The 144,179-nt window shown below is 46.1% G+C and overlaps 1 protein-coding gene across 2 annotated transcripts; it reads left to right on the top strand.

Moving 5' to 3' along the window:
* Positions 1–10,445: 10,445 nt before the first annotated feature.
* On the top strand, positions 10,446–94,141 carry LOC121534209 (AP-1 complex subunit sigma-2-like). 2 transcript variants are annotated; one of them, XM_041840773.1, is made up of 6 exons: positions 10,446–10,545; positions 51,129–51,307; positions 67,788–67,896; positions 71,686–71,823; positions 81,563–81,649; positions 93,253–93,339. In XM_041840773.1, exons 2-5 carry the CDS (start codon positions 51,129–51,131, stop codon positions 81,608–81,610), a joined length of 474 nt encoding a protein of 157 aa, XP_041696707.1. In that variant the 5' UTR covers positions 10,446–10,545; the 3' UTR covers positions 81,611–81,649; positions 93,253–93,339. The 2 variants fall into 2 exon arrangements, with proteins under 2 accessions (XP_041696707.1, XP_041696708.1); XM_041840774.2 differs by lacking the exon at positions 81,563–81,649 and having other exon boundaries at positions 93,253–94,141.
* Positions 94,142–144,179: the final 50,038 nt, after the last annotated feature.

The raw sequence follows: 144,179 nt of genomic DNA on the forward strand, positions 1-144,179 counted from the left end.
TCTCTAACCATCTTCTAAACCTTCAAATGAAATCCACCATATGTCTCTTTTTAGTCACTCTTAACAGGCCTGTGTTGACACTGAATATCGAACTTGCTTCTGGCATTCATCACTGTCATATTCAAAGTCAGGACATGGATGTATGCCAAGCCAATATTTCTCACTACGTCTGTTGATATTCCAGAGTGTGTGAGTGAGAAAGTGCTTAAGGGAAGGAGCTAAGGGAAGGAGTTAAGGGAAGGTGATAGGGGAAGGTGCTAATGGAAGGAGCTAAGGGTAGTATCTAAGGGTAGTAGCTAAGGGAAGAGGCTAGGTGAAGGCACTAAGGGAAGAAGCTAAGGGAAGTTGCTAAGGGAAGCAGCTAAGGGTAGGAGCTAATGGAAGAAGCTAAGGGAAGGAGCTAGGGGAAGGGGCTAGGGGCTAGGGGCTAGGGGCTAGGGGCTAGGGGCTAGGGGTTAGGGGAAGGAGATAAGGGACTGGAGCTAAGGGAAGGAGCTAAGGGAAGGGGCTAGGGGAAGGGGCTAGGGGAAGGGGCTAGGGGCTAGGGGGTAGGGGAAGGAGCTAAGGGAAGGAGCTAAGGGAAGGAGCTAAGGGAAGGGGCTAGGGGAAGGGGCTAGGGGCTAGGGGAAGGAACTAAGGGACTGGAGCTAAGGGAAGGAGCTAGGGGAAGGGGCTAGGGGCTAGGGGCTAGGGGCTAGGGGCTAGGGGCTAGGGGAAGGAGCTAAGGGACTGGAGCTAAGGGAAGGAGCTAAGGGAAGGAGCTAGGGGAAGGGGCTAGGGGCTAGGGGAAGGAGCTAAGGGAAGGAGCTAAGGGAAGGAGCTAAGGGAAGGAGCTAAGGGAAGGAGCTAAGGGAAGGAGCTAAGGGAAGGGGCTAGGGGAAGGGGCTAGGGGAAGGAGCTAAGGGAAGGGGCTAGGGGTCCAGTTGGTATTGGGCAGGAGGAGGTACTACCACATCAGTATAAGGACACCTGGGGCTCAGTGGGTATAAGGACACCTGGGGCTCAGTGGGTATAAGGACACCTGGGGCTCAGTGGGTATAAGGACACCTGGGGCTCAGTGGGTATAAGGACACCTGGGGCTCAGTGGGTATAAGGACACCTGGGGCTCAGTGGGTATAAGGACACCTGGGGCTCAGTGGGTATAAGGACACCTGGGGTTCAGTGGGTATAAGGACACCTGGGGCTCAGTGGGTATAAGGACACCTGGGGCTCAATGGGTATAAGGACAACGGGGGTTCAGTGGGTATAAGGACACCTGGGGCTCAGTGGGTATAAGGACACCTGGGGCTCAGTGGGTATAAGGACACCTGGGGCTCAGTGGGTATAAGGACACCTGGGGCTCAGTGGGTATAAGGACACCTGGGGCTCAGTGGGTATAAGGACACCTGGGGCTCAGTGGGTATAAGGACACCTGGGGCTCAGTGGGTATAAGGACACCTGGGGCTCAGTGGGTATAAGGACACCTGGGGCTCAGTGGGTATAGTATATATATACCCGGTAAGTATATATGGCTAATATATATATATACTGTAGCTAACAAGGACATGCGCTATGAGGCATTCGGTAAGTATATATGGAATATGGTGTAGCAATTAATAAAGAACAAATTATTATTTCTTATTTTTATACAGTTCATTGAGTGCGGTCTTAGTGCCAGCATCGGTTTGTGGTGGTAAATAGACAGCTACGAATAATATAGATGAGAACTCTCTTGGTAGATAGTGGGTCTACAGCTTATCATGAGGTACTCTACCTCAGGGGAGCAATACCTCGAGACTTCCTTAGATATCGTGCACCAGCTGTTGTTTACAAATATACACAGACCGCCACCCTTTGTCTTACCAGAGGCTGCTGTTTTATCCTGCCGATGCAGTGTATAACCCGCCAGCTGTATGTTATTCATGTCTTCGTTCAGCCACGACTCGGTGAAACATAAGATATTACAGTTTTTAATGTCCCGTTGTTAGGATATACAGTGGGGAGAACAAGTATTTGATACACTGACGATTTTGCAGGTTTTCCTACTTACAAAGCATGTAGAGGTCTGTAATTTGTATCATAGGGACACTTCAACTGTGAGAGACGGAATCTAAAACAAAAATCCAGATAATCACATTATATGATTTTTAAGTAATTCATTTGTATTTTATTGCATGACATAAGTATTTGATACATCAGAAAAGCAGAACTTAATATTTGGTACAGAAACCTTTGTTTGCAATTACAGAGATCATACGTTTCCTGTAGGTCTTGACCAGGTTTGCACACACTGCAGCAGGGATTTTGGCCCAGTCCTCCATACAGACCTTCTCCAGATCCTTCAGGTTTCGGGGCTGTCGCTGGGCAATACGGACTTTCAGCTCCCTCCAAAGATGTTCTATTGGGTTCAGGTCTGGAGACTGGCTAGGCCACTCCAGGACCTAGAGATGCTTCTTACAGAGCCACTCCTTAGTTGCCCTGGCTGTATGTTTCGGGTCGTTGTCATGCTGGAAGACCCAGCCACGACCCATCTTCAATGCTCTTACTGAGGGAAGGAGGTTGTTGGCCAAGATCTCGCAACTCCCCTGATTTAAAAATATACACCATTGTAAAGGACGTCATGCTGCATGCTTAGCCAGTACCACTTCCCCCCGATTCGGCCCGTACCTGGCGCGGACTCGGGACCTCTGCCTTGCTAGCAGATGTGATTGCCGCCCTGAAGAGTCTAACCAGTCGGCGCCACACGAAAAGCTATATTTGCTGGTGCAAGTGGGGACACTTCAGGCTGAGGAGTAAGCTTCACACATCCCCATGGGCTACACTATGCTGTCATTGTGGTATAATTAATGTGTTTTAGCTTAAAATTGAAGTGTAATCTGATGTAACAGCCACCCCACCCCTTTCTTCATCAAAGCTGGGAGGAAGTGATGTAACAGATATACCAGCCACCCCACCCCTCTCTTTATCTAAGCTGGGAGGAAGTGATGTAATAAATAAACAGACCTTGCCATAACGTTAACAGAACTTTGGGAAAGCAGCGTTCGGCAGGTGTGCGAAGGACACTCTCTACCAGTGTTATAGCCAGCTGTATCGCTCCCGCCTGTTTACCAGTCACTCCTAGCTAGCAAGTACAGTATCCTTCGCCCCCGCCAGCCGAGAACCTGCACCCGCGGTAACGTTAACAGAACTGTGGGAAAGCAGTGTTCGGCAGGCGGACAAAGGACACTGTCTAACGGTGTCCTAGCTAGCTACCAGTATCGCTCCCGCCTGTTTACCGGAGTCACTCCTAGCTAGTACACAATGTCCTTCGCCCCCGCCTGCTGAGCACCTGCCCTCGTCGTAACGTTAACAGAACTATGGGAAAGCAGTGCTGTCTTACGGTGTCCTAGCTTGCTAGCGGTGTCGCCCCCGCCTCTTCTTCTGTGGGGTTTATCGGCGGTTGGCATCCAACGTTATGGTGCATCACCACCACCTTCTGTAAATTGGACCAATAGAAGTATAGAGGGGTTCCTGCAGATGCAGGATCGCCCTGAATTGCGGGCCGCAATCACACCCTTCTCGTAGACCATGCCGTTCAATCCGGCCCATTTCCGTTTCTTTTTCATTTTTTTTTTTCTAGAGTTAATTTTAGTAAATACTTTCTTAACTGCGTTGTTGGTTAAGGGCTTGAAAGTAAGCATTTCACTGCAAAGTCTACACCTATTGTATTTGATACATGTGACAACTACGATTTGATTTGCATCTATTTATTAGGGATCCCCATTAGTTCCTGCCAAGGCAGCAGCTACTCTTCCTGGGGTTTATTATGGATCCCCATTAGTTCCTGCCAAGGCAGCAGCTACTCTTCCTGGGGTTTATTATGGATCCCTGTTAGTTCCTGCCAAGGCAGCAGCTACTCTTCCTGGGGTTTATTATGGATCCCCATTAGTTCCTGCCAAGGCAGCAGCTACTCTTCCTGGGGTTTATTATGGTTCCCCATTAGTTCCTGCCAAGGCAGCAGCTACTCTTCCTGGGGTTTATTAGGGATCCCTGTTAGTTCCTGCCAAGGCAGCAGCTACTCTTCCTGGGGTTTATTAGGGATCCCTGTTAGTTCCTGCCAAGGCAGCAGCTACTCTTCCTGGGGTTTATTATGGATCCCTGTTAGTTCCTGCCAAGGCAGCAGCTACTCTTCCTGGGGTTTATTATGGATCCCTGTTAGTTCCTGCCAAGGCAGCAGCTACTCTTCCTGGGATTTATTAAGGATCCCCATTAGTTCCTGCCAAGGCAGCAGCTACTCTTCCTGGGGTTTATTATGGATCCCCATTAGTTCCTGCCAAGGCAGCAGCTACTCTTCCTGGGGTTTATTATGGATCCCCGTTAGTTCCTGCCAAGGCAGCAGCTACTCTTCCTGGGGTTTATTATGGATCCCTGTTAGTTCCTGCCAAGGCAGCAGCTACTCTTCCTGGGGTTTATTAAGGATCCCCATTAGTTCCTGCCAAGGCAGCAGCTACTCTCCCTGGGGTTTATTATGGATCCCCATTAGTTCCTGCCAAGGCAGCAGCTACTCTTCCTGGGGTTTATTAGGGATCCCTGTTAGTTCCTGCCAAGGCAGCAGCCTCTCTTCCTGGGGTTTATTAGGGATCCCTGTTAGTTCCTGCCAAGGCAGCAGCTACTCTTCCTGGGTTTTATTAGGGATCCCTGTTAGTTCCTGCCAAGGCAGCAGCCTCTCTTCCTGGGGTTTATTAGGGATCCCTGTTAGTTCCTGCCAAGGCAGCAGCTACTCTTCCTGGGGTGTATTATGGATCCCCATTAGTTCCTGCCAAGGCAGCAGCTACTCTTCCTGGGGTTTATTATGGATCCCCATTAGTTCCTGCCAAGGCAGCAGCCTCTCTTCCTGGGGTTTATTAGGGATCCCTGTTAGTTCCTGCCAAGGCAGCAGCCTCTCTTCCTGGGGTTTATTAGGGATCCCTGTTAGTTCCTGCCAAGGCAGCAGCCTCTCTTCCTGGGGTTTATTAGGGATCCCTGTTAGTTCCTGCCAAGGCAGCAGCTACTCTTCCTGGGGTTTATTAGGGATCCCTGTTAGTTCCTGCCAAGGCAGCAGCCTCTCTTCCTGGGTTTTATTAGGGATCCCTGTTAGTTCCTGCCAAGGCAGCATACACTCTTCCTGGGGTTTATTAGGGATCCCTGTTAGTTCCTGCCAAGGCAGCAGCTACTCTTCCTGGGGTTTATTAGGGATCCCTGTTAGTTCCTGCCAAGGCAGCAGCCTCTCTTCCTGGGTTTTATTAGGGATCCCTGTTAGTTCCTGCCAAGGCAGCATACACTCTTCCTGGGGTTTATTAGGGATCCCTGTTAGTTCCTGCCAAGGCAGCAGCTACTCTTCCTGGGGTTTATTAGGGATCCCCGTTAGTTCCTGCCAAGGCAGCAGCCTCTCTTCCTGGGGTTTATTATGGATCCCTGTTAGTTCCTGCCAAGGCAGCAGCCTCTCTTCCTGGGGTTTATTAGGGATCCCTGTTAGTTCCTGCCAAGGCAGCAGCTACTCTTCCTGGGGTTTATTAGGGATCCCCGTTAGTTCCTGCCAAGGCAGCAGCTACTCTTCCTGGGGTTTATTATGGATCCCCATTAGTTCCTGCCAAGGCAGCAGCTACTCTTCCTGGGGTTTATTAGGGATCCCTGTTAGTTCCTGCTAAGGCAGCAGCTACTCTTCCTGGGGTTTATTTCTGGTCAGAATGCTGGTGAGTAACTGCTGCTCTGATATCCAAAAGTTATTTCTGCTGTATGTAATAACACAAAAAACATTCTGGGCTAATAATGTAAGATATAACACACAAAAACAAAATACTGCAAAGTTGCTTAGGAGCTAGAAGCAGAGCTGCCATGTCTGTTGCTTAGGAGCTAGAAGCAGAGCTGCCATGTCTGTTGCTTAGGAGCTAGAAGCAGAGCTGCCATGTCTGTTGCTTAGGAGCTAGAAGCAGAGCTGCCATGTCTGTTGCTTAGGAGCTAGAAGCAGAGCTGCCATGTCTGTTGCTTAGGAGCTAGAAGCAGAGCTGCCATGTCTGTTGCTTAGGAGCTAGAAGCAGAGCTGCCATGTCTGTTGCTTAGGAGCTAGAAGCAGAGCTGCCATGTCTGTTGCTTAGGAGCTAGAAGCAGAGCTGCCATGTCTGTTGCTTAGGAGCTAGAAGCAGAGCTGCCATGTCTGTTGCTTAGGAGCTAGAAGCAGAGCTGCCATGTCTGTTGCTTAGGAGCTAGAAGCAGAGCTGCCATGTCTGTTGCTTAGGAGCTAGAAGCAGAGCTGCCATGTCTGTTGCTTAGGAGCTAGAAGCAGAGCTGCCATGTCTGTTGCTTAGGAGCTAGAAGCAGAGCTGCCATGTCTGTTGCTTAGGAGCTAGAAGCAGAGCTGCCATGTCTGTTGCTTAGGAGCTAGAAGCAGAGCTGCCATGTCTGTTGCTTAGGAGCTAGAAGCAGAGCTGCCATGTCTGTTGCTTAGGAGCTAGAAGCAGAGCTGCCATGTCTGTCGGCGCTGTCTTACTTGCAGGATCGTCTGAGACCAGCCACCTAAACATTCGCTTGCTCGTTGTCCTCACCAGGGTAACCTACTTCAGTGGGCAAATGCTCACCTTCAATGGCCACTGGCATGCTCAAGAAATGTGCTCTTCACGGATTAATCCTGGTTTTAACTGTTTCGGGCAGATGGCAGACAGCGTGTATGGCATTGTGTGGGTGAGCAATTTGCTGATGTCAACGTTGTGAACAGAGTGCCCCATGGAGATGGTGGGGTTATGGTATGGGCAGGCATAAACTATGGACAACGAACACAATTGCATTTTATCGATGGCAATTTGAATGCACAGAGATACCGTGACGAGATCCTGAGGCCCATTGTTGTGCCCTTCCTCCCCCGCCATCACCTCATGTTTCAGCATGATAATGCACGGCCCCATGTCGCAAGGATCTGTACACAATTCCTGGAAGCTGAAAATGTCCCAGTTCTTCCATGGCCTGCATACTCACTAGACATGTCACCCTTTGAGCATGTTTGCGATGCTCTGGATCGACTTGTACGACAGTGTGTTCCAGTTCCCGTCAATATCCAGCAAGTTCGCACAGCCACAGTCCACCTGGTCGTGCTTCTGCTCAGGTTTCAACTCTTCTGCCTGCGGCTATGGAACCCTGACCTGTTCACCGGACGTGCTACCTTGTCCCAGACCTGCTGTTTTCAACTCTCTCTCTCTACCGCACCTGCTGTCTCGACCTCTGAGTGCTTGGCTATGAAAAGCCAACTGACATTTACTCCTGAGGTACGGACCTGTCTACAACCACTGTGATTATTATTTGACCCTGCTGGTCATCTATGAACGTTTGAACATCTTGAAGAATAATCTGCCCTTAATGGCCATGTACTGTTATAATCTCCACCCGGCACAGCCAGAAGAGGACTGGCCACCCCTCAGAGCCTGGTTCCTCTCTAGGTTTCTTCCTAGGTTCCTGCCTTTCTAGGGATTTTTCCAAGCCACCGTGCTTCTACAGTACATCTGCATTGCTACTGTTTGGGGTTTTAGGCTGGGTTTCTGTAGAGCACTTTGTGACATCTGCTGATTTAAAAAGGGCTTTATAAATACATTTGATCGATTGGTTGGTTGGTTGGTAGCAGGCTGATTGGATGGCTGTTTGAGGCAGTAAAGGGTGCTTTGCTATTCTTGGGTAGCGGAATTACTTTTGCGTCCCTCCAGGCCTGAGGAAACACACTTTCCTGGAGGCTTAGATTGAAGAGATGGCAATATCGTCCGCTATCATCCTCAGTAATTGTCCATCCAAGTTATCAGACCCAGGTGGCTTATCATTGTTCATAGACAACAATACATGTTTCACCTCTTCCACACTCACTTTACGGAATTCAATATTACAATGCACGTCTTTCATAATTTGGTCAGTTATGCATTTAGAATTTGTTGTTGTCATGCCTGAGTTTGCTAATCTTGCTAATGAAAAAGTCAGTAGTTGACAATATCAGTGGGTTTTGTGATGAATGAACCATCTGATTTTATGAATGACGGAGCTGAGTTTGCCTTTTTGCTCAAAATTTCATTGAAGGTGCTCCAAGGCTTTTTACTATCATTCTTTATGTCATGTATCTTTGTTTCATTCTTCTTCTTTTTATTTAGTCACATGATTTCTCAATTTACAGTATGTTTGCCGATCAGCTGTGCAGCCAGACTTATTTGCCATTCCTTTTGCCTCATCCCTCTCAACCATGCATTTGTTCAATTCCTCGTCATTTTCTTAATGGGTGCATGCTTATTAGTAACTGGAATAAGCAATTCCATAAATGTGTCAAGTACAGCATCTGGTTGCTCCTCATTGAAGGCCACAGACCATGAAATATTGCTACAAAACGTATTGTATGACCTCTTATACACTATATTAGGCCCAGCCTTTGGAACTTTGGTTTTCCTAGATATGGCTACTATATTGTGATCACTACATCCGATGGATTTGGATACTGCCTTAAAACACATTTCTGCAGCATTAGTAAAGATGTGATCAATACATGTTGATGATTTCATTCCTGTGCTGTTTGTAACCACCCTGGTAGGTTGACTGATAACCTGAACCAGGTTGCAGGCAGTGGTTACAGTTTGAAGCTTTTTCTTGAGTGGGCAGCTTGATGAAAGCCAGTCAATATTTAGGTCACCCAGAAAATATACCTCTCTATTGATATCACATTCATTATCAAGCATTTCACACATATTATCCATATACTGACTGTTAGCACTTGGTGGTCTATAGCAGCTTCCCACACGAATAGGCTACATCTGCATTGCTTGCTCTTTGAGATTTTAGGCTCGGTTTCTGTGTATGCACTTTGTGACAACTGCTGATGTAGAAAGGTCTTTATAAATCAATTGGATTGATTGAGGTGAGGCCGGTGAAACTGTAGCCATATCACTTCAACAGTATTTAACATGAGATCCTCTAAGCTTTACAGGAATATGATTCTGAATGTAAACAGCAACACCTCCTCCATTGGCATTGCTGTCTCTAACCTTGTATTGCTACCACTGTATCATCAAAGGTATTATCTAGGTGAGCTTCAGGATATGAATGTCATCTGTTACTAGCAAGTTACCGATTTCATGAACCTTGTTTCTTAGGCTACATGCGTTAACGTAGGCTATTTATAGTGCTTTTCTGGGATGATTGATTGTTTTCATTGCTTTACTGGGAAGCTTATCAGATGTAGACATGACAGTGATATTTATGTTTGAGCTGATAGCGCAGGGTGAGCTGCACACAGTGGACTTCCTGCTAGGGCACACCACCTCAGTGCTAACAGTATTACTCTGGTTGATAGGCACATGATTACTGCATCCAATAGCTGTGGGATTGAAAGAGGCATTCAGGGCAATAAGAGGGACATAAATATGGTTACTTACATTGACTGCCAACGCCCCTGGGACAATGGACATTTGCAGCAGCACTACGACAACTCAGCGACACAATGGTAGGGATTATTTTAGCAGGGCTTGGGGTCACAGATAAGTAATGGTCTCAATGCGACCTTGAAATGCGTGGACAGAGTCCAGGAGCCAGGATGATTTGGATGGACTCCGTCATTCCTGTAGAGCATCTTCTGTTTCCAGAAGGTGTCAAAGGTATCTTTATAAGTTATGCCAACAGAGCCACAGTAGTCTTTAAGCCAGATGTGTAATGCCAGTAGCCTGCTGAATCCAAGGCAAATCTGTCAAGAGTTGTATATTTTAAATGAGAGAAACTGCATCATAGTCTAGCTCTCCATTTCCAAATAAATATGGTGGTTTAAGGAGCAGCGTCTACCTGCTGCAGGGTTGTCACTAGTTACCACAGCCACAAAGTCAGAAACCCCGCCTATTTCTACAATTTATCTTCTTAAAATGTAATTTTAAACAACCTTAACCACACTGTTAACCTTATGCCTAACCTTAAATTAGGACCAAAAATAAAATGTTATTTTCATGAATTTTTACGATATAGACAATATTGACTTTGTGGCTGTGCTATCTAGTGGAAAGCCTGCTGCAGGTGTGTTATAATGGTCAGTCACAAGGCGGCGCTGGTGCACTGAAAATGTCTTGACCACTTAGAACTTTTCTAGTTTTTGTCTTTCACATTGCATCTGAAACAAACTGTTGACAGACACTTTTAGGCTACTATACTTTCATTTTATTGCCAGTGGGTCTTAGATATTGATTAGGAATTCTGTAAAGCTTTATCGATATATCTCAGATGTTATCCTTCAGACAACATTCGAGGATGACATTAGGAGCGATACTGTGATCGCCGCACACAACAACAGCCTTGGTTGAAGATATTTTCAACCTAGACAGCCAAACACCGCCATGATGTCAACCTGACCCAGAGTAGGCGGGAATAACGGAGTTTATTGACCAATGAAAAATCGTAAAAGTTCCCAGAGACCAATGGTAAATGTAGTTGTCGTTTGACAACTGCAGCAGTAGACGGGTGTTCATACATTCACTGTGAATACCAAACTAACAGACGTATTGAGCGTGTACATCATTCCCCCGTGAAGAATTTAACTAAAGGTGAAAGGTAAGTCGTCTCCGGCATTATTTAGTTTGACTTTTAATATACATATTTAGAAACTCTGCCTGTTTCTATCGTTGACATAACGTCCAAATATACTCTGTTATGTTGGCCAAGTTGCCAAGGTAGTTGGGTCGTTACTAGCTTCATAGCCACTAAGTCATAAACCCTGCCCATTTCTACAATTGATCTTCTTAAAATTGGATTTGAACCTAACAGTGACCACACTGCTAACCTTATGCCTAACCTTAAATTAAGACCAAAAAGCACATTTATGTAGCCAATTGTGACTTTGTGGCTGTGGAGTCTGACTTTATAGCTATGGAAGCTAGTGGAAAGCAGGTAGTGGTCAGTGGGGGAGAGACTATATATGACCAATGTCGCGCAGCCGGAGTGGGAACGAACATAAGCAAACCATGAAATCATTCCATTGCCTAAAATTATGAATAAGATACTAATGAGAGACCGATATAATCAATATAAATTGAGATGTACAAACTATGGCATAAGGGAAGAGTGGATAAGAGGCAAGTAATTTAGATTAAGACATTAATGAACGAGTACTCGATATAACTGTTTGTTCAGCACTTTTGAAATGCACAGCGACAGAATTCAGAACCTGGGCCGTTCTTACAGTGTTCTCCCTGTACACCAAGTCAGAACCATAGGATAAATAAAGGGGGCATATAAGCAGACAATGAAAGCTCTTACAATATTCAATGATTACATTTCTCTAAAACAGGTTATAGGCTACATGTGCACCACCAAGTCAGAACTGTAGGCTAAGTTATGAGGGGGAAAGGGACCAAATTATTAGGGTGAGGCACATGGGCTACTAACAGCTTACTACACAACATACACTTAGTATTACTTTCTTAGCTACAGTATACATATCTCCCTGGCATATTACATCATTTACAGTGCATTCGGAAAGTATTCAGACCCCTTGACAGTTTCCACATTTTGTTACGTTAAAGCCTTATTCTAAAATTGATTAAATAATTTTTTCCCTCATCAATCTACACAGAGTACCCCATAATGACAAAGCGAAAACAGGTTTTTAGAAATGTTTGCAAATGTATAAAAAACAGAAATACCTTATTTACATAAATGTTCAGACCCTTTGCTATGAGACTCGAAATTGAGCTCAGGTGCAATCTGTTTCCATTGAGCATCCTTGAGATGTTTCTACAACTTGATTGGAGTCCACCTGTGAAACAATTAAATTGATTGGACATGATTTGGAAAGGCACACACCTGTCTATATAAGGTCCCACAGTTGACAGTGCATGTCAGAGCAAAAACGAAGCCATGAGGTCGAAGGAATTGTCCGTAGAGCTCCGAGAAAGGATTGTGTCGAGGCACAGATCTGGGGAAGGGTACCAAAATATTTCTGCAGCATTGAAGGTCCCCAAGAACACAGTGGCCTCCATCATTCTTAAATGGAAGACGTTTGGAACCACCAAGACTCTTCCTAGAGCTGGCCGCCCGGCCAAACTGAGCAATCGGGGGAGAAGGGCCTTGGTCAGGGCGGTGACCAAGAACCCGATGGTCACTCTGACAGAACTCCAGAGTTCCTCTGTGGAAATGGGAGAACCTTCCAGAAGGACAACCATCTCTGCAGCACTCCACCAATCAGGCCTTTATGGTAGAGTGGCCAGACGGAAGCCACTCCTCAGTAAAAGGCACATGACAGCCCGCTCGGAGTTTGCCAAAAGGCACCTAAAGAACTCAGACCATGAGAAACAAGAATCTCTGGTCTGATGAAACCAAGATTGAACTCTTTGGCCTGAATGCCAAGCGTCACGTCTGGAGGAAACCTGGCACCATCCCTACGGTGAAGCATGGTGGTGGCAGCATCATGCTGTGGGGATGTTTTTCAGCGGCAGGGACTGGGAGACTAGTCAGGCTCGAGGGAAAGATGAACAGAGCAAAGTACAGAGAGATCCTTGATGAAAACCTGCTCCAAGGTGCTCAGGACCTCAGACTGAGGCGAAGGTTCACCTTCCAACAGGACAACGACCCTAAGCACACAGCCAAGACAACAGCGCTTGAGAGGATCTGCAGAGAAGAATGGGAGAAACTCCCCAAATACAGGTGTGCCAAGCTTGTAGCGTCATACCCAAGAAGACTCGAGGCTGTAATCGCTGCCAAAGGTGCTTCAACAAAGTACTGAGTAAAGGGAGGTTAGGGTGTAGGGGCAGATTAATGTCATCTAGTCTTCAGGAGGTTAGGGTGTAGGAGCAGATTAATGTCATCTAGTCTTCAGGAGGTTAGGGTGTAGGAGCAGATTAATGTCATCTAGTCTTCAGGAGGTTAGGGTGTAGGAGCAGATTAATGTCATCTAGTCTTCAGGAGGTTAGGGTGTAGGATCAGATTAATGTCATCTAGTCTTCAGGAGGTTAGGGTGTAGGAGCAGATTAATGTCATCTAGTCTTCAGGAGGTTAGGGTGTAGGAGCAGATTAATGTCATCTAGTCTTCAGGAGGTTAGGGTGTAGGAGCAGATTAATGTCATCTAGTCTTCAGGAGGTTAGGGTGTAGGAGCAGATTAATGTCATCTAGTCTTCAGGAGGTTAGGGGTGTAGGAGCAGATTAATGTCATCTAGTCTTCAGGAGGTTAGGGTGTAGGAGCAGATTAATGTCATCTAGTCTTCAGGAGGTTAGGGTGTAGGGGCAGATTAATGTCATCTAGTCTTCAGGAGGTTAGGGTGTAGGAGCAGATTAATGTCATCTAGTCTTCAGGAGGTTAGGGTGTAGGAGCAGATTAATGTCATCTAGTCTTCAGGAGGTTAGGGTGTAGGAGCAGATTAATGTCATCTAGTCTTCAGGAGGTTAGGGTGTAGGATCAGATTAATGTCATCTAGTCTTCAGGAGGTTAGGGTGTAGGAGCAGATTAATGTCATCTAGTCTTCAGGAGGTTAGGGTGTAGGAGCAGATTAATGTCATCTAGTCTTCAGGAGGTTAGGGTGTAGGAGCAGATTAATGTCATCTAGTCTTCAGGAGGTTAGGGGTGTAGGAGCAGATTAATGTCATCTAGTCTTCAGGAGGTTAGGGTGTAGGAGCAGATTAATGTCATCTAGTCTTCAGGAGGTTAGGGTGTAGGGGCAGATTAATGTCATCTAGTCTTCAGGAGGTTAGGGTGTAGGGGCAGATTAATGTCATCTAGTCTTCAGGAGGTTAGGGTGTAGGAGCAGATTAATGTCATCTAGTCTTCAGGAGGTTAGGGGTGTAGGAGCAGATTAATGTCATCTAGTCTTCAGGAGGTTAGGGTGTAGGAGCAGATTAATGTCATCTAGTCTTCAGGAGGTTAGGGTGTAGGAGCAGATTAATGTCATCTAGTCTTCAGGAGGTTAGGGTGTAGGAGCAGATTAATGTAATCTAGTCTTCAGGAGGTTAGGGTGTAGGAGCAGATTAATGTAATCTAGTCTTCAGGAGGTTAGGGTGTAGGAGCAGATTAATGTAATCTAGTCTTCAGGAGGTTAGGGTGTAGGAGCAGATTAATGTAATCTAGTCTTCAGGAGGTTAGGGTGTAGGGGCAGATTAATGTAATCTAGTCTTCAGGAGGTTAGGGTGTAGGGGCAGATTAATGTCATCTAGTCTTCAGGAGGTTAGGGTGTAGGAGCAGATTAATGTCATCTAGTCTTCAGGAGGTTAGGGTGTAGGGCAGATTAATGTAATCTAGTCTTCAGGAGGTTAGGGTGTAGGAGCAGATTAATGTCATCTAGTCTTCAGGAGGTTAGGGTGTAGGGGCAGATTAATGTCATCTAGTCTTCAGGAGGTTAGGGTGTAGGGGCAGATTAATGTCATCTAGTCTTCAGGAGGTTAGGGTGTAGGGGCAGATTAATGTCATCTAGTCTTCAGGAGGTTAGGGTGTAGGGGCAGATTAATGTAATCTAGTCTTCAGGAGGTTTGGGTGTAGGAGCAGATTAATGTCATCTAGTCTTCAGGAGGTTAGGGTGTAGGAGCAGATTAATGTCATCTAGTCTTCAGGAGGTTAGGGTGTAGGAGCAGATTAATGTCATCTAGTCTTCAGGAGGTTAGGGTGTAGGAGCAGATTAATGTCATCTAGTCTTCAGGAGGTTAGGGTGTAGGAGCAGATTAATGTCATCTAGTCTTCAGGAGGTTAGGGTGTAGGAGCAGATTAATGTAATCTAGTCTTCAGGAGGTTAGGGGTGTAGGAGCAGATTAATGTCATCTAGTCTTCAGGAGGTTAGGGTGTAGGAGCAGATTAATGTAATCTAGTCTTCAGGAGGTTAGGGTGTAGGAGCAGATTAATGTCATCTAGTCTTCAGGAGGTTAGGGGTGTAGGAGCAGATTAATGTCATCTAGTCTTCAGGAGGTTAGGGTGTAGGGGCAGATTAATGTCATCTAGTCTTCAGGAGGTTAGGGTGTAGGGGCAGATTAATGTCATCTAGTCTTCAGGAGGTTAGGGTGTAGGAGCAGATTAATGTAATCTAGTCTTCAGGAGGTTAGGGTGTAGGAGCAGATTAATGTAATCTAGTCTTCAGGAGGTTAGGGTGTAGGGGCAGATTAATGTCATCTAGTCTTCAGGAGGTTAGGGTTTAGGGGCAGATTAATGTCATCTAGTCTTCAGGAGGTTAGGGTGTAGGGGCAGATTAATGTCATCTAGTCTTCAGGAGGTTAGGGTGTAGGGGCAGATTAATGTAATCTAGTCTTCAGGAGGTTAGGGTGTAGGAGCAGATTAATGTCATCTAGTCTTCAGGAGGTTAGGGTGTAGGAGCAGATTAATGTCATCTAGTCTTCAGGAGGTTAGGGTGTAGGAGCAGATTAATGTCATCTAGTCTTCAGGAGGTTAGGGTGTAGGAGCAGATTAATGTCATCTAGTCTTCAGGAGGTTAGGGTGTAGGAGCAGATTAATGTAATCTAGTCTTCAGGAGGTTAGGGTGTAGGGGCAGATTAATGTCATCTAGTCTTCAGGAGGTTAGGGTGTAGGGGCAGATTAATGTCATCTAGCTCTTCAGGAGGTTAGGGTGTAGGGGCAGATTAATGTAATCTAGTCTTCAGGAGGTTAGGGTGTAGGGGCAGATTAATGTAATCTAGTCTTCAGGAGGTTAGGGTGTAGGAGCAGATTAATGTCATCTAGTCTTCAGGAGGTTAGGGTGTAGGAGCAGATTAATGTCATCTAGTCTTCAGGAGGTTAGGGTGTAGGGAGCAGATTAATGTCATCTAGTCTTCAGGAGGTTAGGGTGTAGGAGCAGATTAATGTAATCTAGTCTTCAGGAGGTTAGGGTGTAGGAGCAGATTAATGTAATCTAGTCTTCAGGAGGTTAGGGTGTAGGAGCAGATTAATGTAATCTAGTCTTCAGGAGGTTAGGGTGTAGGGGCAGATTAATGTCATCTAGTCTTCAGGAGGTTAGGGTGTAGGGGCAGATTCATGTCATCTAGCTCTTCAGGAGGTTAGGGTGTAGGAGCAGATTAATGTAATCTAGTCTTCAGGAGGTTAGGGTGTAGGGGCAGATTAATGTAATCTAGTCTTCAGGAGGTTAGGGTGTAGGGAGCAGATTAATGTAATCTAGTCTTCAGGAGGTTAGGGTGTAGGGGCAGATTAATGTCATCTAGTCTTCAGGAGGTTAGGGTGTAGGAGCAGATTAATGTCATCTAGTCTTCAGGAGGTTAGGGTGTAGGGGCAGATTAATGTCATCTAGTCTTCAGGAGGTTAGGGTGTAGGGGCAGATTAATGTCATCTAGTCTTCAGGAGGTTAGGGTGTAGGAGCAGATTAATGTCATCTAGTCTTCAGGAGGTTAGGGTGTAGGAGCAGATTAATGTCATCTAGTCTTCAGGAGGTTAGGGGTGTAGGGGCAGATTAATGTCATCTAGTCTTCAGGAGGTTAGGGTGTAGGAGCAGATTAATGTCATCTAGTCTTCAGGAGGTTAGGGTGTAGGAGCAGATTAATGTCATCTAGTCTTCAGGAGGTTAGGGTGTAGGGGCAGATTAATGTCATCTAGTCTTCAGGAGGTTAGGGGTGTAGGAGCAGATTAATGTCATCTAGTCTTCAGGAGGTTAGGGTGTAGGGGCAGATTAATGTCATCTAGTCTTCAGGAGGTTAGGGTGTAGGAGCAGATTAATGTAATCTAGTCTTCAGGAGGTTAGGGTGTAGGAGCAGATTAATGTAATCTAGTCTTCAGGAGGTTAGGGTGTAGGGGCAGATTAATGTCATCTAGTCTTCAGGAGGTTAGGGTGTAGGAGCAGATTAATGTCATCTAGTCTTCAGGAGGTTAGGGTGTAGGGGCAGATTAATGTCATCTAGTCTTCAGGAGGTTAGGGTGTAGGGGCAGATTAATGTAATCTAGTCTTCAGGAGGTTAGGGTGTAGGAGCAGATTAATGTCATCTAGTCTTCAGGAGGTTAGGGTGTAGGAGCAGATTAATGTCATCTAGTCTTCAGGAGGTTAGGGTGTAGGGGCAGATTAATGTCATCTAGTCTTCAGGAGGTTAGGGTGTAGGAGCAGATTAATGTAATCTAGTCTTCAGGAGGTTAGGGTGTAGGGGCAGATTAATGTCATCTAGTCTTCAGGAGGTTAGGGTGTAGGGGCAGATTAATGTCATCTAGTCTTCAGGAGGTTAGGGTGTAGGAGCAGATTAATGTCATCTAGTCTTCAGGAGGTTAGGGGTGTAGGGGCAGATTAATGTCATCTAGTCTTCAGGAGGTTAGGGTGTAGGAGCAGATTAATGTAATCTAGTCTTCAGGAGGTTAGGGTGTAGGGAGCAGATTAATGTCATCTAGTCTTCAGGAGGTTAGGGTGTAGGAGCAGATTCATGTAATCTAGTCTTCAGGAGGTTAGGGTGTAGGAGCAGATTAATGTAATCTAGTCTTCAGGAGGTTAGGGGTGTAGGAGCAGATTAATGTAATCTAGTCTTCAGGAGGTTAGGGTGTAGGGAGCAGATTAATGTAATCTAGTCTTCAGGAGGTTAGGGTGTAGGAGCAGATTAATGTCATCTAGTCTTCAGGAGGTTAGGGTGTAGGGGCAGATTAATGTCATCTAGTCTTCAGGAGGTTAGGGTGTAGGAGCAGATTAATGTCATCTAGTCTTCAGGAGGTTAGGGGTGTAGGAGCAGATTAATGTCATCTAGTCTTCAGGAGGTTAGGGGTGTAGGAGCAGATTAATGTCATCTAGTCTTCAGGAGGTTAGGGTGTAGGAGCAGATTAATGTCATCTAGTCTTCAGGAGGTTAGGGTGTAGGAGCAGATTAATGTAATCTAGTCTTCAGGAGGTTAGGGTGTAGGAGCAGATTAATGTCATCTAGTCTTCAGGAGGTTAGGGTGTAGGAGCAGATTAATGTAATCTAGTCTTCAGGAGGTTAGGGTGTAGGAGCAGATTAATGTCATCTAGTCTTCAGGAGGTTAGGGTGTAGGAGCAGATTAATGTAATCTAGTCTTCAGGAGGTTAGGGTGTAGGGGCAGATTAATGTCATCTAGTCTTCAGGAGGTTAGGGTGTAGGGGCAGATTAATGTCATCTAGTCTTCAGGAGGTTAGGGTGTAGGAGCAGATTAATGTCATCTAGTCTTCAGGAGGTTAGGGGTGTAGGAGCAGAATAATGTCATCTAGTCTTCAGGAGGTTAGGGGTGTAGGAGCAGATTAATGTCATCTAGTCTTCAGGAGGTTAGGGTGTAGGAGCAGATTAATGTCATCTAGTCTTCAGGAGGTTAGGGTGTAGGAGCAGATTAATGTCATCTAGTCTTCAGGAGGTTAGGGTGTAGGAGCAGATTAATGTAATCTAGTCTTCAGGAGGTTAGGGTGTAGGAGCAGATTAATGTCATCTAGTCTTCAGGAGGTTAGGGTGTAGGGGCAGATTAATGTCATCTAGTCTTCAGGAGGTTAGGGTGTAGGAGCAGATTAATGTCATCTAGTCTTCAGGAGGTTAGGGTGTAGGAGCAGATTAATGTCATCTAGTCTTCAGGAGGTTAGGGTGTAGGGGCAGATTAATGTCATCTAGTCTTCAGGAGGTTAGGGGTGTAGGAGCAGATTAATGTAATCTAGTCTTCAGGAGGTTAGGGTGTAGGGGCAGATTAATGTCATCTAGTCTTCAGGAGGTTAGGGTGTAGGGGCAGATTAATGTCATCTAGTCTTCAGGAGGTTAGGGTGTAGGAGCAGATTAATGTCATCTAGTCTTCAGGAGGTTAGGGGTGTAGGAGCAGATTAATGTAATCTAGTCTTCAGGAGGTTAGGGTGTAGGAGCAGATTAATGTCATCTAGTCTTCAGGAGGTTAGGGTGTAGGAGCAGATTAATGTCATCTAGTCTTCAGGAGGTTAGGGGTGTAGGAGCAGATTAATGTAATCTAGTCTTCAGGAGGTTAGGGTGTAGGGGCAGATTAATGTCATCTAGTCTTCAGGAGGTTAGGGGTGTAGGGGCAGATTAATGTCATCTAGTCTTCAGGAGGTTAGGGTGTAGGAGCAGATTAATGTCATCTAGTCTTCAGGAGGTTAGGGTGTAGGAGCAGAATAATGTCATCTAGTCTTCAGGAGGTTAGGGTGTAGGAGCAGATTAATGTAATCTAGTCTTCAGGAGGTTAGGGTGTAGGGGCAGATTAATGTCATCTAGTCTTCAGGAGGTTAGGGGTGTAGGGGCAGATTAATGTAATCTAGTCTTCAGGAGGTTAGGGTGTAGGAGCAGATTAATGTCATCTAGTCTTTAGGAGGTTAGGGTGTAGGAGCAGATTAATGTCATCTAGTCTTCAGGAGGTTAGGGTGTAGGGGCAGATTAATGTCATCTAGTCTTCAGGAGGTTAGGGTGTAGGGGCAGATTAATGTAATCTAGTCTTCAGGAGGTTAGGGTGTAGGGCAGATTAATGTCATCTAGTCTTCAGGAGGTTAGGGTGTAGGAGCAGATTAATGTAATCTAGTCTTCAGGAGGTTAGGGTGTAGGGGCAGATTAATGTCATCTAGTCTTCAGGAGGTTAGGGTGTAGGGGCAGATTAATGTCATCTAGTCTTCAGGAGGTTAGGGTGTAGGAGCAGATTAATGTCATCTAGTCTTCAGGAGGTTAGGGTGTAGGAGCAGATTAATGTCATCTAGTCTTCAGGAGGTTAGGGTGTAGGGGCAGATTAATGTCATCTAGTCTTCAGGAGGTTAGGGTGTAGGAGCAGATTAATGTCATCTAGTCTTCAGGAGGTTAGGGTGTAGGGGCAGATTAATGTCATCTAGTCTTCAGGAGGTTAGGGTGTAGGAGCAGATTAATGTCATCTAGTCTTCAGGAGGTTAGGGTGTAGGAGCAGATTAATGTCATCTAGTCTTCAGGAGGTTAGGGTGTAGGAGCAGATTAATGTCATCTAGTCTTCAGGAGGTTAGGGTGTAGGAGCAGATTAATGTAATCTAGTCTTCAGGAGGTTAGGGGTGTAGGAGCAGATTAATGTAATCTAGTCTTCAGGAGGTTAGGGGTGTAGGAGCAGATTAATGTCATCTAGTCTTCAGGAGGTTAGGGTGTAGGGGCAGATTAATGTCATCTAGTCTTCAGGAGGTTAGGGGTGTAGGGGCAGATTAATGTCATCTAGTCTTCAGGAGGTTAGGGTGTAGGGGCAGATTAATGTCATCTAGTCTTCAGGAGGTTAGGGTGTAGGGGCAGATTAATGTAATCTAGTCTTCAGGAGGTTAGGGTGTAGGGGCAGATTAATGTAATCTAGTCTTCAGGAGGTTAGGGTGTGGGGCAGATTAATGTCATCTAGTCTTCAGGAGGTTAGGGTGTAGGGGCAGATTAATGTCATCTAGTCTTCAGGAGGTTAGGGTGTAGGAGCAGATTAATGTCATCTAGTCTTCAGGAGGTTAGGGTGTAGGAGCAGATTAATGTCATCTAGTCTTCAGGAGGTTAGGGTGTAGGGGCAGATTAATGTCATCTAGTCTTCAGGAGGTTAGGGTGTAGGGGCAGATTAATGTCATCTAGTCTTCAGGAGGTTAGGGTGTAGGAGCAGATTAATGTCATCTAGTCTTCAGGAGGTTAGGGTGTAGGAGCAGATTAATGTCATCTAGTCTTCAGGAGGTTAGGGTGTAGGGGCAGATTAATGTCATCTAGTCTTCAGGAGGTTAGGGTGTAGGGGCAGATTAATGTCATCTAGTCTTCAGGAGGTTAGGGTGTAGGAGCAGATTAATGTCATCTAGTCTTCAGGAGGTTAGGGTGTAGGAGCAGATTAATGTCATCTAGTCTTCAGGAGGTTAGGGTGTAGGGGCAGATTAATGTCATCTAGTCTTCAGGAGGTTAGGGTGTAGGAGCAGATTAATGTCATCTAGTCTTCAGGAGGTTAGGGGTGTAGGGAGCAGATTAATGTCATCTAGTCTTCAGGAGGTTAGGGTGTAGGAGCAGATTAATGTAATCTAGTCTTCAGGAGGTTAGGGTGTAGGAGCAGATTAATGTCATCTAGTCTTCAGGAGGTTAGGGTGTAGGAGCAGATTAATGTCATCTAGTCTTCAGGAGGTTAGGGTGTAGGAGCAGATTAATGTAATCTAGTCTTCAGGAGGTTAGGGTGTAGGAGCAGATTAATGTCATCTAGTCTTCAGGAGGTTAGGGTGTAGGGGCAGATTAATGTCATCTAGTCTTCAGGAGGTTAGGGTGTAGGAGCAGATTAATGTCATCTAGTCTTCAGGAGGTTAGGGTGTAGGAGCAGATTAATGTCATCTAGTCTTCAGGAGGTTAGGGTGTAGGGGCAGATTAATGTCATCTAGTCTTCAGGAGGTTAGGGTGTAGGAGCAGATTAATGTAATCTAGTCTTCAGGAGGTTAGGGTGTAGGGGCAGATTAATGTCATCTAGTCTTCAGGAGGTTAGGGGTGTAGGGGCAGATTAATGTCATCTAGTCTTCAGGAGGTTAGGGGTGTAGGAGCAGATTAATGTCATCTAGTCTTCAGGAGGTTAGGGTGTAGGAGCAGATTAATGTAATCTAGTCTTCAGGAGGTTAGGGTGTAGGAGCAGATTAATGTCATATAGTCTTCAGGAGGTTAGGGTGTAGGAGCAGATTAATGTAATCTAGTCTTCAGGAGGTTAGGGTGTAGGGGCAGATTAATGTCATCTAGTCTTCAGGAGGTTAGGGTGTAGGAGCAGATTAATGTCATCTAGTCTTCAGGAGGTTAGGGTGTAGGAGCAGATTAATGTAATCTAGTCTTCAGGAGGTTAGGGTGTAGGAGCAGATTAATGTAATCTAGTCTTCAGGAGGTTAGGGTGTAGGAGCAGATTAATGTCATCTAGTCTTCAGGAGGTTAGGGGTGTAGGGGCAGATTAATGTCATCTAGTCTTCAGGAGGTTAGGGGTGTAGGAGCAGATTAATGTCATCTAGTCTTCAGGAGGTTAGGGGTGTAGGAGCAGATTAATGTAATCTAGTCTTCAGGATGTTAGGGTGTAGGGGCAGATTAATGTCATCTAGTCTTCAGGAGGTTAGGGGTGTAGGGAGCAGATTAATGTCATCTAGTCTTCAGGAGGTTAGGGTGTAGGAGCAGATTAATGTCATCTAGTCTTCAGGAGGTTAGGTGTAGGAGCAGATTAATGTAATCTAGTCTTCAGGAGGTTAGGGTGTAGGAGCAGATTAATGTCATCTAGTCTTCAGGAGGTTAGGGTGTAGGGGCAGATTAATGTCATCTAGTCTTCAGGAGGTTAGGGTGTAGGAGCAGATTAATGTCATCTAGTCTTCAGGAGGTTAGGGTGTAGGGGCAGATTAATGTCATCTAGTCTTCAGGAGGTTAGGGTGTAGGAGCAGATTAATGTAATCTAGTCTTCAGGAGGTTAGGGTGTAGGGCAGATTAATGTCATCTAGTCTTCAGGAGGTTAGGGTGTAGGGGCAGATTAATGTCATCTAGTCTTCAGGAGGTTAGGGTGTAGGAGCAGATTAATGTCATCTAGTCTTCAGGAGGTTAGGGTGTAGGAGCAGATTAATGTCATCTAGTCTTCAGGAGGTTAGGGTGTAGGGCAGATTAATGTCATCTAGTCTTCAGGAGGTTAGGGTGTAGGAGCAGATTAATGTAATCTAGTCTTCAGGAGGTTAGGGTGTAGGGGCAGATTAATGTCATCTAGTCTTCAGGAGGTTAGGGGTGTAGGGGCAGATTAATGTCATCTAGTCTTCAGGAGGTTAGGGGTGTAGGAGCAGATTAATGTAATCTAGTCTTCAGGAGGTTAGGGGTGTAGGAGCAGATTAATGTCATCTAGTCTTCAGGAGGTTAGGGTGTAGGAGCAGATTAATGTCATCTAGTCTTCAGGAGGTTAGGGTGTAGGGGCAGATTAATGTCATCTAGTCTTCAGGAGGTTAGGGTGTAGGAGCAGATTAATGTCATCTAGTCTTCAGGAGGTTAGGGTGTAGGAGCAGATTAATGTCATCTAGTCTTCAGGAGGTTAGGGTGTAGGAGCAGATTAATGTCATCTAGTCTTCAGGAGGTTAGGGTGTAGGGGCAGATTAATGTCATCTAGTCTTCAGGAGGTTAGGGGTGTAGGGGCAGATTAATGTCATCTAGTCTTCAGGAGGTTAGGGTGTAGGGAGCAGATTAATGTCATCTAGTCTTCAGGAGGTTAGGGTGTAGGAGCAGATTGATGTCATCTAGTCTTCAGGAGGTTAGGGTGTAGGAGCAGATTAATGTCATCTAGTCTTCAGGAGGTTAGGGTGTAGGGAGCAGATTAATGTCATCTAGTCTTCAGGAGGTTAGGGGTGTAGGAGCAGATTAATGTAATCTAGTCTTCAGGAGGTTAGGGTGTAGGAGCAGATTAATGTCATCTAGTCTTCAGGAGGTTAGGGTGTAGGGGCAGATTAATGTCATCTAGTCTTCAGGAGGTTAGGGTGTAGGGAGCAGATTAATGTAATCTAGTCTTCAGGAGGTTAGGGGTGTAGGAGCAGATTAATGTCATCTAGTCTTCAGGAGGTTAGGGTGTAGGGGCAGATTAATGTCATCTAGTCTTCAGGAGGTTAGGGGTGTAGGAGCAGATTAATGTAATCTAGTCTTCAGGAGGTTAGGGGTGTAGGGGCAGATTAATGTCATCTAGTCTTCAGGAGGTTAGGGTGTAGGGGCAGATTAATGTCATCTAGTCTTCAGGAGGTTAGGGTGTAGGAGCAGATTAATGTAATCTAGTCTTCAGGAGGTTAGGGTGTAGGAGCAGATTAATGTCATCTAGTCTTCAGGAGGTTAGGGTGTGGAGCAGATTAATGTAATCTAGTCTTCAGGAGGTTAGGGTGTAGGAGCAGATTAATGTCATCTAGTCTTCAGGAGGTTAGGGTGTAGGAGCAGATTAATGTCATCTAGTCTTCAGGAGGTTAGGGGTGTAGGGGCAGATTAATGTAATCTAGTCTTCAGGAGGTTAGGGTGTAGGAGCAGATTAATGTCATCTAGTCTTCAGGAGGTTAGGGTGTAGGAGCAGATTAATGTCATCTAGTCTTCAGGAGGTTAGGGTGTAGGGAGCAGATTAATGTAATCTAGTCTTCAGGAGGTTAGGGTGTAGGGAGCAGATTAATGTCATCTAGTCTTCAGGAGGTTAGGGGTGTAGGAGCAGATTAATGTCATCTAGTCTTCAGGAGGTTAGGGTATAGGAGCAGATTAATGTAATCTAGTCTTCAGGAGGTTAGGGTGTAGGAGCAGATTAATGTCATCTAGTCTTCAGGAGGTTAGGGTGTAGGGGCAGATTAATGTCATCTAGTCTTCAGGAGGTTAGGGGTGTAGGAGCAGATTAATGTCATCTAGTCTTCAGGAGGTTAGGGTGTAGGAGCAGATTAATGTCATCTAGTCTTCAGGAGGTTAGGGTGTAGGAGCAGATTAATGTAATCTAGTCTTCAGGAGGTTAGGGTGTAGGAGCAGATTAATGTCATCTAGTCTTCAGGAGGTTAGGGTGTAGGGGCAGATTAATGTCATCTAGTCTTCAGGAGGTTAGGGTGTAGGAGCAGATTAATGTAATCTAGTCTTCAGGAGGTTAGGGTGTAGGGGCAGATTAATGTCATCTAGTCTTCAGGAGGTTAGGGTGTAGGGGCAGATTAATGTCATCTAGTCTTCAGGAGGTTAGGGTGTAGGAGCAGATTAATGTCATCTAGTCTTCAGGAGGTTAGGGTGTAGGAGCAGATTAATGTAATCTAGTCTTCAGGAGGTTAGGGTGTAGGAGCAGATTAATGTCATCTAGTCTTCAGGAGGTTAGGGTGTAGGAGCAGATTAATGTAATCTAGTCTTCAGGAGGTTAGGGGTGTAGGGGCAGATTAATGTCATCTAGTCTTCAGGAGGTTAGGGGTGTAGGAGCAGATTAATGTCATCTAGTCTTCAGGAGGTTAGGGTGTAGGAGCAGATTAATGTCATCTAGTCTTCAGGAGGTTAGGGTGTAGGGAGCAGATTAATGTCATCTAGTCTTCAGGAGGTTAGGGTGTAGGAGCAGATTAATGTCATCTAGTCTTCAGGAGGTTAGGGTGTAGGGGCAGATTAATGTCATCTAGTCTTCAGGAGGTTAGGGTGTAGGAGCAGATTAATGTCATCTAGTCTTCAGGAGGTTAGGGTGTAGGAGCAGATTAATGTCATCTAGTCTTCAGGAGGTTAGGGGTGTAGGAGCAGATTAATGTCATCTAGTCTTCAGGAGGTTAGGGTGTAGGAGCAGATTAATGTCATCTAGTCTTCAGGAGGTTAGGGTGTAGGAGCAGATTAATGTCATCTAGTCTTCAGGAGGTTAGGGTGTAGGAGCAGATTAATGTAATCTAGTCTTCAGGAGGTTAGGGGTGTAGGGAGCAGATTAATGTCATCTAGTCTTCAGGAGGTTAGGGTGTAGGGGCAGATTAATGTCATCTAGTCTTCAGGAGGTTAGGGTGTAGGAGCAGATTAATGTCATCTAGTCTTCAGGAGGTAAGGGTGTAGGGGCAGATTAATGTCATCTAGTCTTCAGGAGGTTAGGGTGTAGGAGCAGATTAATGTCATCTAGTCTTCAGGAGGTTAGGGTGTAGGAGCAGATTAATGTCATCTAGTCTTCAGGAGGTTAGGGTGTAGGAGCAGATTAATGTAATCTAGTCTTCAGGAGGTTAGGGTGTAGGAGCAGATTAATGTCATCTAGTCTTCAGGAGGTTAGGGTGTAGGAACAGATTAATGTCATCTAGTCTTCAGGAGGTTAGGGTGTAGGAGCAGATTAATGTAATCTAGTCTTCAGGAGGTTAGGGGTGTAGGAGCAGATTAATGTCATCTAGTCTTCAGGAGGTTAGGGTGTAGGGGCAGATTAATGTCATCTAGTCTTCAGGAGGTTAGGGGTGTAGGGGCAGATTAATGTCATCTAGTCTTCAGGAGGTTAGGGTGTAGGAGCAGATTAATGTCATCTAGTCTTCAGGAGGTTAGGGTGTAGGAGCAGATTAATGTCATCTAGTCTTCAGGAGGTTAGGGTGTAGGAGCAGATTAATGTCATATAGTCTTCAGGAGGTTAGGGGTGTAGGAGCAGATTAATGTCATCTAGTCTTCAGGAGGTTAGGGTGTAGGGGCAGATTAATGTCATCTAGTCTTCAGGAGGTTAGGGTGTAGGAGCAGATTAATGTCATCTAGTCTTCAGGAGGTTAGGGTGTAGGAGCAGATTAATGTCATCTAGTCTTCAGGAGGTTAGGGGTGTAGGAGCAGATTAATGTCATCTAGTCTTCAGGAGGTTAGGGTGTAGGAGCAGATTAATGTCATCTAGTCTTCAGGAGGTTAGGGTGTAGGGGCAGATTAATGTCATCTAGTCTTCAGGAGGTTAGGGTGTAGGAGCAGATTAATGTCATCTAGTCTTCAGGAGGTTAGGGTGTAGGAGCAGATTGATGTCATCTAGTCTTCAGGAGGTTAGGGTGTAGGAGCAGATTAATGTCATCTAGTCTTCAGGAGGTTAGGGTGTAGGAGCAGATTAATGTCATCTAGTCTTCAGGAGGTTAGGGTGTAGGAGCAGATTAATGTAATCTAGTCTTCAGGAGGTTAGGGTGTAGGAGCAGATTAATGTCATCTAGTCTTCAGGAGGTTAGGGTGTAGGGGCAGATTAATGTCATCTAGTCTTCAGGAGGTTAGGGTGTAGGAGCAGATTAATGTCATCTAGTCTTCAGGAGGTTAGGGGTGTAGGAGCAGATTAATGTCATCTAGTCTTCAGGAGGTTAGGGGTGTAGGGGCAGATTAATGTCATCTAGTCTTCAGGAGGTTAGGGGTGTAGGAGCAGATTAATTTAATCTAGTCTTCAGGAGGTTAGGGTGTAGGGGCAGATTAATGTAATCTAGTCTTCAGGAGGTTAGGGTGTAGGGGCAGATTAATGTCATCTAGTCTTCAGGAGGTTAGGGTGTAGGAGCAGATTAATGTCATTTAGTCTTCAGGAGGTTAGGGTGTAGGAGCAGATTAATGTCATCTAGTCTTCAGGAGGTTAGGGTGTAGGAGCAGATTAATGTAATCTAGTCTTCAGGAGGTTAGGGTGTAGGAGCAGATTAATGTCATCTAGTCTTCAGGAGGTTAGGGTGTAGGAGCAGATTAATGTCATCTAGTCTTCAGGAGGTTAGGGTGTAGGGGCAGATTAATGTCATCTAGTCTTCAGGAGGTTAGGGTGTAGGAGCAGATTAATGTCATCTAGTCTTCAGGAGGTTAGGGTGTAGGAGCAGATTAATGTCATCTAATATTCAGGAGGTTAGGGTGTAGGAGCAGATTAATGTAATCTAGTCTTCAGGAGGTTAGGGTGTAGGAGCAGATTAATGTCATCTAGTCTTCAGGAGGTTAGGGTGTAGGAGCAGATTAATGTCATCTAGTCTTCAGGAGGTTAGGGTGTAGGAGCAGATTAATGTAATCTAGTCTTCAGGAGGTTAGGGGTGTAGGAGCAGATTAATGTCATCTAGTCTTCAGGAGGTTAGGGGTGTAGGGGCAGATTAATGTCATCTAGTCTTCAGGAGGTTAGGGTGTAGGAGCAGATTAATGTAATCTAGTCTTCAGGAGGTTAGGGGTGTAGGAGCAGATTAATGTAATCTAGTCTTCAGGAGGTTAGGGTGTAGGAGCAGATTAATGTCATCTAGTCTTCAGGAGGTTAGGGTGTAGGGGCAGATTAATGTCATCTAGTCTTCAGGAGGTTAGGGTGTAGGAGCAGATTAATGTCATCTAGTCTTCAGGAGGTTAGGGTGTAGGAGCAGATTAATGTCATCTAGTCTTCAGGAGGTTAGGGTGTAGGGGCAGATTAATGTCATCTAGTCTTCAGGAGGTTAGGGTGTAGGGTCAGATTAATGTAATCTAGTCTTCAGGAGGTTAGGGTGTAGGAGCAGATTAATGTAATCTAGTCTTCAGGAGGTTAGGGGTGTAGGAGCAGATTAATGTAATCTAGTCTTCAGGAGGTTAGGGGTGTAGGAGCAGATTAATGTAATCTAGTCTTCAGGAGGTTAGGGTGTAGGAGCAGATTAATGTAATCTAGTCTTCAGGAGGTTAGGGTGTAGGAGCAGATTAATGTCATCTAGTCTTCAGGAGGTTAGGGTGTAGGGGCAGATTAATGTCATCTAGTCTTCAGGAGGTTAGGGTGTAGGAGCAGATTAATGTCATCTAGTCTTCAGGAGGTTAGGGTGTAGGGGCAGATTAATGTCATCTAGTCTTCAGGAGGTTAGGGTGTAGGAGCAGATTAATGTCATCTAGTCTTCAGGAGGTTAGGGTGTAGGAGCAGATTAATGTCATCTAGTCTTCAGGAGGTTAGGGTGTAGGGGCAGATTAATGTCATCTAGTCTTCAGGAGGTTAGGGGTGTAGGAGCAGATTAATGTAATCTAGTCTTCAGGAGGTTAGGGTGTAGGGGCAGATTAATGTCATCTAGTCTTCAGGAGGTTAGGGTGTAGGGGCAGATTATTGTCATCTAGTCTTCAGGAGGTTAGGGTGTAGGAGCAGATTAATGTCATCTAGTCTTCAGGAGGTTAGGGTGTAGGAGCAGATTAATGTAATCTAGTCTTCAGGAGGTTAGGGTGTAGGAGCAGATTAATGTCATCTAGTCTTCAGGAGGTTAGGGTGTAGGAGCAGATTAATGTCATCTAGTCTTCAGGAGGTTAGGGTGTAGGGGCAGATTAATGTCATCTAGTCTTCAGGAGGTTAGGGTGTAGGAGCAGATTAATGTCATCTAGTCTTCAGGAGGTTAGGGTGTAGGAGCAGATTAATGTCATCTAGTCTTCAGGAGGTTAGGGTGTAGGAGCAGATTAATGTAATCTAGTCTTCAGGAGGTTAGGGTGTAGGAGCAGATTAATGTAATCTAGTCTTCAGGAGGTTAGGGTGTAGGGGCAGATTAATGTCATCTAGTCTTCAGGAGGTTAGGGTGTAGGGGCAGATTAATGTCATCTAGTCTTCAGGAGGTTAGGGTGTAGGGGCAGATTAATGTCATCTAGTCTTCAGGAGGTTAGGGTGTAGGAGCAGATTAATGTAATCTAGTCTTCAGGAGGTTAGGGTGTAGGAGCAGATTAATGTAATCTAGTCTTCAGGATGTTAGGGTGTAGGGGCAGATTAATGTCATCTAGTCTTCAGGAGGTTAGGGTGTAGGGGCAGATTAATGTCATCTAGTCTTCAGGAGGTTAGGGGTGTAGGGGCAGATTAATGTAATCTAGTCTTCAGGAGGTTAGGGTGTAGGAGCAGATTAATGTAATCTAGTCTTCAGGAGGTTAGGGGTGTAGGAGCAGATTAATGTAATCTAGTCTTCAGGAGGTTAGGGTGTAGGAGCAGATTAATGTCATCTAGTCTTCAGGAGGTTAGGGGTGTAGGGGCAGATTAATGTCATCTAGTCTTCAGGAGGTTAGGGTGTAGGAGCAGATTAATGTCATCTAGTCTTCTCTTCAGGAGGTTAGGGGTGTAGGGGCAGATTAATGTCATCTAGTCTTCAGGAGGTTAGGGTGTAGGGGCAGATTAATGTCATCTAGTCTTCAGGAGGTTAGGGGTGTAGGAGCAGATTAATGTAATCTAGTCTTCAGGAGGTTAGGGTGTAGGGGCAGATTAATGTCATCTAGTCTTCAGGAGGTTAGGGTGTAGGAGCAGATTAATGTCATCTAGTCTTCAGGAGGTTAGGGTGTAGGAGCAGATTAATGTCATCTAGTCTTCAGGAGGTTAGGGTGTAGGAGCAGATTAATGTCATCTAGTCTTCAGGAGGTTAGGGTGTAGGAGCAGATTAATGTCATCTAGTCTTCAGGAGGTTAGGGTGTAGGGGCAGATTAATGTCATCTAGTCTTCAGGAGGTTAGGGTGTAGGGGCAGATTAATGTCATCTAGTCTTCAGGAGGTTAGGGTGTAGGAGCAGATTAATGTCATCTAGTCTTCTCTTCAGGAGGTTAGGGTGTAGGGGCAGATTAATGTCATCTAGTCTTCAGGAGGTTAGGGTGTAGGGGCAGATTAATGTCATCTAGTCTTCAGGAGGTTAGGGTGTAGGAGCAGATTAATGTCATCTAGTCTTCAGGAGGTTAGGGTGTAGGAGCAGATTAATGTCATCTAGTCTTCAGGAGGTTAGGGTGTAGGGGCAGATTAATGTCATCTAGTCTTCAGGAGGTTAGGGTGTAGGGGCAGATTAATGTCATCTAGTCTTCAGGAGGTTAGGGTGTAGGAGCAGATTAATGTCATCTAGTCTTCAGGAGGTTAGGGTGTAGGAGCAGATTAATGTCATCTAGTCTTCAGGAGGTTAGGGTGTAGGAGCAGATTAATGTCATCTAGTCTTCAGGAGGTTAGGGTGTAGGAGCAGATTAATGTCATCTAGTCTTCAGGAGGTTAGGGGTGTAGGAGCAGATTAATGTCATCTAGTCTTCAGGAGGTTAGGGTGTAGGGAGCAGATTAATGTCATCTAGTCTTCAGGAGGTTAGGGTGTAGGGGCAGATTAATGTCATCTAGTCTTCAGGAGGTTAGGGTGTAGGGGCAGATTAATGTCATCTAGTCTTCAGGAGGTTAGGGTGTAGGGGCAGATTAATGTCATCTAGTCTTCAGGAGGTTAGGGTGTAGGGGCAGATTAATGTCATCTAGTCTTCAGGAGGTTAGGGTGTAGGAGCAGATTAATGTAATCTAGTCTTCAGGAGGTTAGGGTGTAGGAGCAGATTAATGTCATCTAGTCTTCAGGAGGTTAGGGTGTAGGAGCAGATTAATGTCATCTAGTCTTCAGGAGGTTAGGGTGTAGGAGCAGATTAATGTAATCTAGTCTTCAGGAGGTTAGGGTGTAGGAGCAGATTAATGTAATCTAGTCTTCAGGAGGTTAGGGTGTAGGGGCAGATTAATGTCATCTAGTCTTCAGGAGGTTAGGGTGTAGGGGCAGATTAATGTCATCTAGTCTTCAGGAGGTTAGGGTGTAGGGGCAGATTAATGTAATCTAGTCTTCAGGAGGTTAGGGTGTAGGAGCAGATTAATGTAATCTAGTCTTCAGGAGGTTAGGGTGTAGGAGCAGATTAATGTAATCTAGTCTTCAGGAGGTTAGGGTGTAGGAGCAGATTAATGTAATCTAGTCTTCAGGAGGTTAGGGTGTAGGGGCAGATTAATGTCATCTAGTCTTCAGGAGGTTAGGGTGTAGGAGCAGATTAATGTCATCTAGTCTTCTCTTCAGGAGGTTAGGGTGTAGGGGCAGATTAATGTCATCTAGTCTTCAGGAGGTTAGGGTGTAGGGGCAGATTAATGTCATCTAGTCTTCAGGAGGTTAGGGTGTAGGAGCAGATTAATGTCATCTAGTCTTCAGGAGGTTAGGGTGTAGGAGCAGATTGTCATCTAGTCTTCAGGAGGTTAAGGTGTAGGGGCAGATTAATGTCATCTAGTCTTCAGGAGGTTAGGGTGTAGGAGCAGATTAATGTCATCTAGTCTTCAGGAGGTTAGGGTGTAGGAGCAGATTAATGTAATCTAGTCTTCAGGAGGTTAGGGTGTAGGGGCAGATTAATGTAATCTAGTCTTCAGGAGGTTAGGGTGTAGGGGCAGATTAATGTCATCTATTCTTCAGGAGGTTAGGGTGTAGGAGCAGATTAATGTCATCTAGTCTTCTCTTCAGGAGGTTAGGGTGTAGGGGCAGATTAATGTCATCTAGTCTTCAGGAGGTTAGGGTGTAGGGGCAGATTAATGTCATCTAGTCTTCAGGAGGTTAGGGTGTAGGGGCAGATTAATGTCATCTAGTCTTCAGGAGGTTAGGGTGTAGGAGCAGATTAATGTCATCTAGTCTTCAGGAGGTTAGGGTGTAGGAGCAGATTAATGTCATCTAGTCTTCAGGAGGTTAGGGTGTAGGAGCAGATTAATGTCATCTAGTCTTCAGGAGGTTAGGGTGTAGGAGCAGATTAATGTAATCTAGTCTTCAGGAGGTTAGGGTGTAGGAGAAGATTAATGTAATCTAGTCTTCAGGAGGTTAGGGTGTAGGGGCAGATTAATGTCATCTAGTCTTCAGGAGGTTAGGGTGTAGGAGCAGATTAATGTAATCTAGTCTTCAGGAGGTTAGGGTGTAGGAGCAGATTAATGTAATCTAGTCTTCAGGAGGTTAGGGTGTAGGAGCAGATTAATGTAATCTAGTCTTCAGGAGGTTAGGGTGTAGGGGCAGATTAATGTAATCTAGTCTTCAGGAGGTTAGGGTGTAGGAGCAGATTAATGTCATCTAGTCTTCAGGAGGTTAGGGTGTAGGAGCAGATTAATGTCATCTAGTCTTCAGGAGGTTAGGGTGTAGGAGCAGATTAATGTAATCTAGTCTTCAGGAGGTTAGGGTGTAGGGCAGATTAATGTCATCTAGTCTTCAGGAGGTTAGGGTGTAGGAGCAGATTAATGTCATCTAGTCTTCAGGAGGTTAGGGTGTAGGGGCAGATTAATGTCATCTAGTCTTCAGGAGGTTAGGGGTGTAGGAGCAGATTAATGTCATCTAGTCTTCAGGAGGTTAGGGTGTAGGAGCAGATTAATGTAATCTAGTCTTCAGGAGGTTAGGGTGTAGGAGCAGATTAATGTAATCTAGTCTTCAGGAGGTTAGGGTGTAGGAGCAGATTAATGTCATCTAGTCTTCAGGAGGTTAGGGTGTAGGATCAGATTAATGTCATCTAGTCTTCAGGAGGTTAGGGTGTAGGGGCAGATTAATGTCATCTAGTCTTCAGGAGGTTAGGGTGTAGGATCAGATTAATGTAATCTAGTCTTCAGGAGGTTAGGGTGTAGGGGCAGATTAATGTCATCTAGTCTTCAGGAGGTTAGGGTGTAGGGGCAGATTAATGTAATCTAGTCTTCAGGATATTTTATTATCTATTTACTTGATTTAGTCTGATCTGTGGAACAATTCTAATTCTTAACAATGGGCTAAAATACAGGGTAATTACTGTGCTTGTCAGTAAGAAAACTACTGTTATTCCCCACACTTATTGTATTATTCCGCTTCTTCCCTATTTTGCCAGTGTAATCACATATTTGAAATCTCATATGCCCATTTATGCAGCCATTCATGGACAAATAAGCATTGGATATTAAATGCTCCAAGAATCAAATATAATTTTGGACATTTTAGTATTGCGTACATGCTAGGCAGAGACGGTGGGGGGACTCACAACTCATAAACATCATATTGTGTCTGTGCAGAGTAAGATGATGGTAAGGATATTCAACTAGTAGGAATAAACCACCTGAATATTGATATTCATTAGATATTTTTTGAAGGTTAGGTGATTTTGAGAAATGAATTGTTAAAACAAGAACATTTTCAAACCCCCATCTCTTGGGAAACAGCTCAGGGAGAGCTAGCAGGGCTTTCTTCCATGTTCTTTTAAAGCGATAGTTCACCCAAATTACAAAATACAAAATGTTTGTGTCCTTACCTTGAAAGCAGTCTATGGACAAGGACCCTATGATTTGGTTACCCACTGCCATCAACTATTAATATTTCCTGTGCAGAGCCTTGGTGTAGTGGTAACACTCCCGCCATGTTTCAACCTGAGAACAGGGATCAATCCCTTTCCACCTGAGAACAGGGATCAATCCCTTTCCACCTGAGAACAGGGATCAATCCCTTTCCACCTGAGAACAGGGATCAATCCCTTTCCACCTGAGAACAGGGATCAATCCCTTTCCACCTGAGAACAGGGATCAATCCCTTTCCACCTGAGAACAGGGATCAATCCCTTTCCACCTGAGAACAGGAATCAATCCCTTTCCACCTGAGAACAGGGATCAATCCCTTTCCACCTGAGAACAGGTGTTACGAACCCCGTGGCTCTAACCAAGTTACCAATAGGGTAACCAACAACGTAGTGAGTACACAACACACAGGACACCACCGTGTCCATACTCACATATGGAAAAAGTCTCTCTCTCTTGCAACACACACAAGTTTGGTTTTTATAACATGGGATGTGTGATTGAACAAACGAATAACAGGTGGTGCAATTAACAGGAATGTTCACTGATTGGTCCAATCAGCAGACACCTCAACGACCACCAATCAGGAACATACAGGACACCTGTGATTAGGGCAGAAAGAGTAGAAACACACAAAAACACAGGATACCTGTATCCGTAACACTCCCACCCTTAAAAGAGCAAACCACAATGGTTTGCGACACACGTACTATCACAACACCCAAATTTCTATAATCATCCTGCCGGGATAACAAAAAAAACCTAGATCATCACACACGAGACAAAGCATCTGCCATCACATTATCTAACCCCTTTTCGCAGAGGAATGGCCTCTGGGTACCTGGTGGCCACACACATAATTGTCAACATAAACTGGTTACCAGATTTTGTTTTCGGTAATGGTCCAACACAATCAACCATCACATGTTCGAATGGTTCACCTATGGCCGGTATGGGACAAAGAGGCGCGGGGGAAATAACCTGGTTCGGTTTCCCAACTACTTGACAGGTGTGGCAAGTCCGACAGAACTGAGCCACATCTTGTTTTAAGCCAGGCCAAAAGAAATGTCGCAAAACTCGATCATAAGTCTTGGTGACTCCCAGATGTCCGGACCACTGGTGATCATGAGCGAGGGATAAAACATTTTGTCGAAAGGCTGTAGGAATCACTATTTGGTAAACAGCATTCCAATCTCCGCCAGCGTCAACATGGGATGTCCATTTACGCATGAGGAGATTACCATCAATGAAGTATGCCATGTTTTTCTTCTTTAGCTCGTCCTCTGAGACAACACTAGAAAAACATTTAGCCAGACTAATGTCAACCTGTTGGTTAGCGATCAGCTGCTCACGAGTAACTGGTAACTGTATTGCCTCAGCAACAAGTTCCACATCCTTCTTCCTTTCTCTGGGCTGTTGGTCAGACTGCACCAGCTTACCAGAGGTAGCACCCGAACTATCCTCTGGGTCACACTCTCTGAATAGAATCGTGTTCGACAAATCTATCACTTCACCCACTTGTCGTGCTTGAGCACGTGTGACAGCACAAGCGGGGAACACATCTGGATAACCCTGTGCCAGCTCCTCGGAGAGAGACTGGTCACTTTTATCCATTACCTCCAATACAGGTATTACCTTTCCTCCGGCAATATCGTTGCCCATTATAAATGTCACATCTTTTACTGGCAACATAGGACGTACGCCCACTCTGAACAATCCACTGACTAACTCAGAGTGTATGTTCACAAAGTGCAATGGCACTGGGACAAATCCCATTTCAATTCCTTGTACTAACACATTGGAACCACAATATGTATTATTAGACAAGGGCAACACATCAGCTAGTATGAACGACTGCGCCGCACCAGTATCTCTGAGGATTCTAACTGGACGCTGAGACGCTTCGTCATCTGATATAGAAACAAACCCCTCAAAAATGAACGGTTCATAACTGTGATCTGGGACAGGGACTTTCAAACCACATTCACTATGAGGCCTCTGTCTTGATTCCGGCCTAACAACCGTACGAATCAGCCCAACACCCGTTGGCGGCCTGGCGTGCTGAGGTATCCCCGGTTTGCGTTTAAGCAAAAAGCAATCACTAACCAAATGTCCCACCTTATGACAATAGAAACAGTGACGCACATCTTTTGGGCGTGCTGGATGTACTGCTGGTCGACTAGGACTAAAAGTTAGCAACTCCGCAGCCCTGCTCTCCGTACGAGCCGAAAACACGCTCTTATGCGTCAACACAAACTCGTCTGCCAATACAGACGCTTCCGACAGTGAGGATACTTTCTGTTCGTTCAGATAAACTACAATGCGTTCCGGTAAGCAATTTTTAAACTCTTCTAACAAGATTAACTCCCGTAGAGAGTTAAAATCAGTTACCTTACTTGCACTGTGCCATTTGTCAAACAGATTTCCTTTGTCTCTAGCTAACTCCACATAAGTCTGAGTAGGAGACTTTTTATGAGACCTAAATCTCTGTCGATATGCCTCAGGAACAAGCTCATAGGCACGAAGAACAGTAGCTTTGACCACTTCATAATTCAAACTGTCTTCAAGAGGTAGCGCTGCCAGAACCTCTTGGGCTTTACCTGTTAGTTTACACTGAAGTAATAGGCACCATACCTCTTCGGGCCATTTCAATGCTACCGCTATCCGTTCAAAAACACTGAAATAGGAATCAACCTCTGACTCCCTGAACACAGGTACCAAGGTGATCTGCCTACTAATATCAAACGTAGCAGCCGACACAGCTGGTGAGGATGGCTCACTAGCAGGCATAGTATGAGCAGCGACTAACCTCGCTGTTTCTGCCTCCAGTTCCATTTTACGCAGCTCCAGTTCCATCTTACGCGTCTCCAGTTCTTGATCAAGCCTACGCGTCTCCAGTTCTTGATCAAGCCTACGCGTCTCCAGTTCTACCTCTAGCTTACGCGTCTCCTGTTCTGCCTCTAGCTTACGCATCTCCAGCTTGTCTTGCCTGATTTGTGCCCGCTCTTCCGCCTCCATTTGGAGCCGTGTCGAGCGGACATCGATCCTGGCATCACTGTCAGTCAGTGGGGAGAGTGGGTCATAACGGGGCAATGTGGCTGGAGCCTTAGCCTCGTCCTCAGACACTGATGGGCTTACAGGAACAGCAACCACATCCCCTACAGGAGCAGCAGACTCAGGCGGCGGTAACTCAAGCACTCGCTCGTTTAACAATATCGCTAGCACTACTTCCCTAACTTCTGCTTTCACTAAACCCCTCGGTATGGGTACAGAAAAGTGGTCAGCCAAAGCCTGTAGATCCACTCTACGGCAATTCTCAAAAACCCCCCACGTAGGGTTTTCCAAAAATGCCTCTAACTCAAAAGTAGCCATCCTACTAGCAACACGAGCCGTCGACTACTGAACACAAAAAAAAACAGGTAGTACAGCTGCCAAGCTCAACACTGAACCAGACACTTGCTAATTTGCATGAGTAACACGGGATAGATCCCGGACGAGCCCCCACTTTATGTTACGAACCCCGTGGCTCTAACCAAGTTACCAATAGGGTAACCAACAACGTAGTGAGTACACAACACACAGGACACCACCGTGTCCATACTCACATATGGAAAAAGTCTCTCTCTCTTGCAACACACACAAGTTTGGTTTTTATAACATGGGATGTGTGATTGAACAAACGAATAACAGGTGGTGCAATTAACAGGAATGTTCACTGATTGGTCCAATCAGCAGACACCTCAACGACCACCAATCAGGAACATACAGGACACCTGTGATTAGGGCAGAAAGAGTAGAAACACACAAAAACACAGGATACCTGTATCCGTAACAACAGGGATCAATCCCTTTCCACCTGAGAACAGGGATCAATCCCTTTCCACCTGAGAACAGGGATCAATCCCTTTCCACCTGAGAACAGGGATCAATCCCTTTCCACCTGAGAACAGGGATCAATCCCTTTCCACCTGAGAACAGGGATCAATCCCTGCTTCCAACGTGAATAAAGTGTCAAACCACCTAAAAAATATGTTTAAACAAAGTCGTCCAATTTTGAGTGTTCATTTAATGTTGAAAGCATCCTGAATACGCCTGACCTGTGGTTTATATACGCCTGACCTGTGGTTTATATACGCCTGACCTGTGGTTTATATACGCCTGACCTGTGGTTTATATACGCCTGACCTGTAGTTTATATACGCCTGACCTGTGGTTTATATACGCCTGACCTGTGGTTTATATACGCCTGACCTGTGGTTTATATACGCCTGACCTGTGGTTTATATACGCCTGACCTGTGGTTTATATACGCCTGACCTGTGGTTTATATACGCCTGACCTGTGGTTTATATACGCCTGACCTGCCGCCTGACCTGTAGTTTATATACGCCTGACCTGTGGTTTATATACGCCTGACCTGTAGTTTATATACGCCTGACCTGTGGTTTATATACGCCTGACCTGTGGTTTATATACGCCTGACCTGTGGTTTATATACGCCTGACCTGTGGTTTATATACGCCTGACCTGTGGTTTATATACGCCTGACCTGTAGTTTATATACGCCTGACCTGTGGTTTATATACGCCTGACCTGTGGTTTATATACGCCTGACCTGTAGTTTATATACGCCTGACCTGTAGTTTATATACGCCTGACCTGTGGTTTATATACGCCTGACCTGTGGTTTATATACGCCTGACCTGTAGTTTATATACGCCTGACCTGTAGTTTATATACGCCTGACCTGTGGTTTATATACGCCTGACCTGTGGTTTATATACGCCTGACCTGTAGTTTATATACGCCTGACCTGTGGTTTATATACGCCTGACCTGTGGTTTATATACGCCTGACCTGTGGTTTATATACGCCTGACCTGTGGTTTATATACGCCTGACCTGTGGTTTATATACGCCTGACCTGTGGTTTATATACGCCTGACCTGTGGTTTATATACGCCTGACCTGTGGTTTATATACGCCTGACCTGTGGTTTATATACGCCTGACCTGTGGTTTATATACGCCTGACCTGTGGTTTATATACGCCTGACCTGTGGTTTATATACGCCTGACCTGTGGTTTATATACGCCTGACCTGTGGTTTATATACGCCTGACCTGTGGTTTATATACGCCTGACCTGTGGTTTATATACGCCTGACCTGTGGTTTATATACGCCTGACCTGTGGTTTATATACGCCTGACCTGTGGTTTATATACGCCTGACCTGTGGTTTATATACGCCTGACCTGTGGTTTATATACGCCTGACCTGTAGTTTATATACGCCTGACCTGTGGTTTATATACGCCTGACCTGTGGTTTATATACGCCTGACCTGTGGTTTATATACGCCTGACCTGTAGTTTATATACGCCTGACCTGTGGTTTATATACGCCTGACCTGTGGTTTATATACGCCTGACCTGTGGTTTATATACGCCTGACCTGTGGTTTATATACGCCTGACCTGTAGTTTATATACGCCTGACCTGTGGTTTATATACGCCTGACCTGTGGTTTATATACGCCCTGACCTGTGGTTTATATACGCCTGACCTGTAGTTTATATACGCCTGACCTGTGGTTTATATACGCCTGACCTGTGGTTTATATACGCCTGACCTGTGGTTTATATACGCCTGACCTGTGGTTTATATACGCCTGACCTGTAGTTTATATACGCCTGACCTGTGGTTTATATACGCCTGACCTGTGGTTTATATACGCCTGACCTGTGGTTTATATACGCCTGACCTGTGGTTTATATACGCCTGACCTGTGGTTTATATACGCCTGACCTGTGGTTTATATACGCCTGACCTGTGGTTTATATACGCCTGACCTGTGGTTTATATACGCCTGACCTGTGGTTTATATACGCCTGACCTGTAGTTTATATACGCCTGACCTGTGGTTTATATACGCCTGACCTGTGGTTTATATACGCCTGACCTGTGGTTTATATTTCAACATTCCCCCCTGGTCATAGCCATGTCACATAGCAAATCTCACTCCAAGCTTTCTTCAAAAGTTGGCAACCCTGCCCGGTGACATCCAGATGGTTTAATATACTACAGATATGAAGTTATTTATCGTATACTATACTACAACACTATACTATACTACACCACACTATACTACAACACACTATACTATACTACAACACTATACTATACTACAACACACTATACTACACTATACTACAACACACTATACTATACTACACCACACTATACTATACTACAACACTATAATACACCACACTATACTACAACACACTATACTACACCACACTATACTACACCACACTATACTACACCACACTATACTACACCACACTATACTACACTATACTATACTACACCACACTATACTATACTACACCACACTACACTATACTACAACACGCTATACTATACTACCCCACACTATACTACAACACACTATACTATACTACACCACACTATACTACACCACACTATACTACACCACACTATACTACACCACACTATACTACACTATACTACACTACAACACACTATACTACACCACACTATACTATACTACACCACACTACACTACACTACAACACACTACACTATACTACACTATACTACACCACACTATACTACACTATACTACACTATACTATACTACACCACACTATACTATACTACACTATACTACACCACACTATACTACACTATACTACACTATACTATACTACACCACACTATACTATACTACACTATACTACACCACATTATACTACACTACACCACACTATACTATACTACACCACACTACACTACACTACAACACACTATACTATACTACACTATACTACACCACACCACACTATACTATACTACACCACACTACACTATACTACACCACACTATACTATACTACACCACACTACACTATACTACAACACACTATACTATACTACACCACACTATACTACACTATACTACACTACACTATACTACACCACACTATACTGCACCATACTATACTACACTATACTATACTACAACACACTATACTATACCATACTATACTACACTATACTATACTACAACACACTATACTACACCATACTATACTACACTATACCATACTACAACACACTATACTACAACACAATACTACACCACACTATACCACAACACACTATACTACAACACACTATACTACAACACAATACTACACCACACTATACTACACTATACTACAACACACTATACTACAACACACTATACTATACTACACTGTACTACACTATACTACACTACACCACACTATACTACACCACACTATACTACACCACACTATACTACACCACACTATACTACACCACACTATACTACACCACACTATACTACACCACACTATACTACACCACACTATACTACACCACACTATACTATACTCCACTGTACTATACTCCGCTATACTACAACACACAACGCTATACTAATCCAGGCACTTGTCATCTCCCGTCTGGATTACTGCAACTCGCTGTTGGCTGGGCTCCCTGCCTGTGCCATTAAACCCCTACAACTCATCCAGAACGCTGCAGCCCGTCTGGTGTTCAACCTTCCCAAGTTCTCTCACGTCACCCCGCTCCCAGTCCTATGAACAATACATGATGGACAAGGTGCCCTTCCAGTCCTATAAACTTATTTCGGTATAGCTTATTTTTGACTGCGTCTGGACTCTTGGAGTATGTGACTGCGTCTGGACTCTTGGAGTATGTGACTGCGTCTGGACTCTTGGAGTATGTGACTGCGTCTGGACTCTTGGAGTATGTGACTGCGTCTGGACTCTTGGAGTATGTGACTGCGTCTGGACTCTTGGAGTATGTGACTGCGTCTGGACTCTTGGAGTATGTGACTGCGTCTGGACTCTTGGAGTATGTGACTGCGTCTGGACTCTTGGAGTATGTGACTGCGTCTGGACTCTTGGAGTATGTGACTGCGTCTAGACTCTTGGAGTATGTGACTGCGTCTGGACTCTTGGAGTATGTGACTGCGTCTGGACTCTTGGAGTATGTGACTGCGTCTGGACTCTTGGAGTATGTGACTGCGTCTGGACTCTTGGAGTATGTGACTGCGTCTGGACTCTTGGAGTATGTGACTGCGTCTGGACTCTTGGAGTATGTGACTGCGTCTGGACTCTTGGAGTATGTGACTGCGTCTGGACTCTTGGAGTATGTGACTGCGTCTAGACTCTTGGAGTATGTGACTGCGTCTGGACTCTTGGAGTATGTGACTGCGTCTGGACTCTTGGAGTATGTGACTGCGTCTGGACTCTTGGAGTATGTGACTGCGTCTGGACTCTTGGAGTATGTGACTGCGTCTGGACTCTTGGAGTATGTGACTGCGTCTGAATATGCGGACGTATATTTCAGTTTGAGTTAATAGGCAAATGAAAATGGGTGATGATAGGCAGACTATTTTACAGGATTCTGAGAGAGGTCTGTAATTACAGAGGTCTGTAATTTTTATCATAGGTACACTTCAACTGTGAGAGACGGAATCTAAAACAAAAATACAGAAAATCACATTTTATGATTTTTAAGTAATTAATTTGCATTTTATTGCATGACATAAGTATTTGATCACCTACCAACCAGTAAGAATTCCGGCTCTCACAGACCTGTTAGTTTTTCTTTAAGAAGCCCACCTGTTCTCTACTCATTACCTGTATTAACTGCACCTGTTTGAACTCGTTACCTGTATAAAAGACACCTGTCCACACACTCAATCAAACAGACTCCAACCTCTCCACAATGGCCAAGACCAGAGAGCTGTGTAAGGACATCAGGGATAAAATTGTAGACCTGCACAAGGCTGGGATGGGCTACAGGACTATAGGCAAGCAGCTTGGTGAGAAGGCAACAACTGTTGGCGCAATTATTAGAAAATGGAAGAAGTTCAAGATGACGGTCAATCACCCTCAGTCTGGGGCTCCATGCAAGATCTCACCTTGTGGGGCATCAATGATCATGAGGAAGGTGAGGGATCAGCCCAGAACTACACGGCAGGACCTGGTCAATGACCTGAAGAGAGCTGGGACCACAGTCTCAAAGAAAACCATTAGTAACACACTACGTCGTCATGGATTAAAATCCTGCAGCGCACGCAAGGTCCCCCTGCTCAAGCCAGCACATGTCCAGGCCCATATGAAGTTTGCCAATGACCATCTGGATAATCCAGAGGAGGAATGGGAGAAGGTCATGTGGTCTGATGAGACAAAAATATAGCTTTTTGGTCTAAACTCCACTCGCTGTGTTTGGAGGAAGAAGAAGGATGAGTACAACCCCAAGAACACCATCCCAACCGTGAAGCATGGAGGTGGAAACATCATTCTTTGGGGATGCTTTTCTGCAAAGGGGACAGGACGACTGCACCGTAATGAGGGGAGGATGGATGGGGCCATGTATCGGGGCAACTAAGGAGTGGCTCCGTAAGAAGCATCTCAAGGTCCTGGAGTGGCCTAGCCAGTCTCCAGACCTGAACCCAATAGAAAATCTTTGGAGGGAGCTGAAAGTCCGTATTGCCCAGCGACAGCCCCGAAACCTGAAGGATCTGGAGAAGGTCTGTATGGAGGAGTGGGCCAAAATCCCTGCTGCAATGTGTGCAAACCTGGTCAAGACCTACAGGAAACGTATGATCTCTGTAATTGCAAACAAAGGTTTCTGTACCAAATATTAAGTTCTGCTTTTCTGATGTATCAAATACTTATGTCATGCAATAAAATGCAAATGAATTACTTAAAAATCATACAATGTGATTTTCTGGATTTTTGTTTTAGATTCCGTCTCTCACAGTTGAAGTGTACCTATGATAAAAATTACAGACCTCTACATGCTTTGTAAGTAGGAAAACCTGCAAAATCGGCAGTGTATCAAATACTTGTTCTCCCCACTGTATATCCTAACAACGGGACATTAAAAACTGTAATATCTTATGTTTCACCGAGTCGTGGCTGAACGAAGACATGAATAACATACAGCTGGCGGGTTATACACTGCATCGGCAGGATAAAACAGCAGCCTCTGGTAAGACAAAGGGTGGCGGTCTGTGTATATTTGTAAACAACAGCTGGTGCACGATATCTAAGGAAGTCTCGAGGTATTGCTCCCCTGAGGTAGAGTATCTCATGATAAGCTGTAGACCCACTATCTACCAAGAGAGTTTTCATCTATATTCTTCGTAGCTGTCTATTTACCACCACAAACCGATGCTGGCACTAAGACTGCACTCAATGAACTGTATAAAAATAAGAAATAATTAAAGAGCAGCAGTAAAATAAAAGTAGCAGTGTATATAGTAGTGTCATAATGTTACCTCATCAGCGTAGCAGGTATTTATATAGTAGTGTTGGGGGGGGGGTGTTGAATGCCAGCTGCCCAGCATAGGGTTACCTGCCATCCACATCTTGCCATTGTTAAGCCTGTACTCGATTGAAATGGCACAATACACTTCTGTGGATCAAATTCAACTCACGTAATCAATTAAGCAATGCCACCATAAACACGTTTCCAATACGTAACGTTACAGTTCCATTTACAACCAGGAAAACCAATAGGCTACCAAGACAACCATAATAGAATGGATCTATTTCTATGATGAAACATACCAATATGTAGCTATACCCAGGGGCGTCATTTGGGTTCATATATCTGCAGTAACTCTCTTCCTATGAACCAGTTGCTATTAAATGAACGTTTTTGGACAGAAAACCTGTGGCTAGGGTAGGATTCTAGGCTAACCTGGGCTGGCTCCTCTGTTCCAAGATCGTCAGGAACAGTCGTACTTAGGTGGAGGGGGCTGTGGAGCCATTATCCTGGCAGTGCTTGTGGAAGGGTGGGTAGGATCTGCACGCGGACCTAGCTGGAGCTAACTGGAGCTCGGCAGCATCACTTCGGTGGTTTGATGCTGCTGCTCATCACTCTCCTTCTCGTTTTGGCTTTGTTTGGGTACTTTGGCAAAGCCAATTTCTGATATCCATCGTGGCAGTGGCAGATTAGCTGGTTCAAACTAGCTAAATAGGCTAAGGTTAATAACACTAAGGCTAGGCTAAGGTTAATAACACTAAGGCTAGGCTAAGGTTAATAACACTAAGGCTTTTTCCATTGTGCTGACACAGCGCAGTGTAGATACAGATTTTGCGCCAACCTGTCACTCAATAATTTGAACTTTTTTTTGCTATTTTTATAAAGGGACATAAAACTAAAACTAAAGGGGCTAAAGTTTCAACTGAGGGGCTCAGCCCCCTTTAGCCCCCTCGGGGAGTCGGGCCCTGCCCCCTTTAGCCCCCTCGGGGAGTCGGGCCCTGCCCCCTTTAGCCCCCTCGGGGAGTCGGGCCCTGCCCCCTTTAGCCCCCTCGGGGAGTCGGGCCCTGCCCCCTTTGCCCCTCGTGGAGTCGGGCCCTGCCCCCTTTAGCCCCTCGGGGAGTCGGGCTCAGCCCCCTTTAGCCCCCCTCGGGAGTCGGGCCCTGCCCCCTTTAGCCCCCTCGGGGAGTCGGGCCCTGCCCCCTTTAGCCCCCTCGGGAGTCGGGCCCTGCCCCCTTTAGCCCCCTCGGGAGTCGGGCCCTGCCCCTTTAGCCCCCTCGGGGAGTCGGGCCCTGCCCCCTTTAGCCCCCTCGGGGAGTCGGGCCCTGCCCCCTTTAGCCCCCTCGGGGAGTCGGGCCCTGCCCCCTTTAGCCCCCTCGGGGAGTCGGGCCCTGCCCCCTTTAGCCCCCTCGGGGAGTCGGGCCCTGCCCCCTTTGGCCCCTCGGGGAGTCGGGCCCTGCCCCCTTTAGCCCCCTCGGGGAGTCGGGCCCTGCCCCCTTTAGCCCCCTCGGGGAGTCGGGCCCTGCCCCCTTTAGCCCCCTCGGGGAGTCGGGCCCTGCCCCCTTTAGCCCCCTCTGGGAGTCGGGCCCTGCCCCCTTTAGCCCCCTCGGGGAGTCGGGCCCAGCCCCCTTTAGCCCCCTCGGGGAGTCGGGCCCTGCCCCCTTTGCCCCTCGGGGAGTCGGGCCCTGCCCCCTTTAGCCCCCTCGGGGAGTCGGGCCCTGCCCCCTTTAGCCCCCTCGGGGAGTCGGGCCCTGCCCCCTTTAGCCCCCTCGGGGAGTCGGGCCCTGCCCCCTTGGCCCCTCGGGGAGTCGGGCCCTGCCCCCTTTGCCCCTCGTGGAGTCGGGCCCAGCCCCTTTAGCCCCTCGGGAGTCGGGCCCTGCCCCCTTTAGCCCCCTCGGGGAGTCGGGCCCTGCCCCCTTTAGCCCCTCATAGAGTCGGGCCCTGCCCCCTTTAGCCCCCCCGGGGAGTCGGGCCCTGCCCCCTTTAGCCCCCTCGGGAGTCGGGCCCTGCCCCCTTTAGCCCCTCGGGGAGTCGGGCCCTGCCCCCTTTAGCCCCCTCGGGGAGTCGGGCCCTGCCCCCTTTAGCCCCCTCGGGGAGTCGGGCCCTGCCCCCTTTAGCCCCCTCGGGGAGTCGGGCCCTGCCCCCTTTAGCCCCCTCGGGGAGTCGGGCCCTGCCCCTTTGGCCCCTCGGGAGTCGGGCCCTGCCCCCTTTAGCCCCTCGGGGAGTCGGGCCCTGCCCCTTTAGCCCCCTCGGGAGTCGGGCCCTGCCCCTTTAGCCCCCTCGGGGAGTCGGGCCCTGCCCCCTTTGGCCCCTCGGGGAGTCGGGCCCTGCCCCCTTTAGCCCCTCGGGAGTCGGGCCCTGCCCCCTTTAGCCCCCTCGGGAGTCGGGCCCTGCCCCCTTTAGCCCCCTCGGGGAGTCGGGCCCTGCCCCCTTTAGCCCCCTCGGGGAGTCGGGCCCTGCCCCCTTTAGCCCCCTCGGGGAGTCGGGCCCTGCCCCCTTTGGCCCCTCGGGGAGTCGGGCCCTGCCCCCTTTGGCCCCTCGGGGAGTCGGGCCCTGCCATACACTACATGACCAACAGTATGTGGACACCTCGTCAAACATCTCATTCCAACATCATGGGCATTAATATGGAGTTGGTCCCCCCTTTGCTGCTATAACAGCCTCCACTCTTCTGGGAAGGCTTTCCACTAGATGTTGGAACATTGCTGCAGGGACTTGCTTCCATTCAGCCACAAGAGCATTAGTGAGGTCGGGCACTGATGTTGGTCGATTAGGCCTGGCTCGCAGTCGGCGTTCCAATTCATCCCAAAGGTGTTCGATGGGGTTGAGGTCAGGACTATGTGAAGGCCAGTCAAGTTCTTCCACACCGATCTCGACAAACCATTTCTGTATTGACCTCACTTTGTACACAGGGTCATTGTCATGCTGAAACAGGAAAGGGCCTTCCCCAAACTGTTGTCACAAAGTTGGAAGCACAGAATCGTCTAGAACAGGGGTGTCAAACGTCCGGCCCGCAAACGGGTTTAATCCGGCCCGCGAGATGATAAAAAAAAAAAAAAAAAATACTAAAAAAGTTTTTTTGTAAAGTATAAAAATGCGTTGCAATTTTTCAATAAAATAAACTGCTGTTCCAATTGCGTCCACTGGATGGCGCAATAGCAATTGTGTTAAGCAAGCAAACTGTTTATACCGGGGCAGAGCAAGTAGGTCAAGCACGTGCAGCCAATGAGCTACTTTGTTTTGCCCGCGATATTTATTACGGCTTCTACTTTTAACATTATGTGCTTTGGCCCCCTCATTGCCCCAATATGTCTCTGTCAAAAAAGAGAAAAGTGGACGCAGAGTGTTCCAAGAAAAATGGTCATCCTATTTATTCACGGAATTGAATGGGAAAGCTGTATGTTTGGTGTGTTCAGAGCATGTTGCAGTGCTGAAAGAATATAACCTTTGTCGCCACTATGTGAGTCTTCATGCCGACAAATATGACAACTTTCAAGGACAGCGGAGATGAGGGAAGGTGAATGAACTGTTGGCGGGTCTGAAGAAACAGCAGTCTGTGTTTACTCACAGCCGAGACATCAGTGACGCTGCAGTGAAAGCTAGCTACCTCATTGCTAATGAAATCGCAGTGGCTTCAAAACCATTTAGTGAGGGTGAATTTGTAAAAACATGCATGATGAAGGCAGCGGAGATTGTGTGCCCTGAAAAGCGGCAGGCTTTTGCAAATATCAGCCTGACAAGAAACACAGTTGCAGACAGGATTTCCGATCTTTCAGTGGATTTGGACAGCCAGTTGAAGCAAAAAGTAGGGTCATTTATTGCGTTTTCGGTTGCAATTGATGAAAGCACGGACATTACAGATGTTGCACAACTGGCCATTTTCATCCGCGGAGTTGATGACACATTGACCGTCACCGAGGAGTTCGTGGAGTTGGTGCCGATGACAGATACAACGACAGCAGCTGATATTTTTACCGCACTCGTCGGCGCGCTGGACAGGGTCGGAGTGGACTGGTCCCGCTGTCAGCCTGGCTACAGATGGTGCGCCCTCAATGATCGGGAAAAAAGCAGGCGTTGTGACAAAGTTCAGAGAGAAAGTGCAATCTGCAAATGGAGGACGTGATTTTTTGACTTTTCACTGTATTTTGCACCAGGAGGCTTTGTGTTGCAAGTCATTAAAGATGGATAACGTCATGAAGGTGGTCATCCAAACTGTTAATTTCATCCGATCCAGAAGCCTGAATCACCGTCAGTTTGACAGCCTTCTCAGAGAGAAAGACCACTATGGCCTGCCATACCACACTGAGGTAAGATGGTTAAGCCGAGGTGCTGTGCTGAGGCGTTTCTTTGATTTACGAGAAGAAATTGAACAGTTCATGGAAGAAAAGGGCAAACCAGTGTTAGAATTTCATTCCGCAGAATGGATGCAGGACCTTGCATTTATGGTGGATGTTACAGAGCACCTGAATAACTTGAACAAACAGCTGCAAGGGCGCAACAAAGTTGTCACGCAGTATTATGACAGCATACGTTCTTTCAAGTTGAAGCTGTCATTGTGGGAGACGCAACTTGCCGGTGGTGATGCAGCTCACTTCCCCTGTCTGAAAAATGTGTGCGCGACCCAACATGTGGCAGACATGAAGCGGTTCAAAGATAAAATAACGGGACTGTTACTGGAGTTTGAGCAACGCTTTCAGATTTATGTTTATATGTTTTTATGTTGATGTGCTATTGTTTTAAATTTATTTTATTTGTATATTTAACCTATTCTTGACTCTGTGGTTCTTGCACTTGTTTGGGGAACAGGATTTCATTATTTTTATCTACATTTCTGCCTGAGAAATGACACCCTGATATAGTTCTGTGATCTGTGATATACTTCTGTGAATCACTGAGGCATTGTGTATTTGTGGGTTCTTTGTCCTCAGAACTTTCAAATAACTTGAGGTGTTTTATGATTAATAGTGATGTTGTGCTTTTGGACACTGTCCTCAGGCTCCAGCTTTATGTTTATATGTTTTTATGTTGATGTGCTATTGTTTTTAATTGATTTTATTTTATTTGTATATTTAACCTATTCTTGACTCTGTGGTTCTTGCACTTGTTTGGGGAACAGGATTTCATTATTTTTATCTACATTTCTGCCTGAGAAATGACACCCTGATATAGTTCTGTGATCTGTGAAACAGTTCTGTTAATCACTGAGGCATTGTGTGTTTGTGTGTTCTTTTTCTTTAGAATTTTCAAATAAACTTGACGTGTTTTATGATTAATAGTGATGTTGTGCTTGTACTATTTTGAACACACTGTCCTCAGGCTCCAGCTTTATGTTGTATGTTGATCGTATTAAAACAAAGAAAACAATCTGAAGTTGTTGTTTTTAAGTTATATATACCATGATTTTTCCGGTCCGGCCCACTTGGGAATAGATTTTCCTCCATGTGGCCCCTGAGCTAAAATGAGTTTGACACCCCTGGTCTAGAATGTTATTGTATGCTGTAGCGTTAAGATTTCCCTTCACTGGAACTAAGGAGCTTAGCCCGAACCATGAAAAACAGCCCCAGACCATTATTCCTCCTTCACCAAACTTTACAGTTGGCACTATGCAATGGGGCAGGTGGCGTTCTCCTGGCATCCGCCAAACCCAGATTAGTCCGTTGGACTGCCAGATGGTGAAGCGTGATTCATCACTCCAGAGAATGCGTTTCACTGCTCCAGAGTCCAATGGTGGCGAGCTTTACACCACTCCAGTCGACGCTTGGCATTGCGCATGGTGATCTTAGGTTTGGGTGCGGCTGCTCAGCAAAGGAAACCTATTTCATGAAGCTTCCGACAAACAGTTATTGTGCTGACGTTGCTTCCAGAGGCAGTTTGGAACTCGGTAGTGAGTGTTGCAACCGAGGACAGACGATTTTTACACGCTACGTGCTTCAGCACTTGGTGGTCCCGTTCTGTTAGCTTGTGTGGCCTACCACTTCGCGGCTGAGCCGTTGTTGCTTCCCAGATGTTTCCACTTCACAATAACAGCACTTACAGTTGACTGGGGCAGCTTTAGCAGGGCAGAAATTTGATGAACTGACTTGTTGGAAAGGTGGCATCCAATGACTGCCACGTTGAAAGTCACTGAGCTCTTCAGTAAGCCCATTCTACTGCCAGTGTTTGTCTATGGAGATTGCATGGCTGTGTGCAACATTTTCTACACCTGTCAGCAACGGGTGTGGCTGAAATAGCCGAATCCACTCATTTCAAGGGCTGTCCACATACTTTTGTATATAATGTGTACTTCATCAATTTGGGCACCAGGCATATAGTATAGCCTCTCCCGGCTAGTGGCTAGGTGTCACGCTTCCTAGTGGCTATGTGGCTAGGTGTCACGCTTCCTAGTGGCTATGTGGCTAGGTGTCACGCTTCCTAGTGGCTATGTGGCTAGGTGTCACGCTTCCTAGTGGCTATGTGGCTAGGTGTCACGCTTCCTAGTGGCTATGTGGCTAGGTGTCACGCTTCCTAGTGGCTATGTGGCTAGGTGTCACGCTTCCTAGTGGCTAGGTGTCACGCTTCCTAGTGGCTATGTGGCTAGGTGTCACGCTTCCTAGTGGCTATGTGGCTAGGTGTCACGCTTCCTAGTGGCTAGGTGTCACGCTTCCTAGTGGCTATGTGGCTAGGTGTCACGCTTCCTAGTGGCTATGTGGCTAGGTGTCACGCTTCCTAGTGGCTAGGTGTCACGCTTCCTAGTGGCTATGTGGCTAGGTGTCACGCTTCCTAGTTTGTTGTCATTACTCAACATAACGTTGATGGTGAGTTGGGATGGAAACACCTCAGTCACTAGGCTCTGTCGTAGTAGTGTTGTTGTTTAGCTGTGTGTCAGACGGTCAGTTGTCAGTCTTCTAGATTTAAACTGTATTGGCTATGCACAGAGAATGTGCACAAATAATTGATGCTCTGCTCTCGAGCTCAATGTGGTACGCATGCCTGACTTTCAATCAATTAGGTCCCTACAGTGTTTATAAACAGTTATGAATGGATATTACCAGGCAAAATCTAACGGAGTGCATGCAGTAAAGTGGTTTTATTTTGTCCAGGTAATAACAGCCTCATGTTAAAAGTACCCTGACCCTTCTGAATCCATCACCACAACACCTGTCTTCCTATTTTCTCCTGATTCTCTCTCGTTGTGCCTTTCGTCCTTTTCTCTCTTCTCCTCTTCCCATTGGAAGTCCTTAGTTCTTCCACAGCCTCTTATGTCCTGACATTAACCAATATGAATTAAACCTTTCCTCTTGTCTCCTCCCTGTCTCCACTAATGTCCCTCCTTCTCTATCCTCTCCTCACCTCTCCTCTCCTCTCCTCCCTGTCTCCACTAATGTCCCTCCTTCTCTCTCCTCTTCTCTCCTCCCTGTCTCCACTAATGTCCCTCCTTCTCTCTCCTCTCCTCTCCTCCCTGTCTCCACTAATGTCCCTCCTTCTCTCTCCTCTCCTCTCCTCCCTGTCTCCACTAATGTCCCTCCTTCTCGCTCCTCTCTTCCAGATGCAGTTCATGCTGCTGTTCAGTAGACAGGGGAAGCTGCGTCTCCAGAAGTGGTATGTTCCTCTGTCTGATAAGGAGAAGAAGAAGATTACCAGAGAGCTGGTCCAGACGGTTCTGGCCAGGAAACCCAAGATGTGTTCCTTTCTGGAGTGGAGAGACCTCAAGGTTGTTTACAAGAGGTGAGTCGTGTCAAAGCTCAAGCAAAAGTAGTGCACTATAAAGAGAATAGGGTGGTATTTGGGAAGCACACCATCCCCCACCAGGTTGCGATCCTTATCACTGTCAGAAAAGGATCTTCGGATCACAGAATTGTGATTTATATGGGGTTAATTTGACACTTTTGTGCCGTACATACTGTGGTGTACCGCAGGTTAGCCACCAGGGGGAGACTCGTCGAGGCCTGGTGGCAGACGGAGTCTACGTCACGCGGGGCGATGGCTCCCTCTGCTGGACGTGCCAGGTCTCGACTGAGGCCCGAGTCGGGGACCCGTCCGAGAGGACGGAAGGGCACCCCCACCGCCGTATACCCCGAACCGACAGTCCGCGGGGCCAAAGGGCCGCAGACTTGCAGAGAGATGGCCGGGGGAGAGCCGACCCGCCGCCGACAACCCCAGGTAGATGGAGAACAAAGGAAGTGTGGCGCCGGGGGCCACCTTGCATGGAATTGCCCAGCTCAAGAGGAGTCGATGCCATCAGCGAGTCCCGAAGGTGAGATGGGCCACGCAGTGAACTACATCAGCTCCTGTTGGGTGCACCGGGAACCACCGGCACCCATGGTCCGAATCTCTATTAGACTCCGGGAGTGTGGTTACGCTCGTAGCCACGAGCCTGCTGTCCCAGGGGACCGAACGTGGTGGGGAGATGTCAGTTTCCTGTGTCCGTGGTGACACCAAGCGGTATCCAACCGTACAGGCCAACATCGTGACGCCACAAGGGAGCTGCCAGATGATGGAGGGTGCCGTGCCGGAGTTGCCGGTACCCCTCCTCGTGGGACGAGATTGTCCGCTGTTGGCGGCACTGTGGAGGCACGAGCTGAGGAAAAAGGTACGAGCCGGCGGAAAACGAGAGCGAGGACGACCCGTTGCCTGCACGGCCCGGAAGCAAGCGGTTGACAAACCCGCATCGATGGGTCCTGAGTCGGAGTCCGAGGGGGCGCCGGAACTGACCCCCCTGGTGAACAACTGGAGGAGGAGCCCATCCTTTTCCTGGGACCAGCCGAGACACCCGCCATGGGACCAGACGAGACACCCGCCATGGGACCAGCCGAGACACCCGCCATGGGACCAGCCGAGACACCCGCCATGGGCCAACTGAGGGGACAGTTCGGGACTGCCCAGTGCGAGGATCCGAACTTGAAAGCGGTGGACAGCTACTTCTGGGGGTGAGTGACTGGCGATACCCCCATTTCCAAATGAAGAATAACCTTTTGTATCAGGTGTCGCTTCAAAAGGGGGAACTTCGAGAGGTACTGTTGACGCCCCGACGTGAAACCGTTCTTCAGCTGGTCCACACCCATTTGTTGGGGGCGCACCTGGTAATGGAGAAGACCCGGGAACGGATCACCGCCTGGTTCCACTGGCCCGGGATGAGGAGGGCCGTGGAAGACCATTGTCGCAGCTGCCCGGAGTGTCAAATCACTGCCCCAAAAGCACACTTCCGAAACCCGCTGGTCCCCCTACCGATCATTGGGGTGCCCTTTGAACGCATCGCCATGGACATAGTGGGACCCCTGGTAAAAACAGCACGAGGACACCGGTACGTCCTGGTAATATTAGATTATGCCACCCGGTATCCCGAGGCCATTCCCCTACGGGCGGCAGTCTCCAAGGGAATCGCCCGGGAGCTGTTCCATCTCTTTAGCCCTGTGGGCATCCTGAACGAGATCCTGACCGACCAAGGTACCGAATTCATGTCCCGACTAATGAAAGATTTGTGTGCTCTCCTACAGATCAAGCAGATCCGGGCCTCCGTCTTTCACCCGCAGTCGGATGGGCTCGTCGAGCGGTTCAATAAAACACTCAAACAAATGCTGTGGAAGGTCATCAAGCAGGACGGGAAGAACTGGGACCAGCTACTACCCCACCTAATGTTCCCGGTCCGAGAAGTACCCCAGTCATCCACCGGGTTTTCCCCTTTCGAACTCCTCTATGGGAGGAGGCCACGCGCCCTACTGGACCTCGCCAAGGAGGTGTGGGAAGCTCAGCCGACCCCCTCACACAGCGTGGTGGAACACGTAGAGACGATGAGGGAGCGGATGACAGCCATATGGCCACTGGTAAGGGAACATATGGAGAAGGCCTAAAGCGCCCAAGTGCAGGTCTACAATCAGAGAACCCAGACCAGATAATTCCAGGTGGGAGACAAGGTACTGGTCCTAATCCCCACGGCAGAAAGTAAGTTCCTGGAAACATGGCACGGGCCATACGAGGTGATAGTATGAAAATGTATGCACTCACTAACTGTAAGTCGCTCTGGATAAGAGCGTCTGCTAAATGACTAAAAATTTAAAATAGAGAAGCTGGGACCCGTCAATTACCGCGTGCGGCAGCCGGGGAGACGGAAATCCCAACAGATTTACGACGTGAACCTGTTGAAGAGGAGGCACGAGAGGACAGCCTTGGCCGTGTTATGGTCGGGACCCAGGACGCCAACGGTACCAGTGGTGGTCCCGAGCAATGAGGACCTCGACCCAGCTCAGAAGCAAACGCTCCGGGAGCTCGTCGATCAGAACACAGCGGTGTTCTTAGAGAAGCCGGGCCGCACGACCCACATTGAACACAACATCCGCATCCGGCCCGGGGAAACGGTACGAAAGAGGCCATACCGGATCCCCGAGGCCCGAAGGAAGGCCGTGAAGCAGGAAGTGGGAGGCTATGCTGAGGATGGGGGTCGTCAAAGAGTCCCACAGCGCATGGTGCAGCCCCATGGTGTTGGTGCCCAAACCGGACGGTAGCCTGCGCTTCTGTAATGACTTCCAGGGTGTGAACAACGTCAGCTTGGGGTGGACGAGCTCATCAACCGATTGGGAAAGGCCCGGTACATCAGCACCCTCGACCTGACAAAAAGATATTGGCAGGTACCATTGGCAGCCTCCTCCCGGAAGAAGACAGCGTTTTCGACACCGGACGGCTTATATCAGTACCGGGTCCTCCCATTCGGTCTCCACGAGGCACCCCCCACGTTCCAGCACCTGATGGACCGAGTCCTCCAACCCCACAAACAGCATGCAGCGGCCTATTTGGATATCATCATCATCCACAGCCAAGGTTGGGAAGGGCACCTGACGCCCTACCAGCGATGCTGGACGCGCTCAGGCAAGCCGGGTTGACAGCGAACCCCAAGAAATGCAAGCTAGTGTTCGAGAAGGTGGAGTACCTGGGGAATTTGATCGGACGGGGGAACGTCAAGCCACAGGAGAGGAAGGTCCACGTGGTACGTGACTGGCCCGTTCCACGCACGAAGACACAGGTCGGCTCCCTCTGCTGGACGTGCCAGGTCTCGACAGGCTTTCCAGCCAGGACTAAATTGGGGCTGATTGAGGTTGGTGAGTATTCAAGGGGCTGATTGCTCACCAGCCGGACGTGTCCCATAAAACTGCCAGAAGGGCAGCACACGGGAGGTTGGGACTGGGGAAGAGAGGTTACTCCCATATAGGGCAGAACACGGGAGGTTGGGACTGGGGAAGAGAGGTTACTCCCATATAGGGCAGAACACGGGAGGTTGGGACTGGGGAAGAGAGGTTACTCCCATATAGGGCAGAACACGGGAGGTTGGGACTGGGGAAGAGAGGTTACTCCCATATAGGGCAGAACACGGGAGGTTGGGACTGGGGAAGAGAGGTTACTCCCATATAGGGCAGCACACGGGAGGTTGGGACTGGGGAAGAGAGGTTACTCCCATATAGGGCAGCACACGGGAGGTTGGGACTGGGGAAGAGAGGTTACTCCCATATAGGGCAGAACACGGGAGGTTGGGACTGGGGAAGAGAGGTTACTCCCATATAGGGCAGAACACGGGAGGTTGGGACTGGGGAAGAGAGGTTACTCCCATATAGGGCAGCACACGGGAGGTTGGGACTGGGGAAGAGAGGTTACTCCCATATAGGGCAGAACACGGGAGGTTGGGACTGGGGAAGAGAGGTTACTCCCATATAGGGCAGAACACGGGAGGTTGGGACTGGGGAAGAGAGGTTACTCCCATATAGGGCAGCACACGGGAGGTTGGGACTGGGGAAGAGAGGTTACTCCCATATAGGGCAGAACACGGGAGGTTGGGACTGGGGAAGAGAGGTTACTCCCATATAGGGCAGCACACGGGAGGTTGGGACTGGGGAAGAGAGGTTACTCCCATATAGTCGTGCTCAGGACCAGACAACGGAGGGAGCTGGGTTTGTTACCCCGGAGCCCAGAAGACGGTATCCAAGGAGATCTCCTGGAGGATACCTATTCCATTCTCTTTCTTAATTATTTAAATAAACACCCTTGAAACCGAGCTATCACACTTGTGTCCGTGTCTGATCAGTGTAAACGTCTTGACCAAACCCCCTGATCTGCCACAATACACACATATTACTTCATAATAATTTTAATTTTTTTATTTAACCTTTATTTAACCAGGCAAGTCAGTTAAGAACAAATTCTTATTTACAATGACGGCCTACACCGGCCAAACCCGGACGACGCTGGGCCAATTGTGCGCCGCCCTATGGGACTCCCAATCACCGCCGGTTGTGATACAGCCTGGAATCGAACCAGGGGGTCTGTAGTGACGCCTCAAGCACTGAGATGCAGTGCCTCAGACCGCTGCGCCACTCGGTCTGTAGTGACGCCTCTAGCACTGAGATGCAGTGCCTTAGACCGCTGCTCCACTCGGTCTGTAGTGACGCCTCTAGCACTGAGATGCAGTGCCTTAGACCGCTGCGCCACTGGGCGGTGTCCAGCATTCCATCCCTTCACAGCGTACCTGTACCATACCGGGGTATACGGTATTACCGGCAGTGCACACAAGGGCTGCTGTTTATCATTAATTTTTTATGCTAACAAAGTGCTAGCAAATTCCCATAGAGGATGCTAGCTAAATGCTGACAAGTGCAAGCGAACATAAACTAAATGTAAGACAGACAACCCAGCTCAGAAAGTTATACAACTATCTCAAAAGGCTGCTCACACTTGGTCCAGGAGGTGATTGATTGTCTCTGCTGTAACCAAGAAGCTTGATATTGTAAGCTAGCCACCTAACGTTATCAATAAAAAAATATATAAAGCTCTTTTTACATCAGCAGATGTCACAAAGTGCTTATACAAAAACCCAGCCTAAAACCCCAAACAGCAAGCAATGCAGATGTAGAAGCACGGTGGCTAGGAAAAACTTCATTGAAAGGCAGGAACCTAGGAAGAAACCTAGAGACGAACCAGGCTCTGAGGTATCATAGAGCCAGTTCTTTTTTCCTATAGTCAATTCCTATACTCAAAGCTTTAACAGTACTGAAAGCTGTGTGTGTGTGTGTGTGTGTGTGTGTCTGTGCTGTGCGCAAGTGTTAAACTTCAAGAACATCGATAAGAGGTAGTAGGTCTACTGAAACATTGATCAGAGGGAGTAGGTCTACTGAAACATTGATCAGAGGGAGTAGGTCTACTGAAACATTGATCAGAGGGAGTAGACCTACTGAAACATTGATCAGAGGGAGTAGGCCTACTGAAACATTGATCAGAGGGAGTAGGTCTACTGAAACATTGATCAGAGGGAGTAGGTCTACTGAAACATTGATAAGAGGTAGTAGGTCTACTGAAACATTGATCAGAGGGAGTAGGTCTACTGAAACATTGATCAGAGGGAGTAGGTCTACTGAAACACTGATCAGAGGGAGTAGGTCTACTGAAACATTGATCAGAGGGAGTAGGTCTACTGAAACATTGATCAGAGGGAGTAGACCTACTGAAACATTGATCAGAGGGAGTAGGCCTACTGAAACATTGATCAGAGGGAGTAGGTCTACTGAAACATTGATCAGAGGGAGTAGGTCTACTGAAACATTGATCAGAGGGAGTAGGTCTACTGAAACATTGATCAGAGGGAGTAGGTCTACTGAAACATTGATAAGAGGTAGTAGGTCTACTGAAACATTGATCAGAGGGAGTAGGTCTACTGAAACATTGATAAGAGGTAGTAGGTCTACTGAAACATTGATCAGAGGGAGTAGGTCTACTGAAACATTGATCAGAGGGAGTAGGTCTACTGAAACACTGATCAGAGGGAGTAGGTCTACTGAAACATTGATCAGAGGGAGTAGGTCTACTGAAACATTGATCAGAGGGAGTAGGCCTACTGAAACATTGATCAGAGGGAGTAGGTCTACTGAAACATTGATCAGAGGGAGTAGGCCTACTGAAACATTGATCAGAGGGAGTAGGTCTACTGAAACATTGATCAGAGGGAGTAGGTCTACTGAAACATTGATCAGAGGGAGTAGGTCTACTGAAACATTGATCAGAGGGAGTAGGTCTACTGAAACATTGATCAGAGGGAGTAGGTCTACTGAAACATTGATCAGAGGGAGTAGGTCTACTGAAACATTGATCAGAGGGAGTAGGTCTACTGAAACACTGATCAGAGGGAGTAGGTCTACTGAAACATTGATCAGAGGGAGTAGGTCTACTGAAACACTGATCAGAGGGAGTAGACTTACTGAAACATTGATCAGAGGGAGTAGGTCTACTGAAACATTGATCAGAGGGAGTAGGTCTACTGAAACATTGATCAGAGGGAGTAGGTCTACTGAAACATTGATCAGAGGGAGTAGGTCTACTGAAACACTGATCAGAGGGAGTAGACCTACTGAAACATTGATCAGAGGGAGTAGGTCTACTGAAACATTGATCAGAGGGAGTAGGTCTACTGAAACATTGATCAGAGGGAGTAGGTCTACTGAAACATTGATCAGAGGGAGTAGGTCTACTGAAACATTAAGAGCATTAATAGCTGTATGTTGCAGTGACTTTGTGTTATTTATGGGGAAAATGCTGTTAAAACATTCTGATGTAGATCATGTTGAGTTTCTGTTCCTTCTAATCAAAGCATAGTATGCCTGTAACTCAATAGCACTGCTTGTTAAATGGAAAAATCTTTCTTTAGGGCCAAATTTATGCCTGTAACTCAATAGCACTGCTTGTTAAATGGAAAAATCTTTCTTTAGGGCCAAATTTGAGAGACCTGATGAAGATGCTGTCGACCTTTAGAACATGTCTTCTATATCTGCCGTTTCCATTACACGTCGCATAGATCTTTTTTGCGACATTGCTTTTGTCAAATAAACCTGGGTCAATGGAAACCTGCCTTCAGACTGCCTATTCACTAGCCTGACTGAGCTGTGAAGGGGTCTGTAGACTGAGCTGTGAAGGGGTCTGTAGACTGAGCTGTGAAGGGGTCTGTAGACTGAGCTGTGAAGGGGTCTGTAGACTGAGCTGTGAAGGGGTCTGTAGACTGAGCTGTGAAGGGGTCTGTAGACTGAGCTGTGAAGGGGTCTGTAGACTGAGACTTGACTGAGCTGTGAAGGGGTCTGTAGACTGAGCTGTGAAGGGGTCTGTAGACTGAGACTTGACTGAGCTGTGAAGGGGGCTGTAGACTGAGCTGTGAAGGGGTCTGTAGACTGAGCTGTGAAGGGGTCTGTAGACTGAGCTGTGAAGGGGTCTGTAGACTGAGCTGTGAAGGGGTCTGTAGACTGAGCTGTGAAGGGGTCTGTAGACTGAGCTGTGAAGGGGTCTGTAGACTGAGCTGTGAAGGGGTCTGTAGACTGAGCTGTGAAGGGGTCTGTAGACTGAGACTTGACTGAGCTGTGAAGGGGTCTGTAGACTGAGCTGTGAAGGGGTCTGTAGACTGAGACTTGACTGAGCTGTGAAGGGGTCTGTAGACTGAGCTGTGAAGGGGTCTGTAGACTGAGCTGTGAAGGGGTCTGTAGACTGAGCTGTGAAGGGGTCTGTAGACTGAGCTGTGAAGGGGTCTGTAGACTGAGACTTGACTGAGCTGTGAAGGGGTCTGTAGACTGATGAGTGGGTCTGTAGACTGCACCCTTGAGGCTGATGGAGAGAGGATCCTTGCCTCATTATCTCTAGTTGCCATGCCAACCGATGGGTAGGCAGTGCCCTGGTGACCCAAACACTTCCGTGTCACACCACACCTGGGACTCTGACCAATCAGTGACCTCTCTCCACTAAAGATAGTATCAGGAAACAATACACAACTTTTGTATTTACATTTTAGTCATTTAGCAGACACTCTTATCCAGAGCGACTTACAGTTAGTGAGTGCATAATTTTTTTTTCATACTGGCCCTCCGTGGGAATCGAACCCACAACCCTGGCGTTGCAAGCGCCATGCTCTACCAACTGAGCTACACGGGGCCATGTATTTATCCCTTATTTTACCAGGTAAACACATTCTCATTTACAGCAACTCTTACAATAAGTGGGATCTTTAGTGACCACAGAGAGGCAGGACACCAGTTTAAAGTCCCATCCAAAAGACAGCACCTAGAATTATTTGCAAATGTATTAAAAATAAAAGCAGAAATACCTTATTTACATAAGTATTCAGACCCTTTGCTATGAGACTCGTAATTGAGCTCAGGTCCATCCTGTTTCCGTTGATCATCCTTGAAATGTTTCTACAACTTGATTGGAGTCCACCAGTGGTAAATTCAATTGATTGGACATGATTTGGAAAGGCACAAACCTGTCTATATAAGGTCCCACAGTTGACAGTGCATGTCAGAGCAAAAACCAAGCCATGAGGTCGAAGGAATTGTCCGTAGAGCTCCGAGACAGATCTGGGGAAGGGTACCAAAACATTTCTGCAGCATTGAAGGTCCTGAAGAACACAGTGGCCTCAATCATTCTTAAATGGAAGAAGTTTGGAACCACCAAAACTCTTCCTAGAACTGGCCGCCCAGCCAAACTGAGCAATCTTGGGAGAAGGGCCTTGGTCAGGGAGGTGACCAAGAACCCGATGGTCACTCTGACAGAGCTCCAGAGTTCCTCTGTGGAGATGGGAGAACCTTCCAGAAGGACAACCATCTCTGCAGCACTCCACCAATCAGGCCTTTATGGTAGTGTGGCCAGACGGAAGCCACTCCTCAGTAAAAGGCACATGACAGCCCTCTTGGAGTTTGCCAAAAGGCACTTAAAGGACTCTCAGACCATGAGAAACAAGATTCTCTGGTCTGATGAAACCAAGATTGAACTCTTTGGCCTGAATGCCAAGCATCACATCTGGAGGAAACCTGGAACAATCCCTACGGTGAAGCATGGTGGTGGCAGCATCATGCTGTGTGGATGTTTTTCAGCGGCAGGGACTGGGAGACTAGTCAGGATCGAGGGAAAGATGAACGGAGCAAAGTACAGAGAGATCCTTGATGAAAACCTGCTCCAGAGCGCTCAGGACCTCAGACTGGGGCGAAGGTTCACCTTCCAACAGGACAACGACCCTAAGCACACAGCCAAGACAACGCAGGAGTGGCTTCGGGACAAGTCTCTGAATGTCCTTGAGTGGCCCAGCCAGAGCCCGGACTTGAACCCGATCGAACATCTCTGGAGAGACCTGAAAATAGCTGTGCAGCGACGCTCCCCATCCAACCTGACAGAGCTTGAGAGGATCTGCAGAGAAGAATGGGAGAAACTCCCCAAATACAGGTGTGCCAAGCTTATAGCGTCATACCCAAGAAGACTCGAGGCTGTAATCGCTGCCAAAGGTGCTTCAACAAAGTACTGATAATAATAATAATAATAATATGCCATTTAGCAGACGCTTTTATCCAAAGCGACTTACAGTCATGCGTGCATACATTTTTGTACTGAGTAAAGGGTCTGAATACTTATGTAAATGTGATATTTTTAATATCAATTTTCAATCAATTTTATTTTATATAGCCCTTCTTACATCAGCTAATATCTCGAAGTGCTGTACAGAAACCCAGCCTAAAACCCCAAACAGCTAGTAATGCAGGTGTAGAAGCACGGTGGCTAGGAAAAACTCCCTAGAAAGGCGAAAGCCTAGGAAGAAACCTAGAGAGGAACCAGGCTATGAGGGGTGGCCAGTCCTCTTCTGGCTGTGCCGGGTGGAGATTATAACAGAACCATGCCAAGATGTTCAAAAATGTTCATAAGTGACAAGCATGGTCAAATAATAATCAGGAATAAATCTCAGTTGGCTTTTCATAGCCGATCATTAAGAGTTGAAAACAGCAGGTCTGGGACAGGTAGGGGTTCCATAACCCCACCCACTCCGCCAAAGCACAGCCCCCGCACCACTAGAGGGATATCCCCAACCACCAACTTACAATCCTGAGACAAGGCCGAGTATAGCCCACAGAGGTCTCCACCACAGCACAAACCAAGGGGGGGGCGCCAACCCAGACAGGAAGATCACGTCAGTAACTCAACCCACTCAAGTGACGCACCCCTCCCAGGGACGGCATGAAAGAGCACCAGCAAGCCAGTGACTCAGCCCCTGCAACAGGGTTAGAGGCAGAGAACCCCAGTGGAGAGGGGAACCGGCCCGGCAGAGACAGCAAGGGCTGTTCGTTGCTCCAGCCTTTCCGTTCACCTTCACACTCCTGGGCCAGACTACACTCAATCATATGACCTACTGAAGAGATAAGTCTTCAGTAAAGACTTAAAGGTTGAGACCGAGTCTGCGTCTCTCACATGGGTAGGCAGACTGTTCCATAAAAAGGGAGATCTATAGGAGAAAGCCCTGCCTCCCGCTGTTTGCTTAGAAATTCTAGGGACAATTAGGAGGCCTGCGTCTTGTGACCGTAGCGTACGTATTGGTATGTACGGCAGGACCAACTCGGAAAGATAGGTAGGAGCAAGCCCATGTAACGCTTTATAGGTTAACAGTAAAACCTTGAAATCAGCCCTTGCCTTAACAGGAAGCCAGTGTAGGGAAGCTAGCACTGGAGTAATATGATCAAATTTCTTGGTTCTAGTCAGGATTCTAGCAGCCGTATTTAGCACTAACTGAAGTTTATTTAGTGCTTTATCCGGGTAGCCGGAAAATAGAGCATTGCAGTAGTCTAACCTAGAAGTAACAAATGCATGGATTAATTTTTCTGCATCATTTTTGGACAGAAAATTTCTGATTTTTGCAATGTTACGTAGATGGAAAAAAGCTGTCCTTGAAACAGTCTTGATATGTTCGTCAAAAGAGAGATCAGGGTCAAGAGTAACACCGAGGTCCTTCACAGTTTTATTTGAGACGACTTTACAACCATCTAGATGAATTGTCAGATTTAACAGAAGATCTCTTTGTTTCTTGGGACCTAGAACAAGCATCTCTGTTTTGTCCGAGTTTAAAAGTAAAAAGTTTTCAGCCATCCACTTCCTTATGTCTGAAACACAGGCTTCTAGCGAGGGCAATTTTTGGGGCTTCACCATGTTTCATTGAAATGTACAGCTGTGTGTCATCCGCATAGCAGTGAAAGTTAACATTATGTTTTCGAATAACATCCCCAAGAGGTAAAATATATAGTGAAAACAATAGTGGTCCTAAAACGGAACCTTGAGGAACACCGAAATGTACAGTTGATTTGTCGGAGGACAGACCATTCACAGAGACAAACTGATATCTTTCCGACAGGTAGGATCTAAACCAGGCCAGAACTTGTCCGTGTAGACCAATTTGGGTTTCCAGTCTCTCCAAAAGAATGTGGTGATCGATGGTGTCAAAGGCAGCACTAAGGTCTAGTAGCACGAGGACAGATGCAGAGCCTCGGTCTGACGCCATTAAAAGGTCATTTACCACCTTCACAAGTGCAGTCTCAGTGCTATGATGGGGTCTAAAACCAGACTGAAGCATTTCGTATACATTGTTTGTCTTCAGAAAGGCAGTGAGTTGCTGCGCAACAGCTTTTTCTAAAATTTTTTGAGAGGAATGGAAGATTCGATATAGGCCGATAGTTTTTTATATTTTCCGGGTCAAGGTTTGGCTTTTTCAAGAGAGGCTTTATCACTGCCACTTTTAGTGAGTTTGGTACACATCCGGTGGATAGAGAGCTGTTTATTATGTTCAACATAGGAGGGCCAAGCACAGGAAGCAGCTCCTTCAGCAGTTTAGTAGGAATAGGATCCAGTATGCAGCTTGAAGGTTTAGAGGCCATGATTATTTTCATCATTGTGTCAAGAGATATAGTACTAAAACACTTAAGTGTCTCTCCCGATCCCAGGCCCTCGCAGAGCTGTGCAGATCCAGGACAGCTAAGCCCTGGAGGAATACGCAGATTCAAAGAGGAGTCCGTAATTTGCTTTCTAATGGTCATGATCTTTTCCTCAAAGAAGTTCATGAATTTATCACTGCTGAAGTGAAAGCCATCCTCTCTTGGGGAATGCTGCTTTTTAGTTAGCTTTGCAACAGTATCAAAAAGAAATTTTGGATTGTTCTTATTTTCCTCAATTAAGTTGGAAAAGTAGGATGATCGAGCAGCAGTGAGGGCTCTTCGGTACTGCACGGTACTGTCTTTCCAAGCTAGTCGGAAGACTTCCAGTTTGGTGTGGCGCCATTTCCGTTCCAATTTCCTGGAAGCTTGCTTCAAAGCTCGGGTATTTTCTGTATACCAGGGAGCTAGTTTCTTATGACAAATGTTTTTCGTTTTTAGGGTGCAACTGCATCTAGGGTATTGCGCAAGGTTAAATTGAGTTCCTCAGTTAAGTGGTTAACTGATTTTTGTCCTCTGACGTCCTTGGGTAGGCAGAAGGAGTCTGGAAGGGCATCAATGAATTTTTGTGTTGTTTGAGAATTTATAGCACGACTTTTGATGCTCCTTGGTTGGGGTCTGAGCAGATTATTTGTTGCGATTGCAAATGTAATAAAATGGTGGTCCGATAGTCCAGGATTTTGTGGAAAAACATTAAGATCTACAACATTTATTCCATGGGACAAAACTAGGTCCAGAGTATGACTGTGGCAGTGAGTAGGTCCAGAGACATGTTGGACAAAACCCACTGAGTCGATAATGGCTCCGAAAGACTTTTGGAGTGGGTCTGTGGACTTCTCCATGTGAATATTAAAATCACCAAAAATTAGAATATGATCTGCTATGACTACAAGGTCTGATAGGAATTCAGGAAACTCAGAGAGGAACGCTGTATATGGCCCAGGAGGCCTGTAAACAGTAGCTATAAAAGTGATTGAGTAGGCTGCATAGATTTCATGACTAGAAGCTCAAAAGATGAAAACGCCATTTTTTTTTTGTAAATTGAAATTTGCTATCGTAAATGTTAGCAACACCTCCGCCTTTGCGGGATGCACGGGGAATATGGTCACTAGTGTAACCAGGAGGTGAGGCCTCATTTAACACAGCAAATTCATCAGGCTTAAGCCATGTTTCAGTCAGGCCAATCACATCGAGATTATGATCAGTGATTAGTTCATTGACTATGACTGCCTTTGAAGTGAGGGATCTAACATTAAGTAACCCTATTTTGAGATGTGAAGGTATCACGATCTCTTTCAATAATGGCAGGAATGGAGGAGGTCTTTATCCTAATAAGATTGCTAGGGTGAACACCGCCATGTTTAGTTTTGCCCAACCTAGGTCGAGGCACAGACACAGTCTCAATGGGTATGGCTGAGCTGACTACACTGACTGTGCTATTGGCAGACTCCACTAAGCTGGCAGGTTGGCTAACAGCCTGCTGCCTGGCCTGCACCCTATTTCACTGTGGGGCTAGAGGAGTTAGAGCCCTATCTATGTTGGTAGATAAGAGGAGAGCACCCCTCCAGCTAGGATGGAGTCCGTCACTCCTCAGCAGGTCAGGCTTGGTCCTGTTTGTGGGTGAGTCCCAGAAAGAGGGCCAATTATCCACAAATGTTATCTTTTGGGAGGGGCAGAAAACAGTTTTCAACCAGCGATTAAGTGCTGAGACTCTGCTGTAGAGCTCGTCACTTCCCCTAACTGGGAGGGGGCCAGAGACAATTACTCGATGCCGACACATCTTTCTAGCTGATTTACAAGCTGAAGCTATGTTGCACTTGGTGACCTCTGACTGTTTCATCCTAACATCGTTGGTGCCGACGTGGATAACAATATCTCTATACTCTCTACACTCGCCAGTTTTAGCTTTAGCCAGCACCATCTTTAGATTAGCCTTAACGTCGGTAGCCCTGCCCCCTGGTAAACAGTGTATGATCGCTGGGTGATTCGTTTTAAGTCTAATACTGCGGGTAATGGAGTCGCCAATGACTAGGGTTTTCAATTTGTCAGAGCTAATGGTGGGAGCCTTCGGCGTCTCAGACCCCGTAACGGGAGGAGTAGAGACTAGAGAAGACTCAGACTCAGACTCCGACTCGCTACATAATGGGGAAAACCGGTTGAAGGTTTCTGTCGGCTGAATGAGCGACACCGGTTGAGCATTCCAACAGTATTTCCCTCCAGAAGCCATGAGAAAGTTGTCCGGCTGCGGGGACTGTGCGGGGGATTTATACTAACGTTACTGTCTGTACTTACTGGTGGCACAGACGCTGTTTCTTCCTTTTCCTACACTGAGATTACCCCTTGCCTAACGATTGCGTCTGAAGCTGGGCTTGTAGCACAGCTATTTTCGCCGTAAGGGCGATCGTTCTCCTGTATATTATGAGTACAGCGACTGCAATTAGAAGACATCATGTTAATGTTACTACTTAGCTTCGGCTGTTGAAGATGTTGATGAACCATGTCCAGATAAAGCGTCCGGAGTGAAAAGTTGAATAAGGGAAAAAAGTTGCGATGGAAAAAAGGAAAATAACGTAAAGTTGGCAGCTAAAACGCACAGGAAAATGACTCTTCTGTCTCGGGATAAACGTCCGGGGTGAAAAAGTTTAACGAAAAAAGATGAGTGAGGACAAAACTAAAAAGTTGGTAAATTTGTTGAACACAAAGATTGATTAAACGTTTATTAAAAGTAAAACGTGAATAGTTTGGCAGGTAGCCAAGTAGCAACAAACAGCACAGCAGTACGGAGACAATGCGTTTTTTTTTCCTAATACATTTGCAAACATTTCAAAAAATCTGTTTTCACCTTGTCATTATGGGGTATTGTGTGTAGATTGATGAGGGGGGAAAAAAACGATTTAATCCATTTTAGAATAAGGCTGTAACAAAAGGTGGAAAAAGTCAAGGGGTCTGAATACTTTCTGAATGCACTGTACAGCATACACAAAGGCCTCTACTGTCTCATGTCTAGTTATGTCTGGCTGGCTGTCTGGCTGGCTGTCTGTCTGGCTGTCTGTCTGGCTGTCTGTCTGTCTGGCTTTGAGCCTTTACCACAAAGAGGGAATCTTTTACACAATCTACAGTTTAACCACACTGATTCTATAAGGTGCAGTGATATGGGTTGAGTTTGTCTTGACAAATCTAGGAAGTGAGGAAACCAGAAGTAAACGAGGCAGTGTCATCATACCTGCAGCACAAAGCATCCTGTTGACTCTTTCAGTAGTAGTCATGGTAACTATGTTGTGTCATGGTTCACTGGAGGTTCTCTGGGGCGAGTTAGTCACCCCTTCTGGCTTACAACACCCTGGCCTGTGACAGAGACTGTCTACCACACCCTGGCCTGTTACAGAGACTGTCTACCACACCCTGGCCTGTGACAGAGACTGTCTACCACACCCTGGCCTGTTACAGAGACTGTCTACCACACCCTGGCCTGTTACAGAGACCGTCTACCACACCCTGGCCTGTTACAGAGACCGTCTACCACACCCTGGCCTGTTACAGAGACCGTCTACCACACCCTGGCCTGTTACAGAGACCGTCTACCACACCCTGGCCTGTTACAGAGACTGTCTACCACACCCTGGCCTGTTACAGAGACTGTCTACCACACCCTGGCCTGTTACAGAGACTGTCTACCACACCCTGGCCTGTTACAGAGACTGTCTACCACACCCTGGCCTGTTATAGAGACTGTCTACCACACCCTGGCCTGTTACAGAGACTGTCTACCACACCCTGGCCTGTTACAGAGACCGTCTACCACACCCTGGCCTGTTACAGAGACTGTCTACCACACCCTGGCCTGTTACAGAGACTGTCTACCACACCCTGGCCTGTTACAGAGACTGTCTACCACACCCTGGCCTGTTACAGAGACTGTCTACCACACCCTGGCCTGTTACAGAGACTGTCTACCACACCCTGGCCTGTTACAGAGACTGTCTACCACACCCTGGCCTGTTACAGAGACAGTCTACCACACCCTGGCCTGTGACAGAGACTGTCTACAACAGAGGCAGAGGAGAGAGGAGAGGGGAGAGGAGAGGCGATGGCAGAGGAGAGCAGAGGAGAGGAGAGGAGAGGAGAGTGGAGAGGGGAGGCAGCGGAGAGAAGAGAAGAGGGGAGAGAAGAGGCACAGGGGAGGCAGAGGAGAGGGGAGAGGAGAGGCAGAGGAGAGAGGAGCGGGAGAGGGAGGGGAGAGAGAGGGGAGAGGAGAGGCTGAGGGGAGAGGAGAGGGGAGAGGCAGAGAGGAGAGGGGAGAGCAGAGAGTGCCATACCAACTCCATCCCTCTCTCACCTCCTTCATCTCGACAGACTCAGCTCTGTCCTCTTACTAATACTCCCATATTGTTATTCTGTTTCAGCTGTGCCATTGAGTGTTATTAACAGTCTCTTCTTTGTGTGTGTTGTTTCAGGTATGCCAGCCTGTATTTCTGCTGTGCCATCGAGGACCAGGACAACGAGCTGATCACACTAGAGATCATCCACAGATACGTGGAACTACTGGATAAGTACTTTGGCAGTGTACGTATCCATCTATTCCCTATTCCCTATCCCCTACTCCCTATTCCCTAATCCCTATTCCCTACTCCCCACTCCCTACTCCCCACTCCCTATTCCCTATTCCCCACTCCCTAATCCCTACTTCCTATTCCCTACTCCCTATTCCCTATTCCCCACTCCCTACTCCCCACTCCCTATTCCCTATTCCCCACTCCCTATTCCCTATTCCCTATTCCCCACTCCCTAATCCCTACTTCCTATTCCCTACTCCCCACTCCCTATTCCCTATTCCCTATTCCCTACTCCCCACTCCCTATTCCCTATTCCCTATTCCCCACTCCCTACTCCCCACTCCCTATTCCTTACTCCCTACTCCCTATTCCCTATTCCCTACTCCCTATTCCCTATTCCCTACTCCCTACTCCCTATTCCCTATTCCCCACTCCCTAATCCCTACTTCCTATTCCCTACTCCCCACTCCCTATTCCCTATTCCCTACTCCCCACTCCCTATTCCCTACTCCCCACTCCCTATTCCCCACTCCCTAATCCCTACTCCCTACTCCCTATTCCCTATTCCCTACTCCCTATTCCCTATTCCCTACTCCCTACTCCCTATTCCCTATTCCCCACTCCCTAATCCCTACTTCCTATTCCCTACTCCCCACTCCCTAATCCCTACTTCCTATTCCCTACTCCTTATTCCCTATTCCCCACTCCCTATTCCCTACTCCCCACTCCCTATTCCCTATTCCCTATTCCCCACTCCCTACTCCCTATTCCCTATTCCCTACTCCCTATTCCCCACTCCCTATTCCCTACTCCCCACTCCCTATTCCCTACTCCCCACTCCCTATTCCCTATTCCCTACTCCCCACTCCCTATTCCCTATTCCCCACTCCCTAATCCCTACTTCCTATTCCCTACTCCCCACTCCCTATTCCCTATTCCCTACTCCCCACTCCCTATTCCCTACTCCCCACTCCCTATTCCCTACTCCCTATTTCCCACTCCCTATTCCCTATCCCCTACTCCCTATTCCCTAATCCCTATTCCCTACTCCCTACTCCCCACTCCCTATTCCCTATTCCCCACTCCCTAATCCCTACTTCCTATTCCCTACTCCCTATTCCCTACTCCCCACTCCCTATTCCCTATTCCCCACTCCCTATTCCCTACTCCCTACTCCCCACTCCCTATTCCCTATTCCCCACTCCCTAATCCCTACTTCCTACTCCCTATTCCCTATTCCCTACTCCCTATTCCCTACTCCCTACTCCCCACTTCCTATTCCCTACTCCCTATTCCCTACTCCCTATTCCCTACTTCCTATTCCTAATCCCTACTTCCTATTCCTTATTCCCTATTCCCTACTCCCTATTTCCCACTCCCTATTCCCTATCCCCTACTCCCTATTCCCTAATCCCCACTCCCTATTCCCTATTCCCCACTCCCTATTCCCTAATCCCTACTTCCTATTCCTTATTCCCTACTCCCTATTTCCCACTCCCTATTCCCTATCCCCTACTCCCTATTCCCTACTCCCTATTCCCTATTCCCTAATCCCTACTTCCTATTCCTGTGTTCTGACTGATGCCCTCCATTGTGCTAGCTTTGTTTCAGTTTAATTTTGGAAGGCCTACTTCATCCTGTGTGTGTGTGTGTGTGTGTGTGTGTGTGTGTGTCGTTTTTTGGGGGTATCTGTACTTTACTTTACTATTTATATTTTTGATAACTTTTACTTCACTACATTCCTAAAGAAAATAATGTACTTTTTACTGACATTTACCCTGACACCCAAAAGTACTCGTTACATTTTGAATGCAAATCAATTTATAACATTTTTGACAGGCGTTTTTCTGCTTTTTTGTTGTTGTTATTCTGTCTCTCACTGTTCAAATAAACCTACCATTAAAATTATAGACTGATCATGTCTTTGTCAGTGGGCAAACGTACAAAATCAGCAGGGGATCAAATACTTTTTTCCCTCACTGTAGCAGGACAGGAAAATTGTCAAATTATCGCACTTATCATGAGAACATCCTTGGTCATCCTTGGTCATCCCTACTGCCTCTCAGTGGTGTCATGGATGCCAAGGGAAGGCAGGCTTCCTAAAACATTTACCAATATTTTTGAAATATATATATACACAAAAAAGTATCTTTCGTCTCTCTGTGTGTCATAATTTTCCTTCAATTCGCAAGAGGCTGAATGTATCTCATTGGAGAAAGCATCCGAGTGAGCGAAACAGCGCCCCCCTGTGTCTGGATGTTTAGGCCGTCTATCTGAGGCTGTCTGGTCCAAACAGCGCCCCCCTGTGTCTGGATGTTTAGGCCGTCTATCTGAGGCTGTCTGGTCCAAACAGCGCCCCCCTGTGTCTGGATGTTTAGGCCGTCTATCTGAGGCTGTCTGGTCCAAACAGCGCCCCCCTGTGTCTGGATGTTTAGGCCGTCTATCTGAGGCTGTCTGGTCCAAACAGCGCCCCCCTGTGTCTGGATGTTTAGGCCATCTATCTGAGGCTGTCTGGTCCAAACAGCGCCCCCCTGTGTCTGGATGTTTAGGCCGTCTATCTGAGGCTGTCTGGTCCAAACAGCGCCCCCCTGTGTCTGGATGTTTAGGCCGTCTATCTGAGGCTGTCTGGTCCAAACAGCGCCCCCCTGTGTCTGGATGTTTAGGCCATCTATCCGAGGCTGTCTGGTCCAAACAGCGCCCCCCTGTGTCTGGATGTTTAGGCCATCTATCTGAGGCTGTCTGGTCATAAAGAGTATGACATTGTTGTTTCCTGTAGCATTGAATGCAAGGGAAGCCAGCGAGCATGGATGGAGATAGGGATTTGCACTTGTGGTTTTACTTAATTCTCCGTACTAGCCAAAGATTATAACGGCGATTCTGATCCAACCATTAATTCATACATTGTTGTGCCCCTGGCCTGATAGGATGGAAGTTCAATATGTAGCTAGATGTAGAAGGCTAATGCTAACTAGCTAACGTTGCCCATGAATGGAAGTTATGCTAGCTAGCATTCTAGCCACGTAGCCTAGGACAAACAACAAATAAAAGCGTGTACTGAGTCATAGACCATTTTGTCAACATTGGTGTTACTCTACAAGGAGGGTGAGTCATTGGCGTTACTCTACAAGGAGGGTGAGTCATTGGCGTTACTCTACAAGTAGGGTGAGTCATTGGCGTTACTCTACAAGGAGGGTGAGTCATTGGCGTTACTCTACAAGGAGGGTGAGTCATTGGCGTTACTCTACAAGTAGGGTGAGTCATTGGCGTTACTCTACAAGGAGGGTGAGTCATTGGTGTTACTCTACAAGTGAATCAACATGTTTTTTCTACTTGCACACACACATTTTTTCATTTGAGTCATTTGGCTCTTATCCAGAGCCACTTGCAGGAGTGAGTGCATACATTTTCGTATTGGTCCCCCGTGGGAATCAAACCCACAAACCTGGTGTTGCAAGCGCCATGCTCTACCAACCGAGCCACACGGGACCACACACATACAGAGAAATCAGAACCACGGACAGCCACATCATATTTAGTTTACGTTGATTGGACTAAATGGTTTTTGGTATATTTTAGTTGTTCTGGAATAGTGGAGGCAGCTCCTGTTTTCTTTGCGACTTGTGGTAACTCTCCGTGGTTCTAAAGCAGTAGCTGTTTAGTAGTCTGAAAATGTCGGAAACATTAAGTTGCTTGGCCATGCTGTCATTTTCTATTAAGGTATCTTTGACAAATAGGTACTTTTTCACCACTGTGTGTGTGTGTGTGTGTGTGTGTGTGTGTGTGTGTGTGTGTGTTACAGGTGTGTGAGCTGGACATCATATTTAACTTTGAGAAGGCCTACTTCATCCTGGATGAGTTCTTGCTGGGAGGAGAGGCTCAGGAGACGTCCAAGAAGATTGTACTAAAGGCAATAGAACAAGCTGACCTACTGCAGGAGGTAAAATACCTCACTGAGCCCAAGACAGGGACCTCTCTAATCTAAGACAACCCAGACATCTCTCTCTCTCTCTCTCACACTCGCTCACTCCTGCCTCTTTCCTGTGCTATGATTGACAGAATCTAGACTTTCAGATCCGTCTCTTCCCAGGTACAGTCCATTAACCCTGCAGGAGCCAGACCCATTGTACAAACCTTTCAGCGTCAGCCCCTTAGCTGTAGCTAAGCAGCGCAAAACAACCACATACCAGCAACAGCAATGTTAACATTTTACAATATTGATCTTTATTTCAAAAGTGTTATATTGTTACTTGTATGTGGATTTACTCATGTTGACATCCTGTAAAAGTCATCCATTTAATCCAGTAGAACCCTAGAGAACCCTAGATTCTAACTAGTAAGTGACCACTAGCGGTGTTCCATGCTACCAACAGGGAGCTAAAGAGCAGAACTATAGTCTGTAAAGGATGTTCTCTTCGCAGCTCACAGTGTCACATCACATCTAACAGCACACTGAAGAAATGCTCCTCTCTGCATCCTGTCACTCCAGTATTAATGACATACAGTTGAAGTTGGAAGTTACATACGCTTAGGTTGGAGTCATTAAAACTCATTTTTCAACTACTCCACACATTTCTTGTTAACAAACTATAGTTTTGGCAAGTCGGTTAGGACATCTACTTTGTGCATGACACAAGTCATTTTTCCAACAATTGTTTACAGACAAATTATTTCATTTATAATTCACTGTATCACAATTCCAATGGGTCAGAAGTTTACATACACTAAGTTGACTGTGCCTTTAAACAGCTTGGAAAATTCCAGAAAATGATGTCATGGCTTTAGAAGCTTCTGATAGGCTAATTGACATCATTTGAGTCAATTGGAGGTGTACCTGTGGATGTATTTCAAGGCCTACCTTCAAACTCAGTGCCTCTTTGCTTGACATCATGGGAAAATCAAAAGAAATGAGCCAAGGCCTCCACAAATGAGCCAAAATTGTAGACCTCCACAAGTCTGGTTCATCCTTGGGAGCAATTTCCAAACGCCTGAAGGTACCACATTCATCTGTACAAACAATAGTACGCAAGTATAAACACCATGGGACCACGCAGCCGTCATACCGCTCAGGAAGGAGACGCGTTCTGTCTCCTGGAGATGAACGTACTTTGGTGCGAAAAGTGCAAATCAATCCCAGAACAACAGCAAAGGACCTTGTGAAGATGCTGGTGGAAACAGGTACAAAAGTATCTATATCCACAGTAAAACGAGTCCTATATCAACATAACCTGAAAGGCCGCTCAGCAAGGAAGAAGCCACTGCTCCAAAACCGCCATAAAAAGCCAGACTACGGTTTGCAACTGCACATGGGGACAAAGATCGTACTTTTTGGAGAAATGTCCTCTGGTCTGATGAAACAAAAATAGAACTGTTTGGCCATAATGACCATCATTATGTTTGGAGGAAAAAGGGAAATGCTTGCAAGCCGAAGAACACCATCCCAACCATGAAGCACGGGGTGGCAGTATCATGCTGTGGGGGTGCTTTGCTGCAGGAGGGACTGGTGCACTTCACAAAATAGATGGCATCATGAGGAAGGAAAATTATGTGGATATATTGAAGCAACATCTCAAGACATCAGTCAGGAAGTTAAAGCTTGGTCGCAAATGGGTCTTCCAAATGGACAATGACCCCAAGCATACGTCCAAAGTTGTGGCAAAATGGCTTAAGGACAACAAAGTCAAGGTATTGGAGTGGCCATCACAAAGCCCTGACCTCAATCCTATAGAACATTTGTGGGCAGAACTGAAAAAGCGTGTGCAAGCAAGGAGGCCTACAAACCTGACTCAGTTACACCAGCTCTGTCAGGAGGAATGGGCCAAAATTCACCCAATTTATTGTGGGATGCTTGTGGAAGGCTACCCGAAACGTTTGACCCAAGTTAAACAATTTAAAGGCAATGCTACCAAATACTAATTGAGTGTATGTAAAGTTCTTACACACTGGGAATGTGATGAAAGAAATAAAAGCTGAAATAAATCATTCTCTCTACTATTATTCTGACATTTCACATTCTTAAAATAAAGTGGTGATCCTAACTGACCTAAGACAGGGAATTTTTACTAGGATTAAATGTCAGGAATAGTGAAAAACTGAGTTTAAATGTATTTGGCTAAGGTGTATGTAAACGGAGTTTAAATGTATTTGGCTAAGGTGTATGTAAACTGAGTTTAAATGTATTTGGCTAAGGTGTATGTAAACTGAGTTTAAATGTATTTGGCTAAGGTGTATGTAAACGGAGTTTAAATGTATTTGGCTAAGGTGTATGTAAACGGAGTTTAAATGTATTTGGCTAAGGTGTATGTAAACGGAGTTTAAATGTATTTGGCTAAGGTGTATGTAAACGGAGTTTAAATGTATTTGGCTAAGGTGTATGTAAACTGAGTTTAAATGTATTTGGCTAAGGTGTATGTAAACGGAGTTTAAATGTATTTGGCTAAGGTGTATGTAAACTGAGTTTAAATGTATTTGGCTAAGGTGTATGTAAACTGAGTTTAAATGTATTTGGCTAAGGTGTATGTAAACGGAGTTTAAATGTATTTGGCTAAGGTGTATGTAAACTGAGTTTAAATGTATTTGGCTAAGGTGTATGTAAACTGAGTTTAAATGTATTTGGCTAAGGTGTATGTAAACTGAGTTTAAATGTATTTGGCTAAGGTGTATGTAAACTGAGTTTAAATGTATTTGGCTAAGGTGTATGTAAACTGAGTTTAAATGTATTTGGCTAAGGTGTATGTAAACGGAGTTTAAATGTATTTGGCTAAGGTGTATGTAAACTGAGTTTAAATGTATTTGGCTAAGGTGTATGTAAACTGAGTTTAAATGTATTTGGCTAAGGTGTATGTAAACTGAGTTTAAATGTATTTGGCTAAGGTGTATGTAAACTGAGTTTAAATGTATTTGGCTAAGGTGTATGTAAACTGAGTGTAAATGTATTTGGCTAAGGTGTATGTAAACTGAGTTTAAATGTATTTGGCTAAGGTGTATGTAAACTGAGTGTAAATGTATTTGGCTAAGGTGTATGTAAACTGAGTTTAAATGTATTTGGCTAAGGTGTATGTAAACGGAGTTTAAATGTATTTGGCTAAGGTGTATGTAAACTGAGTTTAAATGTATTTGGCTAAGGTGTATGTAAACTGAGTTTAAATGTATTTGGCTAAGGTGTATGTAAACTGAGTTTAAATGTATTTGGCTAAGGTGTATGTAAACTGAGTTTAAATGTATTTGGCTAAGGTGTATGTAAACTGAGTGTAAATGTATTTGGCTAAGGTGTATGTAAACTGAGTTTAAATGTATTTGGCTAAGGTGTATGTAAACTGAGTGTAAATGTATTTGGCTAAGGTGTATGTAAACTGAGTTTAAATGTATTTGGCTAAGGTGTATGTAAACTGAGTTTAAATGTATTTGGCTAAGGTGTATGTAAACTGAGTTTAAATGTATTTGGCTAAGGTGTATGTAAACTGAGTTGAAATGTATTTGGCTAAGGTGTCTGTAAACTGAGTTTAAATGTATTTGGCTAAGGTGTATGTAAACTGAGTTGAAATGTATTTGGCTAAGGTGTATGTAAACTGAGTTTAAATGTATTTGGCTAAGGTGTATGTAAACTGAGTGTAAATGTATTTGGCTAAGGTGTATGTAAACTGAGTGTAAATGTATTTGGCTAAGGTGTACGTAAACTGAGTTTAAATGTATTTGGCTAAGGTGTATGTAAACTGAGTTTAAATGTATTTGGCTAAGGTGTATGTAAACTGAGTTTAAATGTATTTGGCTAAGGTGTATGTAAACTGAGTTTAAATGTATTTGGCTAAGGTGTATGTAAACTGAGTGTAAATGTATTTGGCTAAGGTGTATGTAAACTGAGTTTAAATGTATTTGGCTAAGGTGTATGTAAACTGAGTTTAAATGTATTTGGCTAAGGTGTCTGTAAACTGAGTTTAAATGTATTTGGCTAAGGTGTCTGTAAACTGAGTTTAAATGTATTTGGCTAAGGTGTATGTAAACTGAGTGTAAATGTATTTGGCTAAGGTGTATGTAAACTGAGTTTAAATGTATTTGGCTAAGGTGTATGTAAACTGAGTTTAAATGTATTTGGCTAAGGTGTATGTAAACTGAGTGTAAATGTATTTGGCTAAGGTGTATGTAAACTGAGTGTAAATGTATTTGGCTAAGGTGTATGTAAACTGAGTTTAAATGTATTTGGCTAAGGTGTATGTAAACTGAGTGTAAATGTATTTGGCTAAGGTGTATGTAAACTGAGTTTAAATGTATTTGGCTAAGGTGTATGTAAACGGAGTTTAAATGTATTTGGCTAAGGTGTATGTAAACTGAGTGTAAATGTATTTGGCTAAGGTGTATGGAAACTGAGTGTAAATGTATTTGGCTAAGGTGTATGTAAACTGAGTGTAAATGTATTTGGCTAAGGTGTATGTAAACTGAGTGTAAATGTATTTGGCTAAGGTGTATGTAAACTGAGTGTAAATGTATTTGGCTAAGGTGTATGGAAACTGAGTGTAAATGTATTTGGCTAAGGTGTATGGAAACTTCCGACTCCAACTGTATATTCCTCTCACTGTAGCAGCTGCTCTGCAGTCTGATTAAGATGATTATTATTATAGCAGAGTAGAGTAGGATCGAAAAGCTGTTTGATTTCAGAACACTTCTTACTTACAGCCGTCCCTTTACCTCAGCCCTGAGGCAGATCTCTTAATATTCCAACATTCCACCAGCTCTTAGAAGATTTTGGTTTAAAACAGGGATCTGGGCCAGACAGGCAGACCTGTAGCCCAGACAAAGTCTCATTGTGTGTAGAGACCAGGCTACAGAGAGCAGAGAGAGACTAGAGAGGGACCAGAGAGAGGAGAGAGACACCAGAAAGAGGAGAGAGACCAGAGAGGTGAGAGACCAGAGAGAGACCAGAGTTAGGAGAGAGACCAGAGAGAGGAGAGAGAGAGCAAGAGGGGCGAGAGACCAGAGAGAGAGGAGAGAGACCAGAGAGAGCAGAGAGAGGATAGAGACCAGACAGAGGATAGACCAGAGAGAGACCAGAGAGAGAGGAGAGAGACCAGAGAGAGAGGAGAGAGACCAGAGAGAGGAGAGAGACCAGACAGAGGATAGACCAGAGAGAGAGGAGAGAGACCAGAGAGAGAGGAGAGAGACCAGAGAGAGGAGAGAGACCAGAGAGAGGAGAGAGACCAGAGAGAGAGGAGAGAGACCAGAGAGAGAGGAGAGAGACCAGAGAGAGAGGAGAGAGACCAGAGAGAGGAGAGAGACCAGAGAGAGGAGAGAGACCAGAGAGAGAGGAGAGAGACCAGAGAGAGAGGAGAGAGACCAGAGAGAGGAGAGAGACCAGAGAGAGGAGAGAGACCAGAGAGAGAGGATAGAGACCAGAGAGAGAGGAGAGAGAGCAAAGAGAGGAGAGAGGGGAGAGAGACCATAGAGAGACTAGAGAGAAGAGAGACACCAGAGAGGGGAGAGAGAGAGCAGAGAGAACAGAGAGAGCAGAGAGAGCAAAGAGAGGAGAGAGACCAGAGAGAAGAGCGAGACCAAAGAGGGGAGAGAGACCAGAGAGAGGAGAGAGAGCAGAGAGAGAGGATAGAGACCAGAGAGAGAGGATATAGACCAGAGAGAGAGGAGAGAGACCAGAGAGAGAGGAGAGAGACCAGAGAGAGAGGAGAGAGAGCAGAGAGAGGAGAGAGACCAGAGAGCGAGGAGAGAGACCAGAGAGAGCAGAGAGAGCAAAGAGAGGAGAGAGACCAGAGAGAGACCAGACAGAGGATAGACCAGATCGAGACCAGAGAGAAGAGCAAGACCAAAGAGGGGAGAGAGACCAGAGAGAGAGGAGAGAGACCAGAGAGAGGAGAGAGAGCAAAGAGAGGAGAGAGAGACCAGAGAGAGAGGAGAGAGACCAGAGAGAGAGGAGAGAGACCAGAGAGAGGAGAGAGACCAGAGAGAGGAGAGAGACCAGACAGAGGATAGACCAGAGAGAGAGGAGAGAGACCAGAGAGAGAGGAGAGAGACCAGAGAGAGGAGAGAGACCAGAGAGAGAGGAGAGAGACCAGAGAGAGAGGAGAGAGACCAGAGAGAGAGGAGAGAGACCAGAGAGAGGAGAGAGACCAGAGAGAGGAGAGAGACCAGAGAGAGAGAGAGAGAGAGAGAGACCAGAGAGAGAGGAGAGAGACCAGAGAGAGGAGAGAGACCAGAGAGAGGAGAGAGACCAGAGAGAGGAGAGAGACCAGAGAGAGAGGATAGAGACCAGAGAGAGAGGAGAGAGAGGAGAGAGACCATAGAGAGACTAGAGAGAAGAGAGACACCAGAGAGGGGAGAGAGAGAGCAGAGAGAACAGAGAGAGCAGAGAGAGCAAAGAGAGGAGAGAGACCAGAGAGAAGAGCGAGACCAAAGAGGGGAGAGAGACCAGAGAGAGGAGAGAGAGCAGAGAGAGGAGAGAGACCAGAGAGAGAGGATAGAGACCAGAGAGAGAGACCAGAGAGAGAGGAGAGAGACCAGAGAGAGCAGAGAGAGCAAAGAGAGGAGAGAGACCAGAGAGAGACCAGACAGAGGATAGACCAGATCGAGACCAGAGAGAAGAGCAAGACCAAAGAGGGGAGAGAGACCAGAGAGAGAGGAGAGAGACCAGAGAGAGGAGAGAGAGCAAAGAGAGGAGAGACCAGAGAGAGACCAGAGTTAGGAGAGAGACCAGAGAGAGGAGAGAGAGAGCAAGAGGGGCGAGAGACCAGAGAGAGAGAGGAGAGAGACCAGAGAGAGGATAGAGACCAGAGAGAGACCAGACAGAGGATATACCAGAGAGAGACCAGAGAGAAGAGCGAGACCAGAGAGAAGAGCGAGACCAGAGAGAGAGGAGAGAGACCAGAGAGAGAGGAGAGACCAGAGAGATAGGAGAGAGACCAGAGAGAGAGGAGAGAGACCAGAGAGAGAGGATAGAGACCAGAGAGAGAGGAGAGAGAGCAAAGAGAGGGGAGAGAGGCCAGAGAGAGAGGAGAGAGACCAGAGAGAGGAGAGAGACCAGAGAGAGGAGAGAGACCAGAGAGAAGAGAGAGACCAAAGAGGGGAGAGAGACCAGAGAGAGAGGAGAGAGACCAGAGAGAAGAGAGAGACCAAAGAGGGGAGAGAGACCAGAGAGAGAGGAGAGAGAGAGGAGAGAGACCAGAGAGAGAGGAGAGAGACCAGAGAGAGGAGAGAGACCAGAGAGAGAGGAGAGAGAGAGGAGAGAGACCAGAGAGAGAGGAGAGAGACCAGAGAGAGGAGAGAGAGGAGAGAGACCAGAGAGAGCAAAGAGAGGAGAGAGACCAGAGAGAGAGGAGAGAGACCAGAGAGAGACCAGAGAGACCAGAGAGAGACCAGAGAGAGGAGAGAGACCAGAGAGAGGAGAGAGACCAGAGAGAGGAGAGAGACCAGAGAGAGGAGAGAGAGCAAAGAGACGAGAGAGGGGAGAGAGACCGGAGAGAGGAGAGAGACCAGAGAGGAGAGAGACCAGAGAGAGAGACCAGAGAGAGCAGAGCGAGGATAGAGACCAGAGAGAGACCGGAGAGAGACCAGAGAGAGAGGAGAGAGACCAGAGAGAGGAGAGAGACCAGAGAGAGAGGAGAGAGACCAGAGAGAGAGACCAGAGAGAGAGGAGAGAGACCAGAGAGATGAGAGAGACCAGAGAGAGAGGAGAGAGAGACCAGAGAGAGAGGAGAGAGACCAGAGAGAGAGGAGAGAGACCAGAGAGAGAGGAGAGAGACCAGAGAGAGGAGAGAGACCAGAGAGAGAGGAGAGAGACCAGAGAGAGAGACCAGAGAGAGAGGAGAGAGACCAGAGAGATGAGAGAGACCAGAGAGAGAGGAGAGAGACCAGAGAGAGGAGAGAGACCAGAGAGAGAGGAGAGAGACCAGAGAGAGAGGAGAGAGACCAGAGAGAGGGGAGAGAGACCAGAGAGAGGAGAGAGAGACCAGAGAGAGGAGAGAGAGACCAGAGAGAGGAGAGAGACCAGAGAGAGACCAGAGAGAGAGCAGAGAGAGCGGATAGAGACCGGAGAGAGACCAGAGAGAGAGGAGAGAGAGCAAGGAGAGAGACCAGAGAGAGACCAGAGAGAGAGGAGAGAGACCAGAGAGAGAGGAGAGAGACCAGAGAGAGAGGAGAGAGACCAGAGAGAGAGGAGAGAGACCAGAGAGAGAGGATAGAGACCAGAGAGAGAGGAGAGAGACCAGAGAGAGGAGAGAGACCAGAGAGAGAGGAGAGAGACCAGAGAGAGGAGAGAGAGGAGAGAGACCAGAGAGAGCAAAGAGAGGAGAGAGACCAGAGAGAGAGGAGAGAGACCAGAGAGAGAGGAGAGAGACCAGAGAGAGGAGAGAGACCAGAGAGAGGAGAGAGACCAGAGAGAGGAGAGAGACCAGAGAGAGGAGAGAGAGCAAAGAGACGAGAGAGGGGAGAGAGACCGGAGAGAGGAGAGAGACCAGAGAGGAGAGAGACCAGAGAGGAGAGAGACCAGAGAGAGAGACCAGAGAGAGTAGAGCGAGGATAGAGACCAGAGAGAGACCGGAGAGAGACCAGAGAGAGAGGAGAGAGACCAGAGAGAGAGGAGAGAGACCAGAGAGAGAGGAGAGAGACCAGAGAGAGGAGAGAGACCAGAGAGAGAGGAGAGAGACCAGAGAGAGGAGAGAGAGACCAGAGAGAGAGGAGAGAGACCAGAGAGAGGAGAGAGACCAGAGAGAGACCAGAGAGAGAGGAGAGAGACCAGAGAGAGAGGAGAGAGAGCAAAGAGAGAGAGGAGAGAGACCAGAGAGAGGGGAGAGAGACCAGAGAGAGAGGAGAGAGACCAGAGAGAGGAGAGAGAGACCAGAGAGAGGAGAGAGAGACCAGAGAGAGGAGAGAGACCAGAGAGAGACCAGAGAGAGAGGAGAGAGACCAGAGAGAGAGGAGAGAGAGCAAAGAGAGAGAGGAGAGAGACCAGAGAGAGGGGAGAGAGACCAGAGAGAGAGGAGAGAGACCAGAGAGAGAGGAGAGAGACCAGAGAGAGAGGAGAGAGACCAGAGAGAGAGGAGAGAGACCAGAGAGAGAGGAGAGAGACCAGAGAGAGGAGAGAGACCAGAGAGAGAGGAGAGAGACCAGAGAGAGAGGAGAGAGACCAGAGAGAGAGGAGAGAGACCAGAGAGAGAGGAGAGAGACCAGAGAGAGAGGAGAGAGACCAGAGAGAGAGGAGAGAGACCAGAGAGAGGAGAGAGACCAGAGAGAGAGGAGAGAGACCAGAGAGAGAGGAGAGAGACCAGAGAGAGAGGAGAGAGACCAGAGAGAGAGGAGAGAGACCAGAGAGAGAGGAGAGAGACCAGAGAGAGGAGAGAGACCAGAGAGAGAGGAGAGAGACCAGAGAGAGGAGAGAGACCAGAGAGAGAGGAGAGAGACCAGAGAGAGAGGATAGAGACCAGAGAGAGGAGAGAGACCAGAGAGAGGAGAGAGACCAGAGAGACCCCCCCCCCCACACTTCACTCCCCAACAGCCTGAGCCTTATTCTTTCGGACGTTAATGTGCGACACTCAGTCTTAAGTCTTCCTTCATATTTACTGGATTGGTTCAACAGTGCAGAAGAGAACCTCCCGCAAGGACCACATTGAAAGAAACACCGCTCAGACCTGCTCAGCTGACCACTGAGTAACCTCCCTGATTGGCTGGTTGTGTGTTTGTAGATCCAGAATGAGGAATGGGGAGGTTTACCCAATGAGGAGATCTTATAGCGGACTGGAGTACCTCCCCTTTACACCAGGTCCTGCTGGGTAAATACCATGGTGCAATGTGTTCAGAGTGGCGTGTTTTATGACTGATACAGTCAGCCAGTCAGTCAGCATGGTGTGAACCAGTCAGCCAGTCAGTCAGCATGGTGTGAACCAGTCAGCCAGTCAGTCAGCATGGTGTGAACCAGTCAGCCAGTCAGTCAGCATGGTGTGAACCAGTCAGTCAGTCAGTCAGCATGCTGTGAACTAGCCAGTCAGTCAGTCAGCATGCTGTGAACCAGTCAGTCAGTCAGTCAGCATGGTGTGAACCAGTCAGTCAGTCAGTCAGCATGGTGTGAACCAGTCAGTCAGTCAGCATGGTGTGAACCAGTCAGTCAGTCAGTCAGCATGGTGTGAACCAGTCAGTCAGTCAGCATGGTGTGAACCAGTCAGTCAGTCAGCATGGTGTGAACCAGTCAGTCAGTCAGTCAGCATGGTGTGAACCAGCCAGTCAGTCAGTCAGCATGGTGTGAACCAGTCAGTCAGTCAGCATGGTGTGAACCAGCCAGTCAGTCAGTCAGCATGCTGTGAACCAGTCAGTCAGTCAGCATGCTGTGAACCAGTCAGTCAATCAGTCAGCATGGTGTGAACCAGTCAGCCAGTCAGTCAGCATGGTGTGAACCAGTCAGTCAGTCAGCATGCTGTGAACCAGTCAGTCAGTCAGCATGGTGTGAACCAGTCAGTCAGTCAGCATGGTGTGAACCAGTCAGTCAGTCAGTCAGCATGGTGTGAACCAGTCAGTCAGTCAGTCAGCATGCTGTGAACCAGTCAGTCAGTCAGTCAGCATGGTGTGAACCAGTCAGTCAGTCAGCATGGTGTGAACCAGCCAGTCAGTCAGCATGGTGTGAACCAGCCAGTCAGTCAGCATGGTGTGAACCAGTCAGTCAGTCAGCATGGTGTGAACCAGTCAGTCAGTCAGCATGGTGTGAACCAGCCAGTCAGTCAGTCAGCATGGTGTGAACCAGCCAGTCAGTCAGCATGGTGTGAACCAGTCAGTCAGTCAGCATGGTGTGAACCAGTCAGTCAGTCAGTCAGCATGGTGTGAACCAGCCAGTCAGTCAGCATGGTGTGAACCAGTCAGTCAGTCAGTCAGCATGGTGTGAACCAGCCAGTCAGTCAGTCAGCATGGTGTGAACCAGTCAGTCAGTCAGCATGGTGTGAACCAGTCAGTCAGTCAGTCAGCATGCTGTGAACCAGTCAGTCAGTCAGTCAACATGGTGTGAACCAGTCAGTCAGTCAGTCAGCATGGTGTGAACCAGCCAGTCAGTCAGCATGGTGTGAACCAGTCAGTCAGTCAGCATGGTGTGAACCAGTCAGCCAGTCAGTCAGCATGGTGTGAACCAGTCAGTCAGTCAGCATGGTGTGAACCAGTCAGTCAGTCAGCATGGTGTGAACCAGTCAGTCAGTCAGTCTGCATGGTGTGAACCAGTCAGTCAGTCAGTCAACATGGTGTGAACCAGTCAGTCAGTCAGTCAGCATGGTGTGAACCAGTCAGTCAGTCAGTCTGCATGGTGTGAACCAGTCAGTCAGTCAGTCAGCATGGTGTGAACCAGTCAGTCAGTCAGTCAACATGGTGTGAACCAGTCAGTCAGTCAGTCAGCATGGTGTGAACCAGTCAGTCAGTCAGTCTGCATGGTGTGAACCAGTCAGTCAGTCAGTCAGCATGGTGTGAACCAGTCAGTCAGTCAGTCAGCATGCTGTGAACCAGTCAGTCAGTCAGTCAGCATGGTGTGAACCAGCCAGTCAGTCAGTCAGCATGGTGTGAACCAGCCAGTCAGTCAGTCAGTCAGCATGGTGTGAACCAGTCAGTCAGTCAGTCAGTCAGCATGGTGTGAACCAGCCAGTCAGTCAGTCAGCATGGTGTGAACCAGCCAGTCAGTCAGTCAGTCAGCATGCTGTGAACCAGTCAGTCAGTCAGTCAGTCAGCATGGTGTGAACCAGTCAGTCAGTCAGTCAGTCAGCATGGTGTGAACCAGTCAGTCAGTCAGTCAGTCAGCATGGTGTGAACCAGTCAGTCAGTCAGTCAGCATGGTGTGAACCAGCCAGTCAGTCAGTCAGCATGGTGTGAACCAGTCAGTCAGTCAGTCAGCATGGTGTGAACCAGCCAGTCAGTCAGTCAGTCAGCATGGTGTGAACCAGTCAGTCAGTCAGTCAGCATGGTGTGAACCAGCCAGTCAGTCAGTCAGCATGGTGTGAACCAGTCAGTCAGTCAGCATGGTGTGAACCAGCCAGTCAGTCAGTCAGTCAGCATGGTGTGAACCAGTCAGTCAGTCAGTCAGCATGGTGTGAACCAGCCAGTCAGTCAGTCAGCATGGTGTGAACCAGTCAGTCAGTCAGCATGCTGTGAACCAGCCAGTCAGTCAGTCAGTCAGCATGGTGTGAACCAGCCAGTCAGTCAGTCAGCATGGTGTGAACCAGTCAGTCAGTCAGTCAGCATGCTGTGAACCAGTCAGTCAGTCAGCATGGTGTGAACCAGCCAGTCAGTCAGTCAGCATGGTGTGAACCAGTCAGTCAGTCAGCATGCTGTGAACCAGCCAGTCAGTCAGTCTGCATGGTGTTCAGAGTGCTGTATTCTGTGACTGCATGTAGCATACTGTTTACCTTGTAATGCTGTGGGGAAAGTAGATGGCAACATCAGTCAGACATCATCAGACAAACTGGACGGGTTTTGGTCATGTCTGAATATCTAAAAGTGTCCAGCAGGGGGCATGTATCAGAGGAGGGGAAGAAACATTCCAGTGAAATGAGAATGGGGCTTTAGGTTGCTAGAAGTAGAGTATAGTTCAGCAGATAGGTAGGGGTTTAGGGTAGCGCATGATGCAGGCATACCTCAGGGATTATGATGAAACTATTTTAATGAAACTGTGGAGCAGTGAGTGTTATTGTAGAGGAAGCGACCACAACGCTTTGTTAAAATAATGGCGTCTGAGACGATTCTAAACAGACACTCAGCACTACAGGACTAAGGAAAGTTTCTCTCTGTGTACTGATTGGATAAGGAAAGTTTATCTCTGTATACTGATTGGATAAGGAAAGTTTATCTCTGTGTACTGATTGGATAAGGAAAGTTTATCTCTGTATACTGATTGGATAAGGAAAGTTTCTCTCTGTATACTGATTGGATAAGGAAAGTTTCTATATACTGATTGGATAAGGACAGTTTCTCTCTGTATACTGATTGGATAAGGAAAGTTTCTATATACTGATTGGATAAGGAAAGTTTCTCTCTGTATACTGATTGGATAAGGAAGGTTTCTCTCTGTATACTGATTGGATAAGGAAAGTTATCTGTTGTCGGGCATCAAAACCTAGTTATGAAGTTTGTTGTTGAACATCAACCCCTAGTTATGAAGTCAGTTGTCATGCCTCAACCTCTAGTTATGAAGTCAGTTGGTCATGCCTCAACCCCTAGTTATGAAGTCTGTTGTCATGCCTCAACCCCTAGTTATGAAGTCAGTTGGTCATGCCTCAACCCCTAGTTATGAAGTCAGTTGTCATGCCTCAACCCCTAGTTATGAAGTCAGTTGGTCATGCCTCAACCCCTAGTTATGAAGTCAGTTGTCATGCCTCAACCCCTAGTTATGAAGTCTGTTGTCATGCCTCAACCCCTAGTTATGAAGTCAGTTGGTCATGCCTCAACCCCTAGTTATGAAGTCTGTTGTCATGCCTCAACCCCTAGTTATGAAGTCTGTTGGTCATGCCTCAACCCCTAGTTATGAAGTCAGTTGTCATGCCTCAACCCCTAGTTATGAAGTCAGTTGTCATGCCTCAACCCCTAGTTATGAAGTCAGTTGTCATGCCTCAACCCCTAGTTATGAAGTCAGTTGTCATGCCTCAACCCCTAGTTATGAAGTATGTTGGTCGTGCATCAACCACTAGTTAGGAAGTCGGTTGTCATGCCTCAACCCCTAGTTATGAAGTCTGTTGTCATGCCTCAACCTCTAGTTATGAAGTCAGTTGGTCATGCCTCAACCCCTAGTTATGAAGTCAGTTGTCATGCCTCAACCCCTAGTTATGAAGTCAGTTGGTCATGCCTCAACCCCTAGTTATGAAGTCAGTTGTCATGCCTCAACCCCTAGTTATGAAGTCTGTTGTCATGCCTCAACCCCTAGTTATGAAGTCAGTTGGTCATGCCTCAACCCCTAGTTATGAAGTCTGTTGTCATGCCTCAACCCCTAGTTATGAAGTCAGTTGTCATGCCTCAACCCCTAGTTATGAAGTCTGTTGTCATGCCTCAACCCCTAGTTATGAAGTCAGTTGGTCATGCCTCAACCCCTAGTTATGAAGTCTGTTGTCATGCCTCAACCCCTAGTTATGAAGTCAGTTGGTCATGCCTCAACCCCTAGTTATGAAGTCTGTTGTCATGCCTCAACCCCCTAGTTATGAAGTCAGTTGTCATGCCTCAACCCCTAGTTATGAAGTCAGTTGTCATGCCTCAACCCCTAGTTATGAAGTCAGTTGTCATGCCTCAACCCCTAGTTATGAAGTATGTTGGTCGTGCATCAACCACTAGTTAGGAAGTCGGTTGTCATGCCTCAACCCCTAGTTATGAAGTCTGTTGTCATGCCTCAACCCCTAGTTATGAAGTCAGTTGTCATGCCTCAACCCCTAGTTATGAAGTCTGTTGTCATGCCTCAACCCCTAGTTATGAAGTCAGTTGTCATGCCTCAACCTCTAGTTATGAAGTCTGTTGTCATGCCTCAACCCCTAGTTATGAAGTCAGTTGTCATGCCTCAACCCCTAGTTATGAAGTCTGTTGTCATGCCTCAACCCCTAGTTATGAAGTATGTTGGTCGTGCATCAACCACTAGTTAGGAAGTCGGTTGTCATGCCTCAACCCCTAGTTATGAAGTCTGTTGTCATGCCTCAACCCCTAGTTATGAAGTATGTTGGTCGTGCATCAACCACTAGTTAGGAAGTCGGTTGTCATGCCTCAACCCCTAGTTATGAAGTCAGTTGTCATGCCTCAACCCCTAGTTATGAAGTCAGTTGTCATGCCTCAACCCCTAGTTATGAAGTCTGTTGTCATGCATCAACCACTAGTTATGAAGTCTGTTGTCATGCATCAACCCCTAGTTATGAAGTCAGTTGTCATGCATCAACCACTAGTTATGAAGTCTGTTGTCATGCATCAACCACTAGTTATGAAGTCTGTTGATGCACATCAACCACTAGTTAGGAAGTCGGTTGATGCACATCAACCCCTAGTTAGGAAGTCGGTTGATGCACATCAACCCCTAGTTAGGAAGTCGGTTGATGCACATCAACCCCTAGTTAGGAAGTCGGTTGATGCACATCAACCCCTAGTTAGGAAGTCGGTTGATGCACATCAACCCCTAGTTAGGAAGTCGGTTGATGCACATCAACCCCTAGCTAGGAAGTCGGTTGATGCACATCAACCCCTAGTTAGGAAGTCGGTTGATGCACATCAACCCCTAGTTAGGAAGTCGGTTGATGCACATCAACCCCTAGTTAGGAAGTCGGTTGATGCGCATCAACCCCTAGTTAGGAAGTCGGTTGATGTGCATCAACCCCTAGTTAGGAAGTCGGTTGATGTGCATCAACCCCTAGTTAGGAAGTCGGTTGATGTGCATCAACCCCTAGTTAGGAAGTCGGTTGATGCACATCAACCCCTAGTTAGGAAGTCGGTTGATGCACATCAACCCCTAGCTAGGAAGTATGTTGGTCGTGCATCAACCCCTAGCTAGGAGGTATGTTGGTCGTGCATCAACCCCTAGCTAGGAAGTCGGTTGATGCACATCAACCCCTAGTTAGGAAGTCGGTTGATGCACATCAACCCCTAGTTAGGAAGTCGGTTGATGCACATCAACCCCTAGTTAGGAAGTCGGTTGATGCACATCAACCCCTAGTTAGGAAGTCGGTTGATGCACATCAACCCCTAGTTAGGAAGTCGGTTGATGCACATCAACCCCTAGCTAGGAAGTATGTTGGTCGTGCATCAACCCCTAGCTAGGAAGTCGGTTGATGCACATCAACCCCTAGTTAGGAAGTCGGTTGATGCACATCAACCCCTAGTTAGGAAGTCGGTTGATGCACATCAACCCCTAGTTAGGAAGTCGGTTGATGCACATCAACCCCTAGTTAGGAAGTCGGTTGATGCACATCAACCCCTAGCTAGGAAGTATGTTGGTCGTGCATCAACCCCTAGCTAGGAAGTCGGTTGATGCACATCAACCCCTAGCTAGGAAGTATGTTGGTTGTGCATCAACCCCTAGTTAGGAAGTCGGTTGATGCACATCAACCCCTAGTTAGGAAGTCGGTTGATGCACATCAACCCCTAGTTAGGAAGTCGGTTGATGCACATCAACCCCTAGTTAGGAAGTCGGTTGATGCACATCAACCCCTAGTTAGGAAGTCGGTTGATGCACATCAACCCCTAGTTAGGAAGTCGGTTGATGCACATCAACCCCTAGTTAGAAGTCGGTTGATGCACATCAACCCCTAGCTAGGAAGTATGTTGGTCGTGCATCAACCCCTAGTTAGGAAGTCGGTTGATGCACATCAACCCCTAGTTAGGAAGTCGGTTGATGCACATCAACCCCTAGTTAGGAAGTCGGTTGATGCACATCAACCCCCTAGTTAGGAAGTCGGTTGATGCACATCAACCCCTAGCTAGGAAGTATGTTGGTCGTGCATCAACCCCTAGCTAGGAAGTCGGTTGATGCACATCAACCCCTAGTTAGGAAGTCGGTTGATGCACATCAACCCCTAGCTAGGAAGTCGGTTGATGCACATCAACCCCTAGTTAGGAAGTCGGTTGATGCACATCAACCCCTAGTTAGGAAGTCGGTTGATGCACATCAACCCCTAGTTAGGAAGTCGGTTGATGCACATCAACCCCTAGTTAGGAAGTCAGTTGATGCACATCAACCCCTAGTTAGGAAGTCGGTTGATGCACATCAACCCCTAGTTAGGAAGTCGGTTGATGCACATCAACCCCTAGTTAGGAAGTCGGTTGATGCACATCAACCCCTAGTTAGGAAGTCGGTTGATGCACATCAACCCCCTAGTTAGGAAGTCGGTTGATGCACATCAACCCCTAGTTAGGAAGTCGGTTGATGCACATCAACCCCTAGCTAGGAAGTATGTTGGTCGTGGCATCAACCCCTAGTTAGGAAGTCGGTTGATGCACATCAACCCCTAGTTAGGAAGTCGGTTGATGCACATCAACCCCTAGCTAGGAAGTATGTTGGTCGTGCATCAACCCCCTAGTTAGGAAGTCGGTTGATGCACATCAACCCCTAGCTAGGAAGTCGGTTGATGCACATCAACCCCTAGCTAGGAAGTCGGTTGATGCACATCAACCCCTAGTTAGGAAGTCGGTTGATGCACATCAACCCCTAGTTAGGAAGTCGGTTGATGCACATCAACCCCTAGTTAGGAAGTATGTTGGTCGTACATCAACCCCTAGTTAGGAAGTCGGTTGATGCACATCAACCCCTAGTTAGGAAGTCGGTTGATGCACATCAACCCCTAGTTAGGAAGTCGGTTGATGCACATCAACCCCTAGTTAGGAAGTCGGTTGATGCACATCAACCCCTAGCTAGGAAGTATGTTGGTCGGTGCATCAACCCCTAGCTAGGAAGTCGGTTGATGCACATCAACCCCTAGCTAGGAAGTCGGTTGATGCACATCAACCCCTAGCTAGGAAGTCGGTTGATGCACATCAACCCCTAGCTAGGAAGTCGGTTGATGCACATCAACCCCTAGTTAGGAAGTCGGTTGATGCACATCAACCCCTAGTTAGGAAGTCGGTTGATGCACATCAACCCCTAGTTAGGAAGTATGTTGGTCGTACATCAACCCCTAGTTAGGAAGTCGGTTGATGCACATCAACCCCTAGTTAGGAAGTCGGTTGATGCACATCAACCCCTAGTTAGGAAGTCGGTTGATGCACATCAACCCCTAGTTAGGAAGTCGGTTGATGCACATCAACCCCTAGCTAGGAAGTATGTTGGTCGTGCATCAACCCCTAGCTAGGAAGTCGGTTGATGCACATCAACCCCTAGCTAGGAAGTCGGTTGATGCACATCAACCCCTAGCTAGGAAGTCGGTTGATGCACATCAACCCCTAGCTAGGAAGTCGGTTGATGCACATCAACCCCTAGTTAGGAAGTCGGTTGATGCACATCAACCCCTAGTTAGGAAGTCGGTTGATGCACATCAACCCCTAGTTAGGAAGTCGGTTGATGCACATCAACCCCTAGTTAGGAAGTCGGTTGATGCACATCAACCCCTAGTTAGGAAGTCGGTTGATGCACATCAACCCCTAGTTAGGAAGTCGGTTGATGCACATCAACCCCTAGTTAGGAAGTCGGTTGATGCACATCAACCCCTAGTTAGGAAGTCGGTTGATGCACATCAACCCCTAGTTAGGAAGTCGGTTGATGCACATCAACCCCTAGTTAGGAAGTCGGTTGATGCACATCAACCCCTAGCTAGGAAGTATGTTGGTCGTGCATCAACCCCTAGTTAGGAAGTCGGTTGATGCACATCAACCCCTAGTTAGGAAGTCGGTTGATGCACATCAACCCCTAGCTAGGAAGTATGTTGGTCGTGCATCAACCCCTAGTTAGGAAGTCGGTTGATGCACATCAACCCCTAGCTAGGAAGTCGGTTGATGCACATCAACCCCTAGCTAGGAAGTCGGTTGATGCACATCAACCCCTAGTTAGGAAGTCGGTTGATGCACATCAACCCCTAGTTAGGAAGTCGGTTGATGCACATCAACCCCTAGTTAGGAAGTATGTTGGTCGTACATCAACCCCTAGTTAGGAAGTCGGTTGATGCACATCAACCCCTAGTTAGGAAGTCAGTTGATGCACATCAACCCCTAGTTAGGAAGTCGGTTGATGCACATCAACCCCTAGTTAGGAAGTCGGTTGATGCACATCAACCCCTAGTTAGGAAGTATGTTGGTCGTACATCAACCCCTAGTTAGGAAGTCGGTTGATGCACATCAACCCCTAGTTAGGAAGTCGGTTGATGCACATCAACCCCTAGTTAGGAAGTCGGTTGATGCACATCAACCCCTAGTTAGGAAGTCGGTTGATGCACATCAACCCCTAGCTAGGAAGTATGTTGGTCGTGCATCAACCCCTAGCTAGGAAGTCGGTTGATGCACATCAACCCCTAGCTAGGAAGTCGGTTGATGCACATCAACCCCTAGCTAGGAAGTCGGTTGATGCACATCAACCCCTAGCTAGGAAGTCGGTTGATGCACATCAACCCCTAGTTAGGAAGTCGGTTGATGCACATCAACCCCTAGTTAGGAAGTCGGTTGATGCACATCAACCCCTAGTTAGGAAGTCGGTTGATGCACATCAACCCCTAGTTAGGAAGTCGGTTGATGCACATCAACCCCTAGTTAGGAAGTCGGTTGATGCACATCAACCCCTAGTTAGGAAGTCGGTTGATGCACATCAACCCCTAGTTAGGAAGTCGGTTGATGCACATCAACCCCTAGTTAGGAAGTCGGTTGATGCACATCAACCCCTAGTTAGGAAGTCGGTTGATGCACATCAACCCCTAGTTAGGAAGTCGGTTGATGCACATCAACCCTAGCTAGGAAGTATGTTGGTCGTGCATCAACCCCTAGTTAGGAAGTCGGTTGATGCACATCAACCCCTAGTTAGGAAGTCGGTTGATGCACATCAACCCCTAGCTAGGAAGTATGTTGGTCGTGCATCAACCCCTAGTTAGGAAGTCGGTTGATGCACATCAACCCCTAGCTAGGAAGTCGGTTGATGCACATCAACCCCTAGCTAGGAAGTCGGTTGATGCACATCAACCCCTAGTTAGGAAGTCGGTTGATGCACATCAACCCCTAGTTAGGAAGTCGGTTGATGCACATCAACCCCTAGTTAGGAAGTATGTTGGTCGTACATCAACCCCTAGTTAGGAAGTCGGTTGATGCACATCAACCCCTAGTTAGGAAGTCAGTTGATGCACATCAACCCCTAGTTAGGAAGTCGGTTGATGCACATCAACCCCTAGTTAGGAAGTCGGTTGATGCACATCAACCCCCTAGTTAGGAAGTCGGTTGATGCACATCAACCCCTAGTTAGAAGTCGGTTGATGCACATCAACCCCTAGCTAGGAAGTCGGTTGATGCACATCAACCCCTAGTTAGGAAGTCGGTTGATGCACATCAACCCCTAGTTAGGAAGTCGGTTGATGCACATCAACCCCTAGCTAGGAAGTCGGTTGATGCACATCAACCCCTAGTTAGGAAGTCGGTTGATGCACATCAACCCCTAGCTAGGAAGTCGGTTGATGCACATCAACCCCTAGTTAGGAAGTCGGTTGATGCACATCAACCCCTAGCTAGGAAGTCGGTTGATGCACATCAACCCCTAGTTAGGGAAGTCGGTTGATGCACATCAACCCCTAGTTAGGAAGTCGGTTGATGCACATCAACCCCTAGTTAGGAAGTCGGTTGATGCACATCAACCCCTAGTTAGGAAGTCGGTTGATGCACATCAACCCCTAGTTAGGAAGTCGGTTGATGCACATCAACCCCTAGTTAGGAAGTCGGTTGATGCACATCAACCCCTAGTTAGGAAGTCGGTTGATGCACATCAACCCCTAGTTAGGAAGTCGGTTGATGCACATCAACCCCTAGTTAGGAAGTCGGTTGATGCACATCAACCCCTAGCTAGGAAGTCGGTTGATGCACATCAACCCCTAGTTAGGAAGTCGGTTGATGCACATCAACCCCTAGTTAGGAAGTCGGTTGATGCACATCAACCCCTAGCTAGGAAGTCGGTTGATGCACATCAACCCCTAGTTAGGAAGTCGGTTGATGCACATCAACCCCTAGCTAGGAAGTCGGTTGATGCACATCAACCCCTAGTTAGGAAGTCGGTTGATGCACATCAACCCCTAGTTAGGAAGTCGGTTGATGCACATCAACCCCTAGTTAGGAAGTCGGTTGATGCACATCAACCCCTAGTTAGGAAGTCGGTTGATGCACATCAACCCCTAGTTAGGAAGTCGGTTGATGCACATCAACCCCTAGTTAGGAAGTCGGTTGATGCACATCAACCCCTAGTTAGGAAGTCGGTTGATGCACATCAACCCCTAGCTAGTTTGAAACCCATATCTGGTCCCCCGTCTATTGTAACGTTTTGTATTTGTAGAAGGCAGTTACTGAATGTTTTTATGTCACTGGAAAACAGTGTGAGGGTTTGTGTCTGTGTTTTTGTCTCTGTCTCACCTGGAGTCTGGTGAAATCTGTTTAGCACTTTAGATACATTTCAGGTTAAAGACAACAATGATAGTTTGCCAAAACAGCACATTTGGACTGTTTTTCAAAATAGTATTGTGCTGATTTATAAAGGCATGTATTCACAGTGTGCATCACTGTAGTTTATTAATCTATGAAGCTCTGCTTGCTGCTCTGTGACCTACTCCCTCTCATCGCCCTGTCTGTCTGTCTGCCTGTCTGTCTGTCTGTCTGTCTGTCTGTCTGTCTCGTCTGTCTGTCTGTCTCGTCTGTCCGTCCGTCCGTCTTTTTGTTAGGGGTCAGGGTGGGACCTGGGATGGCTGTTGTCTTACAGCTGTGTGCATCTCTCTTCCCTCAGCCCCGTCATGAGTACTTCAATGTGCCTGTGTACTAAACAGCCGCTACTGCTGTCACCACTCCACTGCTGTCACCACTCCACTGCTGTCACCACTCCACTGCTGTCACCACTCCACAGCTGTCACCACTCCACAGCTGTCACCACTCCACTGCTGTCACCACTCCACAGCTGTCACCACTCCACTGCTGTCACCACTCCACTGCTGTCACCACTCCACAGCTGTCACCACTCCACAGCTGTCACCACTCCACTGCTGTCACCACTCCACTGCTGTCACCACTCCACAGCTGTCACCACTCCACTGCTGTCACCACTCCACTGCTGTCACCACTCCACAGCTGTCACCACTCCACAGCTGTCACCACTCCACTGCTGTCACCACTCCACAGCTGTCACCACTCCACAGCTGTCACCACTCCACTGCTGTCACCACTCCACAGCTGTCACCACTCCACTGCTGTCACCACTCCACTGCTGTCACCACTCCACAGCTGTCACCACTCCACAGCTGTCACCACTCCACTGCTGTCCTGTCCACCCAGCATGCTGAGCCCCTCCTACTCAGCACGTGGCCCCTCCCCCAGCACATGGCCCCTCCAGCGACTTGTCCTCATCCTCTGCCTCCTAAGAACCATCAAATCAAATGAAATAGTAATTTAGCAGGCTTTGGCGTTGCACGCACCATGCTTTACCAACCGAGCCACACAGGACCACCGCTACACCGTCACCCTTTCAGTTTCTCCCATACTTCCATCAGCTGTTTCCACTGTGTGTTGTCTATCTGAAGAGTCCATGGTTTACTGTGGATAATACAACGGGTTGGTCTAATCCTGAATGCTGATTGGTTTAAACCGCGTTCCAGCCGGTGTCTATTCCACAAGTTACCACCGGCTAAATCTATGATGTTAAAATGCCTATTTACTCTGTTCCATCTGGCTGCCCAATCCACTGTCTCATCAGCCCAGCCAGGCAATTTATAAACTTGATCTCCACTATAAAAAGCATCTAGACATTATCTCACATTGATTTTAGACTAACGTTTAGTTTTTAACAGAGGAGATTTGTATAAACCTTGCTGTCTGTCTCTCCGACATTTGCAACATTGTTTCAATATTCAAATTCCACCTCCAGCTGTCCCATAGTAATGAATGGGTCGGGTGTCGGGACGAGACCGACAGGCAGGCAGCTTTTCTCAGCCAGTCGAAATCATGAATCAGCATCATTTTTATGGATATATACAAAGAACTATCAATAGAAAACAGGTAAAACGAAACGAAGTGCAGCTAGTTTGCAGTCTTTCCAGCTTCAGTTTGAAGTGATTGTGTTAGCTGTGTTGTTGGCTAGCTCCTCTGAACAAGTGTCCTGACGAGTGAGCACATTTTCTATGCCAGGTGAAATCGCGCCTCATTAGCTCATTGTTGTGGATGTATCCAAATAAATGTCACTAGAAAACAGCTTAAACAAATGCAAATGCAGCTACTGTTGTTATTCTGGCTGCACTGTTTGACGTGACTGTCAGTTAGCCGTAGTTGGCTAGCTAGCAAGCAAGGGATAAGAACGTTGCCAGCCAGTATGGCAATGGAACATTTAGAACGAACGACTGGGTCGCGTCAATAGATACAGAACAAAAACACAACAACTGGGTCGTGTCCATAGATACAGAACAAAAACACAACAACTGGGTCGTGTCCATAGATACAGAACAAAAACACAACAACTGGGTCGTGTCCATAGATACAGAACAAAAACACAACAACTGGGTCGCGTCCATAGATACAGAACAAAAACACAACAACTGGGTCGCGTCCATAGATACAGAACAAAAAGACTGAACGACAGGGTCGCGTCCATAGATACAGAACAAAAACACAACAACTGGGTCGCGTCCATAGATATAGAACAAAAACACAACAACTGGGTCGCGTCCATAGATACAGAACAAAAAACACAACAACTGGGTCGCGTCCATAGATACAGAACAAAAAGACTGAACGACAGGGTCGCGTCCATAGATACAGAACAAAAACACAACAACTGGGTCGCGTCCATAGATACAGAACAAAAACACAACAACTGGGTCGCGTCCATAGATACAGAACAAAAACACAACAACTGGGTCGCGTCCATAGATACAGAACAAAAACACAACAACTGGGTCGCGTCCATAGATACAGAACAAAAAGACTGAACGACAGGGTCGCGTCCATAGATACAGAACAAAAACACAACAACTGGGTCGCGTCCATAGATACAGAACAAAAACACAACAACTGGGTCGCGTCCATAGATACAGAACAAAAACACAACAACTGGGTCGCGTCCATAGATACAGAACAAAAACACAACAACTGGGTCGCGTCCATACAGTGGGGAAAAAAAGTATTTAGTCAGCCACCAATTGTGCAAGTTCTCCCACTTAAAAAGATGAGAGAGGCCTGTGATTTTCATCATAGGTACACGTCAACTATGACAGACAAAATGAGAGAAAAAAATCCAGAAAATCACATTGTAGGATTTTTAATGAATTTATTTGCAAATTATGGTGGAAAATAAGTATTTGGTCAATAACAAAAGTTTCTCAATACTTTGTTATATACCCTTTGTTGGCAATGACACAGGTCAAACGTTTTCTGTAAGTCTTCACAAGGTTTTCACACACTGTTGCTGGTATTTTGGCCCATTCCTCCATGCAGATCTCCTCTAGAGCAGTGATGTTTTGGGGCTGTCGCTGGGCAACACAGACTTTCAACTCCCTCCAAAGATTTTCTATGGGGTTGAGATCAGGAGACTGGCTAGGCCACTCCAGGACCTTGAAATGCTTCTTACGAAGCCACTCCTTCATTGTCCGGGCGGTGTGTTTGGGATCATTGTCATGCTGAAAGACCCAGCCACGTTTCATCTTCAATGCCCTTGCTGATGGAAGGAGGTTTTCACTCAAAATCTCACGATACATGGCCCCATTCATTCTTTCCTTTACACGGATCAGTCGTCCTGGTCCCTTTGCAGAAAAACAGCCCCAAAGCATGATGTTTCCACCCCCATACTTCACAGTAGGTATGGTGTTATTTGGATGCAACTCAGCATTCTTTGTCCTCCAAACACGACGAGTTGAGTTTTTACCAAAAAGTTATATTTTGGTTTCATCTGACCATATGACATTCTCCCAATCCTCTTCTGGATCATCCAAATGCACTCTAGCAAACTTCAGACGGGCCTGGACATGTACTGGCTTAAGCAGGCGGACACGTCTTGCACTGCAGGATTTGAGTCCCTGGCGGCGTAGTGTGTTACTGATGGTAGGCTTTGTTACTTTGGTCCCAGCTCTCTGCAGGTCATTCACTAGGTCCCCCCGTGTGGTTCTGGGATTTCTGCTCACCGTTCTTGTGATCATTTTGACCCTACGGGGTGAGATCTTGCGTGGAGCCCCAGATCGAGGGAGATTATCAGTGGTCTTGTATGTCTTCCATTTCCTAATAATTGCTCCCACAGTTGATTTCTTCAAACCAAGCTGCTTACCTATTGCAGATTCAGTCTTCCCAGCATGGTGCAGGTCTACAATTTTGTTTCTGGTGTCCTTTGTCAGCTCTTTGGTCTTGGCCATAGTGGAGTTTGGAGTGTGACTGTTTGAGGTTGTGGACAGGTGTCTTTTATACTGATAACAAGTTCAAACAGATGCCATTAATACAGGTAACGAGTGGAGGACAGAGGAGCCTCTTAAAGAAGAAGTTACAGGTCTGTGAGAGCCAGAAATCTTGCTTGTTTGTAGGTGACCAAATACTTATTTTCCACCATCATTTGCAAATAAATTCTTTAAAAATCCTACAATATGATTTTCTGGATTTTTTTTTCTCAATTTGTCTTTCATGGTTGACATGTACCTATGATGAAAATTACAGGCCTCTCTCATATTTTTAAGTGGGAGAACTTGCACAAATAGTGGCTGACTAAATACTTTTTTTCCCCACTGTAGATACAGAACAAAAACACAACAACTGGGTCGCGTCCATAGATACAGAACAAAAACACAACAACTGGGTCGCGTCCATAGATACAGAACAAAAAGACTGAACGACAGGGTCGCGTCCATAGATACAGAACAAAAACACAACAACTGGGTCGCGTCCATAGATACAGAACAAAAACACAACAACTGGGTCGCGTCCATAGATACAGAACAAAAAGACTGAACGACAGGGTCGCGTCCATAGATACAGAACAAAAAGACTGAACGACAGGGTCGCGTCCATAGATACAGAACAAAAAGACTGAACGACAGGGTCGCGTCCATAGATACAGAACAAAAACACAACAACTGGGTCGCGTCCATAGATACAGAACAAAAAGACTGAACGACAGGGTCGCGTCCATAGATACAGAACAAAAACACAACAACTGGGTCGCGTCCATAGATACAGAACAAAAACACAACAACTGGGTCGCGTCCATAGATACAGAACAAAAAGACTGAACGACAGGGTCGCGTCCATAGATACAGAACAAAAAGACTGAACAACTGGGTCGCGTCCATAGATACAGAACAAAAACACAACAACTGGGTCGCGTCCATAGATACAGAACAAAAAGACTGAACGACTGGGTCGCGTCTCTAGCAACTGAACCGATAGAACGAACGACCAGCCGGCTTCGGTAGCAACCCTAGATTTGTGTCGGGACTATATCTTGTGGAAGGATTAAATAGTATGAATAAATTCATCAAAATAACGTTTTTAATGAAAATATGTAAATCATTATTTGAATATGTTGGTAACCCGTTGTATAAAAGTGATAATTCCCTCGAAGCCGTTGTTTGGAGGATATATTGGCATTGTTTGGAGGATATATTGGCATGGTTTGGAGGATATATTGGCATGGTTTGGAGGATATATTGTCATGGTTTGGAGGATATATTGGCACGGTTTGGAGGATATATTGGCATGGTTTGGAGGATATATTGGCATGGTTTGGAGGATATATTGGCATGGTTTGGAGGATATATTGGCACGGTTTGGAGGATATACAGTGGGGGAAAAAAGTATTTAGTCAGCCACCAATTGTGCAAGTTCTCCCACTTAAAAAGATGAGAGAGGCCTGTAATTTTCATCATAGGTACATGTCAACTATGACAGACAAATTGAGAAAAAATAATCCAGAAAATCACATTGTAGGATTTTTAATGAATTTATTTGCAAATTATGGTGGAAAATAAGTATTTGGTCAATAACAAAAGTTTCTCAATATTTTGTTATATACCCTTTGTTGGCAAGGACACAGGTCAAACGTTTTCTGTAAGTCTTCACAAGGTTTTCACACACTGTTGCTGGTATTTTGGCCCATTCCTCCATGCAGATCTCCTCTAGAGCAGTGATGTTTTGGGGCTGTCGCTGGGCAACACGGACTTTCAACTCCCTCCAAAGATTTTCTATGGGGTTGAGATCTGGAGACTGGCTAGGCCACTCCAGGACCTTGAAATGCTTCTTACGAAGCCACTCCTTCGTTGCCCGGGCAGTGTGTTTGGGATCATTGTCATGCTGAAAGACCCAGCCACGTTTCATCTTCAATGCCCTTGCTGATGGAAGGGGGTTTTCACTCAAAATCTCACGATACATGGCCCCATTCATTCTTTCCTTTACACGGATCAGTCGTCCTGGTCCCTTTGCAGAAAAACAGCCACAAAGCATGATGTTTCCACCCCCATGCTTCACAGTAGGTATGGTGTTCTTTGGATGCAACTCAGCATTCTTTGTCCTCCAAACATGACAAGTTGAGTTTTTACCAAAAAGTTCTATTTTGGTTTCATCTGACCATATGACATTCTCCCAATCCTCTTCTGGATCATCCAAATGCACAACTTCAGACGGGCCTGGACATGTACTGGCTTAAGCAGGGGGACACGTCTGGCACTGCAGGATTTGAGTCACTGGCGGCGTAGTGTGTTACTGATGGTAGGCTTTGTTACTTTGGTCCCAGCTCTCTGCAGGTCATTCACTAGGTCCCCCCGTGTGGTTCTGGGATTTTTGCTCACCGTTCTTGTGATCATTTTGACCCCACGGGGTGAGATCTTGCGTGGAGCCCCAGATCGAGGGAGATGATCAGTGGTCTTGTATGTCTTCCATTTCCTAATAATTGCTCCCACAGTTGATTTCTTCAAACCAAGCTGCTTACCTATTGCAGATTCAGTCTTCCCAGCCTGGTGCAGGTCTACAATTTTGTTTCTGGTGTCCTTTGACAATCAATCAATTTTATTTTATATAGCCCTTCTTACATCAGCTAATATCTCGAAGTGCTGTACAGAAACCCAGCCTAAAACCCCAAACAGCTAGTAATGCAGGTGTAGAAGCACGTGTCTGTAATGTTGATACAGTCTCCTGTCTCTGAAGAGCTATTGGTTTACTGTCTAATGTTGATACAGTCTCCTGTCTCTGAAGAGCTAATGGTTTACTGGGTAATGTTGATACAGTCTCCTGTCTCTGAAGAGCTAATGGTTTACTCTCTAATGTTGATACAGTCTCCTGTCTCTGAAGAGCTAATGGTTTACTGTCTAATGTTGATACAGTCTCCTGTCTCTGAAGAGCTAATGGTTTACTGTCTAATGTTGATACAGTCTCCTGTCTCTGAAGAGCTAATGGTTTACTGGGTAATGTTGATACAGTCTCCTGTCTCTGAAGAGCTAATGGTTTACTGTCTAATGTTGATACATTCTCCTGTCTCTGAAGAGCTATTGGTTTACTGGGTAATGTTGATACAGTCTCCTGTCTCTGAAGAGCTAATGGTTTACTGTCTAATGTTGATACAGTCTCCTGTCTCTGAAGAGCTAATGGTTTACTGGGTAATGTTGATACAGTCTCCTGTCTCTGAAGAGCTAATGGTTTACTGGGTAATGTTGATACAGTCTCCTGTCTCTGAAGAGCTAATGGTTTACTGGGTAATGTTGATACAGTCTCCTGTCTCTGAAGAGCTAATGGTTTACTGGGTAATGTTGATACAGTCTCCTGTCTCTGAAGAGCTAATGGTTTACTGGGTAATGTTGATACAGTCTCCTGTCTCTGAAGAGCTAATGGTTTACTGGGTAATGTTGATACAGTCTCCTGTCTCTGAAGAGCTAATGGTTTACTGGGTAATGTTGATACAGTCTCCTGTCTCTGAAGAGCTATTGGTTTACTGGGTAATGTTGATACAGTCTCCTGTCTCTGAAGAGCTAATGGTTTACTGGGTAATGTTGATACAGTCTCCTGTCTCTGAAGAGCTAATGGTTTACTGGGTAATGTTGATACAGTCTCCTGTCTCTGAAGAGCTAATGGTTTACTGGGTAATGTTGATACAGTCTCCTGTCTCTGAAGAGCTAATGGTTTACTGGGTAATGTTGATACAGTCTCCTGTCTCTGAAGAGCTAATGGTTTACTGGGTAATGTTGATACAGTCTCCTGTCTCTGAAGAGCTAATGGTTTACTGGGTAATGTTGATACAGTCTCCTGTCTCTGAAGAGCTATTGGTTTACTGTCTAATGTTGATACAGTCTCCTGTCTCTGAAGAGCTAATGGTTTACTGGGTAATGTTGATACAGTCTCCTGTCTCTGAAGAGCTAATGGTTTACTGGGTAATGTTGATACAGTCTCCTGTCTCTGAAGAGCTAATGGTTTACTGGGTAATGTTGATACAGTCTCCTGTCTCTGAAGAGCTAATGGTTTACTGTCTAATGTTGATACAGTCTCCTGTCTCTGAAGAGCTAATGGTTTACTGTCTAATGTTGATACAGTCTCCTGTCTCTGAAGAGCTAATGGTTTACTGTCTAATGTTGATACAGTCTCCTGTCTCTGAAGAGCTAATGGTTTACTGGGTAATGTTGATACAGTCTCCTGTCTCTGAAGAGCTAATGGTTTACTGGGTAATGTTGATACAGTCTCCTGTCTCTGAAGAGCTATTGGTTTACTGGGTAATGTTGATACAGTCTCCTGTCTCTGAAGAGCTAATGGTTTACTGGGTAATGTTGATACAGTCTCCTGTCTCTGAAGAGCTAATGGTTTACTGGGTAATGTTGATACAGTCTCCTGTCTCTGAAGAGCTATTGGTTTACTGTCTAATGTTGATACAGTCTCCTGTCTCTGAAGAGCTAATGGTTTACTGGGTAATGTTGATACAGTCTCCTGTCTCTGAAGAGCTAATGGTTTACTGGGTAATGTTGATACAGTCTCCTGTCTCTGAAGAGCTAATGGTTTACTGGGTAATGTTGATACAGTCTCCTGTCTCTGAAGAGCTATTGGTTTACTGTCTAATGTTGATACAGTCTCCTGTCTCTGAAGAGCTAATGGTTTACTGGGTAATGTTGATACAGTCTCCTGTCTCTGAAGAGCTATTGGTTTACTGTCTAATGTTGATACAGTCTCCTGTCTCTGAAGAGATAATGGTTTACTGGGTAATGTTGATACAGTCTCCTGTCTCTGAAGAGCTAATGGTTTACTGTCTAATGTTGATACAGTCTCCTGTCTCTGAAGAGCTAATGGTTTACTGGGTAATGTTGATACAGTCTCCTGTCTCTGAAGAGCTAATGGTTTACTGGGTAATGTTGATACAGTCTCCTGTCTCTGAAGAGCTAATGGTTTACTGGGTAATGTTGATACAGTCTCCTGTCTCTGAAGAGCTATTGGTTTACTGTCTAATGTTGATACAGTCTCCTGTCTCTGAAGAGCTAATGGTTTACTGGGTAATGTTGATACAGTCTCCTGTCTCTGAAGAGCTAATGGTTTACTGGGTAATGTTGATACAGTCTCCTGTCTCTGAAGAGCTAATGGTTTACTGGGTAATGTTGATACAGTCTCCTGTCTCTGAAGAGCTATTGGTTTACTGGGTAATGTTGATACAGTCTCCTGTCTCTGAAGAGCTAATGGTTTACTGGGTAATGTTGATACAGTCTCCTGTCTCTGAAGAGCTAATGGTTTACTGGGTAATGTTGATACAGTCTCCTGTCTCTGAAGAGCTAATGGTTTACTGGGTAATGTTGATACAGTCTCCTGTCTCTGAAGAGCTAATGGTTTACTGGGTAATGTTGATACAGTCTCCTGTCTCTGAAGAGCTAATGGTTTACTGGGTAATGTTGATACAGTCTCCTGTCTCTGAAGAGCTAATGGTTTACTGGGTAATGTTGATACAGTCTCCTGTCTCTGAAGAGCTATTGGTTTACTGTCTAATGTTGATACAGTCTCCTGTCTCTGAAGAGCTAATGGTTTACTGGGTAATGTTGATACAGTCTCCTGTCTCTGAAGAGCTAATGGTTTACTGGGTAATGTTGATACAGTCTCCTGTCTCTGAAGAGCTAATGGTTTACTGGGTAATGTTGATACAGTCTCCTGTCTCTGAAGAGCTAATGGTTTACTGTCTAATGTTGATACAGTCTCCTGTCTCTGAAGAGCTAATGGTTTACTGTCTAATGTTGATACAGTCTCCTGTCTCTGAAGAGCTAATGGTTTACTGGCTAATGTTGATACAGTCTCCTGTCTCTGAAGAGCTATTGGTTTACTGTCTAATGTTGATACAGTCTCCTGTCTCTGAAGAGCTAATGGTTTACTGTGTAATGTTGATACAGTCTCCTGTCTCTGAAGAGCTATTGGTTTACTGGGTAATGTTGATACAGTCTCCTGTCTCTGAAGAGCTAATGGTTTACTGGGTAATGTTGATACAGTCTCCTGTCTCTGAAGAGCTAATGGTTTACTGGGTAATGTTGATACAGTCTCCTGTCTCTGAAGAGCTATTGGTTTACTGTCTAATGTTGATACAGTCTCCTGTCTCTGAAGAGCTAATGGTTTACTGGGTAATGTTGATACAGTCTCCTGTCTCTGAAGAGCTAATGGTTTACTGGGTAATGTTGATACAGTCTCCTGTCTCTGAAGAGCTAATGGTTTACTGGGTAATGTTGATACAGTCTCCTGTCTCTGAAGAGCTAATGGTTTACTGGGTAATGTTGATACAGTCTCCTGTCTCTGAAGAGCTAATGGTTTACTGGGTAATGTTGATACAGTCTCCTGTCTCTGAAGAGCTATTGGTTTACTGTGTAATGTTGATACAGTCTCCTGTCTCTGAAGAGCTAATGGTTTACTGGGTAATGTTGATACAGTCTCCTGTCTCTGAAGAGCTAATGGTTTACTGTGTAATGTTGATACAGTCTCCTGTCTCTGAAGAGCTAATGGTTTACTGGGTAATGTTGATACAGTCTCCTGTCTCTGAAGAGCTAATGGTTTACTGGGTAATGTTGATACAGTCTCCTGTCTCTGAAGAGCTAATGGTTTACTGGGTAATGTTGATACAGTCTCCTGTCTCTGAAGAGCTATTGGTTTACTGTCTAATGTTGATACAGTCTCCTGTCTCTGAAGAGCTAATGGTTTACTGGGTAATGTTGATACAGTCTCCTGTCTCTGAAGAGCTAATGGTTTACTGGGTAATGTTGATACAGTCTCCTGTCTCTGAAGAGCTAATGGTTTACTGGGTAATGTTGATACAGTCTCCTGTCTCTGAAGAGCTATTGGTTTACTGGCTAATGTTGATACAGTCTCCTGTCTCTGAAGAGCTAATGGTTTACTGGGTAATGTTGATACAGTCTCCTGTCTCTGAAGAGCTAATGGTTTACTGGGTAATGTTGATACAGTCTCCTGTCTCTGAAGAGCTAATGGTTTACTGTCTAATGTTGATACAGTCTCCTGTCTCTGAAGAGCTAATGGTTTACTGGTTAATGTTGATACAGTCTCCTGTCTCTGAAGAGCTAATGGTTTACTGGCTAATGTTGATACAGTCTCCTGTCTCTGAAGAGCTAATGGTTTACTGGGTAATGTTGATACAGTCTCCTGTCTCTGAAGAGCTAATGGTTTACTGGGTAATGTTGATACAGTCTCCTGTCTCTGAAGAGCTAATGGTTTACTGGGTAATGTTGATACAGTCTCCTGTCTCTGAAGAGCTAATGGTTTACTGGGTAATGTTGATACAGTCTCCTGTCTCTGAAGAGCTAATGGTTTACTGGGTAATGTTGATACAGTCTCCTGTCTCTGAAGAGCTATTGGTTTACTGTCTAATGTTGATACAGTCTCCTGTCTCTGAAGAGCTAATGGTTTACTGGGTAATGTTGATACAGTCTCCTGTCTCTGAAGAGCTAATGGTTTACTGGGTAATGTTGATACAGTCTCCTGTCTCTGAAGAGCTAATGGTTTACTGGGTAATGTTGATACAGTCTCCTGTCTCTGAAGAGCTAATGGTTTACTGTCTAATGTTGATACAGTCTCCTGTCTCTGAAGAGCTAATGGTTTACTGGGTAATGTTGATACAGTCTCCTGTCTCTGAAGAGCTATTGGTTTACTGGGTAATGTTGATACAGTCTCCTGTCTCTGAAGAGCTATTGGTTTACTGGGTAATGTTGATACAGTCTCCTGTCTCTGAAGAGCTAATGGTTTACTGGGTAATGTTGATACAGTCTCCTGTCTCTGAAGAGCTAATGGTTTACTGGCTAATGTTGATACAGTCTCCTGTCTCTGAAGAGCTAATGGTTTACTGGGTAATGTTGATACAGTCTCCTGTCTCTGAAGAGCTAATGGTTTACTGGCTAATGTTGATACAGTCTCCTGTCTCTGAAGAGCTAATGGTTTACTGGGTAATGTTGATACAGTCTCCTGTCTCTGAAGAGCTAATGGTTTACTGGGTAATGTTGATACAGTCTCCTGTCTCTGAAGAGCTAATGGTTTACTGGGTAATGTTGATACAGTCTCCTGTCTCTGAAGAGCTAATGGTTTACTGGGTAATGTTGATACAGTCTCCTGTCTCTGAAGAGCTAATGGTTTACTGGGTAATGTTGATACAGTCTCCTGTCTCTGAAGAGCTAATGGTTTACTGGGTAATGTTGATACAGTCTCCTGTCTCTGAAGAGCTAATGGTTTACTGGGTAATGTTGATACAGTCTCCTGTCTCTGAAGAGCTAATGGTTTACTGGGTAATGTTGATACAGTCTCCTGTCTCTGAAGAGCTAATGGTTTACTGGGTAATGTTGATACAGTCTCCTGTCTCTGAAGAGCTAATGGTTTACTGGGTAATGTTGATACAGTCTCCTGTCTCTGAAGAGCTAATGGTTTACTGGGTAATGTTGATACAGTCTCCTGTCTCTGAAGAGCTAATGGTTTACTGGGTAATGTTGATACAGTCTCCTGTCTCTGAAGAGCTAATGGTTTACTGGGTAATGTTGATACAGTCTCCTGTCTCTGAAGAGCTAATGGTTTACTGGGTAATGTTGATACAGTCTCCTGTCTCTGAAGAGCTAATGGTTTACTGTGTAATGTTGATACAGTCTCCTGTCTCTGAAGAGCTAATGGTTTACTGGGTAATGTTGATACAGTCTCCTGTCTCTGAAGAGCTAATGGTTTACTGTCTAATGTTGATACAGTCTCCTGTCTCTGAAGAGCTAATGGTTTACTGGGTAATGTTGATACAGTCTCCTGTCTCTGAAGAGCTAATGGTTTACTGGGTAATGTTGATACAGTCTCCTGTCTCTGAAGAGCTAATGGTTTACTGGGTAATGTTGATACAGTCTCCTGTCTCTGAAGAGCTAATGGTTTACTGGGTAATGTTGATACAGTCTCCTGTCTCTGAAGAGCTAATGGTTTACTGGGTAATGTTGATACAGTCTCCTGTCTCTGAAGAGCTAATGGTTTACTGGGTAATGTTGATACAGTCTCCTGTCTCTGAAGAGCTAATGGTTTACTGGGTAATGTTGATACAGTCTCCTGTCTCTGAAGAGCTAATGGTTTACTGGCTAATGTTGATACAGTCTCCTGTCTCTGAAGAGCTAATGGTTTACTGGGTAATGTTGATACAGTCTCCTGTCTCTGAAGAGCTAATGGTTTACTGGGTAATGTTGATACAGTCTCCTGTCTCTGAAGAGCTAATGGTTTACTGGGTAATGTTGATACAGTCTCCTGTCTCTGAAGAGCTAATGGTTTACTGGCTAATGTTGATACAGTCTCCTGTCTCTGAAGAGCTAATGGTTTACTGTCTAATGTTGATACAGTCTCCTGTCTCTGAAGAGCTAATGGTTTTACTGGGTAATGTTGATACAGTCTCCTGTCTCTGAAGAGCTAATGGTTTACTGGGTAATGTTGATACAGTCTCCTGTCTCTGAAGAGCTAATGGTTTACTGTCTAATGTTGATACAGTCTCCTGTCTCTGAAGAGCTAATGGTTTACTGGGTAATGTTGATACAGTCTCCTGTCTCTGAAGAGCTAATGGTTTACTGGGTAATGTTGATACAGTCTCCTGTCTCTGAAGAGCTAATGGTTTACTGGGTAATGTTGATACAGTCTCCTGTCTCTGAAGAGCTAATGGTTTACTGGGTAATGTTGATACAGTCTCCTGTCTCTGAAGAGCCAATGGTTTACTGGGTAATGTTGATACAGTCTCCTGTCTCTGAAGAGCTAATGGTTTACTGGGTAATGTTGATACAGTCTCCTGTCTCTGAAGAGCTATTGGTTTACTGGGTAATGTTGATACAGTCTCCTGTCTCTGAAGAGCTAATGGTTTACTGTCTAATGTTGATACAGTCTCCTGTCTCTGAAGAGCTAATGGTTTACTGGGTAATGTTGATACAGTCTCCTGTCTCTGAAGAGCTAATGGTTTACTGGGTAATGTTGATACAGTCTCCTGTCTCTGAAGAGCTAATGGTTTACTGGGTAATGTTGATACAGTCTCCTGTCTCTGAAGAGCTAATGGTTTACTGTCTAATGTTGATACAGTCTCCTGTCTCTGAAGAGCTAATGGTTTACTGTTAATGTTGATACAGTCTCCTGTCTCTGAAGAGCTAATGGTTTACTGGGTAATGTTGATACAGTCTCCTGTCTCTGAAGAGCTAATGGTTTACTGTCTAATGTTGATACAGTCTCCTGTCTCTGAAGAGCTAATGGTTTACTGTCTAATGTTGATACAGTCTCCTGTCTCTGAAGAGCTAATGGTTTACTGTCTAATGTTGATACAGTCTCCTGTCTCTGAAGAGCTAATGGTTTACTGGGTAATGTTGATACAGTCTCCTGTCTCTGAAGAGCTAATGGTTTACTGGGTAATGTTGATACAGTCTCCTGTCTCTGAAGAGCTAATGGTTTACTGGGTAATGTTGATACAGTCTCCTGTCTCTGAAGAGCTAATGGTTTACTGGGTAATGTTGATACAGTCTCCTGTCTCTGAAGAGCTAATGGTTTACTGGGTAATGTTGATACAGTCTCCTGTCTCTGAAGAGCTAATGGTTTACTGGGTAATGTTGATACAGTCTCCTGTCTCTGAAGAGCTAATGGTTTACTGGGTAATGTTGATACAGTCTCCTGTCTCTGAAGAGCTAATGGTTTACTGGGTAATGTTGATACAGTCTCCTGTCTCTGAAGAGCTATTGGTTTACTGGGTAATGTTGATACAGTCTCCTGTCTCTGAAGAGCTAATGGTTTACTGTCTAATGTTGATACAGTCTCCTGTCTCTGAAGAGCTAATGGTTTACTGTCTAATGTTGATACAGTCTCCTGTCTCTGAAGAGCTAATGGTTTACTGGGTAATGTTGATACAGTCTCCTGTCTCTGAAGAGCTAATGGTTTACTGTCTAATGTTGATACAGTCTCCTGTCTCTGAAGAGCTAATGGTTTACTGGGTAATGTTGATACAGTCTCCTGTCTCTGAAGAGCTAATGGTTTACTGGGTAATGTTGATACAGTCTCCTGTCTCTGAAGAGCTAATGGTTTACTGTCTAATGTTGATACAGTCTCCTGTCTCTGAAGAGCTAATGGTTTACTGGGTAATGTTGATACAGTCTCCTGTCTCTGAAGAGCTAATGGTTTACTGGGTAATGTTGATACAGTCTCCTGTCTCTGAAGAGCTAATGGTTTACTGGGTAATGTTGATACAGTCTCCTGTCTCTGAAGAGCTAATGGTTTACTGGGTAATGTTGATACAGTCTCCTGTCTCTGAAGAGCTAATGGTTTACTGGGTAATGTTGATACAGTCTCCTGTCTCTGAAGAGCTAATGGTTTACTGTCTAATGTTGATACAGTCTCCTGTCTCTGAAGAGCTAATGGTTTACTGGGTAATGTTGATACAGTCTCCTGTCTCTGAAGAGCTAATGGTTTACTGGGTAATGTTGATACAGTCTCCTGTCTCTGAAGAGCTAATGGTTTACTGGGTAATGTTGATACAGTCTCCTGTCTCTGAAGAGCTAATGGTTTACTGGGTAATGTTGATACAGTCTCCTGTCTCTGAAGAGCTAATGGTTTACTGTCTAATGTTGATACAGTCTCCTGTCTCTGAAGAGCTAATGGTTTACTGTCTAATGTTGATACATTCTGTATTAAAATACAAAGTTAATATTTTATCATCATGGCCATGGGCTCGTCACTGGCCTGTAGTTAGTGAGTTTATGTTATAGTTTGTATGCTGTCACCTGTAATCATGTCCATTGACTTGCATAATGAAATAGTACATTAATCAGTTTCACTACTTAAAGGAGTTCATGAGATTTAGAAGACAATAGAAACCATTGAGGAATCTACGATACAAATGTTACAAAATGTCTGTGTTATTCTAAACTGTGAGCTGAGCTAGCTGGTCTTATTCTTAAAGGGATAGTACAACCAAATTATGAAATGACATATTGGTTTCCTTCTCATGTCAGCAGTCTATGGACAATGTATGACAGCAATCCATGCTTTGGTTAAGTTTCCCTGACACTGTTTACACATGCTAAAGAATGTTTTATTTGTCATACTAATTTGAAGATTTAGTAGTTATTTATTAACATGTATTTTAAAGGAAGTTTAATAAATAGTTATTGAAGATATTGTTTGACAATAATTTATTTGGAATACGAATTGGTGTAAGTGCCATCATCATTTCCTAGTATAATGATCATTTTCTCACTCTCACACACTCACACTGACACACACTCACACTGACACACACTCACACTCACACTCACGCACACTGACACACACTCTCACACACTCACACTGACACACACACACTGACACACACTCACGCACACTGACACACACACACACTGACACACACACACACACACACACACACACACTCACACTGACACACACACACACTGACACACACTCACACTCACACACACTGACACACACTCACACTGACACACACTCACACTGACACACACTCACACTGACACACACTCACACTGACACACACTCACACTGACACACACACACTGACACACACACACTGACACACACACACACACACACACTCACACTGACACACACACACACTGACACACACTCACACTCACACACACTGACACACACTCACACTGACACACACTCACACTCACACACACTCACACTGACACACACTCACACTGACACACACTCACACTGACACACACACACTGACACACACACACTGACACACACACACTGACACACACACACACTCACACTGACACACTCACACTCACGCACACTGACACACACACACTGACACACACACACTGACACACACACACTGACACACACACACACACTGACACACTCACACTTACACACACACAGACACACACTCACACTCACGCACACTGACACACACACACTGACACACACACACACACACTCACACTTACACACACACACTGACACACTCACACTGACACACACACACACGCACGCACACTGACACACACACACTGACACACACACACACACTCACACTGACACACACACACACTGACACACACTCACACTCACACACACACACACTCACACACTCACACTTACACACACACACACTCACACTTACACACACTGACACACACACACACTGACACACTCACACATGACTGTACTGTATTTGCCCACAAATCCTCAATGTTTCAGAGTGGGAGCGTTTTCTGTTATGTGCCCATACCTGGTCTTCAATGGAGGATGTGCTGGATAAAGTTACAATCAATTACCACTTGAATTATATTGAGGAGAAGTATTCTATTCCCCAAGTCGGTGAGTTCCTCAAACTGCTGCCTTAGTCTCACCATGTGGTGAGTTCCTCAAACTGCTGCCTTAGTCTCACCATGTGGTGAGTTCCTCCAGTGGTGTTGATGATGCGTTACTGGTCATGCTGAACAATATCTACGAACATTTAGAAAAGGCAAATGGCCTAGTGAAAATTGTATTCATTGACTTCAGTAGTGCGTTTAACATCATCCAACCCCACCTAGTGGTGGATAAGCTGGTGGATTTGGGTGTCAACTCTCTACTGATCAAGTGGATTAATAGTTTCCTTGTGAACCGTTCTCAACGAGTGAAGTTTAACTCCGCCATCTCTACATCTAGAACGCCATCTCTACATCTAGAGCGCCATCTCTACATCTAGAACGCCATCTCTACATCTAGAACGCCATCTCTACATCTAGAACGCCATCTCTACATCTAGAGCGCCATCTCTACATCTAGAACGCCATCTCTACATCTAGAACGCCATCTCTACATCTAGAACGGTGAATACGGTAGAAACAAAAGTGATGTAAATTGATTTACCCCCTACGAAGATCAATGGGGAATCAGTGGATAGTGACCACATAATAAGTACCTGGGAATCGAAAAAGGCAATAAACTGAAATTCAATGACTGTGCGTTTGCAAAGATAAAGAAATTGCAACAGAGAATGTTTTTTTGTAACGCAAACTGAACCATTTTAATGTCGACCGCCATATCTTACAAATGTTCTATAAATCTGTCCTGCAGAGTGTGCTGTCCTTTGGTCTGGTATGCGTGTTTGGAAACATGCGAGAGCAAGACCAAGTCAAGCTTCAGCGCTTGATTAAGACGGCAGGAAGGATCATTGGTATAGATCAAGAATCAGCCACCAACCTGTATACAAAACTCATCCTCCTAAAACATGAAAGCATTTTACAGGACAGAACTCATCCCCTTCACTCAAAGCTCATCCTCCTAAGACATGAAAGCATTTTACAGGACATAACTCATCCCCTTCACTCAAAACTCATCCTCCTAAGACATGAAAGCACTGGAGGCCTACTGGACCGGCCTGGCCCTCAACAAGTCAGAGAACTCAGACAAAGGAGTGGAGATTGCTTACCTAGGCACACGCACTGGCCTCTCTAGAACTAACCTGTTTGTTGTCCCAGAGCACCTATCCAATCAAGACTTCCTGACGGCGGAAGATAAGGAGGGGGTGTCAAACGCTGACCGTGGAGTGTGGAGGAGCAGCAGGCCTCTCTGCCCCCCTCACAGCAGCACTGCTCCCCCTACTGGCCACTCTCATTAGCAGGTGACCACACCGCCATCGAGGCCCACCGTCCTGGACCCAACACAGGACCTAACACTGGAGAGATTGATAGACTGGCACACCATCAAATGCTGACAATGCACAGGGAGCCTCGCCAACAAGAAGAACTTGCTTATAACTAACTGAGTTGCTTATTACCAATAGAGAGACTGCCCAATTATAAAGCATCTCCCTGACCAGCAGAGAAATAACGAAAAGAAATAAAAATTGACATTGTTCAAGAGAAACAGAACAATATTCCAATGGGAATTAGACTGAAGAAATATACGTGCAAGCAGCAATGAACGGGGTTCACAGGATAACAGAAAAGACAGCTGGGTCAGTTGGATGACAAAGCAAGCGCTCTATAATGTACATTTACATTTACATTTTAGTCATTTTAGCAGACGCTCTTATCCAGAGCGACTTACAGTTAGTTCCTACATCGATAAAATAATGTATGTGCTATCTTCCTTTATGTGCAATCAATGAAAGCATTACCATGTTGATTTAAATCTCAGTTGGTACACTCCACATTAGCGTTCCAAAATACTTCAGTACACTCTCACAGCTGTAATATGCTGACTGCAAGTGGCAGGACAGGATTTTACAGAATAAAATATCCACTTTTCGCTACGTTTAGACAACATAATACGAGCAACGATGTGATTATACAGATATACTAATCACAGTATTTGACATAATTTAAATCTAACATTCATTTGCATGAGACAAAGTCCACTTGATCAATAGTTATTGCTCTAGTATCCTATAGTGCCACCAACTGGTCTGGTGCAGCCATTTAAGGTTGCAGTGACTTTATATTCACACAGCTTTTAAGGACATATACAAAAGGTTTACATACTACATCTCATCGCCCCTTGTCCATCGGCTCAGTTCTTATAGCCAGTTGGAATTATCTACAGGGTTTGAGATTAACTTTTTCTGCCACTTGTCCATCAGACAAGTAAGACTGATTTTTTTACTTGTCCGAACGGTTAAGGAGAACTGGCCAAAACCTTCCCCTGTTAAGGTGAGTGCAATGCGGATACTTGCAAAGGCTACAAGCCCAACGTTCATCCAAGCACAGCTCCCCTGCCAAGACCTGCCTACTCTCTCGGCTCTGCCTTATATCAGTTTCTCAGAGTTCCGGGCAGAGTCTTGTAAGCAAGCACAGGTGCGAGCAATTAGTTCGTGATTGAGTGACATCTGCCCTTACTATCTGTCCTACAGCTTCACCAGACTATCCCACATCCTGGGTGGAAAAGACCGTCTCTGAGTCACTCCGAAACCATGTGGTAGTCTAGACCACGCTTGTGGCTTCCGGTCTCGCACTGGTTGTGCTCACCTTGAAAGTTGGGCTCCCGTTGACCTCCCTCCCACTGAAGGAGACGCTGCTGGTGCCTCCCATTGCTGAAGAAGGCCGGAAGAACCCTCTTGTGGATGCTGGAGGTCAGATGAACCCTCTTGTGGATGCTGGAGGTCAGATGATCCCTCTTGTGGATGCTGGAGGTCAGATGACCCCTCTTGTGGATGCTGGAGGTCAGATGACCCCTCTTGTGGATGCTGGAGGTCAGATGACCCCTCTTGTGGATGCTGGAGGTCAGATGACCCCTCTTGTGTGCTAGATGCGCTCGAGCAACCCATCTGACTGGGGATGATACGCAGAGGTTCGAGTTTTGCAAACGTCTTTGAAAAGATTGGATTCAAAATGTTTTCTCTAATTGGAGTGAATACTGGGGCGGGGGGGGGGCGCCAAAGCGACAAATCCACTCCTCTGCCAAAACCTTGGCGATGGAGTAGGCTTCTTCGTTGGGAAGAGGAAACTCCTCTGTGCATTTCGATAAATAATCTCAGACTACTAGGATGTACTTATTCCCATGGGTGGTTTGAGGGAGGGAACCCAAGATATCCACAGCTATACGTTCATACGGCCGAGAGGTGACAGACGTGTTTAGGGGTGCACAGGGAGGCCGCCCTTGGGCTTTACGAGACGTCCACACACATGAGATCCCAAATCTAGAAGCAGTTTAGCTAACGCGTTCTGTTTTACAAGAAAACGGCTGAGATTACGCAAACACTGTAGCTAGCTAGCAAGGCCTCCTCAGCAGCAATGTTATTTAATTTTAATTTAACTGTCATTGAAGTTGGTGGTCATTACTGGTTTCAGATGGCAAGTGAAACTGTCCGCCATGTTTTGTGTTTTGGTAAGGGCTCGGAGTGACGTCACGCACCAAAGAAGCCTCAAAACCAATCACGACAGATAAGGAACTTTCATGACCGGATATGCGATAACCCTACATCTCCCAAAAACAGATGTCAGGGGATTTAAAAACAATCTAAGAAATAGAGAAAAAGTGATTTGTTAATAGTTTCCTTATTTTTTAATTGAATGAATATATAATAATAATAATAATAATATAATAATTATTGAATGAATACATCTCTTGATGCTCCTGAACACATCATCAGTTATCTAACCTGGAGTCATAGGGTGTTTGGGGTCAACATCACACACCCTCGCTGAGGCAACCCAGCCAAGGTTGATCAGACCCCGACTTGTCTCCAGGTGGCATTACGCTGCTCCCAATGGATCTCCTCTCTTGATCCAGAGCCATCTTGAGTCTTTTTCAGCTGCCTGAATGGTGTTGCTGATGGCACTCCTCCACTTCGCCAAGTGTGCTGTAGGCTCTGTAGAGGGATTGCCCAGCAAAACCCTTGCAGCCTACCTCGATAGGCATGCACCTAGCCTTCCAACCCTGCTTCTGACAGTCGATGACCAGTCCCTCGTACTTCGCCCTCTTCCTCTCGTATGCCTCCTGAAGACGAACTTTCCAAAGGACTGTCAGTTCCAGAATAATGTGGACAATAAAGTGTTGTCTTGACCATGTGCTGCAGGAACTTGAGCTGCTTCTCCAGGTCTGCTGTCAGCTGCCAGTCCCGAGCTGCCAGTCCCGAGCTGCCAGTCCCGAGCTGCCAGTCCCGAGCAGTAGCTAGGATCCCTGCTGGTGGTCTGGATTTTGAGCCTGGCTGCTCTCCAGCTCGAACGAAAGTGATCTTCTGACAGGTGTCCCGAGCTCGCTTGCGCTTGCCGATCCCTGTGTCGATTGCTTCTGCGATGGTCTTGAGAACCTGGTCATGGCGCCAGCGATAACGGCCCCCTCCCAGAGCTTTAGGTCAGCAGCTCCAGTGTCCCTCTCTTGTAGCGTAGTGGGCATGCAGGAGATTCCACAATGTCAAACTTAACATGGCTCATAACGGTAATGTCTTTTATGACCCTAAAACGTTTGAAGTTGAATGGCGATTGTGAAGTGGATTTACTAAGGATTTAAATGGATACGTAAAATCTGATTTCAAGATTTATCAATAAGTCAACCATCTCTTAACCAATCCCTACATTTAGCAATGTTCCATGGGCCTACATACTGAATTTGGTTTTATTTTGACCTATGGTTCAGGAGAATACGTTTTACAAAGATTTTCCAAAAATGTCCAAGATGGAGGAAAATCTATCCTAACGGACCTTATGGGTCCTTGAGGAAAATGTGTGCAGCATGAGGAAAGACGGCTACATATAAATGTTCCTGTCTCTAGGTCAAAGTTAGACTGCTTATATCAGCGCCACCTATAGGCCAATCGGTGCCAGCGCCACCTAGAGGCCAATCGGTGCCAGCGCCACCTAGAGGCCAATCAGTGCCAGCGCCACCTAGAGGCCAATCGGTGCCAGCGCCACCTATAGGCCAATCGGTGCCAGCGCCACCTAGAGGCCAATCGGTGCCAGCGCCACCTAGAGGCCAATCGGTGCCAGCGCCACCTAGAGGCCAATCGGTGCCAGCGCCACCTAGAGGCCAATCGGTGCCAGCGCCACCTAGAGGCCAATCGGTGCCATTCTTTTTGACCAAGTTACTCCAGTTTCTGTGTGCAAAATTAGAAATAAAGTTATCTGTGCTCGAGTGATTTGACCATGTCAGTTATCTGTGCTTGAGTTATTTGACCATGTCAGTTATCTGTGCTCGAGTGATTTGACCATGTCAGTTATCTGTGCTCGAGTTATTTGACCATGTCAGTTATCTGTGCTTGAGTTATTTGACCATGTCAGTTATCTGTGCTCGAGTTATTTGACCATGTCAGTTATCTGTGCTCGAGTGATTTGACCATGTCAGTTATCTGTGCTCGAGTGATTTGACCATGTCAGTTATCTGTGCTTGAGTTATTTGACCATGTCAGTTATCTGTGCTCGAGTGATTTGACCATGTCAGTTATCTGTGCTTGAGTTATTTGACCATATCAGTTATCTGTGCTTGAGTTATTTGACCATGTCAGTTATCTGTGCTTGAGTTATTTGACCATGTCAGTTATCTGTGCTCGAGTGATTTGACCATGTCAGTTATCTGTGCTCGAGTTATTAAACCATGTCAGTTATCTGTGCTTGAGTTATTTGACCATGTCAGTTATCTGTGCTTGAGTGATTTGACCATGTCAGTTATCTGTGCTCGAGTTATTAAACCATGTCAGTTATCTGTGCTTGAGTTATTTGACCATGTCAGTTATCTGTGCTCGAGTGATTTGACCATGTCAGTTATCTGTGCTCGAGTTATTAAACCATGTCAGTTATCTGTGCTTGAGTTATTTGACCATGTCAGTTATCTGTGCTTGAGTGATTTGACCATGTCAGTTATCTGTGCTTGAGTTATTTGACCATGTCAGTTATCTGTGCTTGAGTGATTTGACCATGTCAGTTATCTGTGCTCGAGTTATTAAACCATGTCAGTTATCTGTGCTTGAGTTATTTGACCATGTCAGTTATCTGTGCTCGAGTGATTTGACCATGTCAGTTATCTGTGCTCGAGTTATTAAACCATGTCAGTTATCTGTGCTTGAGTTATTTGACCATGTCAGTTATCTGTGCTTGAGTGATTTGACCATGTCAGTTATCTGTGCTTGAGTTATATTATTATTATTATTATTATTTGACCATGTCAGTTATCTGTGCTTGAGTTATTTGACCATGTCAGTTATCTGTGCTCGAGTTATTTGACCATGTCAGTTATCTGTGCTTGAGTGATTTGACCATGTCAGTTATCTGTGCTTGAGTTATTTGACCATGTCAGTTATCTGTGCTCGAGTGATTTGACCATGTCAGTTATCTGTGCTTGAGTGATTTGACCATGTCAAGGGGAAAACACATCTAAGAATAACAATAGGTGTCACAGCTTCGCTCTGGACCCCTAATAAAGGATGAGACTGTGACTGCAATGATGAGATCCCCGAGAGCGTTACAGACACCTCTGTGGATGCCAGAGCAAAGAAATCAATATCACTGTGGACTGTACATGCACTGTAGAAAGTAACAAGAGTTTCTATGTCAAGGTAGTTATATGAATGAAAATAACTTGAAAAAATGGCACCTTTAAAAAAAAGAGTACTATACAATTGAAAAAACTGTAAAAATTAAAGGTAAATATTTGTAGTTTTATTTTGAAGAACCTAATTCTGTCTTTTGGGATATGGAAGGGATCTTGTAAAGTAACAGAGACGAGAGGATCGTGGAAGTCAATTTATTCTGCCTGCTTTAAATTTGACAGCAGAGAACATTTTAAAGACTAAAAAGTTGCATGTGAAGGATAAAAAATACATTTAAGTTCCGTGAAAGGAATAAAGTTCAGAGCTCTGGCGGCAAACTGAAAATATGAACATTTGCCTGTTTTAAAAATGTTCTTGTAACCTTGACTAAAACCCCTAATGCTTACCCCAATCCAAAACCGCTTCCTTTGAGAACGCTGCTAATATCTAAATAAACACAAATGTTATATAAAAAATGTTTAAAGAATAATAATAATAAAAATACAATAAAAAAAAAGACATGAAAGCATTTTACAGGACAGAACTCATCCCCTTCACTCAAAACTCATCCTTCTAAAACATGAAAGCATTTTACAGGACAGAACTGGCTGTATGATAGATCGTCTGTTGGGCCCTGCAGTACACAGCAGATCGTCTGTTGGGCCCTCCAGTACACAGCAGATCGTCTGTTGGGCCCTCCAGTACACAGCAGATCGTCTGTTGGGCCCTCCAGTACACAGCAGATCGTCTGTTGGGCCCTCCAGTACACAGCAGATCGTCTGTTGGGCCCTCCAGTACACAGCAGATCGTCTGTTGGGCCCTCCAGTACACAGCAGATCGTCTGTTGGTCCCTCCAGTACACAGCAGATCGTCTGTTGGTCCCTCCAGTACACAGCAGCAGCCATCAGGCTGTATGATAGATCGTCTGTTGGTCCCTCCAGTACACAGCAGATCGTCTGTTGGGCCCTCCAGTACACAGCAGATCGTCTGTTGGTCCCTCCAGTACACAGCAGATCGTCTGTTGGTCCCTCCAGTACACAGCAGATCGTCTGTTGGTCCCTCCAGTACACAGCAGCAGCCATCAGGCTGTATGATAGATCGTCTGATTGCACTTCCACTTTAAATGTGTAGCTACAGCACTTTGAATGAATTAATTTGTGTATTAATCTTCTGTGTTTTCATATTTTATGTACCGTCTTTTTAAGCACAAATGAATTCCCCCAGAGGTCTGTGGTTATCCCTGGTGGGATAATAAAGCTGATCTGAATCTGAGTGGTGACTGACTGCCCCAGAAGGAAACAGGCAGGGCTGGCACACTGGGGCTTCACTGGGGCTTCACTGGGGCTTCACTGGGGCTTCACTGGGGCTTCACTGGGGCTTCACTGGGGTTTCACTGGGGCTTCACTGGGGCTTCACTGGGGCTTCACTGGGGCTTCACTGGGGTTTCACTGGGTCTTCACTGGGGCTTCACTGGGGCTTCACTGGGGTTTCACTGGGGTTTCTGTCCAACAGTCAAAGTCTATAATAATTTATAATTTATAACCCAGGTGTCAATATTTTGCCATTTCTCAAGATCTGTATGGATAGTGAATAGGAAAAGTTTAAGATCTATCTGAAGTGAAAATGAAAGCTTTAGATGGCACCGACAGACATGGAAGCTCTGCTTCTAGCTCCTAAGCAACAGACATGGCAGCTCTGCTTCTAGCTCCTAAGCAACAGACATGGCAGCTCTGCTTCTAGCTCCTAAGCAACAGACATGGCAGCTCTGCTTCTATCTCCTAAGCAACAGACATGGCAGCTCTGCTTCTAGCTCCTGAGCAACAGACATGGCAGCTCTGCTTCTAGCTCCTGAGCAACAGACATGGCAGCTCTGCTTCTAGCTCCTGAGCAACAGACATGGCAGCTCTGCTTCTAGCTCCTGAGCAACAGACATGGCAGCTCTGCTTCTAGCTCCTAAGCAACAGACATGGCAGCTCTGCTTCTAGCTCCTAAGCAACAGACATGGCAGCTCTGCTTCTAGCTCCTAAGCAACAGACATGGCAGCTCTGCTTCTAGCTCCTGAGCAACAGACATGGCAGCTCTGCTTCTAGCTCCTAAGCAACAGACATGGCAGCTCTGCTTCTAGCTCCTAAGCAACAGACATGGCAGCTCTGCTTCTAACTCCTAAGCAACAGACATGGCAGCTCTGCTTCTAGCTCCTAAGCAACAGACATGGCAGCTCTGCTTCTAGCTCCTGAGCAACAGACATGGCAGCTCTGCTTCTAGCTCCTAAGCAACAGACATGGCAGCTCTGCTTCTAGCTCCTAAGCAACAGACATGGCAGCTCTGCTTCCAGCTCCTAAGCAACAGACATGGCAGCTCTGCTTCTAGCTCCTAAGCAACAGACATGGCAGCTCTGCTTCTAGCTCCTAAGCAACAGACATGGCAGCTCTGCTTCTAGCTCCTGAGCAACAGACATGGCAGCTCTGCTTCTAGCTCCTAAGCAACAGACATGGCAGCTCTGCTTCTAGCTCCTAAGCAACAGACATGGCAGCTCTGCTTCTAGCTCCTAAGCAACAGACATGGCAGCTCTGCTTCTAGCTCCTGAGCAACTTTGCAGTATTTCTTTTTTGTGTGTTATTTCTTACATTATTAGCCCAGAAAGTTTTTTGTGTTATTACATACAGCCGGAAATAACTTTTGGATATCAGTGGCGGTAACTCACCAGCATTACGACCAGGAATACGACTTTCCCAAATTGGATCCTTTGTTCGTACCCCCCAGGGCGATTGAACTTATCCCAGAGGCTGCTCCAAGACGCTGCCTGCGGAGAAGAAGTATTCGGAGTGGACTTCTAGTCCGACTCAGGAGGCGTGCACAGCATCCACCACTTCCGAGTATTAGTGTTGGTTATACATACCATCCTGTGGTTAGGGTGGAGGTTATACATACCATCCTGTGGTTAGGGTGGAGGTTATACATACCATCCTGTGGTTAGGGTGGAGGTTATACATACCATCCTGTGGTTAGGGTGGAGGTTATACATACCATCCTGTGGTTAGGGTGGAGGTTATACATACCATCCTGTGGTTAGGGGTGGAGGTTATACATACCATCCTGTGGTTAGGGTGGAGGTTATACATACCATCCTGTGGTTAGGGTGGAGGTTATACATACCATCCTGTGGTTAGGGTGGAGGTTATACATACCATCCTGTGGTTAGGGTGTAGGTTATACATACCATCCTGTCGTTAGGGTGTAGGTTATACATACCATCCTGTGGTTAGGGTGTAGGTTATACATACCATCCTGTGGTTAGGGTGGAGGTTATACATACCATCCTGTGGTTAGGGTTAGGGTGTAGGTTATACATACCATCCTGTGGTTAGGGTGTAGGTTATACATACCATCCTGTGGTTAGGGTGGAGGTTATACATACCATCCTGTGGTTAGGGTGTAGGTTATACATACCATCCTGTGGTTAGGGTGGAGGTTATACATACCATCCTGTGGTTAGGGTGGAGGTTATACATACCATCCTGTGGTTAGGGTGTAGGTTATACATACCATCCTGTGGTTAGGGTGGAGGTTATACATACCATCCTGTGGTTAGGGTGTAGGTTATACATACCATCCTGTGGTTAGGGTGGAGGTTATACATACCATCCTGTGGTTAGGGTGTAGGTTATACATACCATCCTGTGGTTAGGGTGGAGGTTATACATACCATCCTGTGGTTAGGGTGTAGGTTATACATACCATCCTGTGGTTAGGGTGTAGGTTATACATACCATCCTGTGGTTAGGGTGGAGGTTATACATACCATCCTGTGGTTAGGGTTAGGGTGGAGGTTATACATACCATCCTGTGGTTAGGGTGTAGGTTATACATACCATCCTGTGGTTAGGGTGGAGGTTATACATACCATCCTGTGGTTAGGGTGGAGGTTATACATACCATCCTGTGGTTAGGGTGTAGGTTATACATACCATCCTGTGGTTAGGGGTGTAGGTTATACATACCATCCTGTGGTTAGGGTGGAGGTTATACATACCATCCTGTGGTTAGGGTGTAGGTTATACATACCATCCTGTGGTTAGGGTGGAGGTTATACATACCATCCTGTGGTTAGGGTGGAGGTTATACATACCATCCTGTGGTTAGGGTTAGGGTGTAGGTTATACATACCATCCTGTGGTTAGGGTGGAGGTTAGACATACCATCCTGTGGTTAGGGTGGAGGTTATACATACCATCCTGTGGTTAGGGTGGAGGTTATACATACCATCCTGTGGTTAGGGTGGAGGTTATACATACCATCCTGTGGTTAGGGTGTAGGTTATACATACCATCCTGTGGTTAGGGTGTAGGTTATACATACCATCCTGTGGTTAGGGTGTAGGTTATACATACCATCCTGTGGTTAGGGTGTAGGTTATACATACCATCCTGTGGTTAGGGTTAGGGTGGAGGTTATACATACCATCCTGTGGTTAGGGTGTAGGTTATACATACCATCCTGTGGTTAGGGTGTAGGTTATACATACCATCCTGTGGTTAGGGTGGAGGTTATACATACCATCCTGTGGTTAGGGTGTAGGTTATACATACCATCCTGTGGTTAGGGTGGAGGTTATACATACCATCCTGTGGTTAGGGTGGAGGTTATACATACCATCCTGTGGTTAGGGTTAGGGTGGAGGTTATACATACCATCCTGTGGTTAGGGTGTAGGTTATACATACCATCCTGTGGTTAGGGTTAGGGTGGAGGTTATACATACCATCCTGTGGTTAGGGTGGAGGTTATACATACCATCCTGTGGTTAGGGTGTAGGTTATACATACCATCCTGTGGTTAGGGTGTAGGTTATACATACCATCCTGTGGTTAGGGTGGAGGTTATACATACCATCCTGTGGTTAGGGTGGAGGTTATACATACCATCCTGTGGTTAGGTTTAGGGTGGAGGTTATACATACCATCCTATGGTTAGGGTGGAGGTTATACATACCATCCTGTGGTTAGGGTGTAGGTTATACATACCATCCTGTGGTTAGGGTGTAGGTTATACATACCATCCTGTGGTTAGGGTGGAGGTTATACATACCATCCTGTGGTTAGGGGTGGAGGTTATACATACCATCCTGTGGTTAGGGTGGAGGTTATACATACCATCCTGTGGTTAGGGTGGAGGTTATACATACCATCCTGTGGTTAGGGTGTAGGTTATACATACCATCCTGTGGTTAGGGTGTAGGTTATACATACCATCCTGTGGTTAGGGTGTAGGTTATACATACCATCCTGTGGTTAGGGTGGAGGTTATACATACCATCCTGTGGTTAGGGTTAGGGTGGAGGTTATACATACCATCCTGTGGTTAGGGTGTAGGTTATACATACCATCCTGTGGTTAGGGTGTAGGTTATACATACCATCCTGTGGTTAGGGTGGAGGTTATACATACCATCCTGTGGTTAGGGTGTAGGTTATACATACCATCCTGTGGTTAGGGTGGAGGTTATACATACCATCCTGTGGTTAGGGGTGTAGGTTATACATACCATCCTGTGGTTAGGGTGGAGGTTATACATACCATACTGTGGTTAGGGTGTAGGTTATACATACCATCCTGTGGTTAGGGTGTAGGTTATACATACCATCCTGTGGTTAGGGTGGAGGTTATACATACCATCCTGTGGTTAGGGTGTAGGTTATACATACCATCCTGTGGTTAGGGTGTAGGTTATACATACCATCCTGTGGTTAGGGTTAGGGTGGAGGTTATACATACCATCCTGTGGTTAGGGTGTAGGTTATACATACCATCCTGTGGTTAGGGTGTAGGTTATACATACCATCCTGTGGTTAGGGTGGAGGTTATACATACCATCCTGTGGTTAGGGTGTAGGTTATACATACCATCCTGTGGTTAGGGTGGAGGTTATACATACCATCCTGTGGTTAGGGTGGAGGTTATACATACCATCCTGTGGTTAGGGTGTAGGTTATACATACCATCCTGTGGTTAGGGTTAGGGTGGAGGTTATACATACCATCCTGTGGTTAGGGTGGAGGTTATACATACCATCCTGTGGTTAGGGTTAGGGTGGAGGTTATACATAGCATCCTGTGGTTAGGGTGGAGGTTATACATACCATCATGTGGTTAGGGTGTAGGTTATACATACCATCCTGTGGTTAGGGTGGAGGTTATACATACCATCCTGTGGTTAGGGTGGAGGTTATACATACCATCCTGTGGTTAGGGTGTAGGTTATACATACAATCCTGTGGTTAGGGTTAGGGTGGAGGTTATACATACCATCCTGTGGTTAGGGTGGAGGTTATACATACCATCCTGTGGTTAGGGTGTAGGTTATACATACCATCCTTTGGTTAGGGTGTAGGTTATACATACCATCCTGTGGTTAGGGTGGAGGTTATACATACCATCCTGTGGTTAGGGTTAGGGTGGAGGTTATACATACCATCCTGTGGTTAGGGTGTAGGTTATACATACCATCCTGTGGTTAGGGTTAGGGTGGAGGTTATACATACCATCCTGTGGTTAGGGTGGAGGTTATACATACCATCCTGTGGTTAGGGTGGAGGTTATACATACCATCCTGTGGTTAGGGTGGAGGTTATACATACCATCCTGTGGTTAGGGTGTAGGTTATACATACCATCCTGTGGTTAGGGTGGAGGTTATACATACCATCCTGTGGTTAGGGTGTAGGTTATACATACCATCCTGTGGTTAGGGTGGAGGTTATACATACCATCCTGTGGTTAGGGTTAGGGTGGAGGTTATACATACCATCCTGTGGTTAGGGTGGAGGTTATACATACCATCCTGTGGTTAGGGTGGAGGTTATACATACCATCCTGTGGTTAGGGTGGAGGTTATACATACCATCCTGTGGTTAGGGTTAGGGTGTAGGTTATACATACCATCCTGTGGTTAGGGTGGAGGTTAGACATACCATCCTGTGGTTAGGGTGGAGGTTATACATACCATCCTGTGGTTAGGGTGTAGGTTATACATACCATCCTGTGGTTAGGGTGTAGGTTATACATACCATCCTGTGGTTAGGGTGTAGGTTATACATACCATCCTGTGGTTAGGGTGGAGGTTATACATACCATCCTGTGGTTAGGGTGTAGGTTATACATACCATCCTGTGGTTAGGGTGTAGGTTATACATACCATCCTGTGGTTAGGGTTAGGGTGGAGGTTATACATACCATCCTGTGGTTAGGGTGTAGGTTATACATACCATCCTGTGGTTAGGGGTGGAGGTTATACATACCATCCTGTGGTTAGGGTGGAGGTTATACATACCATCCTGTGGTTAGGGGTGTAGGTTATACATACCATCCTGTGGTTAGGGTGGAGGTTATACATACCATCCTGTGGTTAGGGTGGAGGTTATACATACCATCCTGTGGTTAGGGTGTAGGTTATACATACCATCCTGTGGTTAGGGTTAGGGTGGAGGTTATACATACCATCCTGTGGTTAGGGTGGAGGTTATACATACCATCCTGTGGTTAGGGTTAGGGTGGAGGTTATACATACCATCCTGTGGTTAGGGTGGAGGTTATACATACCATCATGTGGTTAGGGTGTAGGTTATACATACCATCCTGTGGTTAGGGTGGAGGTTATACATACCATCCTGTGGTTAGGGTGGAGGTTATACATACCATCCTGTGGTTAGGGTGTAGGTTATACATACCATCCTGTGGTTAGGGTTAGGGTGGAGGTTATACATACCATCCTGTGGTTAGGGTGGAGGTTATACATACCATCCTGTGGTTAGGGTGTAGGTTATACATACCATCCTTTGGTTAGGGTGTAGGTTATACATACCATCCTGTGGTTAGGGTGGAGGTTATACATACCATCCTGTGGTTAGGGTTAGGGTGGAGGTTATACATACCATCCTGTGGTTAGGGTGTAGGTTATACATACCATCCTGTGGTTAGGGTTAGGGTGGAGGTTATACATACCATCCTGTGGTTAGGGTGGAGGTTATACATACCATCCTGTGGTTAGGGGTGGAGGTTATACATACCATCCTGTGGTTAGGGTGGAGGTTATACATACCATCCTGTGGTTAGGGTGTAGGTTATACATACCATCCTGTGGTTAGGGTGGAGGTTATACATACCATCCTGTGGTTAGGGTGTAGGTTATACATACCATCCTGTGGTTAGGGTGGAGGTTATACATACCATCCTGTGGTTAGGGTTAGGGTGTAGGTTATACATACCATCCTGTGGTTAGGGTGGAGGTTAGACATACCATCCTGTGGTTAGGGTGGAGGTTATACATACCATCCTGTGGTTAGGGTGGAGGTTATACATACCATCCTGTGGTTAGGGTTAGGGTGTAGGTTATACATACCATCCTGTGGTTAGGGTGGAGGTTATACATACCATCCTGTGGTTAGGGTGGAGGTTATACATACCATCCTGTGGTTAGGGTGGAGGTTATACATACCATCCTGTGGTTAGGGTGTAGGTTATACATACCATCCTGTGGTTAGGGTGTAGGTTATACATACCATCCTGTGGTTAGGGTGTAGGTTATACATACCATCCTGTGGTTAGGGTGTAGGTTATATATACCATCCTGTGGTTAGGGTGGAGGTTATACATACCATCCTGTGGTTAGGGTTAGGGTGGAGGTTATACATACCATCCTGTGGTTAGGGTGTAGGTTATACATACCATCCTGTGGTTAGGGTGTAGGTTATACATACCATCCTGTGGTTAGGGTGGAGGTTATACATACCATCCTGTGGTTAGGGGTGGAGGTTATACATACCATCCTGTGGTTAGGGGTGTAGGTTATACATACCATCCTGTGGTTAGGGTGGAGGTTATACATACCATCCTGTGGTTAGGGTGGAGGTTATACATACCATCCTGTGGTTAGGGTGTAGGTTATACATACCATCCTGTGGTTAGGGTTAGGGTGTAGGTTATACATACCATCCTGTGGTTAGGGGTGTAGGTTATACATACCATCCTGTGGTTAGGGGTGGAGGTTATACATACCATCCTGTGGTTAGGGTGTAGGTTATACATACCATCCTGTGGTTAGGGTGGAGGTTATACATACCATCCTGTGGTTAGGGTGGAGGTTATACATACCATCCTGTGGTTAGGGTGTAGGTTATACATACCATCCTGTGGTTAGGGTGGAGGTTATACATACCATCCTGTGGTTAGGGTGGAGGTTATACATACCATCCTGTGGTTAGGGGTGTAGGTTATACATACCATCCTGTGGTTAGGGTGGAGGTTATACATACCATCCTGTGGTTAGGGTGTAGGTTATACATACCATCCTGTGGTTAGGGTGTAGGTTATACATACCATCCTGTGGTTAGGGTGTAGGTTATACATACCATCCTGTGGTTAGGGTTAGGGTGGAGGTTATACATACCATCCTGTGGTTAGGGTTAGGGTGGAGGTTATACATACCATCCTGTGGTTAGGGTTAGGGTGTAGGTTATACATACCATCCTGTGGTTAGGGTGTAGGTTATACATACCATCCTGTGGTTAGGGTTAGGGTGGAGGTTATACATACCATCCTGTGGTTAGGGTGTAGGTTATACATACCATCCTGTGGTTAGGGTGTAGGTTATACATACCATCCTGTGGTTAGGGTGGAGGTTATACATACCATCCTGTGGTTAGGGTGTAGGTTATACATACCATCCTGTGGTTAGGGTGGAGGTTATACATACCATCCTGTGGTTAGGGTGTAGGTTATACATACCATCCTGTGGTTAGGGTGTAGGTTATACATACCATCCTGTGGTTAGGGTGTAGGTTATACATACCATCCTGTGGTTAGGGTGTAGGTTATACATACCATCCTGTGGTTAGGGTGTAGGTTATACATACCATCCTGTGGTTAGGGTGGAGGTTATACATACCATCCTGTGGTTAGGGTGTAGGTTATACATACCATCCTGTGGTTAGGGTTAGGGTGTAGGTTATACATACCATCCTGTGGTTAGGGTGTAGGTTATACATACCATCCTGTGGTTAGGGTGGAGGTTATACATACCATCCTGTGGTTAGGGTGTAGGTTATACATACCATCTTGTGGTTAGGGTGGAGGTTATACATACCATCCTGTGGTTAGGGTGGAGGTTATACATACCATCCTGTGGTTAGGGTGGAGGTTATACATACCATCCTGTGGTTAGGGTGGAGGTTATACATACCATCCTGTGGTTAGGGTGTAGGTTATACATACCATCCTGTGGTTAGGGTGGAGGTTATACATACCATCCTGTGGTTAGGGTGTAGGTTATACATACCATCCTGTGGTTAGGGTGTAGGTTATACATACCATCCTGTGGTTAGGGTGTAGGTTATACATACCATCCTGTGGTTAGGGTGTAGGTTATACATACCATCCTGTGGTTAGGGTTAGGGTGTAGGTTATACATACCATCCTGTGGTTAGGGTTAGGGTGGAGGTTATACATACCATCCTGTGGTTAGGGTTAGGGTGGAGGTTATACATACCATCCTGTGGTTAGGGTTAGGGTGTAGGTTATACATACCATCCTGTGGTTAGGGTGGAGGTTATACATACCATCCTGTGGTTAGGGTTAGGGTGGAGGTTATACATACCATCCTGTGGTTAGGGTGGAGGTTATACATACCATCCTGTGGTTAGGGTGGAGGTTATACATACCATCCTGTGGTTAGGGTGGAGGTTATACATACCATCCTGTGGTTAGGGTGGAGGTTATACATACCATCCTGTGGTTAGGGTGGAGGTTATACATACCATCCTGTGGTTAGGGGTGTAGGTTATACATACCATCCTGTGGTTAGGGTGGAGGTTATACATACCATCCTGTGGTTAGGAGGGTGTAGGTTATACATACCATCCTGTGGTTAGGGTGTAGGTTATACATACCATCCTGTGGTTAGGGGTGGAGGTTATACATACCATCCTGTGGTTAGGGTGGAGGTTATACATACCATCCTGTGGTTAGGGTGGAGGTTATACATACCATCCTGTGGTTAGGGTGGAGGTTATACATACCATCCTGTGGTTAGGGTGTAGGTTATACATACCATCCTGTGGTTAGGGTGGAGGTTATACATACCATCCTGTGGTTAGGGTGGAGGTTATACATACCATCCTGTGGTTAGGGTGTAGGTTATACATACCATCCTGTGGTTAGGGTTAGGGTGTAGGTTATACATACCATCCTGTGGTTAGGGTTAGGGTGGAGGTTATACATACCATCCTGTGGTTAGGGTTAGGGTGGAGGTTATACATACCATCCTGTGGTTAGGGTTAGGGTGTAGGTTATACATACCATCCTGTGGTTAGGGTGGAGGTTATACATACCATCCTGTGGTTAGGGTTAGGGTGGAGGTTATACATACCATCCTGTGGTTAGGGTGTAGGTTATACATACCATCCTGTGGTTAGGGTGTAGGTTATACATACCATCCTGTGGTTAGGGTGGAGGTTATACATACCATCCTGTGGTTAGGGTGTAGGTTATACATACCATCCTGTGGTTAGGGTGGAGGCTATACATACCATCCTGTGGTTAGGGTGTAGGTTATACATACCATCCTGTGGTTAGGGTGTAGGTTATACATACCATCCTGTGGTTAGGGTGGAGGTTATACATACCATCCTGTGGTTAGGGTGGAGGTTATACATACCATCCTGTGGTTAGGGTGTAGGTTATACATACCATCCTGTGGTTAGGGTGGAGGTTATACATACCATCCTGTGGTTAGGGTGGAGGTTATACATACCATCCTGTGGTTAGGTAGGGTGTAGGTTATACATACCATCCTGTGGTTAGGGTGTAGGTTATACATACCATCCTGTGGTTAGGGTGGAGGTTATACATACCATCCTGTGGTTAGGGTGTAGGTTATACATACCATCCTGTGGTTAGGGTGGAGGTTATACATACCATCCTGTGGTTAGGGTGGAGGTTATACATACCATCCTGTGGTTAGGGTGGAGGTTATACATACCATCCTGTGGTTAGGGGTGGAGGTTATACATACCATCCTGTGGTTAGGGTGTAGGTTATACATACCATCCTGTGGTTAGGGGTGGAGGTTATACATACCATCCTGTGGTTAGGGTGGAGGTTATACATACCATCCTGTGGTTAGGGTGGAGGTTATACATACCATCCTGTGGTTAGGGTGTAGGTTATACATACCATCCTGTGGTTAGGGTGTAGGTTATACATACCATCCTGTGGTTAGGGTTAGGGTGTAGGTTATACATACCATCCTGTGGTTAGGGTTAGGGTGGAGGTTATACATACCATCCTGTGGTTAGGGTTAGGTGGAGGTTATACATACCATCCTGTGGTTAGGTAGGGTGTAGGTTATACATACCATCCTGTGGTTAGGGTGTAGGTTATACATACCATCCTGTGGTTAGGGTTAGGGTGGAGGTTATACATACCATCCTGTGGTTAGGGTGGAGGTTATACATACCATCCTGTGGTTAGGGTGGAGGTTATACATACCATCCTGTGGTTAGGGTGTAGGTTATACATACCATCCTGTGGTTAGGGTGGAGGTTATACATACCATCCTGTGGTTAGGGTGGAGGTTATACATACCATCCTGTGGTTAGGGTGGAGGTTATACATACCATCCTGTGGTTAGGGGTGGAGGTTATACATACCATCCTGTGGTTAGGGTGGAGGTTATACATACCATCCTGTGGTTAGGGTGGAGGTTATACATACCATCCTGTGGTTAGGGTGGAGGTTATACATACCATCCTGTGGTTAGGGTGGAGGTTATACATACCATCCTGTGGTTAGGGTGTGAGGTTATACATACCATCCTGTGGTTAGGGTGTAGGTTATACATACCATCCTGTGGTTAGGGTGGAGGTTATACATACCATCCTGTGGTTAGGGTTAGGGTGTAGGTTATACATACCATCCTGTGGTTAGGGTGTAGGTTATACATACCATCCTGTGGTTAGGGTGGAGGTTATACATACCATCCTGTGGTTAGGGTGTAGGTTATACATACCATCCTGTGGTTAGGGTGTAGGTTATACATACCATCCTGTGGTTAGGGTGTAGGTTATACATACCATCCTGTGGTTAGGGTGTAGGTTATACATACCATCCTGTGGTTAGGGTGGAGGTTATACATACCATCCTGTGGTTAGGGTTAGGGTGGAGGTTATACATACCATCCTGTGGTTAGGGTGTAGGTTATACATACCATCCTGTGGTTAGGGTGTAGGTTATACATACCATCCTGTGGTTAGGGTGGAGGTTATACATACCATCCTGTGGTTAGGGTGGAGGTTATACATACCATCCTGTGGTTAGGGTGGAGGTTATACATACCATCCTGTGGTTAGGGTGGAGGTTATACATACCATCCTGTGGTTAGGGTGGAGGTTATACATACCATCCTGTGGTTAGGGTGGAGGTTATACATACCATCCTGTGGTTAGGGGTGAGGTTATACATACCATCCTGTGGTTAGGGTGGAGGTTATACATACCATCCTGTGGTTAGGGTGGAGGTTATACATACCATCCTGTGGTTAGGGTGTGAGGTTATACATACCATCCTGTGGTTAGGGTGTAGGTTATACATACCATCCTGTGGTTAGGGTGTAGGTTATACATACCATCCTGTGGTTAGGGGTGTAGGTTATACATACCATCCTGTGGTTAGGGGTTAGGGTGGAGGTTATACATACCATCCTGTGGTTAGGGTGTAGGTTATACATACCATCCTGTGGTTAGGGTGGAGGTTATACATACCATCCTGTGGTTAGGGTGTAGGTTATACATACCATCCTGTGGTTAGGGTGTAGGTTATACATACCATCCTGTGGTTAGGGTGGAGGTTATACATACCATCCTGTGGTTAGGGTGTAGGTTATACATACCATCCTGTGGTTAGGGTTAGGGTGTAGGTTATACATACCATCCTGTGGTTAGGGTGTAGGTTATGTATACCATCCTGTGGTTAGGGTGGAGGTTATACATACCATCCTGTGGTTAGGGTTAGGGTGGAGGTTATACATACCATCCTGTGGTTAGGGTGGAGGTTATACATACCATCCTGTGGTTAGGGTTAGGGTGTAGGTTATACATACCATCCTGTGGTTAGGGTGTAGGTTATACATACCATCCTGTGGTTAGGGTGGAGGTTATACATACCATCCTGTGGTTAGGGTGGAGGTTATACATACCATCCTGTGGTTAGGGTGTAGGTTATACATACCATCCTGTGGTTAGGGTGGAGGTTATACATACCATCCTGTGGTTAGGGTGGAGGTTATACATACCATCCTGTGGTTAGGGTGGAGGTTATACATACCATCCTGTGGTTAGGGGTGGAGGTTATACATACCATCCTGTGGTTAGGGTGGAGGTTATACATACCATCCTGTGGTTAGGGTGGAGGTTATACATACCATCCTGTGGTTAGGGTGTAGGTTATACATACCATCCTGTGGTTAGGGTGGAGGTTATACATACCATCCTGTGGTTAGGGTGGAGGTTATACATACCATCCTGTGGTTAGGGTGTAGGTTATACATACCATCCTGTGGTTAGGGTGGAGGTTATACATACCATCCTGTGGTTAGGGTGTAGGTTATACATACCATCCTGTGGTTAGGGTGTAGGTTATACATACCATCCTGTGGTTAGGGTTAGGGTGTAGGTTATACATACCATCCTGTGGTTAGGGTTAGGGTGGAGGTTATACATACCATCCTGTGGTTAGGGTGGAGGTTATACATACCATCCTGTGGTTAGGGTTAGGGTGTAGGTTATACATACCATCCTGTGGTTAGGGTGTAGGTTATACATACCATCCTGTGGTTAGGGTGGGGTGAGGTTATACATACCATCCTGTGGTTAGGGTGTAGGTTATACATACCATCCTGTGGTTAGGGTTAGGGTGTAGGTTATACATACCATCCTGTGGTTAGGGTGGAGGTTATACATACCATCCTGTGGTTAGGGTGGAGGTTATACATACCATCCTGTGGTTAGGGTGTAGGTTATACATACCATCCTGTGGTTAGGGTGGAGGTTATACATACCATCCTGTGGTTAGGGTGGAGGTTATACATACCATCCTGTGGTTAGGGTGGAGGTTATACATACCATCCTGTGGTTAGGGGTGGAGGTTATACATACCATCCTGTGGTTAGGTAGGGTGGAGGTTATACATACCATCCTGTGGTTAGGGTGTAGGTTATACATACCATCCTGTGGTTAGGGTGGAGGTTATACATACCATCCTGTGGTTAGGGTGTAGGTTATACATACCATCCTGTGGTTAGGGTGGAGGTTATACATACCATCCTGTGGTTAGGGTGGAGGTTATACATACCATCCTGTGGTTAGGGGTGTAGGTTATACATACCATCCTGTGGTTAGGGGTGGAGGTTATACATACCATCCTGTGGTTAGGGTGGAGGTTATACATACCATCCTGTGGTTAGGGTGGAGGTTATACATACCATCCTGTGGTTAGGGTGAGGTTATACATACCATCCTGTGGTTAGGGTGGAGGTTATACATACCATCCTGTGGTTAGGGTGTGAGGTTATACATACCATCCTGTGGTTAGGGTGGAGGTTATACATACCATCCTGTGGTTAGGGTGGAGGTTATACATACCATCCTGTGGTTAGGGTGGAGGTTATACATACCATCCTGTGGTTAGGGTTAGGGTGGAGGTTATACATACCATCCTGTGGTTAGGGTGTAGGTTATACATACCATCCTGTGGTTAGGGTGTAGGTTATACATACCATCCTGTGGTTAGGGTGGAGGTTATACATACCATCCTGTGGTTAGGGTGTAGGTTATACATACCATCCTGTGGTTAGGGTGGAGGTTATACATACCATCCTGTGGTTAGGGTGTAGGTTATACATACCATCCTGTGGTTAGGGTTAGGGTGGAGGTTATACATACCATCCTGTGGTTAGGGGTGTAGGTTATACATACCATCCTGTGGTTAGGGTTAGGGTGGAGGTTATACATACCATCCTGTGGTTAGGGTGGAGGTTATACATACCATCCTGTGGTTAGGGTGGAGGTTATACATACCATCCTGTGGTTAGGGTGGAGGTTATACATACCATCCTGTGGTTAGGGTGTAGGTTATACATACCATCCTGTGGTTAGGGTGTAGGTTATACATACCATCCTGTGGTTAGGGTGTAGGTTATACATACCATCCTGTGGTTAGGGTGGAGGTTATACATACCATCCTGTGGTTAGGGTGGAGGTTATACATACCATCCTGTGGTTAGGGTTGGGGTGAGGTTATACATACCATCCTGTGGTTAGGGTGGAGGTTATACATACCATCCTGTGGTTAGGGTGGAGGTTATACATACCATCCTGTGGTTAGGGTGGAGGTTATACATACCATCCTGTGGTTAGGGTGGAGGTTATACATACCATCCTGTGGTTAGGGTGGAGGTTATACATACCATCCTGTGGTTAGGGTGGAGGTTATACATACCATCCTGTGGTTAGGGTGGAGGTTATACATACCATCCTGTGGTTAGGGGTGTAGGTTATACATACCATCCTGTGGTTAGGGTGTAGGTTATACATACCATCCTGTGGTTAGGGTGTAGGTTATACATACCATCCTGTGGTTAGGGTGGAGGTTATACATACCATCCTGTGGTTAGGGTTAGGGTGGAGGTTATACATACCATCCTGTGGTTAGGGTGTAGGTTATACATACCATCCTGTGGTTAGGGTGTAGGTTATACATACCATCCTGTGGTTAGGGTGGAGGTTATACATACCATCCTGTGGTTAGGGTGGAGGTTATACATACCATCCTGTGGTTAGGGGTGGAGGTTATACATACCATCCTGTGGTTAGGGTGGAGGTTATACATACCATCCTGTGGTTAGGGTGGAGGTTATACATACCATCCTGTGGTTAGGGTGTAGGTTATACATACCATCCTGTGGTTAGGGTGGAGGTTATACATACCATCCTGTGGTTAGGGTGTAGGTTATACATACCATCCTGTGGTTAGGGTGTAGGTTATACATACCATCCTGTGGTTAGGGTGTAGGTTATACATACCATCCTGTGGTTAGGGTTAGGGTGGAGGTTATACATACCATCCTGTGGTTAGGGTGTAGGTTATACATACCATCCTGTGGTTAGGGTGTAGGTTATACATACCATCCTGTGGTTAGGGTGGAGGTTATACATACCATCCTGTGGTTAGGGTGGAGGTTATACATACCATCCTGTGGTTAGGGTGGAGGTTATACATACCATCCTGTGGTTAGGGTGGAGGTTATACATACCATCCTGTGGTTAGGGTGTAGGTTATACATACCATCCTGTGGTTAGGGTTAGGGTGGAGGTTATACATACCATCCTGTGGTTAGGGTGGAGGTTATACATACCATCCTGTGGTTAGGGTTAGGGTGGAGGTTATACATACCATCCTGTGGTTAGGGTGGAGGTTATACATACCATCCTGTGGTTAGGGTGTAGGTTATACATACCATCCTGTGGTTAGGGTGGAGGTTATACATACCATCCTGTGGTTAGGGTGGAGGTTATACATACCATCCTGTGGTTAGGGTGGAGGTTATACATACCATCCTGTGGTTAGGGGTGGTGAGGTTATACATACCATCCTGTGGTTAGGGTGGAGGTTATACATACCATCCTGTGGTTAGGGTGTAGGTTATACATACCATCCTGTGGTTAGGGGTGTAGGTTATACATACCATCCTGTGGTTAGGGTGGAGGTTATACATACCATCCTGTGGTTAGGGTTAGGGTGGAGGTTATACATACCATCCTGTGGTTAGGGTGTAGGTTATACATACCATCCTGTGGTTAGGGTAGGTGGAGGTTATACATACCATCCTGTGGTTAGGGTGGAGGTTATACATACCATCCTGTGGTTAGGGGTGTAGGTTATACATACCATCCTGTGGTTAGGGTGGAGGTTATACATACCATCCTGTGGTTAGGGTGTAGGTTATACATACCATCCTGTGGTTAGGGTGGAGGTTATACATACCATCCTGTGGTTAGGGTGTAGGTTATACATACCATCCTGTGGTTAGGGTGGAGGTTATACATACCATCCTGTGGTTAGGGTGGAGGTTATACATACCATCCTGTGGTTAGGGTGGAGGTTATACATACCATCCTGTGGTTAGGGTGGAGGTTATACATACCATCCTGTGGTTAGGGTGGAGGTTATACATACCATCCTGTGGTTAGGGGGTGTAGGTTATACATACCATCCTGTGGTTAGGGTGGAGGTTATACATACCATCCTGTGGTTAGGGTGGAGGTTATACATACCATCCTGTGGTTAGGGGTGGAGGTTATACATACCATCCTGTGGTTAGGGTGTAGGTTATACATACCATCCTGTGGTTAGGGTGGAGGTTATACATACCATCCTGTGGTTAGGGTGGTGAGGTTATACATACCATCCTGTGGTTAGGGTGTAGGTTATACATACCATCCTGTGGTTAGGGTGGAGGTTATACATACCATCCTGTGGTTAGGGTTAGGGTGGAGGTTATACATACCATCCTGTGGTTAGGGTGTAGGTTATACATACCATCCTGTGGTTAGGGTGTAGGTTATACATACCATCCTGTGGTTAGGGTGGAGGTTATACATACCATCCTGTGGTTAGGGTGGAGGTTATACATACCATCCTGTGGTTAGGGTGTAGGTTATACATACCATCCTGTGGTTAGGGTGTAGGTTATACATACCATCCTGTGGTTAGGGTGGAGGTTATACATACCATCCTGTGGTTAGGGTGGAGGTTATACATACCATCCTGTGGTTAGGGGGGTGTAGGTTATACATACCATCCTGTGGTTAGGGGTGTAGGTTATACATACCATCCTGTGGTTAGGGTGGAGGTTATACATACCATCCTGTGGTTAGGGTGTAGGTTATACATACCATCCTGTGGTTAGGGTGGAGGTTATACATACCATCCTGTGGTTAGGGTGGAGGTTATACATACCATCCTGTGGTTAGGGTGTAGGTTATACATACCATCCTGTGGTTAGGGTGTAGGTTATACATACCATCCTGTGGTTAGGGTGGAGGTTATACATACCATCCTGTGGTTAGGGTGGAGGTTATACATACCATCCTGTGGTTAGGGGTGGAGGTTATACATACCATCCTGTGGTTAGGGTGGAGGTTATACATACCATCCTGTGGTTAGGGGTGTAGGTTATACATACCATCCTGTGGTTAGGGGTGTAGGTTATACATACCATCCTGTGGTTAGGGTTAGGGTGGAGGTTATACATACCATCCTGTGGTTAGGGTTGGGTGGAGGTTATACATACCATCCTGTGGTTAGGGTTAGGTGTAGGTTATACATACCATCCTGTGGTTAGGGTGTAGGTTATACATACCATCCTGTGGTTAGGGTTAGGGTGGAGGTTATACATACCATCCTGTGGTTAGGGGTGGAGGTTATACATACCATCCTGTGGTTAGGGGTGTAGGTTATACATACCATCCTGTGGTTAGGGTGGAGGTTATACATACCATCCTGTGGTTAGGGTGTAGGTTATACATACCATCCTGTGGTTAGGGTGGAGGTTATACATACCATCCTGTGGTTAGGGTGTAGGTTATACATACCATCCTGTGGTTAGGGTGTAGGTTATACATACCATCCTGTGGTTAGGGTGTAGGTTATACATACCATCCTGTGGTTAGGGTGTGAGGTTATACATACCATCCTGTGGTTAGGGTGTAGGTTATACATACCATCCTGTGGTTAGGGTGGAGGTTATACATACCATCCTGTGGTTAGGGTGAGGTTATACATACCATCCTGTGGTTAGGTAGGGTGTAGGTTATACATACCATCCTGTGGTTAGGGTGTAGGTTATACATACCATCCTGTGGTTAGGGTGGAGGTTATACATACCATCCTGTGGTTAGGGTGTAGGTTATACATACCATCCTGTGGTTAGGGTGGAGGTTATACATACCATCCTGTGGTTAGGGGTGGAGGTTATACATACCATCCTGTGGTTAGGGTGGAGGTTATACATACCATCCTGTGGTTAGGGTGGAGGTTATACATACCATCCTGTGGTTAGGGTGGAGGTTATACATACCATCCTGTGGTTAGGGTGGAGGTTATACATACCATCCTGTGGTTAGGGTGGAGGTTATACATACCATCCTGTGGTTAGGGTGTAGGTTATACATACCATCCTGTGGTTAGGGTGGAGGTTATACATACCATCCTGTGGTTAGGGTGGAGGTTATACATACCATCCTGTGGTTAGGGTGTAGGTTATACATACCATCCTGTGGTTAGGGTTAGGGTGGAGGTTATACATACCATCCTGTGGTTAGGGTGGGGAGGTTATACATACCATCCTGTGGTTAGGGGGGTGTAGGTTATACATACCATCCTGTGGTTAGGGTGTAGGTTATACATACCATCCTGTGGTTAGGGTAGGGTGTAGGTTATACATACCATCCTGTGGTTAGGGTGTAGGTTATACATACCATCCTGTGGTTAGGGTGTAGGTTATACATACCATCCTGTGGTTAGGGTGTAGGTTATACATACCATCCTGTGGTTAGGGTGGAGGTTATACATACCATCCTGTGGTTAGGGTGGAGGTTATACATACCATCCTGTGGTTAGGGTGGAGGTTATACATACCATCCTGTGGTTAGGGTGTAGGTTATACATACCATCCTGTGGTTAGGGTGGAGGTTATACATACCATCCTGTGGTTAGGGTGTAGGTTATACATACCATCCTGTGGTTAGGGTGGAGGTTATACATACCATCCTGTGGTTAGGGTGGAGGTTATACATACCATCCTGTGGTTAGGGTGGAGGTTATACATACCATCCTGTGGTTAGGGTGGAGGTTATACATACCATCCTGTGGTTAGGGTGTAGGTTATACATACCATCCTGTGGTTAGGGGTTGGAGGTTATACATACCATCCTGTGGTTAGGGGTGTAGGTTATACATACCATCCTGTGGTTAGGGTGGAGGTTATACATACCATCCTGTGGTTAGGGTGTAGGTTATACATACCATCCTGTGGTTAGGGTGGAGGTTATACATACCATCCTGTGGTTAGGGTGTGAGGTTATACATACCATCCTGTGGTTAGGGTGGAGGTTATACATACCATCCTGTGGTTAGGGTGGAGGTTATACATACCATCCTGTGGTTAGGGTTAGGGTGGAGGTTATACATACCATCCTGTGGTTAGGGTGGAGGTTATACATACCATCCTGTGGTTAGGGTGTAGGTTATACATACCATCCTGTGGTTAGGGTGGAGGTTATACATACCATCCTGTGGTTAGGGTGGAGGTTATACATACCATCCTGTGGTTAGGGTGGAGGTTATACATACCATCCTGTGGTTAGGGTGGAGGTTATACATACCATCCTGTGGTTAGGGTGTAGGTTATACATACCATCCTGTGGTTAGGGTGTAGGTTATACATACCATCCTGTGGTTAGGGGTGGAGGTTATACATACCATCCTGTGGTTAGGGTGGAGGTTATACATACCATCCTGTGGTTAGGGTGGAGGTTATACATACCATCCTGTGGTTAGGGTGTAGGTTATACATACCATCCTGTGGTTAGGGGTGTAGGTTATACATACCATCCTGTGGTTAGGGTGGAGGTTATACATACCATCCTGTGGTTAGGGGTTAGGGTGAGGTTATACATACCATCCTGTGGTTAGGGTGGAGGTTATACATACCATCCTGTGGTTAGGGTGGAGGTTATACATACCATCCTGTGGTTAGGGTGGAGGTTATACATACCATCCTGTGGTTAGGGTGTAGGTTATACATACCATCCTGTGGTTAGGGTGGAGGTTATACATACCATCCTGTGGTTAGGGTGTAGGTTATACATACCATCCTGTGGTTAGGGTGGAGGTTATACATACCATCCTGTGGTTAGGGGTGGAGGTTATACATACCATCCTGTGGTTAGGGTGGAGGTTATACATACCATCCTGTGGTTAGGGTGGAGGTTATACATACCATCCTGTGGTTAGGGTGGAGGTTATACATACCATCCTGTGGTTAGGGTGGAGGTTATACATACCATCCTGTGGTTAGGGTGTAGGTTATACATACCATCCTGTGGTTAGGGTGGAGGTTATACATACCATCCTGTGGTTAGGGTGGAGGTTATACATACCATCCTGTGGTTAGGGGTGTAGGTTATACATACCATCCTGTGGTTAGGGTGTAGGTTATACATACCATCCTGTGGTTAGGGTGGAGGTTATACATACCATCCTGTGGTTAGGGGTGTAGGTTATACATACCATCCTGTGGTTAGGGTGTAGGTTATACATACCATCCTGTGGTTAGGGTGGAGGTTATACATACCATCCTGTGGTTAGGGTGGAGGTTATACATACCATCCTGTGGTTAGGGTGGGTGAGGTTATACATACCATCCTGTGGTTAGGGTGGAGGTTATACATACCATCCTGTGGTTAGGGTGGAGGTTATACATACCATCCTGTGGTTAGGGTGTAGGTTATACATACCATCCTGTGGTTAGGGTGTAGGTTATACATACCATCCTGTGGTTAGGGTGGAGGTTATACATACCATCCTGTGGTTAGGGTGGAGGTTATACATACCATCCTGTGGTTAGGGTGTAGGTTATACATACCATCCTGTGGTTAGGGTGGAGGTTATACATACCATCCTGTGGTTAGGGTGGGTGAGGTTATACATACCATCCTGTGGTTAGGGTGTAGGTTATACATACCATCCTGTGGTTAGGGTGTAGGTTATACATACCATCCTGTGGTTAGGGTGGAGGTTATACATACCATCCTGTGGTTAGGGGTGTAGGTTATACATACCATCCTGTGGTTAGGGTGGAGGTTATACATACCATCCTGTGGTTAGGGTGTAGGTTATACATACCATCCTGTGGTTAGGGTGGAGGTTATACATACCATCCTGTGGTTAGGGTGGAGGTTATACATACCATCCTGTGGTTAGGGTGTAGGTTATACATACCATCCTGTGGTTAGGGGTGGAGGTTATACATACCATCCTGTGGTTAGGGTGGAGGTTATACATACCATCCTGTGGTTAGGGTGTAGGTTATACATACCATCCTGTGGTTAGGGTGGAGGTTATACATACCATCCTGTGGTTAGGGTGGAGGTTATACATACCATCCTGTGGTTAGGGTGTGAGGTTATACATACCATCCTGTGGTTAGGGTGTAGGTTATACATACCATCCTGTGGTTAGGGGTGGAGGTTATACATACCATCCTGTGGTTAGGGTGGAGGTTATACATACCATCCTGTGGTTAGGGTGGAGGTTATACATACCATCCTGTGGTTAGGGTGGAGGTTATACATACCATCCTGTGGTTAGGGTGGAGGTTATACATACCATCCTGTGGTTAGGGTGGAGGTTATACATACCATCCTGTGGTTAGGGTGTAGGTTATACATACCATCCTGTGGTTAGGGTGGAGGTTATACATACCATCCTGTGGTTAGGGTGTAGGTTATACATACCATCCTGTGGTTAGGGGTGTAGGTTATACATACCATCCTGTGGTTAGGGTGGAGGTTATACATACCATCCTGTGGTTAGGGTGGAGGTTATACATACCATCCTGTGGTTAGGGTGGAGGTTATACATACCATCCTGTGGTTAGGGTGGAGGTTATACATACCATCCTGTGGTTAGGGGTGTAGGTTATACATACCATCCTGTGGTTAGGGTGAGGTTATACATACCATCCTGTGGTTAGGGTGGAGGTTATACATACCATCCTGTGGTTAGGGTGGGAGGTTATACATACCATCCTGTGGTTAGGGTAGGGTGGAGGTTATACATACCATCCTGTGGTTAGGGTGGTAGGTTATACATACCATCCTGTGGTTAGGGTGTAGGTTATACATACCATCCTGTGGTTAGGGTGGGTGAGGTTATACATACCATCCTGTGGTTAGGGTGGAGGTTATACATACCATCCTGTGGTTAGGGTTAGGGTGGAGGTTATACATACCATCCTGTGGTTAGGGTGGAGGTTATACATACCATCCTGTGGTTAGGGTGTAGGTTATACATACCATCCTGTGGTTAGGGTGGAGGTTATACATACCATCCTGTGGTTAGGGTGGAGGTTATACATACCATCCTGTGGTTAGGGTGGAGGTTATACATACCATCCTGTGGTTAGGGTGGAGGTTATACATACCATCCTGTGGTTAGGGTGGAGGTTATACATACCATCCTGTGGTTAGGGTGTGGAGGTTATACATACCATCCTGTGGTTAGGGTGGAGGTTATACATACCATCCTGTGGTTAGGGGTGGAGGTTATACATACCATCCTGTGGTTAGGGTGTAGGTTATACATACCATCCTGTGGTTAGGGTGGAGGTTATACATACCATCCTGTGGTTAGGGTGGAGGTTATACATACCATCCTGTGGTTAGGGTGGAGGTTATACATACCATCCTGTGGTTAGGGTGGAGGTTATACATACCATCCTGTGGTTAGGGTGGAGGTTATACATACCATCCTGTGGTTAGGGTGGAGGTTATACATACCATCCTGTGGTTAGGGTGTAGGTTATACATACCATCCTGTGGTTAGGGGTGTAGGTTATACATACCATCCTGTGGTTAGGGGTGGAGGTTATACATACCATCCTGTGGTTAGGGTGGAGGTTATACATACCATCCTGTGGTTAGGGGTGTAGGTTATACATACCATCCTGTGGTTAGGGTGTGAGGTTATACATACCATCCTGTGGTTAGGGTGGAGGTTATACATACCATCCTGTGGTTAGGGTGGAGGTTATACATACCATCCTGTGGTTAGGGTGTAGGTTATACATACCATCCTGTGGTTAGGGTGGAGGTTATACATACCATCCTGTGGTTAGGGTGGAGGTTATACATACCATCCTGTGGTTAGGGTGTAGGTTATACATACCATCCTGTGGTTAGGGTGTAGGTTATACATACCATCCTGTGGTTAGGGTGGAGGTTATACATACCATCCTGTGGTTAGGGTGGAGGTTATACATACCATCCTGTGGTTAGGGTGGAGGTTATACATACCATCCTGTGGTTAGGGTGGAGGTTATACATACCATCCTGTGGTTAGGGTGGAGGTTATACATACCATCCTGTGGTTAGGGTGTAGGTTATACATACCATCCTGTGGTTAGGGGTGGAGGTTATACATACCATCCTGTGGTTAGGGGTGTAGGTTATACATACCATCCTGTGGTTAGGGTGTAGGTTATACATACCATCCTGTGGTTAGGGTGGAGGTTATACATACCATCCTGTGGTTAGGGTGGAGGTTATACATACCATCCTGTGGTTAGGGTGTAGGTTATACATACCATCCTGTGGTTAGGGTTAGGGTGGAGGTTATACATACCATCCTGTGGTTAGGGTGGAGGTTATACATACCATCCTGTGGTTAGGGGGGTGGAGGTTATACATACCATCCTGTGGTTAGGGTGGAGGTTATACATACCATCCTGTGGTTAGGGTGTAGGTTATACATACCATCCTGTGGTTAGGGTGGAGGTTATACATACCATCCTGTGGTTAGGGTGGAGGTTATACATACCATCCTGTGGTTAGGGTGGAGGTTATACATACCATCCTGTGGTTAGGGTGTAGGTTATACATACCATCCTGTGGTTAGGGATAGGGTGTAGGTTATACATACCATCCTGTGGTTAGGGTGTAGGTTATACATACCATCCTGTGGTTAGGGTGGAGGTTATACATACCATCCTGTGGTTAGGGTGTAGGTTATACATACCATCCTGTGGTTAGGGGTGGAGGTTATACATACCATCCTGTGGTTAGGGTGTAGGTTATACATACCATCCTGTGGTTAGGGTGTAGGTTATACATACCATCCTGTGGTTAGGGTGGAGGTTATACATACCATCCTGTGGTTAGGGTGGAGGTTATACATACCATCCTGTGGTTAGGGTGGAGGTTATACATACCATCCTGTGGTTAGGGTGGAGGTTATACATACCATCCTGTGGTTAGGGTGTAGGTTATACATACCATCCTGTGGTTAGGGTGGAGGTTATACATACCATCCTGTGGTTAGGGTGTAGGTTATACATACCATCCTGTGGTTAGGGTGGAGGTTATACATACCATCCTGTGGTTAGGGTGGAGGTTATACATACCATCCTGTGGTTAGGGTGGAGGTTATACATACCATCCTGTGGTTAGGGTGTAGGTTATACATACCATCCTGTGGTTAGGGTGGAGGTTATACATACCATCCTGTGGTTAGGGTTAGGGTGGAGGTTATACATACCATCCTGTGGTTAGGGTGTAGGTTATACATACCATCCTGTGGTTAGGGTTAGGGTGGAGGTTATACATACCATCCTGTGGTTAGGGTTAGGGTGGAGGTTATACATACCATCCTGTGGTTAGGGTTAGGGTGTAGGTTATACATACCATCCTTTGGTTAGGGTGTAGGTTATACATACCATCCTGTGGTTAGGGTTAGGGTGTAGGTTATACATACCATCCTGTGGTTAGGGTGTAGGTTATACATACCATCCTGTGGTTAGGGTTAGGGTGGAGGTTATACATACCATCCTGTGGTTAGGGTGTAGGTTATACATACCATCCTGTGGTTAGGGTGGAGGTTATACATACCATCCTGTGGTTAGGGGTGTAGGTTATACATACCATCCTGTGGTTAGGGTGGAGGTTATACATACCATCCTGTGGTTAGGGTGGAGGTTATACATACCATCCTGTGGTTAGGGTGGAGGTTATACATACCATCCTGTGGTTAGGGTGGAGGTTATACATACCATCCTGTGGTTAGGGTGGAGGTTATACATACCATCCTGTGGTTAGGGTGTAGGTTATACATACCATCCTGTGGTTAGGGTGGAGGTTATACATACCATCCTGTGGTTAGGGTGTAGGTTATACATACCATCCTGTGGTTAGGGTGGAGGTTATACATACCATCCTGTGGTTAGGGGTGTAGGTTATACATACCATCCTGTGGTTAGGGTGTAGGTTATACATACCATCCTGTGGTTAGGGTGGAGGTTATACATACCATCCTGTGGTTAGGGTGGAGGTTATACATACCATCCTGTGGTTAGGGTGGAGGTTATACATACCATCCTGTGGTTAGGGTGGAGGTTATACATAC

The sequence above is a fragment of the Coregonus clupeaformis genome, unplaced genomic scaffold, assembly GCF_020615455.1.
Source record: "Coregonus clupeaformis isolate EN_2021a unplaced genomic scaffold, ASM2061545v1 scaf0092, whole genome shotgun sequence".
NCBI lineage: Eukaryota > Metazoa > Chordata > Actinopteri > Salmoniformes > Salmonidae > Coregonus > Coregonus clupeaformis.

Coding starts and splice junctions, on each gene's coding strand:
- LOC121534209 (XM_041840773.1), top strand. CDS start 51,129: ATGCAGTTCATGCTGCTGTTCAGTAGACAGGGGAAGCTGCGTCTCCAG. Junction 51,308..67,787: donor CTCAAGGTTGTTTACAAGAG/GTGAGTCGTGTC, acceptor GTGTTGTTTCAG/GTATGCCAGCCTGTATTTCT. Junction 71,824..81,562: donor AAGCTGACCTACTGCAGGAG/GTAAAATACCTC, acceptor GTGTGTTTGTAG/ATCCAGAATGAGGAATGGGG.